Genomic DNA, 144179 nt, shown 5'->3' with positions numbered 1-144179 from the left:
TGTTGATTGTACCCAATCACCTCTTTGTTATACTTCTCCCTCAGCAGTGCCTCCAGGAGGATCTGCTCCATAACCTTACCAGGCATGGAGGTGAGACTGACTGGCCTATAGTTCCCTGGTTCCTCCTCCTTTACCTTTTTGAAAATGGGGATTATGTTTCCCCTTTTCCAGTCAGTGGGGACTTCACCAGACTGCCATGACTTTTGGAACATAATAGAGAGCAGTTTAGCAACCTCATCCGCCAGTTTCTTCAGTACCCGTGGGTGTATCCCGTCAGGTCCCATGGACTTGTTCACTTTCAGGTTCATCGGATGGTCACAAACCTGATCTTCACTTCTGATGGGCAGTTCTGTCCACCCCCTGCCATTGTCTTCTGTGACTCCAGGAGTGTGGCTGGAGCCCTTGCCACTGAAGGCTGAGGAAAGGAAGTTGTTGAGAACCTCAGCCTTCTCCATATCACTTGTCACTAGCTCCCCCGTTTCCTTTCTGAGGGGGCCCACACCCTCCCTAGTCGTCTTCTTACCATTAACGTACCTACAGAAATTTTTGCTGTTAATAAAGACAGCAGAAAGAAATAAAGACTTTTTTCCTTTAGTAGCATGTTTTGGTGCTTAATCATTTTTCCTGTTAAAAAATAGATCTTACTTTTTATTTCAGTTTGTTTAAAATGTCCAGACATTAGTCATTGCTAAATCTTTCCCTGCTAGAATGATTTTACCTTCAGTACTGTGTATTCCTCCCCATGAAAGAAACAATATAACTTGCTTGTACTCCATATGTATTGAATAGCAATTATTTTTGCTACACACAGAAAGCTGATTTTATTTATCTGTTTGTTAAAACTTCAATGTCTTCCACGAAATTTTCAGAGAACGCCCATGTATTATAGAAGCATGTGTAGCTTATTCTTGCAATTGTTAAGTCTGTAGTGACTGCTTCTCACCCAGCCTTAGGACACCTCCTAATTTAAGTAATACCCATTCACTGATCAGACACACTTTGTGGTTACAGAGCCTTGGATAGAACATTTGGAGTGCGCATTTTCGTAGAAGAGTTTAAAAAAATCAAAGGCATCATAGAAATGTCATTTATAAAATCTGAAACAGACCAACGTAGCAGGTTTGCACAAGTATTTCTACAGTGTCATCAGTAAAAATTTTCATTTACATCTTCTTTTAGATGGCTAATAACCATTTCTGCAGTTCATAGTCCAAATATTTTTGTTGCGTGTCTCACATGTGTAACTCCTTCTTCACAGCTTTTGCATCCTTGATGGCTGCGCCTTCTCCTGCCCCAGAGACCACCGCACACACTGCAGCAAACCTCTCCAGAGAGAGGAAGCTGGGATGGTCAACTTGTTCTTTCCTTCAGCTCTAGACCATTAGAGTGGAGCGTTCCCTGGCATCAAAATGTCTGGTCACACATCCAGAGTTATGAGAAGGGACCGAGATAGAAAGATAGAAAGAAAGGACGCCTGGCCCTAGCCTGCAGCCCAGCTTCTCTTGCCTGGAGGAGAAGAGCCCAAGTGTCTTCGTTGCACAAGAACCTAATGATCTCTGTGTTTCTTGCTGCTGCTTTTGATGCCTCGTTACATGTCCATCATCACTCAGCAGTGAAAGTGATGTTGACCAAAGCCAATTATCCAGGAATTTCCACACCATCAACTTAATATAATACTGACAATTGGCAAAGGAGCAGAAAAAAACAAAGAAATGACAGATACATAAATACATAATGGGAAGTACTTTAAACAACTCATGTTGAATAAGTAGAAAAAAATGCTTAATGGTAAGCAGAACATTTTGTATTTATTTGAGGAATACCTGGCAACAAAACAAAATGCTGGGGCAAAATGCAATTCTGATTTTTTTTTTATATTCTGTCAATTTTTCGTCTTAAAGATCTTGGGAATACTTTTGAGGGGAACACAATGGATTTTTCAAAATGTGGGTTTGTGTTTTGGTAATGCCATTCATCTCAGAGACAATATTCTGCTCTCATTTGATGACTTGTCACGTATTCTCTTCACAGGATTTGTGAAGAGCATGTCATAAGCCAGCATGTCATAAGCCAAAGAATTAGGAGAAGAAGTCAGGAGACTATGAAAAGGGCGGGGAAAATAGCCAGTCTGGATGAATAAGGAACTTTTGATGGGACTTAGGAATAAAAGGAGGGTTTACCACCTTTGGAAGAAGGGACAGGCAACTCATGAGGAGTACAGAGATCTTGTTAGGTTATACAGAGAGAAAATGAGGAAGGGAAAAGCCCAGCTGGAGCTCAACTTGGCCACTAACATAAAGGACAACAAAAAAAGTTTTTATAAATACATCAACAAAAAGAAAGCCGGGGAGAATCTCCATCCCTTACTGGATGCGGGGGGGAAAGTTGCAACCAAGGATGAGGAGAAGCCTGAGATACTTAATGCCTTCTTTGCCTCTGTCTTCAATAGTCAGACCAGCTATCCCCAGGGTGCTCAGCCTCCTGAGCTGGAAGATAAGGGTGGAGAGCAGAACAACCCACCCATAATCCAGCAGGAAGTAGTCAATGATCTGCTTCTGCACCTAGACGTACATAAGTCTATGGGACTGGATGGGATTCACCCAAGAGTACTCAGGGAGCTGGCGGGAGAGCTCACCAAGCCTCTCTTCATCATTTATCAACAATCCTGGTCAACAGGGCAGGTGCCAGATGACTGGAGGGTGGCTAATTTGACACCCATCTACAAGAAGGGTCGGAAGGAGGATCCAGGGAACTACAGGCCTGTCAGCCTGACCTCAGTACCAGGAAAGATCATGGAGAGGATCATCTTGAGGGAGCTCTCATGGCAAGTGCAGGGCAGCCAAGTGATCAGGGCCAGCCAGCATGGGTTTAGGAAGGGAAGGTCCTGCTTAACCAACCTGATCTCTTTCTATGACCATGCAACCCACCTTCTGGATGTGGGGAAGGCTGTGGACGTTGTCTATCTGGACTTTGGTAAGGCTTTGACACCGTCCCCCACAGCATTCTCCTGGAGAAGCTGGAGAATCGTGGCATAGGCAAGTGTACTCTTCGCTGGGTGAAAAACTGGCTGGATGGCCGTGCCCAGAGAGTTATGATTAATGGGGTGAAATCCTCTTGGTGGCCGGTCACCAGCGGTGTCCCTCAGGACTCAGCTTTGGGGCCAGTTTTGTTTAATATCTTTATCAATGATCTGGATGAGGGGATTGAGTGCACCCTCAGTAAGTTCGCAGACGACACCAAACTAGGTGGGAGTGTTGATCTGCTTGAGGGTAGGAAGGCACTACAGAGGGACCTGGACAGGCTGGATCGATGGGCCAAGGCCAACTGTATGAGGTTTAATAAGGCCAAGTGCCGGGTCCTGCATTTCGGTCACAACAACCCCAAGCAACGCTACAGGCTTGGGGCAGAGTGTCTAGAAAGCTGCCTGGCAGAAAAGGGCTTGGGGGTGCTGGTGGACGGCCAGCTTAACATGAGCCAGCAGTGTGCCCAGGTGGCCAAGAAGGCCAACAGCATTCTGGCTTGTATCAGGAACAGCATGGCCAGCAGGAGCAGGGAAGTGATCGTGCCTCTGTACTCGGCACTGGCGAGGCCTCACCTCGAGTCCTGTGTTCAGTTCTGGGCCCCTCTGTACAAGAGGGACACTGAAGTGCTGGAGCGTGTCCAGAGGAGAGCTACCAGGCTGGTGAGGGGTCTGGAGACCAGGTCATATGAGGAGAGGCTGAGGGAGCTGGGCATGTTTAGCTTGGAGAAGAGGAGGCTGAGGGGAGACCTCATTGCCCTCTACAACTACCTGAAAGGAGGTTGTAGAGAGGTTGGAGTTGGCCTCTTCTCCCAAGTGAATAATGACAGGACCAGAGGAAATGGTCTGAAGTTGCGTCAGGGGAGGTTTAGATTAGATATTAGGAAGAATTACTTTACTGAAAGAGTGGTCAGGCACTGGAACAGCCTGCCCAGGGAGGTGGTTGAGTCACCATCCCTGGAGGTATTTAAGAAACGTCTAGATGTGGCACTTCAGGGCATGCTCTAGTGGCAGAGATTGTAGGGGTTTTTTTGTGTGTGTATGGTTGGACTCGATGATCTCAAAGGTCCTTTCCAACCATGAATATTCTATGACTCTATGAATGGAATATTATTTCCAGTAGTGTCTTTTTAGAGTAACAGTTCAGAGTAACACTGTTTTCAATTCTTGCAGTGAAGAATTCGTACTGTATAAAGTCATCAAGTTATTTAAACTTCAAATGAAATATCATAGTTGTAGTTACCATAGTGGTGATCTAGACAGTAGTGCATTGGTTACTCAGTGACCACTTTCTTTTTCTCTGTCTCAAATTTGGAGTTAAATTTTACACCTCTAACATCTACCTCCTTGGTCTTGAGCTGCTTTCTCAGAGGATTCTCACTGACTTCGAGGGGCAAGAGCTGGGTTTTAAGTCATACAAAGCTGTTGTAATGCATTTCCATGGCAAGGTTTTGGTAGCTGGGGGGCTGCAGGGGTGGGTCCTGTGAAAAGGCACCAGGAGCTGCTCCTAGGTTGGACAGAGGCAGTTTTGGCTGCCTCCAAACACAACCTCCTGCAGGACACCGCTGAGCCAGCCAGACATGCTGATGGTACCTCTGTGATAACGTATTTAAGAAAGGGTAAGAAAGCTGCACAGCAGCTCTGAGAGAGGAGTGAGAATATATGAGAGAAACAGCCCTGCAGACACCAAGGTCAAAACAGGAGGAGGAGGTGCTCCAGGCGCTGGAGCAGGGATTGCCCTGCGGCCTGTGGAGAACATGGTGACACAGGTTGTCTCCCTGCAGCCCAGGGAGGTTCAAAAATTATTAGGGCTGAGTGGTTTAGGGTGGGGGGGAATGATTTTTTTTTTTTTTTTGAGCTGTGTTACAGTTCTGTAAATAATTGTGTTTTTTTCTTAAAGGAAAAAAAAAAATAATATCCCAGAGTTAAAACCCCACACAATCATGTGGACAGCTGTGGACAGTTTAGTTATGCCTGAGTGTCACCCTTCTCTGGGGGCAAAACTTCACTGTTACTGTGGTACTGATACATCACTTTCTTAACTAAAAGAGCAGATGATACTGAGCAGTAGCAGATGCCACAAGGGTCTGTCAAGAGAAAGGGTGCAGAATGTGTCACAGCAGTAGTTTGCAACTAAAATATTATGAGTTTTGGAGAAAAATATATGAGCTTTCAGTTGTTTTCCACCAGTAACTCAGCATTTGCTATGGAATGAAAGAAATATTTTCTGAGTCCTTCTAACAAGAATGTTTACTGTTACAGAGTTATTGCAGGATTTCAAAATGAATAGCCAGGAACTTTTCCCTGTGATTAGCTGAGAATATAAAGGATAAAAAGAAATTGTCCTGGGACTACTTCAAATATAAGCTGTCACTGTCACAATGATGACAGTTAAGTTCCCGTTTCTGAAGGTTATGTAAGTGTTGCAAATGTTCTTTCATTTTGCCTTATTATACGAAAAGGCCAACCCAACTTACCCTTTTGGGACCAAGGCATTCATTCTCGTTCTTTTTGCTTGAGTTATTACAGAGAGCTGAAAGAAAGAGTAAAGAAATGGATTTTGATAGCAGTGTATATCTTTGGGGATTCTTTTCAAATCACATTTGTAGGCTGCTAATACAATGCTAATTGCTTAAATTCATACCTGAAGGCTTTATAAATTCCACCATTTGCCTTGACTGTTATCGGGCTGTAATGATCTGATCCAAAGCCCTCTTCAGTCAGAAAAAAAGATGCAGTTTATTACCTCTGGGAGAATAAGTTGTGAGCTGTAAATCAAATGAGAGGAGACACTTGCAAGTATTTCAGCCAGGTTGTTTAGTCTTCATTGGGCACATACGGCACGTTGTTTGTTTCCATTCTGTTATCGGACTGCAGTGTAGATATCCATGATAACAATTCCAAATTTCAGACTATGACTAGTCTAATATGTGATTAAAACACTGTGTATGCAAGCATTCCTGCCATTTCTCATTTCCGAGAATACTCACAAGGAGGAAACGGGACAAAAGGCAAGAATACTTGTCTTGTGGATTTGTTTACAAGTCGCAATTTTAATAACTGTGGAATCCAAATGCAGTCCTCTATTGTTTGCTAACAGTGTTTTCTTATCAAGCCAAACTGGTTGAATTATTAGTGACAGGCGTGGTAGAGCCCTGAGGAAATGTAATTGATTCCAGCTAGTATCAGCAATGCTACCTGTAAGAAAAGTTTACTGGGAAATTTAACAAGGAAGAAAAAGGAGCAAATCCAAGAAAATAACCTAAAACTAAGAACTAAAAGTTCTTCAAGTTGGTGAAGCTAAGAATAATGAGCAAATATCTGAAGAAAGGTGTGCTTAAAATCGAATCAGTTACAGAAGATTTTCATATGCATGCCAGGTCAGCATGGGAGTATGTTATACTGTATCACAAAACCTTCTCTTTCCTATGCTGTACTTTGCATTGTAACCGTGTGGGTGAAATAGCCTAGGTGAAGAAACTGACATAGCCTGGTGAATTTCTGAACTATCGTTAATGTATACTGAAACTGTTAGAAAACACTGTCATAATTTTATGGGCCCTGGGGAGTACCAATATCTGGAAAGTCTTAATTCAGCAACGATTCCACATAGGGTAGAGTAATATGAGAAAAGCATCATTACACAACCAAAGATACCTGGAAAATAAACCAAACAAAACAACCAGGTTTCAGCCAGCTGTATGAAGAACAAAGCAAGGCACATGCAGCCAGTTAGAGAATAGACTGTCGGGTTCCCCAGAATTAGTAGGGGAGTCATAGATAAATAAAAAAACTGACAAAGTAACACCCGGATCTATTGCTGTAGAGATCAAAACAAGTGAAGAAGGTAAGACCGTCTACTGTGCTAGACTACTACTACCAGGTATCAGGTTTTACCTGCAGTGTTACAAAAGGGCTATGCTTATCATTTGCCTGCGCTAGGAAGGATCCATACCTTGAACAACAGATCCGAATGTCAGTTTTAAATTTGGAATATAATGTCTGTTTTCCCTGTCTCTATTTGAAAGATGAAGGAAATAATTTTATATAACAAATGTTCTCATTCTCCTTTACTTGTTATTTCAGATCTATCTCCTTTCAGCAAATTCCTGCCGCTTTGTCTTTGAAAGATGAATGATAATTGGATGACAATGCTAAAAAATCCCTCCACACACTGGAAGGAAACCCATAGCCAGGAGCCCAACACTGTATAGTTTGTGTGATCTGATACATCTATGCTGTTAAATAAAAGATGAAAGAGCAAGCAGAAGCATCTATGCTTCATAGTAATTAGGTCACCTTGTCTGTCCTTCACTAGCCCTCTCCATCGCAATCTGTTATCATGAGGGACAGCCCAAAGCAACGTGATTGCAAGCCAGGCCACATACATAGCCTTGGGCCCAACATGATGTCTCCCAGTGACATGGGCATAGCTGGGAAGCTTTGGATGCTGGCCAGAAAAGGAGCTGAGATGCCATAGCCAGGCTGCTTGGGAAAGGCCCGTGTGTTTGATTGTGTCCTTTAGCTGGATCCTATGTCCTTTAGCTGAGAGAATGAGGCACAGGTGAGTTAGCAGGTGTTCAGTTGTCCAGAAATGGTGATGTCTTTTCTGTGGGAGGGGACAATGGAGTCGTCGGAGAACTCCGTTTAATGGGACTTCATGTTTCCAAAGCAGCTGACAATAAAAGCTAATCTTAGGTACCTTTTACAGTACATCTGAAAATGTGTCACCTCTGCTCTTTTAGAAAACTTCATGATGTTCTCAGAGAACTAATGCTCAGAGAAAAAACATATTGTCCTCCATCTTGACTGTATCACCTTGCATTGTTCAAAATTTAAGATCATGTTGATTTTCTACCATGAATATACATAGTCTAGGAATGTTTAAATGCTGTCCAAAAAAATCAGCCAAGGACCAACAATAAGAATATGGAGTACCATCGGTTTTAAGAAATCCTATGACATATTGTGTGTGAATAGCCTTGCTATCTTATGGATAGTTCTTCAAATGCTGTGCAAAAAAAAGGGAATATTTATGAGACTGGCAATAGCATTTTAAAAATATACTTTGCGCTTTCACCTTAAAACCAAATACCTTTCTAGAAGGTATATATTCTAAATTCCTTTATGTTTCAGCAGAGTGAAGAATTTCTGTAAAGTTGCATTGTCTTTGCTTTGTTCTTGTTCTCTTGGCTTTTATTAGCATACTTGATTTAACTGCATTAATTCTCACACTGGAGGCATTGTCAAAATGTTAATTAATGGTTAGATTTTTATACTATTATTACATGCTTGACATACACTTTTAAACTTACAAATGCCATGACTTGAACAATATCCAAATCTAAACGTGAACAAAGGCAGTTTATGTATTTCGCTATGTCAGATTTCCACCCAAGTGAAACTGAGGTCAACTGGATTCATCTTGCGACTGAAGAGCTGACACAAGGCAGAGCCTGAACTTACAGGGAAAACTACAAAATGTCCTGAATTAACGTAAACAGGCATAAAAAATGCCTGTCTCTCTCACTAAAGTAAGATCCAGTATGTTCCAGTTTTGGAGTGGAGTTATTCAGCATTTATACAGTAACACCTAGAGCCGGCATGGCCTTATGTGTCAATTCAGTGGGCTTTTTGTCTACCAAGAGAAAGACGACCTACCTGTTTCCTTTCAAAAGCTGCTTATGAGAAATAGAGTGAACATGACCAAATGCTTTCTTGTATGCAAAAGATAGTCTTCATCACTAGCATCTTCCCATGTGGTGCCTGAAAGAATGAGGTCGTTGATGAGTCTGACAGAGCAGCATGCTCCCCTCTTGGGATCTCTTCCCTTTCAGGATTTCCAGCGGATGCTAAGCTGTAGGAGTAATGTATTATCATTTGCTGATTTCCATATGACAGCATCTCTGCACAACCCATTGCAAAGAAGCAATTTTTCTGGGACAAAATGACCGTTCCAAGTTCCTAAAAAGACAGGTTAATTGAAAAAATGAAAAGAAAAAGAACTGAGTCAATGAATGAGTCTATAGTGGGCTGTGAGTACCCACCAGAGTTCAATTAAGAAAATACCTGGTGTTGCTGAACTTTTACTGTTATTCGACTTAGTAGTCAGGTCAGCTTTGAGGGGAAAAGGATCTCAGGTGTAGAACAACATGAGAAATAAATCTGTGCTGACCTTATCCTAAAAATAACAGCTGCTATTCTTACCTGTAACATTTCTTTGTCCTCCTTCCCCTGACCTAGTACAAGGAAGTATCACTATTTAATAGGAACAGATATATATGTATGCGTTAGAAAGTATGCTCCAGGTATGTAAGGGTATGGTAACACAGTCTTAATGATTTTAACAATGTTGCAATCATTCTGCTCATGACCGCAATTCTTCCCCAGTGTCAGAGAAAGTGGGTAAAACAGCATATTTGTCAACGAATTAGCTGAAATATAAAAACATGGTAATAGTGTTCTGAAGTTGAGCTTCGAGCAACTTTAGCTTTTAGCCACTGCAAACATCTGTTAGTTTCCATCCGCATGACATCCTGGTCTCCAAGCTGATAAAATATGGGTTTGATGGACTGACTATTCAGTGGATAAAGAACTGGCTTGACGGCCACACCCAAAGAGTGGCTGTCAATGCATCATGTCCAAGTGGAGGCCAGTGACAAGTGGAGTCCCTCAAGGATCAGCACTGGGTCCGGTCCTGTTTAACATCTGCGTCAGCGACATGGACAGTGGCGTAGGGTGCACCCTCAGCAAGTTTGCCGACGACACCAAGCTGTGTGGGGTGGCTGACACGCTGGAGGGAAGGGATGCCATCCAGAGGGACCTTGACAGGCTGGAGGGGTGGGCCCATGCCAACCTCATGAAGTTCAACAAGACCAAGTGCAAGGTCCTCCGTCTGGGTCGGGGCAATCCCAAGAACCAATATAGGCTGGGCAGTGACTGGCTTGAGAGCAGACCTGAAGAAAAGGACTTGGTGGTAGACGAGAGGCTCAACATGAGCCGTCAGTATGCGCTAGCAGCCCAGAAAGCCAGTCGTATCCTGGGCTGCATCAGGAGAAGTGTGGCCAGCAGGTCGAGGGAGGTGATTCTCCCCCTCTACTCCACTCTCGTGAGACCCCACCCAGAGTACTGCGTCCAATTCTGGAGCCCCTACTACAAGAGAGATATGGACGTGCTGGAACGTGTCCAGAGAGGGGCCACGAGGATGATCAGAGGACTGGAGCACCTCTTCTGTGAGGACAGACTGAGAGAGTTGGGGTTGTTCAGTCTGGAGAAAAGAAGGCTCCGAGGAGACCTTCTAGTGGCCTACCAGTATCTTAAGGGGGCCTACAAGAAAGCTGACAAGGGACTTTTTAGGATGTCGGATGATGGTAGGACTAGAGGGAATGGATTAAAACTAGAGATGGGACGATTCAGACTGGAGATTAGGAAGAAGTTCTTCACCATGAGGGTGGTGAGACACTGGAACAGGTTGCCCAGAGAAACTGTGGATGCCCCATCCCCGGAAGTGTTCAAGGCCAGGCTGGACGGGGCTCTGAGCAACCTGATCTAGTGGGAGGTGTCCCTGCCCATGGCAGGGGGGTTGGAACTAGATGATCTTTAAGGTCCCTTCCAACCCTATTCTATGATCCTGAAAAAAGCTTTCCTTCCCTTGCTCCTTTACTGAGTGACAGCTTCTGTGGTCCCCTTTTTATTGTACTCAGACTTACACGTTTCTTCTCACACACAAGCCAAGCCTAACCAAACAACACATTTTCATACTCTGTAGTGGGTGCCGACTTACATAGAGTGACAATTCAGAGTGCCCTGAAGAGTTTATGTCCCAGCTATTTCAGCTGACACCTTTTTGAGAGCTGTGCACCAGTGCACGACAGGAAAGCTTTCTCTTCATGTTTTAGAGGTGGCGCTTCAAGGCTCAGGAAAGAGGACACTAAAAGCGATTGGTCAGGCCCAATGTTTTTTCTTTCCCACTGTTGCACTAGGTGAGATTCTGAGGCTTTTCGTTTCTGAGCCAGCAGTAAGGGGCAATAACCTAATTGTCTAGTTATGGAAACCACATGCAGGCACCATAGTATTCAATGGCTCAAAAACATACTTCCCCCCCAGCGTCAATAAAAGTGAACAACTATATATTCACTTCTTCTCATCACCTTCTATTAAGCATTTGTATTCAATTAATCTCTGGCATTCCCTGGGTGTCATTTATAGCTATGGCATTGGCCTCCTCCTAGTTTACCTCCTCCTATAAGGTTCGTGGCAGGCACAGCACAGCTGTTGCACTTTGGCATCAGCTCAGAAGTTCAAGAAGTTGTTCAAAAACAAACAAATGAAAGATACAATACTTGTAAATACCAATTCTGTGATTGAAGTCAGGGTATTAAGGAAGGCTGAACAACTCATCTCTGAAGAAACTTTGGGGAGCTTTATTTTTGGCAGGTAAGGCTTACAGAATGAGCCTTTTAAATCCCAGAACACGAGTCACTCCTGCCTGGCTCATGGCAAAAGGCTAGGGAGGCATAGTTTATGAAACATGAAAAACAAAGAGAAAGAAAATAGCATATGGTTAGTTCATTGACTAAAGGAGAAGCATGGAGAGTAGTACTCCAGTAGCACACAGTATTGTTAAACTGGCCTAAGGTGTTTTGGCTCTTATTTTTTCTTTCTTCTTTAGCAGCCTAAGGGGATGGGATCAGGGAGGGGAAGGGGGTAAGCTTCTCATAAGCTTCTTGTATTCACTAAAGATTTACTTAATTTGCTGAAGTACTGTTCCACCTCGGCAGCGTGTGGCAGTAGCGCTGCAGTCTCAAAAGAAAAGCAGAAGTGTTAAAACCTGTTTCTTTTTCCCCGATTTTAAACCAGGTTAGTTCAGGTTGTTTGGTGGGTTGTGGTTTTTTGTGGTGATTTTGTTGGGGTTTTTTCCTATCAGCTATTTTAAGCACAGATGCAAAACCTAAAATGATGTTTTTAATGATTTGTGTCTTATACCTATAGTTGTGAAGAGCTGTGATTCCTACATGGCAAATCAGGAGGAGAGATCCTATTGAGCATCCTGAGGCAGTTAAAGTGCATGCTTTGTACATGATCTTATGCAACAAAATAAAGGGGGTAAGAGAGATGTTTGACTTATAAGCACAAGAACCATGTTTTATTGCTTCCTTTGCATTCTGAAAATAGCCTTTTCATTTGTTTTTAAGGTTTGACACAGTTATGTATGAATTTTAATCTTGGAATAATTTGCTGTGGTATCGATAGTGCTTGGCTGTGATCCTTGAGATTACCAAGGCTATTCTGATACCTATCTATAGCCTTCTTTTTCCCAGTCAGAAAATACACATTAACCACTCAGATAGAAATGTACCTGTGATATGGAAGTTTCAGTGGCTCAGTTTAACTTGAAAGTTTCCTCTCTTTTTTCTTTTGACCCCTTTTTTTTTCTACCTTCAATTATGTACATCTATATTCTCTACTTCCTGAGTTTCCCTTTTACTGAGCCTCAGACATATTCCACTATGCTTTTGTCATGAATTATTGATTAATTTCCTAGCCTCCCTCATTAAAAATGCAGAAGAAAAATTTTGAATCTTCTGAAGGAGAAGTGTGGAGGTGTTAATTTTACCCCCATCCTATAGATTCTTCTATGATCAGGAAACTCCTTTCGTGCATCTGTAGACATATATATATGTAACATACGGTTGATGCTGGCCTGTCTCAGATGGGTAGCAAGAAGATTGTTTTGTCAAATTCCATCATTGTGGTTTTCTAGATTTGAAGAGCAAACATTCATAGCATCTGCAGAGTGGGCTAAAGAGAAATAAGGAAAGTTCATGTATTGAGAGAATAAAGGGAGGAAGGACAGAGAGGCAGAACAGCAGAGGGCTACAGAAGGGCCATACAGACAAAGAGATACTGCAGCCTATGTCTCAGCAGCATCCCTATGGAAATTAAATTCATGGTTGCTGTGCAGGGGCAAGGACATATTATGAAGACCCCTTCGAGGAAAGCAGCTGAACTGATCTGTTAGGATGGAAGAAAGAGAGAGAGCAAGTAATGCTGGGCTGGAAGCCATACCTCTCCCTAAAGTTTAATGGAGCATAGATGTTCATGAGAGGTTCCTGAGACTATGGGCTTTCCCAGGCTTTGTGGTGTTAACACTGGAATTTACAGTCACTGTCTGTGGTACATTAATGAGATCTGAATTTTGGAGTATCCCTCACCATGGCACTCTGGGGCTCCCACCATCTGACAGCAATGGTGGAGACAGCAGGGAACACTGCAAAGGACATCTAAAGAAAATCCCTGCTAAATTGCCGGGAAGTTCATTATTTCTTTCTGCATAACATTAACTTCTTTCTCCATATGGGCTGGGGTCAAATATAGTCCACCCTCCTATAACACTTTCACTCCTAACAGATATTTGTTGAGCCTGTTCTGTGTCCCAGTTTTTCTCCAAAAAGGCAAGTCATTTTCTGAGGAAATATCCAAAGTGCGTATTTCTTGTAAATCATTTCAGTGCAAAGGTTATGACAGACATTATATAGAAAATTGAATGGATTTGCATGTTTATTTCCCTTGGAATTTCTAAGCCAAAGCAAGTCATGTTTACTAGAATCATTATGGACAAGTCTGTATTTAGACAAAAAAAAGTGAAACGTACCATCTGGTATTCAATATCTACGTATTAAAAGAAAGCTTTCAGAGAGCTGCAAAGGCATTCAGAAAACTACATGCTGTGTCTCCTGTCCTAACTCCTGACTGTGTGCTGCTCTCTGATTCTGATCATTTTGCACATCATTGGTGTAAGGCGCACAGAAATGTTACTTTGCTGTTTTTGAAGATCTAACCAAAAGGGTCAGCTCAGTTTACAGCACACACTAAATAAAACAAATCATTGGATCACCTGGGAATTGTCACAAGTGAAAAGCATTGTTTTGGCTTAGGAAATCTGCCTTGGCTTGAAACAAATACAGTTATACTCAGTTTGTTAATTCACCTTGTGAACTGTAAGGAATGACCTATGGCTTCCACTAGAAACCGGACAGACTCTAGAAATGCCTACACTCTGATGAAAGGCTGTTATGTCTTCATCAAGTTCAATGCTTAGTGATGTTGCAGTGATTTTTTTTTTAATTTTTTTTTTCAAGCCTGACAGTCACATCAATCATAACAAAACTGTCCGGGTTGACCGAGTAGTCACTTGCAAGAAAGCTTGCCTGAGATCTAACTCTGCTATCACTACCCTTGTTAGCATTTGTATTTCATTACATCTCTGTGATCCTTGTTTTGATATATTTAACTCGTTTTATTATCACACAAAAATCTGAATAGGTCTGTTATGTAAAACTTCTTGCTGCTCTGGTAACATGTTTCTGGCTGCTGAAAAGCACATACCAACAAGTGTAGTTAGCAAAAACAATAAAGAGCTGTTTTTAATCTGGTTCTTGGGGAGAGCTTTTGCCATTTGAAGATCAGTATAATTAAATTTCTCACAAAAGAAAAAAAATTAATATACATTTTTTATTCATATCTGTTTTAAGTGTTGCATTTGGTTATACGTATGTGTCTCTGTGTAAGCTTGGAAAGGGAACAAAGTCCTATGGCGTCCCAGGAAGAAAGCATTTTGTAACAACTATCTTCGGCTGCAACAGCGCCAGTTGAATAACCTCTACAAAAAGTACAGATATCATGATGGGAAAGGGTCTGGGATGTAATCAGCACCAGTTTGGGTTTGCCCACTCTACCACACTTGTCTGACGCTGCTGCTTTTGCCTGGTTGTAACCATTGGGACCTCCAAGCAGGCACTTGTTCTCTGTAAGTAGCTGATTTAACGAGCAGTGACAGATTCACTTAGAGAGCTGGTAGTGGGTAGAAACGTTACATCTTATGGGGTCTGTAGTCTTAACAAATCTCCCAGGTTACAAAGACCAAAAAGCAGAATGTTTGTCTTGTTCATTGTCTCAGGGAAACAGCAAAAAGAAGCAGGCTGGCAAATGAAAAAATATATTAAATCATCCTGTGCTTTCTCTCTTATGGATGGATGGTTGCCGCTAGCAGTGCTGTGCAGGGTGCTGGGTGGAGATGGCTATTCCCAGGTGTGACACCCGCCTTTTGTGTGACTGACAAGGTGATCAGCCATGGCAGGGCACAAGGGAAGACTCACTTCTGGCACACACATTGCCTCCTTGGCTTCAGAGTTTGGCCAAGCGGAGAATAATTCAAATTATGGGTACCTCCTACATATTCAGTGCTCAAAATCTCCTTTTCGTACTTGAAACTAAAGCTGCACGCACGACCATAATATTGCTATATACATGGGCTCTTTCACACAGGGCCAGTAGGCATAAGTCCCCGCTGTGGGCTGCTCTGGGTGGGTGTGGGCACCACCGGTGCGTCCTCCCACCGTGCTGCAAGTGTAGTACACTGGCGTATGGCAGTGTCGCTGCTAGTAACATTGACGTGCAGGGCAATAATCTTTTTTGATGTTTGCCTCTTTAATTAAATATCTGCTAGGGAGAATTATAGAAATGCAAAGACCCTCTAATTTTGATGTTAATAGCACTTCAAAATCACTGTTTCTTGCATAAACAATGAAGACCTTCTCTCTGTGAATAGGATGCCAGGTAGCACAAGAATACGGAAGAGAAAAATATAATCTTCAAGAGAAGCATAAAGTATTCGGGAGAGATCTGGGAGACCAAGTTTTTTTTTAGCTAGTGTTAATGTGGCAGTTAAATTAGGAGCCTAGGTAGATGTTGGGAACACTGTGCTTCATTTCCCTTCTCTGATTCACATTCCTTCACTGCAAAATGTGTCCTGAGTTTTGCAGCAGCTGAACGTCAGTAGTTATTATTAAATTGAATAACAATTCAGAAAGCATTGAAATGGGCTACTAACTACTCAAACCCACATGTTAGTAACCTGATTTTAGGAAGACAATTTTGGAAATGTTGGTTTAAAAGTGTCTGTGCATCAAGTTGCCCATTTGCAAAATTGGGGCAATGCTGTCTTAGAAAAGTGTTACAGAGATTATTCAACTAACACTAAAGGGGTTTAAGACAAATTATAGGGTAAAAAGCATTAAAGAAGTGGAAACAGATGATGTCTAGCTACCCAATAATTTAAAGGTTTCTCCTAAATAAAACTGCGTTCTTGAGTACGTGTATTTTGCAAGGAGTAGGTAATCGTTCTAATAGAAGTCAGAAAATTTCTCATATTTTGTGTGGTTCAATATATTATACATAGTATAATGCTCAAGGTATTTTTCTGCAGAGGAGCATCTGTTACTATTTATCGGGCAAAGAACACACAGTGTAGGCAGTTCTGGCCCAGTGATTCTGGTACTTGCCAATTCAAATCTCAGGACAAATAATTTCAGTGTCAGTTATGTGGGATGTATTCTGACACTACAGTTTGTAAATAGAAGAGAAAATGAACAGAAAAAAACCCTAACCCAACAAAACAAAACATAATCTCTGCTGACTGCAGAGTGAGAACAGAAGATGGCAAAAAATTAATTACTGCCATTGTCCCTGGAGCCCTTCCCTCGGCACCGGATGGAAGGTCTGCACAATTTCCAGGTGCCACTCAGCCGTGTGCCACTCATTGCTTTGACAGCCCTCTGCCCTGTTGGGATGGTATTAGTCTTAGGGGATATTTCCTTGTTCCTTTCCAACCTTAGCTGAAATTGGCAATCAGATGTTGAAATAAATAGATCCATCTCAATTACTTTTGCCAGGTGTTACTCTGGGGTTCTCTGGGACAGATGATGGTCCATGGGCATGTTTTAATATAGGTAAACTGCTTGTGTATTTTTTTGTTTTAAAGAGGGATTTCAGTGCACAGTGGCCCTTTCTTTGTATTTTATTGCAGCTCAGTATTCTGACATCTTTGTTTTTTAACTAAGCATTTATTGGGAAAAATACTTGACTCAGGATTTAAAGTCTTATTCTACTTCCCCTGCCAATTCTTCACAATATGTTGTAAGAATGATGGTGGCAGGCACAGGACCCCAGTTTAGAAGTCAGCGTTTGGCTCCTGAAGCATACCTGCATGCGTGAGCTGAACTTCGCAGGAAGAAAAGGAACCAAGCACTGGCCTCACACTCCCTCAGGAGGCTATCACAGAAAGAGAGGTGTTACCCCGCCACCTCCTCCAGATAACCTTTCCAAAGTGATAACTGGAACATCAATCTGTGATACATCAAATTTAACGGTACACTTTCTTACTGGATTGAGTTTCTAAAAAGGATTTTGGCAGTGGTATGTACTGTTTCTAGATCCTGCTTAGGTACTGGGCTTTGGGATGCTCTGTCTAGTTAAGACAGAGACTGTTTTTGTGCATCCACAGAAGTGTAATTTTAGGTTATAGTTCTGAAAAGCAGCAAGGCGCTGATGGATCCTGGTTACTAGCAGATGAAAGCAGAGTGTTTTTTGAAGTAACAGACTTGAATTTGGATGTCTAAATTCCACCCTGCTCCCACTTCAAGTGATTCGTTCTCTGAATGAGCAGCAGGAAATTGTGCAGCTATTTCACCCACTGCAGCACAACTAAGAAGCTTGTAGCATCTTTTTGTACATCTCTGGATTCTACATCAATGCAAGTGATGTATCTTCTCTAACACAGCTACACACTACTGGCTATCTCACATTGTGTTTCTACAGCAACACAGGCCAGATCTTTCCCTATAAGAAAAAAAAACTGTAAGCATCATCTTCACAATGATTGTAATGACTGTTTTGACTCACAAGGGCAACCCTTAATGCAGGCATTTCACAACAGTCTCAGAGAACGCAACACAGAATCTTTATGTCCTCCGCCATGCCTCGTCTCCAGGTTCTCTGGGATGATGGGTATTGTCTGATGCCCCAGATAAAAAACGTTTTTTGACCTTTTCATGGTTTTCATTAGGAAGTAAAGAAAAATTTATTTTTTTAAGCTGTAAGTAAGATTTAACAAGAAGAAGAAGAAGAAGCTGAAAGTAAGACTTAAGAGCAGAAATAATGTTAGGAAAATTTTGTTTGAGCAAAAAACTGTATTTGTTGGACCATATCTAGCTACTTATCAGAAAGCAAGATGAGCTATATTGAGCTAGAATGCATTTTTGTCAATGCAAGTGGTACGACTAGACTAAAATCTTTCAAATTTTTTCCTCAGTAGGATCATATGTGTGTTTAGAAACTTAGAATTTTACTAAATTTAGAATTGAGTAATCAGTTATTGAAAGATACAACAACTTGAAAATAAGTCAAAGAAAAACTGTACTATTTGGCTCAGTACGGTTAAAGAGAATGTGATGATATTTGTATACATATGCACATATGCATACACACACATATATATACACACATGCATAATTAGGCACATTGACAAAACAGTTACAAGGCCCTACAAAACACATGGTGACATTTAGACAAAAAGAAAATAAACACTTTTAGGCAAAAAAATTGTAAGCCTAGCTGTGAACAGTGCAGCTATCCACACTCTCGCTAAATCCATTAACAACTTTCCTAATATACATCTGATAGACAGCTGAATGGGATATTATAGAATGAGCAATGAAGCTTTGGAATCCAAAATGGTTCCCCAGGGGTGTTTATTTATCTGTTAAACTAGTTTGGGCATTTTTCCTCTCTTAGCTGTGCACATAATTGGGAAACTGCGTTAGAATAGAACACGAGAGAAAGAACTCTTTCACTACCCAGAAATCAGCTACTTGGTTCTTAGAAGTCTGAGGAACACTAGAATAAGGATACACCTACAGTGGTATAGACTGAAAATACAAATTTTTGACTTCATAAGTCTGAGAAAACTTTCACTATTTTCTCAGAGATTAGCAAAAATCCATTTTACTCTAGTCGGTGCTGAAATGTGTTGCCCTGGCTCATATAGGTCATGGAAAGCCATGAAGAAGAAATCCCATCCAACCCAGCTTGCTCCATCACTCTAGGAATAAACTACTTCTGTGAATAGTTCTAAGAAGAAATTCAGACAGCTTCAGGAGTTTAAATTAATCTTAAAAAAAATTGTAATTAAACTTTGAGGGGGTTTATGCCTGCAAATATGAATAATGTGCATGCAGAAGTTCAAGGGACTTTTGCCTGCACAGAAGCCCAACAGAGACTGCAGAATATTTTCAACACACTCAGAAAAGTTTAGGAATTTTAGAAAATTAAAATGATTTGGCAGGGTCACATCCAGGATGCGACGAATCAAGAATAAGCAGAATAAACTAACTGGGTTATGGGATGGACAGACTCATAAAAGACCGATGAAGTCATGATGTACCTCATTTATCTTTGCTGGAGAGCCAATAGGCAAGCTTCACTCTCAGGAATGGGTCAGAGTGAGGCAAGCTACTCCTGTGGCATTAATTAAGTGACTCTTATTTTAGCCAAAAATATAATGTTTCTTCTCTTGTTCCAACCAAGCCAATTCTTCCTCTCACGCTGTATAAGCTCACTGATACCATCAAATGCAAAAAAATTTGGCAAAAACTTTGGCCATAAGTTACGTCTTCAACACTAGTGCTGCTGTAGGACATGCAGAATGGGTTTCCTGGTCAGCTTGAGTAGGGTGGAGTAACACCGACCGACTCTTGTGAAAGGACAAGATCACTATTATCTCTTCATGGCTCTTGGCATTATTCTTCTTGGCATTTTTAGACGTGCTTTTTGTCACCAAAATGGTGTGCAAGACAGAAGTATGCTTCCTAAATAGTCTCAATATAACAATTTTAGTACAATAGTTTGATAACCAATGATTATTATTTCAGCCATTTCAGTTTACTCAGATTTGTAAAAAAATATTGGTAAGTGAAAAGTGTCAAAGTGCACAATTTCAAACCTTCACATGTAATGATTGGTAAAGGAAGATGATAAAAATCAGCCTGGAATGGTTTGGATATCCAAACCCATTACATTATCATGAGATTATGTACAGTCTGAACACCAATGGACCAGTGTTTTAAAGTGAAAAAGTCAGTTGACTTTTTGTTGCATAGCTTAATTGATTTGCCAGAGAACAACTTTCTCCAGTGCTATTATTTACCTATATGCTATACAAAATCAGTGTGGGCCGCAATAAATAACTCCTGATTCCAATTATCTTAATGAAGCTGCTGGAACTCAGTGGAAGGTCTCAGTGCTCAGCAGCACTTGCATGGAAAACTTCTGCAGCAGCAGCAAGTGTGATCAGCAAGATTTAGACTAAAAAAGCTTTGACTCCAAACAGCTGATGCCAGTCTGTTTTCCAAGGAAAATAAAATGCAGTCAGACACAGGAAAAATACTATATGGTCCATTTTGGGGTAAACCATCCATAAGGAAATGGTAACAATTTAGAGGGACTATCTTCCTGGCTTCAGCGTATCAAAATGTCAGATCTTATAGGGACTCATTCCTCCCCTTGAAAAATATGTTAATGGGTGAAAATCTGTAGACAAACCTCCAAAACCTCTTTTGGACACTTTGTTGAGGCAACACGTCCTGTGCATAACATTTACTGTGCAAGCAGGACATGTGCCACTGCAGCGCCCAGCGCGGTTCCCTGTAGCCAGACATAGCTCCGACGATGAGATGCCGGCAGTCTTACCGCAACACTCGCACCTCTGCCTGCAATTTTACCTTTCTTATCTCGCTTGGTTCCTGTCTACGTATTTTCTCATGGCTTCCTCAGAAACATAGTGGTTTTCACAGACGTTTTAGTGGAGTTTAAGCGGCTGTGCCAGGTCAAAGCTTGGCTGTGGATCAGAGAGAGCTGAATGTGGGGGAGGGAAGTTAAAAGTCGGTCAGGCAGCAGACAGGCCACGCACTCCCATTGCTTAATTGGTGTAATTTTCTCACCTTCCACCTCCCAATAAAACGTAAGTCCTTATTCAGGTAATGTTATTTTCTTGGTGTATTCAGAAATAGCACGCTACCTGGCATATACAGGGTAATATTTATATAGCGAGGTTTTTCTTAGATCATCACCCATTAGGACTATATCTTTGTATGAACAGTAATAACATACTCCTCCCCCCCTTATTTCATCATAAGAGAAGCCTCTAAGGCAAAACAGGGTGTACAAGCTTATGCCAGAGCCCTATAATTTTCTGCTAATTGGTTTTGAGGGAATAGTAATTTGTTTTCCTCTGGATTTAATTCCAGCACGGGACCTAAGGAGAAGAAATAACAGCGTCTGTGCTTGCTGACTTTAATGCCTCAAACACTCTCTCATCTCCAAAAACCTATCAGCTTTCAGAGCTGAAGCGACGAGTGAATAGAGTACTGCATTTATTGCTGATATCAGCTATTAGCAAAAATCACAAACTTCTCACCTTTTTTACTTTCTCCCCCTTACAGCAGGAAGCTGGATACCACATAGTTTCTTTTTGGATGTTTCTGGAGAAATATACAACAAATATATCATCCATCAATATGGATCATGATACTGCATAGCAAAAAAAAATATATACATACCATTATGTCACAATTGACAATGCAGATGAAATTCTCTCCTAATTATTGCCCATGCAACTGCAATGACTTGCACGGTACATGTGTTTAACAATATTGTGTGACATTATTCACACAGCTCTTCATAGAGATCAGTCTCAACCATCCTTTTAATGCACATCTGAATCCTTACACACCTGATTTTCCTTGTTCTGTTTTCAGCTCCTGGGCTGTTATTTAACTATTCACTGGTTGCTCATGTCAGATACTCTGAGAGGGAGCTTCCCCAGCATTTCTTACAGAGTAGGGTTCAACTGTGTAGGTGTCATGGAATAAGTCAGGAGGCAAAAAATGCCTTTCAATGAAATAAATGCTAAGAAATGCTAAGCTGATTTAAGGACATTAAAAAAACTTGCCTCTGAAACACCACAGTCCCTCAGAGAGTTCAACTGTACCAAGTTGTTTAGAAATATTGAACAAAGGGCACTGGGGGTTTTTTGCTGGTTTTTATTTTTTAATGATGTAAATGTTTTCAAGGTTCTTCTGACAAAGAACTTATTCTAGAGACTGATAGCCTGTCTGTTCTCCTCTCTGTCCTCTGTGTCCTGCATGTGACAAGCAGGAATAAACCCCCTAAAAAAAAACCACCCCAAAACAAAACTACTTTAACTACTTTAAAAAAAAAAACAAAAAGAAGTGGTTAGAGAAGGAAATTGGGCATAAGGAGAAGTACTCTCAAATGTGAGGTCAGAAAAACTGCTGCTGCTTCATCCTGGCACTCCCACATATTGGCAACTCTTGTAGTGATTAAGTTAAATAATCTACTGAGAAAAGTATGCAAACTAGCTCTTTACTGTAATGTTAAATGAAAGCTGGCCCGTGTGGGAGTCCTGCCCTTGACATTTACACTAGTTCTGTTTTATTATTTCCATTGGTATTCGCACTGATATTTGTATTCTATGTATGGTCTATAATTTACTGTGATGCGTTGATACAGACTTTTAAAAAAGATAGGCATATTAAATATCTCTTTAAAGAAATTCATCCTTTCAAATGGGCATCAGAATGCTATTAGAATCATTATAGAAAAAAAAAGATGTGTTACACTTTATAAATACAATTTACTTTTTTTTTCTATATTTAGAAAACAGTACAATAAAGTGAATACTCAATGGTTATTATACTCACAACCTTTCTGGCTTAGCAAGAACAAGGAAAAGGACACAAACGAGATATCCCAGCATGTGGAAACAGCTTCTCCTTTAACGAATGTGTAATTTTATGTAAATATGTCCTTTTATCTGCACAGACATCTGCTGTACACGTGCATTTCTGTTCACCTGTTAGACACGCAACAGCATACTCTGCAATGCTTATGCTCTTCATTACCATTGATTTTACGTCATTTGTGTGTTACAGTGACACCTAGCACAGGGTCATCAAATGTTAACTTCACATTGAAAACCATGGTCTGACCTCACTAGGGTCTCATAAGGAATCTTAATGCAAGAAGATGCTTGTTGCCTTGTATACAAATATTTCCCACTAATGTAGTAATACAGTATAACGTTACTTATATTACTCTGATGAAAATATCATGTGTCCTCCCCTACATTAGCGATAAACTGTTATACACTTATATGTGAGGTGCTGTAGTCATGTTCCTTATAAACGTTCTTCTGTGCCTGTCAATAACATGTTCAAAAGCACTCTGATATCTCCCAAAAGTTTCTCCATCTGAGGATATCCACAATAATTTTTTCCTAAATGCCCAAGACAAACAGGGACATTAGTGGTTTTATTAAGATGGCTTTAAAACGGTGCTTTTTTTTTTATGGAACTAAGCAAAGAGTTTTGTCCAGAAAAGCCGAGAAACAAGCAACCTCCTTCCCCCAAAGAAACTGATGTTTAACAAGAGTAAGCCAACATACATCTTTGTTCAACGTTTCAGTGCTTTCCCTTTCCTTTTTAATATCTGTTACTGTCTCCCTTGCAAATATGACACAGAAAAAGAATTAAAAATGAAAGAGGACTGAGAAAAAGGGAATAAAAGAGAAAGGTAAAAATTAATCTGAAAGTTTCATATTTAAAAATTATGGCTTTTAACTTATTTTAATGGAAATACTTACCGGTTTCAGTCTTATCTGATTTGCTATCATGAGCAACAATTATGAAATAAATATTACCTCTAGACTGTACCGTAGTAAACCTGGACTCAATTTGCAGGAAGATTGAAGCCATTCATGTTTAAATTGATTGAGATTTGAAGCCATTTGGACCAGTTGGTCTTCAAGTTACATAGTAGAAGCTAAAAAATTGGTATTTCAAATACTGCTGTAGGTAATGACTAATTCATGAAGGAGGATTGAGTGCCTTGAATAAATAAAAAAAATGATTCATTTCAAGAGGCTGAGATTGAATAATAAAATAAATACTGTTTGAGATAATTTCATCAGTTATATTTTAATGAACATTACCGACAAAATTATCTTCCTCACTTGGAAGGAAAGAGGAAAACCTGTGTATCAATTAAATGTGACTCAAATAGGCCATGGGAATAACAATGAATTTCATAATACAAAATTCAGACATAAAGAACAGAAAAAACTTTGAGACTCATCTTATAATTAGACTCATTTATTCTCATAAATACAGTTATTCAAAATAGAGACATATATACACAACCATGTCAAGATATACATGAATACTTTATAAAATATGTTACAAAATTTGATATATTTTATGTACATGATGCATATACCAACTGATCAGTGGCACTGTTTGCTGTGCTTTGAAATGCAAACTAGAAAGAGATAAAGAAAGGTTAGTAGGGGAGATCAAGCAGGTTTACAAGTAAACCAAAAATGCACTCTGAGAGCACTAATCTCCTACAATGCTGTCAATATAAAAGAGCTGAAGGGCTTTGTGAAGAGTATGCTCTGCCTTTTTTTTTTGGTAAATGGAGTAATGTAATTACTGAGATTAAAAAGAGCCATGATAAAACAAAGGGAAGCAGGGTAGACCTAGAAGCAAGAGATGATTTTAATGTAGCATGAAATCTTTACATTGTTCCTTGTCAAAGCAAAAAAACTTCTAAGACCAGAGACGAACTGAATAAAAATTCCCTTATGGAACAACACTAAATTTAAGGAACTCTAAAGCTACAGTAAAAAAAAAAAATCTTCCTCTTTGCTTCCCAACTGTGTTAGAGCAAAAGGCATGGAGTGCTGACACAAGGTCTACTGACTCCAGACTCTCAGTTCAGCTGATCAGAATAAGCAACAGTAATTTATAGTAGTTGGGGTTCTCTCATCCCCCTTAAGCATATGATGTTGTGCTTGCACCTTCTTCATCTATGCTATCCTTCAATTTTAAAATAAAAAGATTTATTGTGTGATTTCTTTGATTATAATGTAATGTCTTAATAATCTGCTTAGGTCTCAGTTTTTGGAGGAGGGGGGATTTTATGTGCCCTGAACTTCACCACTTATAAAATACAAACAATAACATTTCACTGTCCAAAAAGTATGTTTACATCTTGCCAATATTTGTAAGGTACTTTGAACATTTACCCAGGAAAATGTAGGTAGAATCATTCATTTTGCCTTCATTTGTAAAATAGTCTGTAAGTATTTGCTGTATTGCTCTGCAAGCTGCCCCCTGAATTTGCAAATTATGGACATCTTAATAGTAAATGTGGATAGTAATAGTAACATAGATATCTTAATAGTAATCTTAATAATAACAATGTAGTAATCTTAATAGTATCATGGATACTTTTTAGTATCTACAGCAATAATTTAAATGGAAGATTAATATTAGGAATACACATTAAATCTTTCTCTTCAGAGCTGTAAGATGTTTGGGACAATGTCTACGCTTTCCTCTCTATGCATTGCCTAATTTGTTGCCCTCGAGCAGAAACAAGCAATGAGCAAGGACATACCAGTTAGGGGCAGACAGAAACATAAGAAGGAGCTCGGTATCATGGTGCTGTCAGCTCTCTTCAGACAACCACAAAGTGCTCCTCAACCCCCGTTTTCAAAGCTTTTATGATAACTAATATTTTCAGTATGAGTCTTACACTGGAAAAACCTACTGGCTTATGTAGTCCATTTCTTCAAAGGACATATATCTACATAATAAATTTTAACAATTCTTCAGCAGAAAACTAGCAAATCATTGCCATAACTGCATGCTCAGGGGAACGGCTATAATAATTTCATCACCTTTATATGCAATAAAAGATAAAGCATCAGAGCTTATTGTTTGGCAGGAAATATTTATTCACACAAAATTGCAGGCTCAATGCCTTCAGCTGGCTACAATTTTTCTTCACAGTTAATCCACTCCAGCAAAGTGAAAGGCCTGAAAAATGTACACACATTGAAGGGCTCCCTCCCCTTTAAAGTCCCTTACTTTGACAGAGCGCCTTAATGCAGCCTCAGCTTAAGTGAGGATCAGTCCCTCAGGCCTATGCAAGGGCCATTCCCATTTTCAGGGCTTTAAACTCAAGTTTTCAAGGGCATAGGTGATCACATTTGCAGCATAAGGAAGTACAGACAGACCTGCAATAAGTACGCTGCTGCTTTAATAGGAAAAATACACACAAAATCTATTCTCATTGCTTTATAACATTTCGATTACCAACTAAGCTGTTCATTTGGAAAAATAAACTGTGAAGACAAGGCTTAGAGATATATTTCAATGATATATCAGTTCAGTCATGAGGCATGTTTTGCTACTTATCCAACAGTTACAATTCTTGTTAATATGGAGTAATCAAAATCTGAATTTTATACTTATTAATTGGAATGCAAAGGTTAAAAATAGATAAAGGATCCTTCTTCTGGTGTAATTGTGCCTACCAAGACATGCATGTGATTATCCTTGGTAAGTTTATAAAATGTGAACTTCATTAAAAGTAATCTGATTAAATTGTGAAATTAATTATACTCAGCAGAAGGCATCAAACTAGAAGTTTCTATGCATGTTAATGAGTGATACATCCTATACTCTTGCTCACCAAAGTTAAACCAACTGTAATTCTGTACCTTGATATTGCAGTACAGTCTTGGTCTGCTAAAAAATTCAAGGATCTGTTAGAAACTTTTAAATTCCATTTACTAAAATATGAGCTACAAAGCCTTAATGAAAATATCCTTAAAAACTGAAAAAATCAGTCAAATATAGGTTGATTAGAAAATTATACATTTAGTTTCATTGTAAAGGACTAACCTTATTTTTTCGATTCACTTTAAAGAATTAATACACTTAAAGTAATTAATTTCTAGAGCTGAAAGAAGGTCACTGAAATAATGAGCTAACACAGTCAATCAATCTGCTCTGGATTTTTTTTCTTGTGGCCAGGAGGACTGTACTATATACTTACTTTAGTAGCAGATCTTGAAGTAGCAAAATAGTAGACCTTCGATGATCTCCTGTATCAATGGATGTGATGAAAAGCTGTTTTTAATTATTTAATGCAAAGAACGGATTATGGAATATGCTGATGATTTTTCCTTTTCATGAAAAAAGATTGAGTTATGACTGTCCTCTGATGATTTCATACTATTTGAGGAGCCCTTTCTTTTGGGAAGTTTTCTGAAGCAGTCTTTGGATTACTGTAGAAGCACGAAAAGGACAAAGTGGGCCAAGAGAATCTCATTTTGTGCTGCTTTCTCATGGCCGTCCCTTACATTTTGAGACACCTGGCAATAAAGACCTGAGCCAAACCCCTGCAAAGATACTAAGGCACCTACTTGCTGTGAGATTTTTTTCCACCAATATGAATAGAAATGACACCTGAATTCTTTATTAAGACAAAAGTGGAGATTGTGTTCTGTCTCCATTTCTCTAAGCAAAATGGCCTCATTTGCTTCCGGCCTTTTATGCCCTTAGAAGGAAATTCTTTAGCTTTCACATTCACTGATTTATTGCTCCTAGCACACGTGACACATCTGTGCATATTACTAGTGCTTTTGCATCATACAGCTGCATTGTGTATACCTTTTATTCCTGTACAAAAATTCTCTCTACGGCTTAACAAGGTCTTTCTTGATTTTTTTGGCATTTTTCCTGTTTTATTCTTCTTGGTTTAAGAGGCTGCCTTATTCAAAATTGATGGAGGTGATCAATTGATGATGACTTATGGATGGAGCTGGAGTTCATTGGCATGGAATATAGTTTGAGTCTAAGAAAATGTATACATAAATCTAGGGAAGCTGTGGATTCCTCATAAGCAGAGGTTTTCAAGAACAGGTTAGAGAAATGCCTGTCAGGAATGTTCCAGTAGCACTTGCTCCAGAGGTGTGACGGAAAGCAGTGCAAGGGGCAGGCTACATGATCTCAGATTTCCTCTCACCCTATGCTTCTGTGAACTATGTGCTCTCTTGAAGCCAATTATTTTACAGACACTCAATAATTATTTATCTACAGAGTTGTCCAACACAGCAAATCTCATGTCTTACTGTGCAATCCTTATATAACCAGGCAAATTCTGTTACTGATTAAAATTATATGCTTGTGGACTACTTTCATTACATTCTAAGGATTTACTCAGCATTACATAGCTGCAACGTTAGCTGTTCAGATACATGTACGCATGTGCAAGAGCCGTGTCCTAATGTGAGCATACTATCCTTACAAGAAAGCCTCTAAGAAAACATTAACCACTTATTTCTGACATATTTTGAATTTCCATGTCCATCTCCAGCACTGTCAATCTTAGAGTCAGCTAAACTCAACAGAGCAGGAAAAAATCTCTCCTTCTCCCATTCCCTTTGTGCATTGTAATTCAAGTGAACCCAGCAGAAGAGGACATTTTATACTGTACATGAAGCCATCTAAGACATCAGCAAAAGGGAAAGCTGCTTTCTTGACACTGTGATTTTTCACCAGGGTGCTTGGTTTATAGTCATACTTTTCTTTCTTCTTCAGAGATCTGGCAGTTTATCCCAGAGAGGTTGAGAAATGACAAGAGGAGAAAGAATACATTTTAAAAAACCTGTCATCGGTGCAGTACTTTTCATAAACTGGACACTATGAAGCACCAGATGTATATTTGTACAATCTTACATAATACCTAGCATAATAGGCCTTTAATTTTCAGTGAGGCGTCTGAACTATTGCATTATAAATATTTAAGAATTGTGTAGCTGTGTCTCCATCTCTGTGTACTTTGTCTTTAAATCTCTGGGAAACGCTGCTGTTTATCACACCCCGCAGCTGCTTAATGTCGGTGTCAGGGTGGGCTCTAGGGCAGGAGGCTTGCTCTGCCTCCTCTCATGGATAATTTACTGCTGCATTTTCTCATTCAGCCCTTCTCTTAACAGAAAAGGGGGCATGGGGGAAACTTCTTCAGCTGTAAAGAATGAATTTGTTTTAGTTGCATGAAAGCACAGTCTCCGGAAGGGTAAGAAGCCTGGTTTAAAGTCGCAGGGGAGTATTCACACCATCAGGTCGGGTGCCTGGATGTTGAGCACAGGCTCCTTGTATTACGAACAGAGCATCCAGAGCATAATTCTGTGTACTTTTAAAAAATATGAGTGCTCTGGATTTATGTTGTACTGATGATTTCAGCTGTACAAACTACACATGCATGCTGTCTCTATCTCTTGTTGTCCTTTCTGTCCCTACAACTTTCATCTACCTGATGGTTCTCAATCCTGTTTGCAAAAGCTGCGCAAAAGGTGCCCAGTGAGTCTGCTGCACCAGGGAGACTTTGGGCTTTTGGCACACAAGGACAGCTGTGGCAGAGTTCACAACATCACAGAAAGGCTGAAGTGGGAAGGCACCTCTCGAGATTGTCTGGTCCAGCCCCTCTGCTCAGGCCAGAGTCACCTACAGCAGAGTGCTCAGTGCTAAGTCCTGTCAGGTTTTGAATATCTCCAAGGTTGGAGACTCTACAACCTCTCTGGGCAACCTGTGCCAGTGCTCATTTACAAGTGAAATTATTGAATCTATCCTCATAGAATCATAGAATGGAGTTGGAAGGAACCCTGATGATCATCTAGTTCCAACCCCCTGCCATGGGCAGGGACACCTCCCACTAGATCAAGTTGCTCAGAGCCCCATCCAGCCTGGCCTTGAACACTTCTGGGGATGGGGCATCCACAACTTCCCTGGGGCAACCTGTTCCAGTGCCTCACCACCCTCACAGTAAAATTAACTTGCATGCAACTATTAAATCTATCCACATTAGATAAAACAAAGCATCTAACATATGTCTACATTACACTTTCTACAAGCTCTATGTTAAAAAAGCCAAAAGCAAACCCAAAAAACTTGCTCTAGTTCTTGCAGAAAAGCAGCAACATCAGAGTAGTGTTGTATACAATGCAACAAAGCAGCACTCAAAGATAGTCAAGAGACATGCTTGGTTTGAAGCAAACAAAAAGGAAGTAGAAGTCCTTTGCTGGGGATTCATTTGAATAGTGTACTTTAAAAGATAAGCAGATGTTGCAGCACTGGCATAAAAATAATTTCATGTAAAACCCATACAAGCTGCTTTTGTCACAAAATTAACTGCCTTCAAAGCATTGTTTGTTATATTTCCCACAGGTGAAGTAATGCTTGAAGCTATTATTTGGTGCATAATTTCGGTAATCAAGTAAGGCTTTTCTTATTCAAAATAATGTTTGAATTCTCATTTCCACTCTTTATAATCCTTTGGTAGTTTTTGGTAGCCTTTGAAAGGCAAAATACTACATTTAAAGTAATCTTCAAATCAGTTCATACTACTTAAGTGTCATAGTAAGGGTTCTGTAAGAATGAGAATTTAAAAGGGCATGGCAAAGTTATTTCTCTGGCAAAAACAGGAAATAAAGGAATACAATTGAGACAGCAATCCGCAGCACCAGACCCTTGGATTGCAAGTGAAAGGATCAAGGGTTTTCCTTTGTTGTTCTGTTGGTCATATGTATAACATTCAGCATGATCTTTCCTTCTGGAGGTGAGAAGGAGAGAAATGTAAAATGGAGAGGATGAAACCAGGATTCATTTGTGAGGCACTGAGCTCTCTGAGTGACAATAAAATAGAGATTATGTCATCTCATTAACTGTTTTTTACTTTTATATATTATTCATTGTCTGTGTTTCTGACACAAAGGTTTTGCACACAGTGCACATTTGCCAATTCACTATAGGTTTCATTAAGCTGTTTAGTTGCTTTGAGCTACGACCCTGTTAAAGTGAGATGTTTAAATAAAATACAGTTCTAACTTGTTCTGAATTTTTCTCTTTTCTTCTGATGTTTTTGCTGTGGGATCTGTTTTATAACCAAAAACTATGAGCGCAGCACTGGTTGGCTACGTTCTACCAAACCAACTAGGATGAGATATCTGGGAAATGCTGGTCACATGCAGTTGTCTATTTTTTCTCTATTATTATCATGCATAGCATGTAGGTAAGACTTCAATATTTGCTTATACATATATATATATATATATATATGTAGAGAGAGAGTGTCATCCTAAAATGTTAAGTTTACTGTGGGTTTTTGGTAGTCCAAGGGCCGACTATTTGTCACACATCAACAATTGCATTTGAAGTGTTAGCCACTGTGATTTCACCTGAGCCATTTGAAAGCAGGAAGGTGGTGTCTGCAAAGCACTTCAGTTGTGTATCTATAGGTACTAGAGATATTATATATGCATATACATAAACTAAATTGTCTAGTAAAAAATTATCTCTTTTCCAAGCTCTCCTTTAGTTAACTATAGAATTTGCAAATGTCTTAGAAGATAAAATTTACAGAGTATTTCTAGATTAGGGAATTTCTAGACTTTGCATAGCTTAATTTACATGTGCTTCGTGTTACCTATGTTGTATTGGAATGGGAATAGGTCAAATGAAATGAAAACACATTAAATTTAATATAATTAAAAAGATGTACACTCTTTGTACAACAAATAATCAGTCAGTGAGACTGTTTTTCAGAAGATACTGTAGATAATTGCCTAATAGGATGAAAACAACTAGATATATACAACTAATTGTAATATCATGCATAATTGCATTAGCTAAGATGAAAATGTATAATGGATAATACTCATGATGTGGGATCAAATATAAGCTTACCAATTTAACAGAGTAGAAAGAAAAATTCCCCACAGACATATGACTGCATAATCATCAATTATATATTTGGAGAGGCATAGATTTTAAGGCCAGGAGGGATCGTTCTGGTTATGTCATCTGACCTTTGAATAAACGCGTACAGCAGAATTCTGTTAAATCATTCCCGACTCAGCCCTTAGTTGCCAGCTATATTTTAGAAAGATGCTGAACCTTTTCATGCCTTTGCTTTGAATATTAATTTTTCTAGTGTCGGATGCCTACTTCTTATTGAACACTTGCTGCAGCCTTTTTTTTGTTATGATTTTGTTTGGAGAGAATAAAGAATCTTTTCTACTTCCAGCTCAGGTTGTTTCTATGGCTATGATGTAGACATCTTTTAACAGCATTTTTGTTAAGCTGTACAGCTGTAGTGGATTTTTTGATCCCAATAAAATATCCAAAGTTAAATATGTAAATAAAAAAGTCATATATGTATGATTTTTATATAAACTTCTGTTTGTGAATCAGTAATTTATATGTTTGTGAACCAGTAAAATCTTTAAATCTAAAACCTGCTTCAATAATTTTGAGATATTTCGATTCAATATTGACTTTTTTCCAATTTTAAAGTGTTAGTTGCTTAGTAATAGGGAAAAAAATCTTTACACTGGGGAAAATCTCCTTCTTTGATATTTAGAAGAAAAACAGAGAAGGCTATTTCAACAATTTTAGCTCTTCTTCACAACATTTTTGCATTAAAAAGTATACAAAAGTAATTTTTCCCTGTAAACAGCTCCAACTTTTATAAAACATTATTTTTGTGAATAATTTATTATTTTTTTTAATAAAGGAATAGTCCAAATTAGTATTACAGATCTAAACATTGTTTGTCCCTATACTATGTAATCCAGTCACCAGGCTAGTTTTGTTGCTTCTTTCAACATGTGTTTCAGTTTGTCACCATCTTTTAAGGATTGATACCATAACTGGACAAATTATTCAACTGATAATTTCACCAGTTCCTCCTAACTCTCTTCTTCCACTTCTCCATTCCCACCTGATGGTCTTCCAGTTATAAAGTCAATTTTTCCTCTCTTAGCATTTATTCTGTACTGTGAGGACATTCTTTTTGTTGCAAACAATCAATGGTGGCACATTATTTTCCTTCTGCTAATAGCAATCACACAAATGCTTGTCAATATGGACTGTAGGTCTGACCTGTTGGTACATGGTATACCACATCTCTGAAACATGTGTTATTAACTAGTAGGAAAGGTGTGGTTACTCACTGGCAGTGACTCAGAAATGTCCTTCTAAAAACACGAAAGGTCTAGTCATGATCTTAGTCTCAATAATTCAACCTTTCAACAAAAGTATATTTGGTTTCCAACTGTGCAATCTTTGGCTTAACTTTGTAAGATATGTTCAAGGCATTTTCAGGGGGAATTTTTTTTTCCCCAAAGTTCTTTTATTTCTCAGTGTGTAATGTGAATAGGACACTTTCATAAAAATGACAGGAAGACATGAGGAGTAGTGATGGGTTGGCAATACAGAAACATCTGAGCGCGGACAGGTGGGAATAAGGGCTTGTCCCCCCAATAAAGTGACAAGGCAATTAGCCCAGCCAAAGTGCGTCTACACGAACGCACACAGCATGGGCAACAAACAGGAAGAGCTGGACGCCATTGTACAGCAGGGAAACTATGACATAGTTGCCATCACAGAAACGTGGCGGGAAGACAGGTACAACTGGAGTGCGGTGATTGACGGCTACCAACTCTTCAGAAGGGATAGGCAAGGAAGGAGAGGTGGTGGGGTGGCCCTCTATGTCAGGGGCAGTTTTGAATGCCAAGAACTTAACAATGTGCATGACGACATTGTGGAGTTTTTATGAATAAGAATAAAGGGGAAGACCAATAAGCTGGACATCATGGTGGGAGTTTGTTATAGACTCCCCAACCAGGATGTAGAGGCCGATGAAATATTCTATAAGCAGCTGGCAGAGGTCTCACAATCGCTCACCCTTGTTCTTGTGGGGGGCTTCAGCTTCCCAGATGTCTGCTGGAAATATAACACAACAGAGAGGGAACAGTCCCAGAGGTTCCTGGAGCGTGTGGAAGACAACTTCCTAACAGAGCTGGTAAAGGAGCCAACTAGGGAAAGTGCCCTACTGGACCTGCTTCTTGTTAACAGAGAAGGTCTTGCAGGGGATGTAAAGACTGGAGGTCGTTTTGGGCAGAGTGACCATGAAATGATAGAATTTTTGATTCTTGGTGAAGCAAGGTGGGGAGCCGGCAGAACTGCCACCTTAGATTTCCGAAGGGCAACCTTTGGCCTGCTAAGGAACATGGTTGAGAGTGTCCCTTGGGGGAACACTTTGTCCTGAAGGGCAAAGGTGCCCAGCTGCCCAGGAAGGCTGATCTTACTTCAAGGAGGAACTCTTAAAAGCTCAGGAGAAGGCCATGCCCAAGTCCCAAAAAAAGAGCAGACAGGGAAGAAGACCAGCCTGGCTAAACGGAGAGCTTTGGCTGGACCTCAGGAAAAAAAGGAAAGTTCTGGATGTCATATCCAAGCACGTTCAAGAGCAGGAAGATATTGGAAGTGGTCAACATGGATTTACTAAGGGTAAATCACACTTGACTGATCTCATAGCCTTCTATGATGTTATAACTGGTTGGCTAGATGAGGGTAGAGCAGCAGATGTCATCTACCTTGACTTCAGCAAGGCTTTTGACACTGTCTCTCATAACATCCTCCTTAGGAAACTGAGGAAGTGTGGACTAGACGAGGGGACAGTGAGGTGGATTGAGAGCTGGCGGTGTGACAGGACTCAGAGGGCTGTGATTAATGGAACAGGGTCGAGTTGGACGCCTATAACCAGTGGTGTCCCCCGGGGGTCAATACTTGGACCAGTATTGTTTAATGTATTCATCAACGACCTGGATGAGGGGACAGAGTGTATGCTCAGCAAGTTCGCTGATGATACCAAACTGGGTGGGGTGGCTGACACCCCAGAGGGCTGTGCTGCCATCCAGAGTGACCTAGACAGGCTGGAGAGCTGGGCAGAGAAGAACCTAATGAGGTTCAGCAAGGACAAGTGTAGGGCCCTGCACCTGGGGAGGAAGAATGTCAGGCACCAGTATAGGTTAGGGGTAGACCTGCTGGAAAGCAGCTCTGAAGAAAAGGATCTGGGGGTCTTGGTAGACAGTAAATTATCCATAAGCCAGCAATGTGCCCTTGTTGCCAAGAAGACCAAGGGAATTCTGGGCTGCATAGGGAAGAGTGTGGCCAGCAGGTAAAGGGAGGTGATTCTCCCCCTCTACTCTGCACTGGTGAGGCCACAGCTGGAATACTGTGTCCAGTTCTGGGCTCCCCAGTTCAAGAGAGACAGGGAACTACTGGAGAGAGTCCAGTGTAGGGCAACAAAGATGACTGAGGGATTGGGGCATTTCCCTTATGAGGAAAGGCTAAGAGAGCTGGGACTCTTTAGCCTGGAGAAGAGAAGGCTGAGGGGAGACCTTATTAATGTTTACAAGTATCTAAAGGGTGGGTTGAAGGAGGATGGAGCCAGACTCTTTTCAGTGGTTCCCAGTAACAGGACGAGGGGTAGCGGGCACAAGCCGGAACACAGGAAGTTCCAATCAAATATGAGAAAAAACTTCTTTACGGTGAGGGTGACAGAGCACTGGAACAGGCTGCCCAGGGAGGTTGTGGGGTGCCCTTCTCTGGAGACTTTCAAGACCTGCCTCGATGCAGTCCTGAGTAAAGTGCTCTAGGCAATCCTGCTTTAGCAGGGGGGTTGGACTAGATGATCTCTAGAGGTCCCTTCCAACTCTGAAAAATTCCGTGATTCCATGATTCTGTGAAGTGATACAAAATCTTTGAGAGTTTCCTGTCCTTAGAAGTCTTATTTCTGTCTGTAAAGGAAGTTAGATATATTTTTGTATAACTATTTTCATAACATCAGCATTTGTTCAGCTATAATTAAAATTGTGTCAAATGTAGTAGCTCATAAAGTGACAAAGATCTATTCACTTCTCAACAGAGATCACACAAGCAGTATTTCAACTGAAGTATTTTAAGAACTATTTCACAAAAAAGGAAAATAATAATTTTTCTAATTACACACTGTTTCATCCTCAGAGATTTCAGGGTACCAATCACAAAGCTGCATATAAAATATAGCTCTTTCTACTGCAGCACTATAGCTCAAGAAGTGTGTGATAACACAGCTGAGAACTGGACAGTTTTATTCATATTAAGAATGTTCAGATATAGATTTAAAACATCTTTGAAAATCCACCTAGGTAGATAACTACCTTGTTCTAAGCAGGAAATACATACACTCTTTTGAAAATTCAGCTTTAGGTATTGACTGCAGTGTCCTTACATCTTTATTTGTCCCCCTGATATCAGTTAATCTAGGATATGTATTGACACACTCAAAGAAATTATTTGCTTAGACTCACTTTGAATAGGCTCATATAATATGGTATTGCAGAGACATGCCTATCCACCTGAAGAGAAATACTTGTTCTGCTGAAGTAAGTGTGCATCTTCTGTTGGACCACACCTCCAAGAGGTGTGATTTGATTTTGATATTTCTGTTTTATATTTTTTCTCCCTTATTGGTCTTTACTAATATAATTTTTTCTTCTGTATTCTGTGTACAATTCTGTCATTTCCACTTGATTTGATTTTCTATCTGCAAAGAAAATGTAAAGTATCACTGCTTTTGTGTGCCTGAATTTTTTAAAAGAGGGAACTGAGTAGTAGGTATGATGGATCTAACCTTGCTTGCCTGATTTTTCCAATTCGTGTTTGGCTTATGATGGAAATCTGAAAAGCTGAACTACACAGAACAAGTTAAAAGCCTTTATTTGAAAAGAAATAATTTTGTTGTAGAAGTTGTTAAAACTTTTTACACAGATTAGCTTTTTTTTTTTTTGTCAAACCATATAACTTTCTTCTAAAGTGCAATCTTTGTCTTGAGTTCTTGACTACAAAGATATTTAGGGTGTTTTAACTTTTTCATTTGCTTTGAACGGAACCTGCAGAAGTTTCCCCCACTTTCAACTGTCATTGCTTCATACAATATGAAATACTTGAAATGTCTTTTCTGACCTAATTGAGATTCCTTGGCATAGGAGAGCACTGTATGACTTGAAACCAGCGTTGAAGTTTACTTACAGAATAAACTCGTTACTATGATCTTTTACTGAACATGCCTTGAGCACCTGTAGTTGCCTTCTGGTTTTCCTCAAATGTCCCTAATGATAATAATTGGATATTTTTAGCAGGCTTGTTCTTTGAAGCATATCTAACAGAGCGCTAAAGGTGCATGGTGAAAAAGGACAAATACTTTGCTGCAGCAGAAGAAAAACATATGCTAATGTAATGCAACAGGTTGCTTAATCGTCCCAAAGGGAGGGATTCAGAGCTGCCTGAAACTTCACCCATAAGCCTCTGTGCTGCTGTAGATGCCACTTGTGAGTTATTTTACATATCCTTTATTTTTTATGCAGATTTAAGTGATGGATGATGACATATTTAGCTGCAGCCTGATCGCTTTGTAAAGCAAATTTTTCTTAGAGAATATCAAGCAAAGGCATGGGTTAGTGGCTGACTAACACCGGGTGGAGTATTTGAAATGTGTGGCTTATGCAAGTCAGATGGAGGGGGAAAATCTATTCTCTCCCACCTTGAAAAAGAAAATGAGTTTGCCTACGCTCTCCTTGGTCTTCCATTTACTACTCATGCTCTGGACTTTGGCTTTCAAGCTTGCCCCACTCAGTTGAAGGCTGCTATTTAATGAAATAAATTGAATTTCAGAGTCTTAAGTTTTCTAAATTCTTGCTAATTAGTTATAGGTGGCAGAATTTGTGCCATCAATAAATTTTTCATTTTTTTCACTGTCCATTTTTTTCTCCTCTGTCTTTTCTTTTGCTCTGTAAATCTCAGACAGTACAAAATAAAACCTGAAGGCAAGTTTTTTAGATTTTCTTTACCTTCCATTACCTCCCATTTACATCACATTGGTTTTAAATAGATTTTTTTCTTCTTCTTTAACATATTATTAAGTTTTGTGTGTTATACGTTGTTTTAATAAAAATGCCAGATACTCTCAACATTGATTGTGAGTCATAAAAATACGAAAAAACAACAAAGGAATGGAAAGAATGAAGGTGGAGTATCTTTCACCTTTTTCCATTTTTTTCTGTCACACAGATAGCTGCGTATCAATCATAATAAAAGCTGGATCCTCAGAGTCAGATATCTTAGAATACATAACAACCCAGAAAGCAGGACAGCACCTACCAGCTATTAAATGCATTAGAATACTCCTTGGTAATTTTTACCTGTTTCAGACAAACACATTCAAGGATCACTATCACATTTAGAGATGTTCAGCTGCATGTACTCCTATGGGGAGACCGAGAGTGCTGTCTCTCTGTATATACAAGGCTGATTACAGCTTGTTAAACAAAATGGATTATCTGTAGTTTTCCTGTGCCACACATGCTTAGAAGGTAACTGGCCTAATTGTTTAACCTTGATTTCTTTAAAGACAAAAAGGGTCAATAGGATCCTTTGGTTACATCCTGTGTTATCTGATGTCTTTTTTTATTAGATGTTTCCAATGAAATATTGATCAGTGGACTAATCTTGGGATCTGTTTGTTTACATTTGTACATCCTTTAATTTTTTCCCAAAGCCTTTTGCAGGTATTCATTTCAATTCCTTTTTGACTGGAGGCATCAATATTTGAAAATAAAACACTTGCATTTAATGAGCAGCTCATCTGTAGCACAAATGGGTAATAGACCTTTGTAAAAGATAAATGTTTAAACTTTAATTTATATCAAAACAGGTCACAGGTTGCAAGATGTAATAATTATCAAAGAAATAATTCACACAGTGACTCTGTATTTGTACTCTGCTAATCTAAATAGTCTAAAAGACTGTATTTTATAAAGATTTTTTTTTGTTATTGTTGTTCCAAAGACAAGGCACAAAGATACTTCAGGTTGATGTTAAATTAAAACAATGCTTATGCAAAAATTATTGATAATGGACAGTAGATGCTACAGAGAAATTGTTACCATATAGGCACACAAACCGAATTTATGCCAGTTATATATATTCTTGTGATTTATCATCTTCAAGGGAGTACATCATTTGATGATCTATAAAAACTAATTAAAGATATTCTTTAGTGCTTCATCTATCAGAAGAAAAAAATCCTCTAGAATTTCCATGAGAAGTCCACAAACTGCTCAGTAGAAACCCATCTCTTTTTCACCAAAACTTTCTTTAGCTACATCATTCACAGGAATGAACAGAAAATCTCTTATACTTCTCTTACAAGGAAAAAACCCTATAATATCTGGCAAATCTTGATGAAATTAGAAAAATAGGCGTGTCAGGTTTCTCCGGACAGATTAAACTACCACTAAAAAGGCTTTGTCAGCTCCAGATTGTTAAGTGCCTATGCTGTTCGGTTGTTTTGGGTGTTTTTTTTTAAAAATACCTTTGCTTGAAAGACACTTTAAAATTTGATTTCCTTGCTTTCATTTATAGCTATATGTTACATATAGCCAAGAGACACATCCAATTGAGGCAAGTATTCTCTGCTCCAAAGAATTCTCTTCATGTACCTCAAATCCTGACCACTAAAGAGAGTTCTTAACCTTGACATTCAGGTTCAGTTTTTTTCATTTTTTTTGTCCAGATTTGTATGAATGAAGACCTTGCTTGCTTTGGTTCTCCCCACAGAAAGCAGAGATGAGTGCAGCAGGGAAGTGGTCATCCTCAGATCAGACTGGCATCACCAATAAATGCCTTCCTTGGAACAAAGTGGTGTCACTCTGTCACACTGTTTTACAGAGCTGAATGAGGTGAAATGTGGTTTGTGCACATGCGCACATTAGTGCCCATGCTCAAGGCCAAGTTCTTACCAGATGGGTTCAGGAAAGTATTCCTTTCCAATTCTTCTCCATTAATATGTTGGTTAGTTGACTTAGGCTTTCAAATACCAAATTGAAATTATGAATAGTATGCTTTTCCTACTATTTACAGTCATACTGCTCCATTTCTAGCAAAATAGAAAGAATTGCTTATGGATTTGTGAAAAAAGGAGGGTGTGGGGGAATCTGGACAAACACAAAGAATTTAAAGAAGTTGAATTTATTCCAAATCCCACCTAAGTTCCCCCTGAATTCAACAGGACTGTCTCATGGTGTTGAACATTATAGGAGTAACAATAATCTTTTTTGTTAAATGACTTTTTATTCCCTTTTCCCTGCACCATATTCCGAACACTGTTTTTCCTTGAGCTTTGCTTCAAAGCTGGCTGTTCTAAGTTTTCAGAGATAAATACTGTTCTTGAATCCTGTCTGGAGGTACAGTAACAGCTACATGCTTTTTGCACCTACAAAATCCATTCCTTTCTGATAAATAAGGACTGAAGGTGCCTTAAGAGTTTGTTGTCTGCAGACCATTATTGACTTTAGAAAACGTATGTTCAGTATAAATTATTTCTCGTGGGACCATGGCACCAATTCCTGATGCTGTTAAAAGGTAACTGATTGATATTGGTAATCTATTAATTTTAAACACATTCCATTATTTCACACATTTAAAAGAAAAAAAATAGTCTACTGATTAAAGTTCAGCTTGAAATAGATTTTCCAAATGGGATGCAATGCTCAAAGCATGAATAATAATGCATAGATTACATGCATGTTTTTGAAGAAAATTTCCCATGTTGCACACAAACCCTAGTTGGGAACCTTTCAGGGTTTATACACTATTGTCACGTATACTGTTTCATAAGTGTCCACAAAACTAAGGAGTTTTGAGTTTCCAGTAACTAAACCTGTGTGATTTCTCATCACAGATGTAACTCAGGAAGAACATTCACTTTATTCCTGTCATGACTCCACTGTCAGCAGATGTTGGGGTTCATCACAAAAAGTACTTAATGCTAGTAGACTAATCCTCGTATGAAACAAAATCAGTCCCCACGTTCCTGTGAGTAACAGCTCTGAAATTATTTACAGCCTCTAGGAGCTCCTTAATTTAAGGATCAATTTTGAGGTGCAGATAGAAAGCCATGTTATTAAGAAATGGATGAGGAAGTAGCATTTTGCTGGCACTGAAACACCTGTAAAGACAAAGCTCTGGCTTGGAAAAGGGGAAACTCTTCAAACAGGAAGCAAATGTCCAAAGAAAAAGATGCCGTCTTTTATACTGTGCTGGTGATACCTCATGTGGCTTCTTTGATTTGCTAATGAACATTTGACAAGCTTCATCCACTTCCCTCAGCCTTCCTCCTGCCTGTGGAGGATACCATGCTCTCTGTTTGGGTAAAGTTTTCTCTTCTCCCCTTTAGACCAGAGGACTGTATCTTTTGTCCAGGAGCTGCTATCTATACCTCCTCCGACACTGAACACCACTGAAGAGCCAGGAACCATCTGTTAAATAAATAGGGAAGTGTCTTCCGTATTACAGTGCAGCCGCTGTCCTAAGACAGCAAAAAAAAGAACTGCAACATATTTAGGAGACAAAGTTTAGAACAGATTTTTCAGTTCAGATTGCAGATGGTTGGGAATAAAATATTGGTCAATATTCGGTTACTGTCTCATCTGGAATATAACCAGAGTAACTGCCACTAAGAGAATAGGGAATTATTCATTGCTACTTTAAAATATTCTAAAAAGTAGCCTCAAGAGCGTCTTCCTCAAACACAAATGTTGTAACTCGAATCTTTTTTTCTCTCTCCAGTGCGGTGAGTCTTTATGTAGTCCATGAATGTGGAACGGGCCTTGGAACTCAGGCAAAGCAGGGCTTTGATCACATCTCTCCAGGCAGTACATTAACCACTGTGGTCTTTGGCAAAAGGGCAGCAGGACCTGTGAAGCTGTGAAGGGAGGCTCATCCTTTGAGACACCTCAGGCTGAGAGCCTCAAGCAGCACTGGAGGCTGTCCAGCAAGCAGCTGTGATAGTAGGAAGGAGTAATCGGGTGGGTACGACCTCCTTCCACCCTAGGCAGATGCTGGGCTAATTCAATGCTCTGGCTTTTGCATCTCCAAAATATGCCCAGATGTTTTCTAGGCAGCTAGATCCTGGATCTGCTGAGGCAGCCAACCAGGTATTTGTGTCTGTTGATGGATTTGAGCCCCATTCGTATTTCCTTCTTTTACTAGCTTTGCTGTTTCTGAGTTTCATTTTGCCTATTTATTCTTTTGTGTTTGCTTTGTATCATCTTCTATTGTTTTAGTTCTACATAACTGTTTCTATCTATCCTTCTTTCCTTATTCTATGGCTCCTCAAGGATTACTCTGTTGCCAAAATCTTTCTTTACAATCAAAGAGGACTGTTTAATTCTCTGCTCCTTGAGCTTCACCCTGTGCCTCTTTGCTGAGCCTCTCTCCACATTTTTCTTTCTCCACCTATGGGATCATTAGCTTTCTCTCTTCCTCCACTTCATAAGCTCAGTAAGTATCTTTGTATATTTTGAGTTCTGCATGTATAGTCAGTGAATCAGTAACTGCTGGATCTTCACATCTCCGAAGTACGTGCAGAAGATTGTGTAATTTTCAAGAACTCAGATCAAGCAAAGCTTTCCATCTCCCCTCCCCCTGCCGCCACTCTCCAAAGACTGTGGGGCTCCTACTGCTGCCCTCCATCTCATTTTCTAGACTCTCTTTTCCCCTGATCACTCTTCTCTCTCTAACCATGCTAATAGAGTGCTCTGATTTTTTCTTCTAGCCCATTACCCCAGGTAATTCCGTCAGAGGAAATATTTTTAGTATTATTATTATTTTTATCTAGGGCAGGGACATTCATTTTATTACAAAGGCGTGAGATGCTGGCTGCCTGGGCATGGCACCCTTTGGCGCAAAGATGAGAGGCAGCATGACACGACAGTGTGGAGATGAAAGGCTCTGTCATGCTCTTGGAGCTAGCAAACCCTTTGATCCTAGACCAGGTTGTAGCAAGGGAAGAGTCGGCATTGGTTGCCCTTTCTGGTAGATTTTAAGACTCTGTGGGTGGATAACAAACAACTGCTCTGATGCTTAGATCTGACTGGAGGTCAATTTGATATTCATTTTACACCATATCCACCTAGAGATAGGATATTCATCCCTCTCTTTCAAGTTTTCCTTCCATACTGCCTCCACTGAGACTTCTTTTTCCTCTTTCTCTCTTATAATCCATCTTTTCTGCTGCTCTATCAGTTTTTTCACTTTCTTTCCTTCTACCTGATTCAGGATATAATATTTTCAAGTCTTCTGTGTCATTCTATTTTAGCCGGTCTCTAATTTGCCTCTCTCTTTCTTACAGTGCTGAGATGTGGTAATTGCTGAATTTGTTCCAGTGTCATGTAGTGCAAAAAAGTTTTTCTTTAATAGTAGGGGGATGATTCTGATGTCATGCTGCTTAAAACCAGTTCAGCTGATAAGCTGAAAGGTATTCTTCTTGATTTATTATTACTACAATGAGGCCAAGCTCTTTGAACACAGCATACCTGCAGCATTTCATTTTCTGTTCAAAATGCTCTTACTGACTCTGCTAACTCTTATGACATTTTACAAGGAAAGACAAAGCTTAACAATTTATTCTTTGGGGACAATTTATTCTTTTGGGGAGATCGAGACTAATTTTAATCTTTAGACATCGGTGATCAAAATACCAGTATTTATTTATCCATCACTTCAGACTTCGTGCAATACACAGAGTTTGCTGTCACAGGAATATCAGTAGTTACTGTTCTGTTCTACTGCTTTTACCACAAGAGCAGCAATTATAACACTGTTTGAAGACCTTGCATTTCAGTTCCCTGATCCGCTTGCAACTCAACTGATTTGATCATTTATACGCTTCACCTGACATACACGTTTCAGTCACAAACTTTAATCTTCTTCTGTGTAAAAGTTAATTTTGGATTCTTTAGTGTTAGTCAGGGGTTCAGGCTTTGAACATACCTTCTCTTGTGTCTTAGGGAAGCATGTTGGGGTTTATTGCCAGATTTGTCTTGAACGTCTTCCACAGTGCCTAGATCTATTTAATCTTTTGTCCTGAAACTCAGTCCATTCTCTCCTTAAGTGGAGTCAGGGCTCTTCCCCTTCCAGTGATAAGGAAATGTATTTCTGTTGTATCAGGAGTATCCCCAACTTAACTGCCTAATACAAAGGTCTTTAATACATGAAACTCTCTTCTCCGTCTTTGATAGCTACCTGGATTTCTTTAACAAGCCTTATATTTTTTATCAAACTGTAGATCAAAAACAAACTTTATACAAATATCTTAGCATTTAATGTCTTTTAACTGAGATACTACCCAATAATAATCAGTCATTCAAGGCTGACAGCAGGTGTGAGGCGGCTGATCCCTAAATTCTTAGGCATATCAAAAAAGTGTTTTGCAAAAGCTTCTGCAAGATAAGATAATGAGTTTCAGATAACTTTTAATTCAAACAAGAGCACTCTATATGCACAATACTTGAATGGGTATGGAACTCCTTTCAAAGATCTCTAGTGATTGGGATGCAACATCTGAATTTATTTGTTCCAACGCAGTAACTATAGGTTTGATAGGTGATGTTCATAAGGAATTCTTAAATAGATATCACGAAGAGTTTCATTGTAATAGTTATGAAGATTATGATATTATTACACATTAAATGCAGTATGTTAGTGGCAATGTACTTCAGGGACAAAGTTGGGATTATATCAAAATAGTGCTTGTTTTCACAAAAAATCTTGTATCCCAGAGGTGGGAAAAAAAAGAGAAGGCATTAAACAGTCTTAGGAAGAAAAAAGGAAGTACAACATACTAGTTTCTCACTGATTTATCTTTTCGAAGACTATTAATGTAAATAGAGGTATGAGAATAAAAGGAAAACAAAGCAAAGCAGATAAGCAGATAAGCGCTACAGTTTTGTTTTGTTTGTTTGTTTGTTTTATTTTTCCACTATACAGTTTTGCCAGGGAGGTTTTGACTGTAGGCCTAATGCTTATCTAGTCCCCCAAAGGGCACATGGAATGGATGACAAGATTACCCTGAGATGCAACAGTTAATACTAGAACATTTTAAAAAAAATACTAACCCTCATGCCTGAAGGTTTAAATGCAACTCTATTAGGAATAGAAGGAAATGTCATGTGGTGGGAATATTTTCATGCAGAATTGGTTATATCTTCCTATAAAGCTTTTAGTAGTAACCTCTAGAAACGAGATATTGGACTGCATAAGCTATGAGCTGGAAACTCTGTGACAATTTTCGTAATTTATGGCCATACTGTTGCTACTCCCTGAATTTGAATTTGCTGTGCTACTTGGAACAGCAACAAAATTATCAGTGACGGAGGCCTGTGTGCATGTGTATGTGTGAGAGAAATTACCTGTCTCTACTGACCAGAAGCAATTCTTAGTTTCATTTAGAAGTGACTTGTTTTATGGAATGTAATTTAGCTGGTCAGTAAGAGGTGCTCACCATCCAGCTCACAGCATTTGCTGCATTGGAAGGGGAACAAGTTGATTCCGCTTACCAGGATGATTACAGTTGCTAGAAAACCTATTTTCACATAAACTGGTGATTATTCATGTTTCAGTAAAAACAAAAGGATTAAATGGAGGTTCACAATATCAGAAAGGGAATTCAGAGAGCAAAAGAGCCGAGCACTATCCACCTACCTATTATAGCAAAAAATATGACACTTCTGTGACATAGGAGATTTCTGCCTCAAACTGCGATTCTTCTGCAGATGACATCTTGGAAAGCAGATGCTTTCCACCCAGTGCATGGACTAAAGGAGAAATCTGAGTATCAGGCTTGAATACCATATACTCAGACATAAGGTATTTATTTTCACCTGTATTTGCAAAAAGATCAATTTGAGACATATTTTTTTGATTTAGAGAACTTGGAAAAGACATTAAAAATACAGAATACTGGGAAATAGACTAATACCTTTTCCTCCAAAATAACGCATGTGTATTGAATGGGTATATAATTAACCTAACATTACAGTATATTTATTACATTATAATAGAAGTCCCATGCTGTTTCAATTTACAAACTGATTTGGGGGACAGCAAGTTTCAAGGGTACTCAAGTTTCTCCAGCAGTCTCAGAGCAGCAGGATTCTCTTCCTACAGCAATCAGCAGTACAGCTACTAACAGTGCCAGCACTGAGACCTCGTAATTGGACTTAGAATCAATCACAGTGCCTTTTAGATAACTGGAAAAACACAACTTAATACCCAATCTCATTCTTACCTTTGGTGGAGCATGTGGTGGCTGACTGATGTTTGAAGGCTTTTTTCCAGCCATAAAGACTAGAAACCTTAGATATAATTATATCCATCTCTAGGACAAAAGAGAGCCTGAGGGGACTGTAGAACTGGTTGGTTATACCACCAAACAGAGTGTCCTCTTTTTAAATAAAGACAATAAAAAAAAATAAAGTTACCTCACAACTGGTGTCTTGTTATGAAAACTGTGTAACTTCCCATTTACAAAGAAGCTGTGTTGCAGAAAAAAGACTCCATTCTAAAAATAATGCTGGGGGAAAAAAAAGGCAAATCAGAAAATGCATCTTTTATACATCATATACTACTACAGAAAACCAGAAAGAAAAAAGAAATAGGTCCACCAGCCCCAAATAAAACCTGCCTTGTTAGACATACAGAACAAATTATAAAAAATACTTTTCTCATGCTACTGTAAATGTTCAGAGACACAAGGTTTTGTGAAAAGAAGAATAAAATTCACAGAGCTTTAAAAAAAATTCTCATTACAGATATTAATGTACTATGTTGTCTGATGCTATAGCATTTTTTCAAGGTCTTACTGAAACGAAAATTAGTGTATAAATATTTCAAAAAAGTTTCACTGACAAATAGGCAACCTGACAATGTAGCCATAATATGGATTAATGAAAGTGAGTGATTTTACTACTTGAATAGACTACAATTTAGATTTCTTATATGAGAGATAGCTAAACTACTGTTATAGAATTTTGCAATAACTAATTATGAAAGCACCACTATTTATACTGCAAGGTTTACTTTCAAGTCAAGCGAGTAGAAAATTAAAGAAAATAAGATGTTACGGAGAACACAGCAAGAGCTTTCAGCATTTAGTAAATCGTACGGTTTTGAATTTCTTAATCAGAACTGCTTGTGTTGCCTTCGTGTACAAACCAGGGATTAAGGTGTGACAATAAAAGTCAACATTTAATCAGTTATCAAGAATGGGAACATTAATAATGATAAATTGCAAGGACAATTACAAGTGTGTTGTTGCAACAGGAGACCTGGGATTAGGCTTAGGTAATATGTAAAAGTAGTGCTACGATAACTGTAAGGATCAAAGCATGTGAAAAGGGCAAAGCTTCTTGAGAAAATTATACCTCCTGTAGCAAAGATGAAAGAGAGGAAAAAAAAACCAGTTCCTTCATTAAGTTCTCACATATCTCTCAAATGTCTGAATTCTTCCAGTCATGTCTGCTAACCTAGTAGAGAGATGTGTCCTCTCTTTACAAATCTTGCTCCTCCATTTTTACTTAATACATACAGATTATTTCTTGTTTCCTTACCCACATTTTGTTGAATGGAAGAACTCTGAAAAGCAGCTGCAAGATTGACGTTAGTGTTAATTATATATTTCATTGTGCAAAACAGTTGAAAAGTCATATGAATTTGAAGAGTGACAGATGAATAAGACTTTTTCAGGAAAAAAATACAGAAATAATCAAATCTCCCTGAAATTCTAAGATCTTTTTTTCAGTTAAAATACACAAGATAATTTCATGGGTAATATTCAAATTATTTTATTCAGGTGTTTTTAATGTAATATCATTGTATTATGTTTTATTAGACCCTTGATTATTAAGCTCTTGATTATGTTGTATGCCTGTACCATGAATCTGTGGGAAATAAAAGAAAGAGATCCCTGCTTCTCTTCATCTTTTCTCCGTAATCCCTTCCTCATATTCATGAACCTGAGATGATCAGGTGGTCTCCACATCCTGATGTCTGAGTCTAACTCAGGCTGGGAATATTTCATCTAAAAAGTTGACATTATGGCCTTTTGACAGTCTGTGAAACCTTCCACTAAAGACCTTAAAAAGCATGAAGTGCTTGGTGGCCTCTAGAAAGGATGAAGAGAAATAAATGCAACCGATTGTGGATTTAGCATTTGACTAAAAGTCCAGTCTGATACCAAGGTATGATATCCTGGAGAGGATATCTCTTTGATATCTCACAACTTTTTTTTCTTTCTGTTTGCTCTCAAAGTTGTATACTGCCCTTCCAGCCAGCAGCATCTGTAGGACAAGCAATACAGTCTATAATTCAAGCAACACTTAGTCTGTGTTCCCGCTGGTATATGGGTGTGTTGGAAGGAGGCACAAGGACATCAAAAGACCTCTTTGAGGCACCTGCCAGTCAAAATGACAGCAAACCTCATTCACACCATTTACTGGCAGCAGTCCCTAGTCTGCACTGTTCTTCTCAAACTGTGCCCAGCTGGCTCAGGTCAAACCTCAGGCAGAGGAGAACACGCTGAGGAGGACATGTGTGGAAGTTCACGAGCCGAGGGCTCAAGTCCTTTCCTTCTTCCGGGGTGGTTTACTAAAATAGCCCCAGACTCCTAGTGTCTCAGTCCACTAATATTTTCTTCATATCCTAGTTAATTAAAAATAAAATTATGGATTGCAGCTTGCGTTATTACACATTTTCCTTTCCTTAAATGAAGTCATCATTCCAAACAATTTACCTGGACTGCACGTTTCATTAATTTTGCCCTCAGGACATAGATGAGTATGGAATAATCAAGCAGTAAATATAATTATCTGTATATAACTACCAATTATCTTTTCAAAATAAAATTCTTAGACATGCAAAAGTAGCAAGCCACAGATATTAGTAAATTGAAAAAAAAAAGTTATAAAAGCAGTATTTACTTAACCAGAGCAAATATTCATTTAATCATTCCTTGCAAGTGAAATCACTGCTCATGCCTCATCATCATTGCTCCTTTATCTATCTTCTCTCTTCTTTCCCTGTTTTAGTGTATCCTTACTGAGAGTCAGGGAGCAGACTTGCATCGAGTACCCCGTATGTTGGTACATATATGGACATTTTCCATTTTGTTCTTTATGACTTTCCTAAGAATTCCTAACATATGAAGTTCTGACAACTACTGGAAATACAGAGGCCCTACTTTAAAGTCACAAATCAGGTTTTACTATAAGATCATCCTGTCTCTTTATAGAAAATGGGACGTGTATGTTTAGGTGGGGAGGTGAATATTTTACATTTAAATATATAGACAAAATTAATCAGAAGAATGAGGTCTGCTTTTTCACTAGTCTACATGCAGAAAAAAAAATGCTTAGTTTCGGCTTAGCCCATTTAATTATTTTTCATGGAAACAGCTTCATTTTGCAGTATATCATACAAAATATTTAAAAACAATTTTAAAAAAAAGAATAAATCAAACAGCTATTTAGAACCTAACATCTGTTTTTCACTTGATTATCGGTTAGTACTTCATTATCAAGAAAGTTAAGAACAAAGTAAAATTCTGCTATCTGGCTTCTGATTTATACTTTAAGTATTCAGCAAAAAAAGTGAGAATATAAACCAGTTTTAAACACAGAAAACACAGAATGCTCCATATAAGGAAAAAAATTTCTTCTAAACATATGCACATCAAAGAAGAACCAGAAGTTAAGGATTTATATTGGAATGGATTTGAAAGAACCTAATTCACATGAGATTTATGAACTTCTGACAGTAGAAGGTCTTTGCCAGCTAAGTGACTGCTCAGGACATGGTGATGGAAAAAGTTTGGACTACTGTTTTCTACAACTGCTGGTTCCAGTAAGAAGAACTGGCAGAATAATCAGGAGATAAATAACTTTCCTACTTCAAAACTAGCACTAATCAAAAGCGCTCTCAGGCTGTCAGGTTCAGGCCTCCATTACCTGAAGCAACCACATAATACAAAGCTGTTGCTATTAGATACCAGTTGGTATTAAGTTCCTGTCCCATTTCATCCATCCAACCAAACTTACTTTGAAAGGCTGCAGTAGCGTAGCTTTTGAGTCAATGACTTACAAGCTTTCCCTTGTAATTTTCCTGTAGTACTCTGTGTTCCTCCAAATACATGAATTTCTGTCTTGACTCAAGTGAGAAACACTGTTGAAATCTATTCCCTATTCCTAGCACAGTTTAACCCTTGGAAGATAACGTTCAAGATCTAAATGCAAACACTGAAAATGTGCTTTTGCCCCACAGGGCTCTATCTGTTTATTATGGGATTTCTTGCCATTAAGGGTAGCATTGTTTGCTTGCAGTGGGTTTCTGTCAACATAGGACCCAATCCTTTCTATAATGCAAAAAGAACTTTAAGATTTTAGCAACGCATGATGAATATCCTGGTGACTGTGTCTTCCTCTGTCTCATCTGTGTCTTTAATAGGAAAAAAACTGGCTGGAAGTGTCATGTTAATGAGTAAGAAAGAAAAAAATCTATATGAAAAATATGTAAGCGTTCTACATATAGCAGGTATTCATTATCTCATTAAAATATGCTAATCTATCATCCCTAATCAAAACATCCCCTAAGTCAAGACTTTCCATTAAAGCAAATTCTCTGATATGTTTTTTGATTGGAGAAGGGAAAATGATTGAGACATTTTTCTTTTTATCTCTTCAGTGTTTATAACTCTGCACAAAGCCAATGGCATCCCAATTCCTTTGTGTTTCCCTAGTGAGTATATAATGACTTCACTTAAACAGCTCATCTTCCTTAGAACTGTTGATAAAATTCTGAAATTGCCTTTTATTTAGCCGTCAGCTAAAAGTACTTTCCAGCCTCTGGTTTTAAAGGTTGCATGGTCCCTTGAGAATAGCAGTCGTATAGGCACCTGTGTCACACCAAATTTTTAAGCCACAAGCTCTTCTTGGCAAATATGTTTTCGTTTCTTCTTGATCTCCTGCAAAGTCAGCTAAGCTTCCACGTAGATTGTTCCTTAGGGTAAGATTAAAAACAACAGAAAGGTGTTTTACTTCAAAGCTGTTGTTTCTGCTGGAGCTTTACAACAAAGAGCAAATTGTATATCAAGGGGAAAAAACAAACAGTTTCATGGGGGAAAGAAGAGGTGAAAACCTACTAAATTATCCAGTGATGACAATTATCTGTTAGAAATTATGTGCATATTCAGTGCATACTTTTTCGTTATTACCTCTCAGAAGATTTTCTGAATGGCAATAATATGCTGTGCTTTATTTTTGGCCCAATTTCTCACACTGTCAATTCTTACAAAAGTGTGCAAAACAGTTTCATTTCTAGCAAAGGGATCAGGAACCTTGGTCAATGTATTCCTTCTGTCCTGTGTTGAAGCCAACTAAACTAACTTGGTTGCAATTGCACTCTACCCTCTGTAAGCCATGTTCTTCACAGGTGGTTTAATGTAGCTTTGGTGTAATGCTCCTCAGTAATGAATAATTCATTGCTTCTCATGCCTCAAGACATGTAACAAAGAAGGAAATCAGTATCAAGACACAATTTATTTTGTTACTATTATTTGATGAGGTGGTTGTCATTTACAGGGAAAAAACAGTATGCCGTCACTGAGAGACACAAGACATTACTTTCAGAATGAGTTATAGCAAGTATATACATAATGGCCAAACATGATTGAAAATACCATCTTCCACAGACTATTTATTCGCATATGTGAATATTGTATGTTATAGCTAATTAGACAAATGAAACATCCTCTTTCTTGATTTATAATCTGCAAATACCTATTAAACATATTTGACATTTCAGTAGAGATGAGGATAACAGGAAATGTAAGTGCTCATTAACAGATTTCAATTTTTATAACAGAAAAGAAAAAAATGTAAACAAATTTTTGCATATCTTACTGGATGCAAATATGTCACCCAGGTCTTTATCACTCTGTAGTGAGCACTGATTGTTTTTTTATGCCATCTCCATGCTAAGATGAGAGAGAGTTTGGATGCTTGGACAAACATGACTGGCAGTCAGAAGAACTATATTTTGTGTTTTCCTCCACCACAGACATCCTGCAAGCTCCTTCAAAGGCCACCTGACACTTTTGTGTCAAAACCTTTCCAGTTGCCATGTGATTTTTGGCCCTTAAAACAAGTGGTGTGTCAGGCTTGTGATGGAGTCTGTTACAGATGCAAACATTAAGGATGGATGCGATGAAAGACCTGCCTTTTACAGATTTCTAACAGATACAAAGGAAAAGTAACGACAGATGGGGCAGTCTTCGCACTGGGGATGGAGAGTTTTGGCCTGAGCCTGAGTTTGACAGTGAGGCAAAGGGCCAGCAGCTTGCCACCCTTGGTACCAGGGCATGGCACCTTGAGAGAGGGAGAAGCTGACAGTGGTGGCTTTTGGGAGTAGCATGGGCCAAGTGGGCTGACTGCCCACTGCTCAGCACTGCCAAGGAGGGCATGGTTAGGGTTCAGACCCGGTATGGTCTGGGTCGCCTCCAAATGGGCTCCACCCCCCTGAGAACTCTCAGTTGGGAATATCCATTAGTGAGGCTGAGAAAATCCTGAGTATATTCATACCTCTGTGGATAGTAAACCCATAATTTGGTGCATTATTCAGGCTGATTTCTTCATGGGATCACTGACAGGAACTTCTCTTTTCAAAGGTTTGTATCAAAGAAGGAGGAAGTGGGGACTTATATCTCAAATGCAATAATCAAATGGTGACAGCACTGAGAAAGCATGACTCACCTCCATGGATGTGCCCTAACCGCTAGGCAATAATGAAAAAATGCAGCCAGCCAACACCTCTCTTGTTAAAACTGTGCCAGCTGAAGAAAGAAAGAAAAAAAGAAAAGAAAAAAAAAAGGAACATCTTTGGCACACAGGGAGAAACTGTAATCCTGTAACCTACTAGATTATTGGTTCGTAATCACAATCTCAGGCAGTAGTTTTCACTCTAGTTAATAAGGCAGAGTAAATTACTAATTCAGATAAACTTGGTAACCCAAACAAAAAGGATTCTTTTAATGGAAAGGATTAACAAATTGGACCTTTAATGTCTAAGACAGTTCTCGAAGGCAGAATTTCTCTTCCACCAATAAATTTCATGAGCATTAATAGTATCAAGCAATAGTCTATGTATTTACACAGGAATTGACTATCGGGGAGAGCAGTGATTCATCACGTAATATAATAATTGTCTCCTTTCTTCAGGATACAGGATAGTATGGAGGCCAACAGGACAAACATTCACTGATATAACAATTGTGCCTTATTTCACCACTTAGAAAGCTAAAGATAAGAGAGTAAGGGTGATTCTGATTTTATAAAGAGTAGTTTACAATGAAAACAATTCCTTGTGGGCTAGAAAGCACATCAAATGATTCCTAATTCAAACAACTTTCTGCTTTCATCTGCTCACTTGGTTTGCCTTTAGGAAACACTAGTTTTGTTAGGTACCAAGACTCATTCCATGCTTGATATAGAAGTGCTTCAAACAACTGGTAATGTAGTTACCTATACTTTGGTCAATAACCCTAACCAACTCACTAGTTGGTATGACAAACCATAAGAACCAAAACAAAAGGCAAGCTCTCTTTAAAGTATCTGTACAGCAGATTTTCAGGTGTAACAAATGAGCGGGAGGAAATTCAGCTAAGTATTTCTGAGTTCCTAGATATGGCTGTGTGCCCTGATCGTGTCCCAGGTGCGTATGGAGTGAGACCCCCACGTGTGTATTCACTTTTTTGTTCCCTTTTCCATCCCCTGTCCACCTCCATGATCATCTCACACTCTGTTATAGTATTCATTGAAATAAAGCCTGTGAGTGAGTGCTAGAACAAAGGTACAGTATATCTCAGCATGGAGACAGACGCAAACTTCAACAGGTATATGCTGTATTTAGAGGTCAGAATTAGTAATCAGCCGGTGCAGATTTTAAAGAATTTGGTCCTGGCATGCTATAGCATGCATTTCGGATTTTAACAATACTAGAAGCAGACATATGTGTTCATAATAAAGCTCAGACATTTTAAAAGTTTGTTGGTTTTTTTTTTTATTCCTTTAAAAAACTTTAAAAATGTGGAAACTCAGCAAGAAAATCAATGTCAGGTTCTTCCTGGGTTTAAATTAAAGTTTCATGTATACTACATTTCAGTAGTGTAATCCTAAAGGGATAAAAGAACAGTGATTCTCTTATCACAGCACTCTCAAGACCAGGCAGAGAAGCAGAAAATACCTTGGACAGTAAGTGCTCCTATCTGACTGCTAAAATCAAAAGCTTGTAATCCAGCCTTAGTGACAAACTAAACAAGAGTCTTTAAGATCTCTGCTATCTCCTCCATTTGTTTCTCTGCTCTCGTATTCCTGCATCACAACAATGTTTTCTGTGACGAATCCAGCTACAGCCCACTCTCAGCCATTTCTCAGTCACTGAGGTACAACTGCACCATGGCACCTTCTTGGTGTTATATGACTCCCAGAGAAGCTGTATCATCAGCATATCATAAATCATTCTACCCAGTCTCTCACTGGCTATTTCTATTGCTGCAGACTTCCCTGTATATTACTGCATATACAAACACTGAACAGGAAATGCTGATACATCTTCATCCTATGGGCTAAGAACACTGTTTATGACACTTTCACAAAGGTCTCTAAATCATGACTTTTGGGTACACACAGGTTTTACTACTGCTCCTCAATAACATGCTAAGCCCTTCATATTTCTAAAGATCTGAAGTGATTTTGGTGACCTTAAAGGAGCTGCATTATCAAGAAATGCCAAACATTTGTCACAAAATTATCAGACAGTTTTATAAAAATATAGATGCGTATAATTATTATGCTTCTGCATAACAGCCTGAAAATATAGTATCTTACCTTGTGTGTGATGGCAGTCTCTAAGTGAAAGTACAAATTAGGAAAGGACAATAAATGCATAAATTGTATATATTGCTCATTGTGGAAATACTCATTATTGAAGATTGAGTAAGACAAAAACAACATTGTCCTGTTTTTTATGATGTACTAAAGGAACAACAATAGCTGAAGGTTAATTTATAGGGAGATTTCAATAACAAAATCCATATCATATTTCAGATTCAAGTATTGTGTGATCTTGATTAATAGCAAAATCTAAAAGGTTTTTCTTTCACAGCTGATTTATCTAGCTTCATCTGTTTTCCAGATGATTTCAAATTTTCTAGTTCACTGGCTGAGCCAAAATGACACATTACTTACTATGTATTGCACCAACCAGAAAATATTACTTGTCTATCCATCTAAATATGAGGTTTGTTTAAGTTTTCTTGGTTCAGGTATTTTTTCCCCTAAGAAAAATCTAATTGACCATGTATTAAACAGTTTTTTGATAATTTCTCTCTCTAAATGATTTGCCTTAGCTTCTCTCAATGATTTGCCTCAGTGACAATTTTAGAGATTGTGATATAAAAAAAATATCGAAGGGATTGGCACAATGTCAATCCATTCTTCATCCTTCATTTTCAGAAATGAGAGAATTTGAAAAAAGAGGTTTGCTCATGTGCGACCATAAATCTGAGGAGAAGAGATAGAAGATGAATCTAGATATAACCCAGGCACAAATGACTCAGTCTTCAGATACGCTCACTGGCTTGGCTTTCCATCCCTTATCATGGAAACAACTGAGGTTTTTACTTTGAAGTTACTAGAGGTAGAACACACCACCACCACAAATCTAAGCAGTATAGACTAACCCTGAATAAATTCAAGCTAACAAGTAGGAGATTACTACTGATCAAAGGAGAGAGGTTCAAGGTGGGAAAAAAATAGAGGTTTTTACACAAAGTTTGATGGGTTTTTGACAGTGCTATATACAATGTATCTGTGTGAAGGATCAAGGGGTGTGCTTTTCAGTACAGGGCCTTGGTCTGAAGTCTAGAATCAGGACAAAAAAACATGTTCAGCAAGAGGGTTTGGCACATTGTCCTTGAAAGTCAGTCCTACACTGGCTGTCCAATATGGAAACACTGCTACAAATAACAGGGTGGCAGCTCATGTAATTTCTATAGCTCGGTGGGAAGGAGCAGTTATTGTAGGAAAGAACTCAGGCCTCAACCAGGTCAGAGTAATCTTGATAAGTTCCTTCTGGCCCTATGGTCCTTTTCTCTATGTACTTGATGCTCAGGGACATCACCTATTAGTCATCTATTAGAAATGCAAGATTGCTCAGTAACAGAGCCTAAAGTAAGAATTTCAAACTTAGAAATGGATAAGAGATTGCAAAGGGTCCCAGTAATTACTTTTTCTATCTGGTAAGCTGAAGATTTTTTATGGTAATCACGTTCTTTCTCCCTCAGCACCTCCTTTTCAGCATCCACAAGTCTTGCACAAATGTCCTCTGTGGCTGCTCCCTTTCCTTCAACGTCAGTTTGGTTTTGCATGCTGGATGCAACATACTGGATGGATTTCTTCTACCACATTCAGAAGATCAAAATACTGATTTAAAAATATGGCATGCTCTATAGAAAATAGATGTACCATTCAAAATGCAATTGTTCACAGACACTCTTCTTCTTCCCCTTCTAACCTATAAAGGAATTGTGTCCCGCCTGGGTCACAAAGGAGAAAATACTTCCTAGGCTTCTATCTCCATTAGCATGCTAGTTTATTCTGCACCTGCAGCTAGCAAATAAATGGAGAGTATTAACTGATTGAATCACTAGGTCCTCAAACATCTTTCTCTGTCAAAGACCTTCACTAGCATTTCAATTAATTGATCTGGGCAGATTGTCTGTGGCTCCTAAACACCGCCATTTCCTTAAAGCTAACACATCTTGTTCAGCGAAGGTGCTGCTGTCAGACAGACTTGAGTAGTAGTGATGCAATCTAAGTTGTTTTCTACCAGTGACATCAATTTCTTGCCTGATGCTAATCTTGATACCTTGTTTCCTTCTGCTGTTAAAGATCTCGGTGACAGACTATCACAGTGTAAGCTCTTCCCTTTATTTACTTCTAAAGTGTCTCCTTTTACTTGTGTCCCAGTCCTGTCAAGCTGCAAGAAGCTCTTTTTTTAATAACAGATTAGAGATGGTCAGGAAGTAGCTGCATTTACCCTCTTGATATTGAAATTCCTTCCTTTATTGAATCTTTTCCCTTCTGTCCTCACCTTAAAAAGAGCATCTTTTTGCATACTTTTTCCAAGCAAATAAATTAGACATGTCTGTGCTGAGGGGAGTATAAGGCTGGACGCTGATATGCTTCATGGGAAATTCTTCAAGAAAAGCAACAATAGAAATGCCCAAGAGTAGCCATCATTAGTCAAAGAATATCAGTAATAAAAGCACCTGTTGGGTATCTTGGTCTGTCTTAGCTGCTTACTGGAGGATAAGGCATACTTTAAAAGCTAAACATTACGGCTGTAAATGAGAGTGCGGGAGAGGATGCCGCAGTTAGGTGTCAACTTGGGTTTCCCTGGGAGCTTGCAGAGCTCATCCCTCACCAGCGCCTCACCACCCCAGCCGCGCATCCGCTCCGCCTCAGGGGTGCAGCAAATCTGAACTTGTGGTGATGGAGTGGTTTGGGGTGACTCGTGTGGCAAGTGCTACGTAACCATAGGTAACAGAAAGGAGAATAGATCTCTTTTATGTGAAATTTAGGTGCTGAGAATTAAAGCTAAATGGAATTGAAGTACTGCCCTGACCTTTTACTATTTCACAACGACCGGCTTAATCAACGACCTCTGACATCTTACCTAAAGATCAGTCCTTCCTTTTTAGCTTACAGTAGGAGCATATCAAAATGAAATTACAGTCATACTTCCTTTACATCTGGATTGCCTTATGAATGCCAAACGATTTCTGAAGTTCTGAAAATAAATGGCCTGTATTCACCTTTCCTCTAGCTGAATGCAGCATATGGGTATCTCAAACACTGAGCTCGCTCTCTTTTTTTAAAGGATTTTTTCAAAGTTTATCAGTGCTCTAAAACATGGACACGTGAAACCTCCTTTTCCATATATTTTTCCCGTGCTTTAAGTTGCTGGCTTTGGCATGACTGTTGTAGATAGAATATGGTGCCACTATTTTGTGGCTCAACCTTTGCTTTACAAAGACTTGCAGAGTGACTCCTATGAAGACAGTGATTTTAGGGGGCTAGACCCAAACTTTATTTAACCCAGACTTTCTCTGCCACCTGCAGTCATTCATGCCCTGGGTGTGCTTCCAGTTCTCCTCTAGGCAAGCAGCACCTACCTTACGCGAATGTTATAAATGACCCTGATCTTCCAGCAGCTTATTTGTGGTTTTATGTCATATATTGGGCCTATGTGTCATATATGGGGCCTATGGCCACTTTCTCCAGCCTGAATGGATACAAACCCTCGGTCTCTCAGTCTCACTCACTTGGGGATGGCTCTGTATCTGCCGTCTTTAGAAAACTGGAACCAGATGCACCTGTCCTGAAACCAGCTCCGCTCTCCAGAAATGTCTCAAAGCTGCCCCAGTCCTTAGTGAGTTTCAGGCAAAGTTTGAAGGCAAGCAAATACCACTTAGCTGGGAATTTTTAAGTCTTTCCTCCCTATCTCTTTAAACTACGTAGCTAAACGTAAATCTCTGCTGGCACACCTTCTTCAGAATATCTGTTGTTCATCTAAAACCTAGTCTTTATGGCTACTTACTTACTTCATTAACTTATTCTTTGCCTTCTTGCCAACAGACGGAAGGAGGTGCAAATAAGAGTTGTGTCTTGTCAAGGCTCACTATGTATTAAAGTATTCAGTAATATATTTTAATTTACCTGAATTAACATGAAGTATATAGAGAGCTACTTGAGACGACCACATGTGATAAAAAATATTACCTCCTTTTAAGAATACTGCTAGAAGAGAACTTTTGAGAGCTTTCTAAAACTGGTTTTATCAGATGCTTTATTTTAGTTGAAGTTATTCAGATTCTGGTCATGCAGCCTTTAAATGCTAATACGCAATATGCTAAGAGCAGAGCAGCAATATTTACCTGAGCATCCAACAGTATTTATACCTTATTTCTGGTAATGCGTTTAGCACATGAGTAAAACATTCCATTAAGATCTAGATTCACAACTTCAACATGAAAAACTTATGTTTCATTAGCTATAACATTATCCAGACCATTTCCTGGAAAAGGGTTATCAAATCTAAGTTCTTGTCACCTATAATATAGGTTAATTATTTAAAATTTAACCAATTTATCCTCAGAGTCCAACAGACAGAACTTTGTCACCGAGGTATCTTACTCTATTCAAGGATAGACTCCTAATTCCATACATATTAAAATGCTTGATATTCTGACTGCATTATTGGTCTTATTATAAATTCAGAGTGCTTTCCTAAATATTACCTGATTCAGACTAGGGATGATATTGCAGTGATATTCATAGTTGTGGAATATATCCCTCTGAACAAGGATTGTATTTAGTATTTACTGGAGAGTAGCAATACATATAACATTCCAAGAAGATGCTGAAAATTTTGTCAGGAAAATAGTACTTCTAACAATTTATCATAAGGTTGCAATTACAGTGCTTACAAATTTTTACTGTGTATATATATATATTTATATGTATATATATTTATATACACTGCTAATAACAACAATTTGAGCTATACTATTAAAATTTTATCATCTAGCTGAAGAATTTTATGATTGGTACAGTAAGAATAAGAACTGGGAATGTTGCTTTTATGACAGGATTTTCTGTGCCTGTCACAAACATGTATCCATTCAAGAGGTACAAGAGCATATTACGGATTTGGTCAGAAATCATTTTTTACATAAATAAGCTTTGACATTTCCAAGAAGGCAGGGTTCTTTTATCTCAGACAACCAGCACCTAAGATTTTATGGGGACCACGCCTAAGATATAAGATACAAGTAAACAAAGAAGCAGAATTAGAAACATCAACTAGCGTAAACAAAAGAAGGCTAGAACTGTAATGGGAGTTATCCCACTGGCTAAACAATGGGTTCTTCTTGGACACAAAGAAACAAGAGGGAAGTGTACAGAAAGCAGAAGCTAGGTCAGATTAGAGGGGAAGATGATAGAGTAATAACACAAAGGGACAAAATCAGGGAGTTCAAGGCACAAAAAAGACAAAGCTAACAAAGGACATAAAAGGTCACAAAAGGTGACAATAATATAAGTGATAGAAGGAAATGCTGTGGGAAATATATGCTGTAGGAAAATGTTATGCTACAGTTAAACAGAGAGGGAAATATATTGAGAAATGACATCAAGAAGTTCAACAGCTATACAAATGGCATATAAGTGGATAAACAGTATGTATAAACAGTAGCCTAGCTGTATCTTAAGTTCATTGTCCAATTTTGGATGCCTTAATTCAGGAAAGATGTTGATCAGTTGAACATAATCAAGAGAAGAATGTTCAGAACTTTAGAAAACATCAAAAACAACAAAAAAGGTTGAAACAGGGCTGTTTAAAATCTTGGGGAGATAAGGCTTTAGAGGAGAGTGACAATAGCCTTTAAAAGCATAAAAGACTGCTGCAAAGAGGAAGAGAACAATTTGCTCTTTATCATGTACAGAACAAGAAATAGTGTGCTTAAATGGCAGCAAGAAAGATTCAGTTTAGATGTCAGGAAAACATTTTTAACAATAAAGATAGTAATGCACTAGAACAAATTGCCCCAGAGGCTGTGGAAATCATTGGAAGTCTTTGAGAACAGGCTAGACAAGCACCAGTAAAGATCACTTAAAGTTGGTCTGGCCATGGAGAAAGGGGATGGAAAAGTATGACGTGCTGTTCTTTTCCAGGCCTATTTTTTAATGTTTCTATGTACATGCTAGGAAAGAACACTGGCCATGGGCAGAAATTATACAATGTAGTGTCAAGTATAACTGATTCCTGTAATGGATGTATAATGCCAACAGCAGAGAGAAGGAGTGTGAGTACTTGCCTATCTCAGCAGAACTCAAGTTCAAGGTTGGGCTACTGATGAGGTTAGCAAGAAATGTCTGACTTTCACAGGGAACGCTCGTGCTTCCGACACAGAAGTTTCTGCCTCCTACCTGGGCACCTGGGATGGCAGTCACCACATCCCAGTCTCCTACTTTATTCTTACTGTAGTATTTCAGTGGTAAAATGAGATGAAAAGTTGAATGTACTCTTACTGTATTAAAATTCTTCCCTGCTATTGAGGTCAGTGTCTTTAAAGACCATCTGGCATTCTAAGCTGCTTTATAATGCATATTCTAGAAATTAATCCAAAAACCGCTAAATTCCTGTGACTTCTTACAGAAAAATGGTTTAATAAACAGCTTCTAAAGAACAACTCACAATTCCTCAGTCCCTGATGATGACTTGCTGTTAATGACGCATTCTTGCTGGTAATGATATGCAGCTCATTCTATATTACTTCCTTCCACCATGAAGTACAGTGAGCCCTCCAGAAAGATCATCTCCATAGTCATCCCAAATAACTACCTTACAACATTTTCAAGGTTATAATTTTAGACTTTATAGGAAGCATAATGGGACTGTCTTAGTCCAGGAATCAGAAGGTCACTTGGAATCACCCTTTCCTTCTTCTCAGATGGCACAAAGAGCTGGCTAATGCTTGCTTCCTTCTTTCCGCATGTCAGATATTGAAGAAAATCCAATGCTGACAGAGCCGTGATGTATGTCCAGCTTTGGTTCTCCATCCCCGCTACCTAATGTATTATTAAGACATTAATAAAGCTTTAAATTCTTTCCTCAGTCTCACCAGAATACTACTTTTTGTCCATTTCCCTTTCTTAGGATCCAAGCTCTATTTTCACAGCTCAGCACACAGCAATCACCATCCTACCTCCTCAGCTTGCTCGAAACATATTACTGACCCACATGTTTCTACTATCAATATATTCTGATCAGTGATGTAATATACATAATTTCAGTCCTCTGACAACTATTTTATGGACTTCATTTGTTTGATACCTCCTACTGATAGAATTGTGCTGACTGCTGTGCATGGTTTTTGAAGTGGAGATCACAGGGAAGTTTCAAGAGCTGGTTCATGTAATTCTCATGCGCTTTCTCACCGGACATGATACTATTGGGGCAACTTCTGGTTTATGAGAAGAAAAACAATATGTGCATTTTTCACGAATAAAATAAATAAGTTCTAGAAAGCCTCTATTTAGGATGACATATTATTCACTTATCAAAAATATTTAGACAACAGTTGTTCAAGAAAATATTTGTGAAACCTGAAAATTTAATCAGCTTTGGCATGAATAATGGTTACCACTTATTCGCTTTTGCAAACCGTTCAGCAAACACTCACAGATGCTACAGAAGTTCAGTGCATGACCAGTACATGAAAACCTGACGATGAAAAAGGGCTACATTCTCAAATAGCAACCAAAACGCATGTCATCCAAAATGCAACTTAGAGGTAGCCTGCAAACATTTCGTAAGTAAAAGAGATATATAGAGCTCAACTGTGCTTGGAAGTAGTGCAAATCTAAAGGGTAACATCAATTTGAACTTAGCAACAATTGCCCAGCATAACCTTAAACTAAATTATACAGCAGAAAAGCTTACACGACCTAGTGTCCAGGTGCCCACCCCTTTCCTACAAAATGCCTGGAAAGTGTTGTCATAAATCCTGTCATAAATAGGGGACTGAGCTGAAGAACCCAGACTATCATCTCTCACAGAGTTTGGGGGTGGTTCCATCCAGTGGTCTCACTGGCTCTAATTAGTAAGGGAAAGCAAATAAATAAATCCTTTTAATCTTTTTTCCAACCCTTTGCAAAATCTAGATATAGTGATCTGTGGGGCATGCTAAACACTAAAAGTGCCTTTGGCTTAGTGTGCTCACAGAAGTCTAAGGGATCCAGCTGGTACCAAGGACCCCTGTTCTTTAAAGGAAATGGTCTCTTAAATAAAATATTTAGTAAGCAGTGGTCATAAAATTAATTCAAAGGCATAGTCTAGTACAGTCATGTGTTAATATCTATAAAATATCTAAGAAAATGTTAGCAAATGGATAGTTAATCCTCACAGATGTTTATGGATTAAGCAGTCCCATATAAAGATTCATTTTATGTGTAAGGAGGAAATACATTTATTGCAAAAATAAGTACCAAACTCAAACTGTGCTTCCTTCATTTGGAAACTCTATTTATTTAATGCAAGCAGGTAAAATAGCTTGTTTTTTCTTTATTTCTATATGTCTTTTCATCACAATTGGCTAAAACCCCCTTCACTAACTTTCCTAAGTAACTATCCTATTTAAGTAATTTTTGTTATCATTTAATTGCAGCTACTATTGAGATGGAAGGTATTTAAAAGCGCACAAAACCAGTGAAGGCTTCAAGGCACAAAAGACTGTAAGGTCCTAAAGGACCTTAAATGGGAACAAAAGTTCCTATATACCAGTTTGGCCCCTAATTCTCTTACACCAACAAAACATGCCATAGGAAGATCATTAATGTCACAAATAGGTAAATTCTCAAGATTAATGTCTCCTTCAGGGGACGGCAGTTACCCATTCAACATTATAGGAAAATAGTGCTTTAAACACAGTCAATGAGTTGTTTTCTACACAGTCACAGAGACCACCCCTTTGAGTATTTTTGTAAGAAATTTTTACTTAATTATTAAACTGAACTAAGCTTGTCTGTTGCCACGAGGAAATAGAGTCAAATATGACCAAACCAGATAGAAGGAATTTCGTTTGCTTTCCCAGCAAGATAAGATAACTTCATCTCTAGGATTGTTCTACTAAAGAAAGAAACCCATCTAGGATGCTCCCATCCTGTATTCTTGCACTTCTATTCTAAGTTTTAACTCTTGCAGGCCATTGGTATTGAAACCATCTCTTAAATATTATGTTTGGAATTCAGACTTAATTAAATCCCACTTCTGGTCCTTGTATTACAGTGGTGTTTCGTCTAATTTGAAGTTGCATCCTCTAAGTGTGCTCCCCAGCCATTAGATTTTGTAAAGTGGGATTATGTTGCTCAGCACAGGTATGTGGGACAAGACAACTGTCTAATGGGCTGATGAGACTGACAAAACGAAGAACAGACATAACAAAGATAGAGTTTAGGTTATATACATGCCAGTAACTCAGATTAAAATTATCCAATTTGGTTTTACCTTATATTTATTAATTGTAAAAGGAAACCAACTTTACAGAATATTTTTTTTTCTTTCAGATGGCTCTTCACAAATGACATAGTTCAAAAAAGATTTTAGTTGTGGATTCCAGCACTCTGTAAGATATTAAGAAAATGACTTTCTGAGACAATAAAACAAATGTTCTTCTCAGGATGTCATTTACCCTGTTTATTCAAAATAATAAATTCATGTCATATTAATAAGTGAAATGAGCCAGATTTGTCAGAAGCAGGAAAAGTTCATCAGCCAGGGAAAGGGCAGAGAGGAAGTATGAAAACCAGTCTTGATGACTGGTAATTTATGTCCCCCTCACTAACTGAATCTATGGGGCTGTCACTCCAGTGAGAAACACTTTGAAAAGTGTGGAATAATAAACATTCAGAGTAGGTGCAGATGGACTACATGGTTAATTACATGTCTCTTGTCAAACATTAAGACATATGGATAGTGATTGACCCTTGATTTTTATTTAAGAACAATTGAAGTGAAAAGCCAAATCTCACTGTCTGGTCATTAGACAACCATCTAAACTAAACCAAACCAAAACCAAACCAGACTGTTGGTTCTTTCAAACATTTACCTCTGATTTGTGAACAGAAGGGAAAATAGCTGTGTTAAGTAATAACCTGGCACCCACTTCCCTTCCATCGAGGAGCAATTTCACAGCTGGCCAACAAATTACTCCCTTGCAACAGTGCTTTAGCAAAGAGCTCCTGTTCTGTCTATTTTGGATGAGAGATGGCATATTGAACATGTCAGGCTTGGACTCTGCACCTTCCTGAAATCTCATCAAAACCTAGTGCCTGAGCAGCTTCGAGTCAGATGCCAGGAGTGACAAAAGAGCCAGCTAACCGCTTGTGGCTGCCCGACTGGCAAGCCGTCACTCCACTGTCAGAGAGTAATCAATTTGATAGGCCTTGTCACGCAGGAAAAGCAGTGATTATGGAAAGAAAAACAACAAACAGAGCTAGGCTTAGAGCAAAATAATCGGTGCCTCTAAGATTTTAAATTAGTGTCACATTTAGGCATCTCGCCTTCTTACTTGGATCAGATTATGAGCAGAGTGCACCCGCTCCATTCAGGCCTACGCTTACTACCTTTCTAATGCAGTTTACAGGGTAAAAAATTCTAGTGTCAATTCAGATGTGCGACTTGATTAATTCCTGTGAATGTTGCAGTGACACCACAGGCATCTCATCCTCATTGCCTTAAATAGTCACTATCACCCACCCATGTGAAGCAAACACGGAGAAAGCATAGACGCTTGCTCTTTGCCTCCACAGCGCACACGCAAGGAGAAGCAGAGGTTTGGTCCCACCAGTCAGAAACTGAAGATACCAGAAAAGAGAGTGTTTATTCCCTCCTTTTCCCCAAGCAAACACAGAGGAGCTACTGAAAGCTCTGCCGGTGTGTGTGTCTGTGGACAAACAAAAATTATGTTTTCTTTCTCACCGAGTTACTCGAGGTAAGGTGTTAAAGGAGAAGCTGCTGCCCGGCATCATTTAAGAGTCACACACTAACCGCCTGAATCTTTAACTGCTTGGACGAAGGTTCCTTTGCAATGGGTGACTCCAGTGAGCTGATGGGTGCCCCTTTCAACGCCTCACACACACACAGAGACACAGACACACACTCTCACTCTCAGGCATGCTTTCTCCTTCATCAGGCTCAACCCTAATGTTCCTGCAGCAGTCTCAGGCATCAGATTTCATAAAAATAAATTAATTGAAAGGTACAGCAGCAGGGTCAGTCTGGGCTGGGTGTCTCCAGAGAGTGACCTTGAAAAAGAAATCCCTGGGCAATTATACCCTTGTGATCTATACACCCATCCCTCATGCACTCTTCAAGTGCTGTTCACAAGCGGTCTTTTAGTCCCATGGTGATTTTTCGGTCTAGGGTCTTCTAACACCTTATTGGATTCTTCTTCTGTGTCCAGGCAAGTGATTGTAGGCTTCTTATCTTCTGGTTTATGCTTCTTGTGCGCCTGTGCTCGCTGGCAGAACATGGGGAACAAAATGGTCCCAGACTTAGGGAAAAAAACTACCAAAACATCAGTGTATTATTGACATTTTTCCTCTTCCTAAAAGACAAAACACAGCACTGTACAAGCTGCTAGGAAAACTACTAAGAAAATTAACTCTATTGCGGCCTAAAGGCTTCAGCAAATCTAACTATCCATGCTAAGTAAAGTTAGGCAAACAGCATAAATCACACCATATTATAACTCTGAGTAATTTATTCTAATTAATAATTACTTATTTAAGCTAAACAACTAATAACTCTCAAAAAACGGAAGAGGAAACCTGGGGAATCCTCATTCTTGGAGGATAAAATGTTGATCGAAACAACGAAGATGAAAATGAGTGTTGTTTACCAACATCTATTAAGCAGGTAGAGTATGCTACTGAAAAAACTGCTAGAAAATAACAGATGTTTTAGTACCACTTACAGTTGAATTCAGTGTTAGTAAAACAGCTAACAAGAAAGTGAAGTATCATTAAGGTATTTGGGTGGGGAAACGGTTAGATACAGCTGACAGATGCACCTGGCATGCAGGCACCAGTGCTTGATGGTGATTTCGCGAGTAGAGTTTTCCAATGCCCTGATGAGCAGCCATCATCCTGGCAAGAGGAATCACACAGATCTCTAAGGATCTTCAGATGAGGCATTCCACTATTTCCCAGCATTTTGGGGCCAACCTTGTAGGTGTGCTCAGCACTGTAGAAATTGATGATTTAGTTATTTCATGAATTGACACCACATATAAAAGCAGAAAAAATAGGTTCGGGGCCTCCTTAGCTTCTCCTTTATTTCTCAGCTGTGCCCTTACCAACGTGTCCAGGCTAGCTTAATACTTGTTAAAGGATACCTATGTTGTGAGATGGCTGACTAATAGATAGCTTAATGGCCAAACACATTACGCAGTCCTGGCAGCAGGGATCTGATGCTGCGCCTCCTGTCTTGCTCTGTTACTGCTTTTTAGAAATGAATGAGAGTCCCTCCTTTCTCTTTCCTTCCCCTTCCTCCCCAGCCCAGTTTCTACATTTCTCCACAAAAGTGAGAGGTGAAGATTTGAATCTTTACAGACTGAGGGAAAAGAACCGAGATCCTAGGATGCTTGCTTTCATATCGGCTGAGTAAAATCACAACAAATTAAATCAATTGCTCACAAATTAGATCAGTTGCTTATTTATCATAAATGGATAGCATTTACCATATCCAAAACTATGTTTCACTTTTCACCTCCACTACAACTTCTATTAGGCTATTCAAAGGCATTATTAGTGCTATATGCAGTTTTTCAGAAGGAAAATCTGATATCAAAACATAAGTGTACGTTATGGGAAGGATAGAAGTAGGTGGATTTCTGCTCAGTAATTCAGTACTGAAAAGAATAAAAGTGATACAGAAGCAAATATATGAAAATGTTACTCTTTACTAGCTAGGAGGAAAAGATATTCAAATGTGTATATTGTCTGTATAATAAGCTCTGGTGGACTTCATTAAAAGAGGTATCTTCTATAAATAAAACACTAAATTCGTCTGTGATTCCAGCCACACAATTTCAATATTTATGAGGCTCTGAAGTAGAATTAAAAGTAGACTATCTTTGCTGAACATATAAATAATAGATTCTGAGCAAAACTTATTTCGAGAATGTTAGTCATACCCAAAACCTTTGGCTGCACTAGACCTAATACAAAAATGCATTTAATATATAACACTTAGGAAACTGTATCTCATACTCTTGCCATATGCCTTTGTGTAGACAGGGAAATGCAAATATCATTCTTAATAATATTACATGCTGATGCCAGGGTTTTTTTTTAATTATTTAATTTAATGATTTAATTTTTTTTTCCTCCCACACAAGGTCATGCGTTTACTAGCAAAGCTGGTCATGGTAAATTACCCGCAGCAAGTCTGCCAAAGACACCGAGCTATGTGGTGCAGTCAATATGCTGGAGGGAAGGGATGCCATCCAGAGGGATCTGGACAGGCATGAGAGGTGGGCCTGTGCGAACCTCATGAAATTCAACAAGGCCAAGTGCAAGGTCCTTCATGTGGGTTGGGGCAATCCCAAGCACAAATACAGGCTAAGCAGAGAACAGATTGAGAGCAGCCCTGAGAAGAAGGACTTGAGGGTGTTGGTGGTTGAGAAGCTCAACATGACCCGGCAATGTGCGCTTGCAGCCCAGAAAGCCAACTGCATCCCGTGCTGCATCAAAGAAGCATGGCCAGCAGGTCAAGGGTGGTGATTCTACCCCTCTACTCTGCTCTTGTGAGACCCCACCTGGAGTATTGTGACTAGCTCTGGGGACCCCAGCATAAGAAGGACACGGACCTGTTGGAAGGGGTCCAGAGGAGGGCCATGAAAATGATCAGAGAGCTGGAGCACCTCTTCTATGACGGCACGTTGAGAGAGTTGGGGTTGTTCAGTCTGGAGAAGAGAAGGCTCTGGGGAGACCTTATAGCAGCTTTCCAGTACCTAAAGGGGGCCTACAGGAAAGATGGGGAGGGAATCTTCATCAGGGAATGTAGTCAGAGTTTTTTTTAAACTGAAAAAGGGTAGATTTAAATTAGATATTAGGAATAAATTCTTTTCTGTGAGGGTGGTGAGACACTGGAATAAGTTTCCCAGAGAAGTTGTGGATGCCCCATCCCTGTAGATGTTCAAGACCAGGCTGGATGGGGCTTTGAGCAACCTGGTCTAGCAGAAGGTGTCCCTGCCCATGGTGGGAGAGTTGCAACTACATGATCTTCATTGTCCCTTCCAACTCTAACATCGTATGATTCTATGATTCTATGAAGTTTTTTAAAATCTAAAGATCTGCATCTTTAAACCAGTCAGACTTTCAGGCTTCCTTTCAAATACAGCTAAATAGAATTGCATTATATAAATGTACCAAGTATGAGAAAAAAAAATTTGCATTTTCATTGATCTCAGGTGAAAAGAAATTATTGCTATTTGAAGCACCCTTAGTAGATCCTGGAATGTAGTCCACCACTTTACTGTCTGGAATTTGAAGAGTTACAAAGCATGCAGTAAAGAACCACAAAGGACATTTCAGAGAAGAAGAAGAAACCATCTGCTTCATTATCAAAGAGCACACAGGCAAGGGACTTACAAGTAGAGTAAGCAGCATATAAGTGTGTTTATAAAGTGAGGCATAAATATTAATAAGAAAAGCCAAAGGCTTTTTTAACAGTAAAACAAATTTACAACAAAAGGAAGATAACTGGTTCTCAATCTATCACAGTGTGTCATAAAGGGATATAGAGTAGACACACCTGTTTCCATGAGCTTTGATGACTGAACTGTCTATCCTTTTAAAACAGGGATTTATTTTTTTTGGACAGGAATCTCTTGGTACATTTTGACAGCAGGGGGTATTTTGAATGGATGGCCTAGAAAGGCAGTGATCTCTATTTCATTTTTACACACATAGAGCATGACAGAGAGAGTAAAATATGTCTAAAAAACCCAAGAATATGACAAAGTTTGAGAACTGATACCTTTTTTCTTCCACAGAACATTTTTAAATCCTTCCACATCAATTCAACCACTCAAGTTTTGAATACCTATTGATGGTCACAGATATTTTACTATAAGGTAAACACTGAATTTGAACTTGTCGTAACTGATTTTTTGAGCTTTGGAGCTATCTTTGTTTACTTCATCTTATGTATCCTTTTGCTCTGCTCCATAGCATGATATATGAGTGTTAAACTTAACTTTTTTCTTGCATTAGAGTTCAGTGGCATTTGGAGACCTAATTCTTCTAGCTTTCTTTCCATTGTTTTGTCTGAGGGAATAATGGCTAAAATACATGAAGTCTTGAGTCTTACTCTCTGTTTTCTTTTTTTCTCTAATTCTTACTAAAGTGGAGCTACTCTTCTAATGGCCTCTTTGTTTATTTCAAATAATCTTTATTTATACTTCTCTCTTTCTGTTTGATTTTAATATTAATCTTTCCTCCATGCTTATGTTTCTGTATAGGAAACATCTATTTCTAGTAATATGAATTTCTAGTAATATGATTTTTGTGCTCCAGGACGCTTGGTTTTACTATACTTATCTCTGGTTTTTTAATGACATAATCCACTTTAATATATAACAACTTTATGTATTTTAAAAAAGATTTATATTCCAGCAATAATCTACATCCCCCTGCACCCTAATTTTATTACTTTAGTTTCTCTTGTGTTTTTTGCCTTGCTTTCTTGTCTCCATCTTTTCAATTAAAACTGTCTGTGGTTTGTTTCAGGAAAGAGTTATAAAGACGATCCAGGGAAGACTCTTCATTTAGCCATTAGTTTTATTACACAATCCCAGCAGTCATTAAGGAAGAACAATTTACTATGTTTTTTTACAGGTTGGTCAAAAACAAAGTAATCAAAAATTCATCAAAACTTGTTCCCTGGTTTAGAAGACACTTGGCATCAAAACAAGTGGGAATATATTGCAGCCCAAGAACCTTCAAATACCACCCTTGCCACAAGTAGAGCCTTGATTACGTATGTGCCATTTGTGCCCAGCAATGTACCTTCCTGAAGGTGCCTTTTGAAGCCAGGGATTCACAGGCCCACCTGTCGGCCCATGCATCCTAGAAAGCATTCAGACTCACTCATGTGTCCTTGAAGAAAGGCAAAACAAGATGCAGCCGCTAGAAGTCAGAGAAGCCAAACGAAATTAAAAGTCTAACCCATGTGACTGTTTTAAACACTGGAATTAATATGAAAGATGTTGACAGGCTCTTTTTATCTGTTGCCTTTTAAACATGTGTAATTGGGATCACCACAAGAGGATGATATTAATTTGTAGACGAGGTAATATTAAAGAGAACAGATGAGATCAGAATTGAATTTGTGAAGCCTGTTTTATCCATGAGGAGCAATGTATTGCAGTTGAAGCATGAAGTACCCACGCCCTAGGAGTTATGGAGTATCATTAATCCATTTAAGTGTCATGTAGGCTAAAAAAGTCAAGAAATTCTAACTTAAATCACCCCAAAGTTCTCACCAACCTAAAATGCATGAAGCAGCAGTAGACGTAAGCAATGTGCCCTCATCTTCATCCCTCACAGTGCTGGATGCTTTCCCTGGAACAGAAAAGGGACTAAAGGCCTTCTGTACCCTTCTCAGATCCCTCTGGATAGGGATAGGGTGCAGCATTACATGGAACGAATTGCTGGAGGACTGGCCTCAGAGGTTTTTCCATCACTCTCCAGAGAAAGCTAAGGCCTTACCAACCACATGTCCACCTGAAAAGAAAGGGCTGGTATTAGAGAGTTACTTTTGCAGTAAGTATCTAATATTTTAGAATTATTTTCAGAGGCACAATGAGATATTAATTTGGGGTACAACAGCAACTTATACAGACATTTAAAAATAATTATTGTGACTCTCTTAGGAGAACTAAATATTTGGTTTTTTTCAACTTATCAGAAGAAATTTTGGTGGTAATTAATTTCTTTAATAAACAAAGTTCACTACTACCGCAAAGTTGCCATCTGTTGAGATGCTTCTTAAAATTATTTTGTCACAAATTATAAAGCCCTGATAAGCTTTCTAATATTAAATGGTACTGTGAAATATACTGTCTTTCTAGATGATATATATAAGAAACATTTCACAACGAAAACTCAATTTCAAATAAAGCTGTAATTTTTTCCCCTTTGCTGATCAATAGTAAGTACGGGCTGCATTGCCTTATTGTTGTCTTTTGTGGGGACAAGAAAAATAGAAGTTGGGAAGAAACAGGGAAAAAAACCACTCTTTATTCAAAGAGACCAAATTAGAAACTAATTCAAACCTTATTAATCTCATTTTGGAAACTCCCACTGGCTTTAGTCATTTTTGGATCCAGCTCTTAAATTAGGCAATTAATATTTTGAATCACACTGATTCTAAGTACCACATAATTTATGTTTAGGTATTCTTCTGACTTCAGAGCATTAGGGAAAACTGCCATCAGCAGAAGTGCCTCCAGTTCATCCGAGACAGTTTGCTGTTTTACTGCCAAAGCACAAATCTTGTTTCATTTGTCTGTCTGCAAAGAGATTCCCTCCAGGTAATTCAATGAAAGAGTAGCTGAAGGCAAAGTGGTCAGACTTTTCATTCCCTTAAAGAACCAGAACACCGTAACCAAGAGGGTTACAGTTTCTGTCTTCCAGTATTATAGGGAGTACTGTCAGTTTATCCTGATAGTCAGAATAGTTTGTTCATATTCTCAGTAACAAACATAACAGAGAAAATATATCATGAGTCTCTAAGCCTGCGGCTGCTTCTGGCCAAGGAGGGAGGTTTCATTTCATGAAGTTTCATGAGGTTCATACTTTCATACTTTCCCCAAAGAATGAAGCCTAGCTTTAGCAATTCTAAATGACAACCCAAGCAATACTATTAGCAATGATCAGTAGCTATGAAGTCGCTCTTACAGTGTCAGTGACACATTTAGATGTGTTTGAAATGAAAAATGATCCAGAAGTGCAACACTTGCTATCTGTGTAAACTGAATCCCTCCTAGTGCCTTTCTTTGAATGCTGTAGTTCAGGGCTCACACCCTAGGCACTGCTACTCGGCAGTATCCTTAGAAGAGGACTGTGATAATGGAAATGACGGCCTTTGCCATCGAAAAATAGAGGAATTGGCGACTAGTTTGTTCAGGGCAATAAGAAAACCTTTACGCTTAGAGACTACTGCTCTGGATTCTTAGTATCATTTGGTGGTCAGCCCTCCCTGTTAAGTCCTGCCTATTATAAGTGTTACTACAGATGTAGATAGCTCCCAGAGGGAGCTTGGGAAAGTAATAAAAAGGTTACATACAGAATACACTACTCTAAGAAGAATATGAAGTAATGGGAGAGAAGGGTAGAGGAGCTGCCCATTGCTGTGGCTGTACTCACAGGACCCAACATGAGACTAAAGGAGAGTGCAGTGCCTGGGACCACGGAGCATCGTCCCCCTATCAGTGATAGGAACTATCTTTTAGTCCCCTTCTATTTCCTGCTCCCTGTCACTAGGTCATGCACTCGACAGAAGAGAGATAAATTTATATAAATTCACAGTGAAAGCACGGTACCCTTTCCCCTCTCTGTGGCTATCTGTATGTAGCTTTGTAGTATCATTTCCCAAATGCTCTGTATATCTGGGATGAACTTCTTTAATTCTACAAATGTTTAGAATTTTAAATTGTTTCTTATTCCAGAATAAAATAATGGATATCTTATAAGATGCTCTTCTGTAGTCATGTTGATTGAGGATTAATAGTGACATGAGCACCACAGATGGAAGAAGAAAGACTGCATACTATGCTGTGTGATTACAGAGTTAGCAGAATTAGTTTCAAGTGCCTGCGTCAAGAGATATTTAAGCTAGTACTACAAAAGACAATTAGTCCAAAAAGGCAGGCTGAAAGAGGACAATTCCAGAGAAACCGATAGCCTAGACAATACCTGTGACATGACATGAGCTTGTGGTACTCCAGTGTTTGTTTGAGACAACTGGCTATACCAGAGATTTTTCTCCTCCTTGTTACTACCTGAAAGCATTTCCAATCAAAACTGGTTTAGGTTCTGACAGCACTTGCCTTCCTTCTCCTAACTTTAACCTCTCCCAAAGTTTAACTAAAGAAATTAATCTTAACCTGTTCATGTCTGACACACAAATATTTTTGTGCAGATTCAAGGCTTGAGCATAACTTTTCTTTTACCTGTTTTCCTTGAATTTGCTTATAATTCATAAATAAGCATTTGTGATTACTCAATCCACTAATACAACACATTCTCAGAGATTGCAACAATTATCAATCGTCTGGTGAGGAAAAAGTAGCCAGGGGAGTGCTCAGTGCCTCCCTGGAGTTGTATTGCTTCTGCTGATGTCATTCCAGAGGCAAACATCTTCAGAAAGAGTTATTGAGCTTTCTCTATCCCCTCTGCTTTTCTGAACCAGCTTAATCTCTTCTGACACAAGTACTTTATTATTCATTCAGAACTAAGTAAAGCTTATCACGTACCAAAACCCCCATCAATTCTAAACATCATCTCACTGTCTATTTCAAAGGTTTTTTTTCAGCTCTCATATTGTTTTGTTAATGGCGTCTTCTTGTCTTGTTCTTTTGAACTAGAGTATCTGTATTTTTGGTATTGTTGGATATATTCACTGGAAAAATATTTTCCCCTATCCAACCATGACCAAAAAATACATCTCATGAAATTTGGAAAAAAAGAAATCATTTAGCTGCAGACTTCACAGTAGTCATCCTGCAGCAATGATTCTCCCTCCCTTCTGTGCTCTGGGCCACAGACAAGACAGTCCAGTTTCAGGTGTATTTTGTCTTTTTCCAAGTCCTCCATGGACTTGGATAGTGCTCTCTGATTGCTGAGAGACCGTCTGCTGTGATAACTGCTCTTCAAAACAGTAGAAATGTCAGACAATAAACTCAGGCTCATCAGAATAAAAGGTATAACCTAGGATCTCTTCTCAACAAAAAAACATCCAGCATCCTTATTGCTGAATGAACTGAATCTGTTCTTGAGCTTAAATATAAAACAGATTTAAAAAGGACCAAACTACAGTTCTAGCAGCTTACACACGAGAAATGAGAGGAAAGACAAGAGAACAAATTTGTCTTTTAAACTCCAGACACAGTAAAATGCCCATCTATCATGCTCTTACATGTTTATACCAAGGACTCCTGATCTTGGAAGATATCAGAAAACCAGGGTCCCAGTACATTAGTAACCATATCTCTGTTATTACCCATTTCAGACCATGAAGCAAACCTGATGTTATCTGAATCTATTTTATTCTCTGGACTCCTACATCCTATCATCCTTTAATGGCTTTTGTTTCTTCACTGCTGTTTTTGTTTATACTCACAGACACATCCCAGTAAGTTTATTACCAATTCATGGCCAAGGTTGAATTTTTGTCTCTAGAGATGCAAGACTTTTAAATGTAATTAGCATTCAAATAGGCCAATTATTTTATACTTGTGTATGCAATAAGACTTTTCCAACATTCAAAATGAACTAAATGCTTCAGTTCTCAGCTATAAGGCAAAAAGATTAGTGGCAGTTGTACTGTGAATATAAAAATTAAACCATCATTAGTACAGCTGAATCAATTAAGTGTGCCATTGTGACAACTTCAGTGTGCATATATTATGCAAATGCATAAAGCATAACGTTTCCTCACTGCTCAGAATTTACTAAAATAAAAATATTCTGCTCTGGTGAGACTAAAATAGTGAACAAATTCAGAGCACTGTGAATTGCTAATTAACTGATACTTTCCTCTGTAACCTTTTGTTCTTTAATATTTAAACTAATAGATTGCTTATTTAAGAAGGAGAAGGCAACTAAGAGGATCCACTTATATAAATTACAATCAAATCCTTTCCTTTCAGAGACTTTTAGTTTTTTCCTGAAGGATTCTTGGTATGTGTGTGCTTGGCATGCAATATTCTTGATCCTCAGCTAACTCTGGAAAGCAATCCAAGGAATATTTCTCTTATTCAAAGTTTTACAGCACCATCATATTCATGTTTTTGCTGTTGCTCTGACTGCAAGTACCATGCTGCCATTATATCTCACTCTTACAAATCAGTGTACCCTTGGGTATTCTTTTTTCAACTCATCCATCTTAAGACTCTACCTTTTCAGAAGAAATCTGCATGTTAAAGTAATTTGAAATATTTTACTAATATCTAAGGGATAATGATGAAGTCTGATAAAACTTCCTATCTCTTTAGCCCTTATTATTTTATATATTCCTGTTTTCCAGAATAATGTCTTTTATTTAGAATTAACATTGAAGTCAGAGACACTGAAGTCTTATAAAACAAAAACCCGACTTGTTTGTTCTGTTGAAGAGTCTCATTAATACCATGATGTGTAGTGAGTGAGCAAGGATTCCACTATAGTGTAAATCTCTCTCTTTTTTTTCCCTACTGGTCATAATTTTTGCAAACAAAAATCAATTTAGCTGAACCTTCCATGCATAGTATTTATAAATTTTAAGTTAGTTCAAATAATTTTAAATGTTAAAACTTCTTAGTGAGAAATCATGAAATCCATGACCAAGTGTAATAAATATTTTATCACAAAAGTTAGGTAACAAAAAGAGTTACCTTGCCACAAAATTGCATTTTGAAAGCTGTACTGCAGAGTTGTTGAAGAACTTAGTGCTTGCATCTTCAGCTGGTTTGCTGAAACAATTATTTAGTTATTAACATCTGTGCAATTGCCTCTTGATTTTCCTCTTGTTTTGGGATTTGATCTGCTTTGGTCTACTGCATATTTAAAAGTTAACTGCATAGGCTTTGGTTACCATGGACCGCTGAAACTGTGCTTCAGAAATGCCAAACATTGGCATCATAAACAAGTTGTGATCATTAAAGTCTAGAGAAGAGTGTATTATAAAGTGATATGATAACAAGGAAATAGTTTCCCCTAGGTCTAAGGGAGCCTGGTGCAGCTGACAGTGTCAAGAAAAAGCCTGAGAAAAAATCTATTATAATTTGGAGATGAAGTAGCTATAAATGATTAAACTGCATATCTTCTAATGCTGACACAGATGAAGAAAAATGTTTTATTTTAAATAAACCAATACAGGCATTTGAAGTATACAAAAACACCAGAGGTCTCACTCCTGAAGTTAGATTTCTGGGATATTCCTGGGCTGAGATGTTCTGCAGAGTTAAAATACATTCTAAAGGTATATTTTCAAGAAAAAAAAGAAATATTTCAGCTTGAGGAGGAGGAATTTTGAAAACAAAAACTGACCTCTGGATCTGAGGGTCAAACTGTGCTTTGTCCTGCTCTGTTGCTGTGTCCTGAAATGAGACAGCCTGTAGCAGGGACAGTCTGAGGTCACATACAATGCAGCTCTCCCACTGGCATGCCTCCATTAGCTAAAGCTCTCTCTTTAAATCCACACAGCCCAAGCAAAACTGAAACTTCTGCAACTCTTAGTATTCTAAACTTCTTCCTTGGAAAGGAACAAACAGAGAATGCCAGTGAAATTGCCCATTTTCATCAGTGTAGTTGAAGTACCTAGTTTAACTATCCATTGCTTTAAACCTATCCAAGCAGGATTTTTTTTCAAACTTGATGAAGCTCATAATCCTTTTAATAATCAAATAAAGACTGAGGAATGTAAATGTTACATTGCCATTTAACTGATGGTTATATAGATTGTGAAATAATTAAGTACTAGTTTTCAGATAATTGATACTTATATTATCGATCTCAGTAAGGACTAAACTATGGCACCTGGAATGACCTGATTTTGAATCAGTTTGTGGAGAAGCAAAAGTTTTAATCTTTTCAGATAGAATTTACTTTAAACCTGAGATATAGAATGGAAAAATTTAATCCAAAAAGGAATTACTTTTAGAAACTTAGGAGCAACTTTAAAAGTAGAATTAAGGCAAGAGTTCCCTATCAATTATAACATGGGCTATCAGTTCCCGCTGCAGTAGCATGTACTTACTTTTTTGCTTCTATTGAAATTCTTATTACTTAGATTTCTGGAAAGTAATGCCTCTACTGATGGATGATGTGCTGTCAAGATATCTACTGTCCTTCTTAATTGCTATGGATATTATTCTTATATGGTATGTTAATATGAGTGAAAATAATCAGTTTTAAGAACTACTTCTGTATATTTAGTTTTCCTGTTTGCTTTAATGTGTTCTTCTAGCTTATGTATCACCTATTAAAAGTTAGTTTTGCCTCTGAACTTGATATAATCTGTTTTCTGGAAACTATAATTAACAAAACCAATAAAAATGTTAAAGTTTTTTAAAAGCTTTGAATGTACAGTATAAATATTCACAAGTTTGAACTTGATAGTCAATAAGAAAATGTGTTCTGCTAATTGTTTTCTCTGGAAAAGCTTTTTATATCAAAACTTTTTATGAGCAGGCTTGATCAAAACTTTTTATGAGAAGGCTTGATCTTTTACATGGGTTTTTATTTACAGAAAGAACTCTGTTCCTCTAGCATAGAAATTGCCTTCATTATTTGTGTCATGCAATTCAGCATCTTGCCTCAAAGAAACTGGGCAAGTTTTAGAGATGAGTGAAAGAAAGTAAAGTCCTAAAGCCAGGAGTCCCCAGCAGCACAAGAGAACCCGGAGCCTAGCAGAAGCAGGAGCACCATGCTGGGACCCCCAGACAGAGAGCTTCTGCAGATGCACATGTGCCCAAGAAGTGGCTGAACGGAAGGATAACCAGAAGGTAGCTCAGACTGCTTCAGCTAAACACCCAGCTCCATTTCATCTTTGGTGTGAGCATGCAGCTGTTAAGTCAAGCTGGCCTTGTGCTGTCCAGATGTTTTAGAAGTTGCAGGGGCAGTAAAGTGTGTGGTCACTTGCAGTTACGCATGTTCCAGACAGCAAACTACTAATTTATCACTGCCAGGTTGGGATTCAGTTGTACAGTACTAGAAGATTTCGGTAGTCTGTGCTTTCTTTCCTGATTGATATGCTGTAAGGGAGGACAGGCAGAAAAACCTGAAAGGAAGCGAGCCTCTCTCTTACAGTGTAAAGGGCAAAGTGCTGCAAAACTGCTCTGCTCACTGGGCTGTGACACAAAAGGGATATGGCACTCCTTCCACCAGTCTGGTTTTTTTTTTGAGGAACATTGCCCTGACTGAGGTATGCTGCTCTCTGACCATGATCCTGTCAGCATCAGCTCCACAATGCTAACAGCTTTTCCAGGGTTCTAAGGCATGGGCACCAAGATTTTCAACCTCAAGTGGACCTCAGTGTAAGGTAAAGATCCAATCAATACCTAATAGTTCAATAAAGACAACAGTACCTGTGGTCATTCACAGAAGCAGCAATATAGGCACCTAACCTATATCTGGAAAATCTATTACTGTTCATAAATCTACAGAAAGCCAACTAGTTAAGAACAGGTTTTGTGAACCATTCTCCTGGACTTGTTACCACAAATTCCATCTGCACTACATTTAAAGCCTGTATTTTATTCATATTTATGCTTTATTCTGTTTATTTTTTACCTCTTTCGTATTACAAGAATGTCACCTTTTCTCCTATCTCTTCTCTTCTGTCTCTGCTAGAATAAATTCACTTCATTTCTGAAAACTGTATTTTTGCATCAATCTGTTGTTTCCCCACAGAGCTACGCATCCTTATTTTTGGGCTGATGCGAGTTTTTTTTCAATTTACTGCTGTGCTACTTTAGAGAATCTGTTGTTCCCTTGAGCAGTTGGTCAGTACTTACAGGTCTGATGAAATTAGCACTGCCTGTTACTTTCCCAGTAATTAGGTCTAAAATACCCAGTTGTGATTTTGGTTCTCTCTAGTCCCCCATTTGGCTGTCATCAATCTATTTGCTGTACCACATTGCTATCTCAGTCCCCCACCCCTTCCAAAGCCTTCTGGCAGGAGGTAACAATGAGATAGCAGAGGGCAAGGAGAAGATTTTATGAAACTCATAAAAATTAAAGAGAGGATCTCAGATTTTGTCAGGTAGGTGCTGGTGTTGTGCCCTGATGTATGCCCTCCTGTGGGAATACAGGCTGCTAAGATGTCCCTTTGTGTCCCAATGCTGGCTGGAGGTCTGCTGGATCTGCACGGAGTGGGGGTGAGGAGAAAGCCACTATTGCTAGGGCTCTCCCTTGCTGTCTGCCCTGCTATGGGTGGACCAGCAAGACCTCTGTGCTACCCCCACTGCTGGGCTGAAGCCAGGGCAGAGGAGTCATAATTTACTCACTTAAGCAGGTTTGAGAGCAACAGTTATTGTAGGGATTACAAAAAAAGGAAAAAGAAAAGAAAAAAAAGGCTTTCCTAGGTGAGAAGCTAAATGAGTTTTCCAAGTGAATTTTGCACACATGTATCTTTTGTGCTGCTTGTGAGTCGGTCCTGCAAGATGCTGGCTGGCACCACTGAGAGTGACGAGTCTTTGCCTCCTCCTCTGTGAGGAACAACCTCAGAATTACACATGTGGAGATGGAGGAAGGTAGAAGTTGTGCATCTGCACGTATGTGCCTAAACTCAAAGTGGCTGTCAGTACAGCCCTGAACTGTATGGAAAACTGAAATCCAAACATAGTCTGTCATCCAAGCTTTGCTCTCATTTCTGTTAAGAGCCACTTTCACTGGTGTAGAAACCAGCTGTGACTCAGAGAATCATCAGCCATGGAGGGATCTTCTCTACGATGTCACTCCCCAGATAGCATTGGTTAAGCTGTGTTTCTTCTATCCTATTTCAGAAATATGCCTATGGTAATAATTTAATGTACTTGGTTCTTTACAAAAATACACGCTGGGATGCAACTAGTTCTGATAATTACCATTGTAATTTTGCACTTTCATTCAGACATGCTGCTGTGAATATACTAAAGGTAGTTTAAAAGAAAAGAAGCATATTTACAGGATTAATATTTCTCACTGTAATCAATTTCACAATTCCCAAGTCTTAACTCTCAGGAAAACACACCTGTATTTATATCTCTGGTTAATACCCATGATTTATAGTATCACATGCACACTTTTATGGTTTAGATTACCTTGTTTTGTTCTACTTATGGCGGATTTGGATCTACCAGATCTCAGTATTTTCTGCTTACACTCTCTCATCTAAGTTCTTAAACTGTCAGCAGAATTTATCTTGAAAGAAATATTTCACATATAATTGGGTTAACACTTTTTAACACCTATACCTGCATTTTAGCATAAGAAGTGATTCTTGTGTCTTCATTACAATGTCCAAAGTATTTACGACAAATTAATATTTCTCTATTGAGATGTTCTTTCAGGATAGAAGTAAAACTGATTGTTTTGAAATGAAAATGGGATTTTACCCATCATTTCTTACTGATGGAAGATTTGAGGCAGACTGCCACTTTCAGTGGGGATTTTCTTATTCTCAGAGACATCACAGCACTGTCAGAAGGTATGCTAATTTTCCCAATTGTTAATACTTTTCTGGTCAACTTTAGAAAGTTCCCATTTAAAAGAAAAGTTAATTCAGTCTCCACTGACATTTTAATGTCTCCCTGCTGACAAAAGCACTTTGTAAAAATGAAAAAGCTGCAATAGCAACTATGGGGTAAGCTGACCCAGCCAGCCATGTTCACCTCTCTCCACTGGCCTATAATAGAAGGATATGTTAGATGTCTACATGCAGGCTTATTGTTACAATAGCTCAGACCAGATACCAAAATCTTAGTGAATTTAGGACTAAATCATAAAACATGGGTTTTCTTTTCTTAGCAGACAAGGAAATGTTTTTTCTTGCATTTGTGCATTGTGCAACCCTCTGCAGACAGACATATATCCTCCATGTGAATCCTCTGTGTTGATATTAACCTTTGTTCTACAGACCTGTCCTTTTCCTCAAAGATCTTCTGACTGTGGAATTATGATTAAAATCTAGAAATGTCTCATGTTATTTTAGCTCAGTTAGAAGGTAGCCTGGAAGAAATCTGTTTTGTTTGCAAGCAAGACAATGAGAAAACAAAGATCAATTATCTGCTAGGAAGGCATGACATTTTTTCACTTTCACCGATGATAGCTTCATTTATCTGTTGAATCTATAGAGATAGCTAGGTGTTCTCTGTGCTAAATTACTACTGTGAGATACAGAAATATGTTCTGGCTGCAACATCTTTTCTGTTTTCTTTGTAGGTGGATGGCAAACAAGATTCGTATGAAATGAGCATCAGCCAGTGAAAATGCAACTGTCTGAGTCACAAACAGAAAAAATTAGGCTATCAAATATTGCCATTAAAAAAAAGAGATCTTCCATAAACATTATATACTGCATCTAAATCTCCAGGTTGTCAAACACTAATTGGAGAAAGAGTTACACGGAAGACAAAGAATGGCTTCCAGCATCTCTTATTTGTTTATTACTGTGGTAAAATCCCATATTCAGCATAAGCTCTGGAGAGGGATAACCTCCGTTACAATAAGAAATCAATGTTTATCTTGGGAGGATGGATGAGCCTCTCTAGATCATTCTTATTTATTATAAGATTATGATAACCGTTCACTGAAACATTACTTTTCCAAATGAAGAAGACAGGCACAGTGAGGAAAAAAAGAAGATAGAATACCTAGCTTTCTTTGCCTATACGTGTATATATATACACACACATATACACAGTCATACACATGTATATGTATGTCTATGCATATAAATAAGTTTTATAATTTCAGAAGGCGGCAGCTAATATTTCTTACACCTTGGCTTGGAGGGCATTGTTTCAGCCACAACTAAGTGTAGTCCTTACTTGGCTGCTCCCACCCTGTCCTGTTTAGTTAGTCTGGTCTGTTCTCTATCATCCGCTACACTTTTTAAAATTTTTCTTCCTGCATTTTGACCATCCACAGACTTTGTCACAACTGCTTTCAATTTCACACTTAAATTTTCCAGACAAAAATATAAAGAGCAGTGTGGTGAAGGAGGGGAAGACTGTATTAACCAAACAATACAATAGTTTCCAACCAGGCCTGTACCTGGGTGGGGTACTGGGTCTGCACCTTACCTCTGCGGCTCAGCAGCCTCCCCAGGCTGAAAAGCAGGCACAGAGGAAACATGGCAGGATTTGCACTCACTGTATGGCTCTTTGCTAGTCCCGTGTACTGGTGGGGTGTATTTGCAAGGAGGTGACAGATGGGTGGCGCACCCCATCCCCCATTCAGCCTCCTTGGCGGGACTGCACCACACTGCCGCACCCGGACCTGGCGACTCCGCCGGGCTGGGCCTGCCTGGGGCCTCTGCCGTGCTGTGCCCCTCTGGGAACACTATGCTGGAACATTCAGCAAATATGACAAAAAATACACTTTTCTCTTCAGCTGAAGAACCTTTCTTCCCTCCGGCTGGAGGGGATTAAACTTGTGGCGGTGCTGGCTGCACAGGCCTCTGACAGCAGGGCCCGCGTCTCCATCTCCGAGGCCGGGTCTAGGAGGAGGCCAGGCCCAGCCGGGTGCTTCACCGGGGCGCAGGGGAGCCCAGCCTGTGGGTGCCATGAGGGTGGCCTGGCAGCATTGGCGTCTGTGGACATGGGGCTGATGGCACCAGGCCTCTGCTTTGCAGGAGCCCACCCTGCCTGTCCCTGCAGGGGCGTCAGTCCCTGGGAGGTGAAGGTGGCGGCAGGCATGAGCCTAGGGAAAAGGCACAGAGGGGGTGCGGGTGTCAGTGCGCTCTGCAAAGAGGGTGACAGGAGTAGCAGCTCTGTTTAATTAACTTAAACAAACTCGAATTAGCTTTTTATGGGTGTTTGGCAACATTTACAAATAATGGCACGTTAATTAAGGATGCGTTACAAGGAAACTTGGCTGGAAGCAGAAGTTTTATCAAACCCTAATAGCCCATTACTTCCTCTAGGATTAATTCTTTTTTTTCCCAATCATATGGGCCACAAATTATGTTAATTAAACTGAGACACACCTCTCCTCTTGTTTTCAACAAGTAGTATAATGCCGTTGCTTATTGGGAATTAAATGAAGGTTTTACTTTTCCTCAACTGGGTGATTGGTTATAAGTGAAATAAATAGAAAAGGTTGAATTGCTAAGGTGCTGTAAAAGGAATAAGGAACCAGGCTCAGATTTTCCCTCCTGGGAAGGCATGGTTTGTCACACATAAAGAAACATGCTTGTTCTTTTCTGCTGGAGGAATGTCTTCTTAGACCACCATTCTTAGACTAATCAGCTCCCACACGTGGCGAATCTCAACAAAAGGAGCTGAGCTGATGATGGCCTGTCTGATAGCAATGTGTTGTTTGTCAAAACTTACTAAGTTTTAAGTTTCTAGTATTTTTTTCCCTCCCCTCCCCTCCCCTCCCCACCCCACCCCACCTCACCCCAGCCCAGGACAGTTTCTTTCTGCTCTGAAGGGATTATTTTCTGGTTTGTATTTGCTGTTTTTTTACTAAATAAGTTGGCAGGAAGCATGAAAGAGCACTTATAGTCATGGTCATGATTCATCAGGAGACGTTCCACATGGTTCACCCACTTTGTGTGAGACGTGTTAGTGAATATTTTGAAACTCTAATTGACAACTGTTTGTGCAGGGGAAAAAAAAAAAAAAACAACAAAAAAAAGGCTATACCTACAGCCATGACACAGTTCAGGGAAATGAGAGTGCACAGAAGAGCTGAGCTTCTCCAAGCAATTATTCCCTTATCAAAAGTATTGTTCAAGTTTTTTTATTTCCTTGAAGTTTTTAAAGTGCCATGAGTATGTCTGTGTGTATGTGTGTGTGGGGAAAATGTACACAGACACACACCAAAGCTCGTTTATTTTGATCCATACATCTCATAAACATATATACATATTCATTCATACATATATAAAAAAATATATGTTAATAAAATTCACCCTAGCCAACAAAAACAAAGGCAGAAAATCACATGTAGCCAGCACACGGTAACATATATAAAATAGAACATAACAGTGTAATTACTCATCATGCTAGTTTATTCTCATAGAGGATATGAATTATTCATTTTTAAGCACAATAGGAAAGCATTAGTACTGTATAATGGCCAAGTGGGATTTTCTAATGAAAGTCTTGTGAGTCAGGTTCATTGTAATGAGGAGCATTTTTACAAGAACAGGTATTAAGTGTGAGAAGTAGTCCTGACTTCTTGTTGGGAGTATGGCATCCTGGGTCATAAAAACAGGTAGCTGCATTTCGGTTATTGCTAGAGAAAATGAAAAATGGATCACAGAGCTTTCTTTTTCTAAAGTAAAAATCACTGCGTAAAATAGCTCCCAACTAGTAAACCACACTGGCTATATTCCAAATTACCAGCATAATAACAAACTCACTGGAAAAAAAAGGGGAAAAATATTTGGCAAATTCAGTTTAAATATAATGATGATTGTTGTCTAGACATGTCCCTGAGAGGCAGTGAAGAGGCACGCAGGAAGGCAGGATGCCATGAGCGGGGAGCTGTGCAGTTGCTGGGTGTTTGCCTAAATTGTGAGGACAGCTGAGGGCAGCAGGGTGGGAGACAAGGGGGCAGGAGATCAACACTCACAAAAGCTCTAGGAGAGGGTTGACCTGTGGCCAAGGCCCAGACAGATTTAGCCAGTATAGGTGGTCAGTGTGAGATGACATTAAAATCAATTCTAATTATTAGGATTAATATGCCCTTCTCAACTGTCCCATTTTTTTATACGGCCTATAATCTTTATCAGTGACAATTCAACAGAAAATCTATTAGCTTGTATCTACCAGAAAGAGGAAAAAGCCTTAGTTTAATTCTTATTCTTCATCTTCTTTTTTTTTTTTTAAATCATAAATATCATAAAATCATTTCCCATCCCCTCAGTACAGTGTTATTTCAGATCAGAGCCAATCTTCTGTCTTTTGCTTGACCTATTGCTTTACATAAACCCTAATTCTAATGATCAGGTATTGTACTAGTTAAGTACAATGCTAATCCATATATTGACCTTATCAGATTAATGAAGAGGAATCATCTGGTATATGGTTTTAAATTTCTAGTCTACTTTTACTTAAAACTATGTAAGCCTCAGAGTTGATAGACTTAAAGGCATGCTCCAGTTGAAGGGGAAAAGAAGAAATGCAAGCTCTATTTTCACAAGATAAAGTATTGTGTAAATAGAATTTCTTTTCCTGTATATTGCCAGCATTTTATCACACTGTCTTATATAAACTGTATTTTTGCTATAGCTGTAATCTGGGAAAGGAACAGGCTAGATAAGTCTTATTGAAGCAAGTTTTGTGTTCAACATAGAGATTGATATTCCAAAGAGACTAGGCGGCTTGATATGTGCTTCCTATGCAAAAAGTATAGGTTTGTTGCCTTATGAAACTATTGCTGCAAAGCCAAGGACCTCACTGACTCACGTGATTATTAGGGTTCCACTAAATTAAGAGCAGTATCATAATATTTCAGAATATTTTTCCACTCAAAATTTATTTTCTGGGAAAAGAAATAAGGCTTTTGCCTTGAAATACAATAACTATAAAAGAGGTGCTGAATGTGGCCTGGAGAACTAGTACTGCAAACGATCATTATGGAAAAAGGAAAGGGGTTAGTCAAACAGATGGATAAAGGTTTAGCAATAATAACACCACCAACAAACAGGCATCCAACAGGCATGGCGATTAAGTCTCAGGATTTCAACTCAGGGAGCAAAATTAGTTGTGGCTGCTCTGAGGAAGACATTTTCTTGATAAAGACATCAGTCTGTATTTTGAAATTAGATAGGTCCTAATTTAAAGTGTTCAGTTATCTAAACCCATTACTCATTTCTAAGGACAGAGTCCAGCTTCCCACTAGTTCCCAGAATGTTTTTGATTGTCAACACTAAATTGCTTTGATTCAACAGCATTTCTTGAAGATGTCTGTACATGTCTTCCATGTGCAGACCCTGTAATTTCATTTTTAAAACTGTTTAATCTAGAGCAAGGCACTTACTCTAAAACATACATATCCACTCCAGAGTTATAAAGAGTTATTCCAGGCTAGATTTTTGGAATTAACTTCCATCCCTAAACCAGAAATTTTTAAATGTGCATGATTTAGGTGTATGGGACATTTTAAATTGGGTGGAAGTCTCTGAAAACCCTTGTACAAGCTTACATTTGATGCAACATACATATCACCATATAACCTCAGGCATCCGTTAAGTTAAAAAATCACTGAACCATTTGTTTTGTCCAAGCCACAAAATGAAATCTGTCACATAATGCCCTGTAGTAACTATACATCTGATTATGAGACTTGATTCTTTCTAATTTTGCTTGCTGCAATTGCTATTCCATTGCCTCCGTTCAAAGTATTTCTCAGTGGATTTTAAAGAAATAGATTTAGTCTTATCATATCATTATATACTTACTGTAAAGTATCAGTCAAAATGTAGCCAGCATATTTTAATTGTCATTGTACTGTCTGTATTTGCTTAAGTAAATTTAGAGGTATGCTTGTGAGAATATGATGGCTCCATAGGGAACTCTGCTGATCACTTAATTTTCTTTGTTCACTCTGAGAAAAAAGGAACATGTTAATTACGTAGTCATGTAGACAAGTAAGCATGTCTTGTGAGCTTAAGTGCTTTGTGAAGTCAGTCCAAGACATATATATATATGAAGAGGAGTAATACAAAATAGCTGCTGGATCGTAACATGCAGAATTGCAACCTGCAATTCAAGCTCTCCTATAAGCCACTTCCAACCTCCCTTCCTGCACAGTTTCCTTGCTCATTTTCAAAACAGTGAAGTTTTCTGTGTTCATCCAGAACTTCATCTGAAATGTCCCTAACGCATCGGATATCACACAACTAATGCTACTGTCTGCAATGGCTGTCTTTGCCATCTCTGTGGGTGAGATGGCATTGTTTACTGTTATATGTCATTCTGTAAAACTGTATTTGATTAAGTGCTTTCTATTTTGGAAAGTAGTATGAAATGCAATATAATAAAATAAAAAGGAAAGGTTTACACATTCCTAAAAAAAGCTTTTGTTAACTTGGCCTCAGACTAATTCTCTGGTTAGGTCAATTTTAATGTGTGCTCAGTGGTTTGGGCAACAGTTCCCCACTCCATACAATAAACAAAGTTTTACTATAACCAAGATTTATTTGGATGTAGAAGTACAGACTGTAAAGTGGATTGAGAAATAAAGGTGTTTGGACAACTGCTTTAGAATGGCTCATGAAACATAGGCTCCTGCGCGGCCTCTACTATGACTGATATGCTAAATAAGGATGATTTTTTTATTATTCAATGATGTTTTACCATTAGAATGTTACATTGCTTACTTTTCCTTTTAACAAGGAACATAATTTAACTAAACTTGTAGTTCTGATCATGATTATACTGATTACATACACCAATAATCACATGCCTTTCTCAGAAATCTCCTGGTTACAATAAAATTGGTATCATCCCGGAGTGGTTTGAAGTCACTTACTGAGGCATGGAATGTCCCCACAGTTTGGTGGAAATTCATGCTCAGGGGAGAAGTTCTAGCACAGAAATTAAGCAGATCGCTTTTGCAATACAAGAACTAGAAACACTTTCTGTTCCTTTCTGACTGAAAGACTTTATGTTTTCCTTCTGGTTTACTAACAAAGACTAGTCCTCCTGAACTTTCAAACACAACCAAAAATACTGAATGAAAAACAGTTTAAAAAATACCACTACAGGAAAATTATTCTCTACATGTAGTAACTTCAAAATACTGTTCAGCAATTGCTGTAGCTATGCGTGCACAATTCCTATTGTGAATAGGAAGAAGAAAAAGAAAACAACAACAAAGCGCTGGCAGATAGAAAGGCAATGTTGAAAGCCTTTGAATTTAACTTCCCCTGACAAGCTGTCTTGATGTTCATTGTGGAGATGGAGACCTGTAAAGAGAGGAAATCAGCTGTCAAAACTAATGCTGCAGGAATCAAAGAGCAAAAGCAGGCATGGAAGGCTGAATGAGAAGGTCTTTGAAACATCTGGAGGTTTCCTCAACTGTAAGAAGCCTTGCCTTAAAATAACCAGCCGTTTTATGAGTATGAGCAGTGTGTGTATAGACAAATCACTGTGAAAAGCTAAATAGATTTTACTGAATATTCAGGTTACTTATGTAACAGAAATTATCGAATCAAAATCAAGAAACTGAAACTGGAAATTCCCCTTTCCTCTCTCTACTATTTTAAAAGAAGCATATGAATCCCTTTACAAGATGTTTTAAAATATTGCCTTCTTGAGTGTCCTTTTTCAGTATTGGGGAGGGCTAAAATAATGTGTTTTCTGTCTAACAATATTGCATAACCCTGTTGCACAGAAAATGGTCCTGTACAATAGCTTTATTCATGCTATTGTTTATGTGAGAGATTTACAAATTTTCTATTTCTAACCTTTTTAAAGAACCCAAAAAAAGGGGAAAGGTTATACACATTCTCAGGCTCTAGTCAGAATTTACCTAAGTGTTCAGTTGTACCTGGAACTAGAGATTTCAGTATTGGTTTATTTCTAAGGCTTGTCTCCTCACCTTATTTTAGGTTAATTTGATTAGCTCAAAAGAAACTAAATGAAAAATTCAGTTACAACGCATTTTTACATTGGCTTCCAATAAAAATACAATAATTTTTTAGTTCTTAAATAATTAGCAATTATATTGCATCAATACTGCTATTACAGAAGAGGTTTTACTTTAAAAAAGCTTAATTTTTAAATTTATTAACTGGTCCCAGTAAATGCAAAATGGGAGTTTAAATTAAGTTTCCTAACCATGATAGTGACGAGTTTTGGAAAAACATTCCAGAGGAGGTGAGAAGACAGGGAAACCTGGCTGGATTTTAGACAGAGTTTTATCAGTATTGAGAAAAAAAAAAAAAAAAGAATTAGTTGGTTCAAATAACAGAGGAATAACCTCTGTGACCCACGAGGCCCCTTGTACATGAGTCTATTGGCAAGAATAACTGCTGCATACATACATATTTTTAAACATATTGTTGTTTGCTTCTGATAAGACAATATTAGGAAGGTAGGGTAAGTGAAGGGAATTTTGTTTAATTCTATCACGTGTAAAAAAAACTTACTTCAAGTCCTGTTACCTTTGTTTGGGCTGTGCTTCTTCCACAGCCAATAGCAAACTTCCACTTGACTGATCTGAATAAATTCAGACTCAAGATCTGTCATCCTTTTTGGGGGTATCCTCTTGTGAAAATGAAGGAAAGGGGGCTGTCCCTACTGCTCTACCAAATGTCCTGCGAAGGATTTGGGAACCACATCTGCTCATTGCCCAGCCTAACCTAGACTCCTGTTTGGGCTATGAACATAGTTTTTGTTTTGGAAAAGAGGGCTCAGGTGGAGAAGAAAAGAATTGTAATAGGAATTCATGCAGACCTATTGTTTTGCCAAAACACGAGGGCAAGGGCCAACAGCTGGGAAGTCTTCTCAAGGTGGTAGTGTGGGTACAGCCCTCCTCCACACCACTCAGTTTCAATGCTGTGTCTTGCATCTCCTTCGTGCCCTGGCTTACCTCCCCTCAAACCAAGGATTTTGTGATTAAACATCAGGGGAGGTTGCTCAAACCCCGAACATTTTTTAAAAAATCATGAAGTACAGACAGATGGATCTCAAGTTCAGAAAAAGTTATTTAATTCTTTCAGTCTTTAGGCTATTTTCCTTAAAGTCACTGCACTGAATATTTTCAGTAATAAATAATTCATTTTTGATAACTCAAAATTTCAGTATATAATTGCAGACACATATTGTACCATAAGTTATCCAAATTTAGCATGGAAAGAATAGTTTGACAATATTTTTCATATCTTTTACATCAAATATAACATTTCTTGGAGGCTTCTCTCTTCCACAAGCCATATGTTTTAAACACAGTGGTTCAAAACATCTATTAAGTGTAAGCCATGTTCCTTGAAACTAATAAAGTAAAGAGTGCTGTCAATCATAATTCTGAGCTGCAACTGTTTAACAAATGGAAGTCAATTATTTTAGAAATATCAGATGTCACATTACATTTGTTTAATAGATTAATTTTCATTAAACATCATTGACTTCAGATCATTTTAATGATTTTTCCCCTCTGGGCAGAATGTCATTTCAATCACTTGGAGACAGAATTTTTTGAATTAATTTTAAGACAGTTTAAAAAATATGCTCTTAAAAGAAACGATATGAAAGAGAGTGAGAGATATTTGTGTATTTGGATTAAAGCCTTGATTTTGAGTAACAAGTAGTATATCTACTACAGAATTCAAATCAGTTCGTCTTTTAGCTTGTATACCAATGTTTATGCCCTTTCTGGAGCAAAAAAAAAGCCAAAATTAATAGCAACCCCCCACTTCTTGCACGTATAGCTATTTATTTCACTGTATTTATAGACACTAGTTCATGCTGGAGTGATAGCCAGACACACTTTACCTGGTACTGTTCCTTGAGAAGCAGCACCCACTGATGTCTATGTTCGTAAGAGTTATAAATGACTCAAGATGCAGTTGATATTCTAAAGATTTTTTTTCTCCTGCTGAAGCCCTAGGACTTCCTCTCATCCTTCCAGACTCTGTTCTTCATTGATCACTTGCTTATCTGGGATCTTGTAAAGATTTACTTACAGTCAGCAACAGGGCTGGTCTTCTAGGCCGTGCAGTCAGTGCACTCTGTGACTAGCAGAAGGGTGAAAAGACAGCCTTACATTACTTTTAAAGAACAACATTCACTGCTATTCTTATTTCCTGCAGAACGAAATATATCCAAATGATTTCTTTCCTCATTAACACATGGGCAAAGTTTCAGCCTTCTCTTTTCCTATGTAAAAGCCTACTTCCATCTCACTCACGAGTACCTTTCTCCCAAGTCTGGTCAGCCCATGGCTGGAGATTTAGCTCACGAGTGCCATGCAGTGTTGCCCTCTCTGCTCTCCAAAATCTGTCTCTGAGACACTGACTTACCCATACGTCCTTGTGCTGTGCACTTCCAGCTTTCTGGCTGAACTATTACTAATACACTTCCCTTCTTGAAGTTGGAAGAGTTATTTTTACTCTTAGCAAATAAAAAGCTTGCTGTCTATCATTTTCAGCTGCTGCCTGTTTTTCACCCCTAATCTCTCATAAACTGTATAACCCTGGTCTCAGGTTAGAATGCATGTAACTATTTGTTCCCACAGGATCCATTGAATGAGGCTTTCCTCATTTATCTCAGGGACATCCTATGTGACGATCAAATGTTTGATCTCTAGAGTTCTCCAGGAATAATAAAAAAAAAAACCTTGGGAAAATGTCATATAACCTTGAATTGTGCTGGCTGTCTTTATCCCAGCCATCCTGGTTTGGCCTCATCAGCAACGCCTCCCAGAACTGTTCAGACTTTGATACAGCAATGAATCAGAAGCTTTGCCAAGCACGTTTCCCGAGCTGAGCTTTCAAATAAAGCAACACAACCTTCACAGGGTGGGCCACAAGGCAGTTATCAGTCATTCACCACTCTCTTTAGTAAGCTGAGTATTCCCAGCAGAACACTGCTTTTAACTTCACTTTTCCTATTCACTCTCTTGCCAAAAGAGGAGCTATTCTAAACCTTCACAATGGTCTGGGGAAAGGAAGTAGCCGGCTGCTGACAGGAAAGGGCCAAATTAGGGAATTCTCCAAAGGACAGTGGAGATCACATCCATCTGTAGAATGAGCACGTTTGATGCCAGAGTGAGTAGTCTCTGAAGATCTGTATACCAGCTACTGAGGGCACATGTTTCACAGGCTTTAATTCCCACAAGCTATAAACACCTTGTGACTATATATTTTTCAGAGGGGAAACCACTGGAGTTAAGTACTGCTGTGTTTTATCACTTTGCAATGCTGCTGTGCTGCTGTCCCACATTAGACTTCTTGCCACCTAAGAAAACAAGAAGTATTTGGTTTTTTTGGATTTAATTTCTAAGCAGAAGGACAAAGATCATGGCTGTTTTATATGAACAGAGCATGGTATGCTGTCTTCCCAGCAGCACTCTGCATGGGACTAGATAGTCTGGCATAGTCTTCCTGGCATGGTCTGCCAGGACTAGATTAAATCAGACAGGAGAACCCCACCTGAGTCATTAGAACTACACTGAAGTGTGAATCAAAACAGGTCCTAGAATTAAGAGCAAATATGCACGTACCTTATAATCTGTTGCTGGACTCCAAAGGTATGATAGTTTCTATACCAGATGCAAAATATACAAGTAAACAAAATGGAATGACTCTGAATATCTTGTGAAAATGGCACTGGTTAATAATTATGACTAGCATGATATTTAAGCCTGTCCAGACAAGGCAGCTTTCCCTATTTTCATCAGTAAATCTCTTATGCAGACAAAAACCCCAAAACAACCAACCAACCAAAAAAAAAAAAAAAAAAAAAGGCAAACTGAATATGGAATATTGGAATGGAATAGTGGAACTGAACTGCCCCCTTGCCTTTTTAAAGAAAATTTCCAGGCTGTAATTGCAGCAATTCCTCTCTTTTCAGAGCTATGAATCAGAAATCTTCACTGAAGAGAGAAAAAGGCTGAATCATTTTTCTGTCTCAGTCAGTATTATCAGAACATGGAGGCTGCAGGACTTTGGTGTCTAGCCAGGGTTTGCAAAACCCTGGAATCTTGAATGATTGTAATGCTGTGATATAAAATATTTTTTCTCTAAAAAACAACACACCATTCAACCTAGAATATCAATTTTCTACTACTGCTGCTAACTATATTAATTGTTCATGAAACCTAATATTATCACTGGTTTGCATGATACATATTGCATACAATCAACACTTATCAAATGATACCACCCTTTTGGTCCTTTATGACACAGCCGCATGGACAAAGAAGTGAAAATGTCCATATAGCACTTCAATACTTCTACTTCTGTCATTTCTTGCCCTGCAGTCACATTGAAACAGAATATGTTGCTTTCTGCTATTCCATATATTCTTCCTAAAAGTAATGGCAATTAAGTAAGTACTGGTAGAAAAGGCAAGAAGAATAACTAATACTAAGAGGAAAATGCTGCTTAATGTTTATGAGCTATTTAACACTGGTCTCAGTAAAACACCACTATTATTTCTGTGTAAAAATGACACTAAGTAATTTAATGCCCATTATATTTCCTATGAAAATTCTCTTAATCTAATAATGGCAAGTGAAAAATACACCATGGTTTCTGCACTTAGTAGTTCAGAGTACTCACACATATTATATGCTTGGTGGGTTTTAATTACGACTCAGAAATGGACCTGAGAGTAATAAAATCTTATTCTTCTGAATAGGAAACTGTTCTTTTCCCTCCACCCTTTTCATTCCTTCCTCTTCCTTTTTTTTAATTGATTTTTTATTCTCATGACCCAAATGGTAAGTGACAGAAACTTTTCCTATCTCTGAAACAAATTATTTCAAATAAGATATAAATGGCTTAAGAAATCCTGGGCTACGCCTTTCTCCCGTTCAGGCTTATCACTGTATAAGTTTATTAAAGTGTGAATAAAAGACTTACCACCTTGAATTAATATCCATTTGTGAGACATTTGAGTTTCTTTTCTCTCCCTTTTCTACCATATGCTCTCTGTTTTTCCTACTGGGAGAACAATTTTAGTGAATCCTTTGCATATCACAATGGCAGGGCATTTTATGCATTTAATGAATGCAATTCCCTTCCTAATGAAGTAGTGTATATTGCAATATACTCAGTTACAGCAGAATAGTTTATCCGAATGTGGAAAAAAGAAAAAAAAAAGACTTTGACTTTTTTATAGGCTTTTTAAGACCTTACATAAAGAGAAGCCTAATTCAGGTCATTAATAGCCAAATCCTGTAAAGGTCATCAGCGCTGAAATACCTTAGCTTCCAGAAGGAAATTAAGACCGTGATGTTTGGTGCCTGAGCTTCCAATGCTGCCTTGGACAGGAGTCCACAGCAGAGTGAGGAAAGCACCCCAGCTGCTAGTTGATACAGTCTCTTTGGGACTGTTCCTGGCCCAATAATTTTGTGCAACTTCTACAAAAGACCAGGCGGCTTTTTCCTCTGAGCCTAGTCCACAGCCTGGCTCAGACATTTGCCCATGAGTCGAAAGTTTTAAGTCCCAATGGTTGATCCTGTGGTTATTCATGAATTTTACACTAAATCATAACAGCCTGCAATTACAAGCGAAATATACAGAACTGTCACAGAATTTTCAGTCTAAGCGAGGAGATGAGATTTGGTGCCTCCTGGATTCATGAAGATAAGAATTTTGGCTTTGTCCTATAAGCTGCTACCTGAACTGACAAACTCATTTTCAAAAATTTAAAATATGGTCCATTCTTGCGTTTAAATACTCAGTAAGTCTGAAAATAACGAGTCACTGCAACATGTTCTTCACAGTAAATTAGAGACAATACATTTAAGTGTCCTATGTATAAACAGAAAAATTATATCTTTCAGCAATGATCTCATCTGAAACACAGGAAGAATTTAGGAATAAAATTAATTCTCAGATGAGAGAACAAAAATGATTATACATATATTTTCCATATTGTGTGATTTTCTTTCCCCTAATAATATGATTTTCATGGATCGCAATTACCTACATCACCAATGGCTACAACTTACTAGGGAATTTTTTGAGCTCAAAGGCTCATTCTAACTATATGTTCAGGTCAAATAACCTCACACATTAAATACATCATCATTCTATAACTTATGGATCTACCACCTGCTCATCTGAATTTCTCAGATATGTCTGTCTGGGTATAGGCATGGCAGGGAGGTCACTTAAGACCTATCAAAGGACCATTTTCTCTGGTTTCACTCAGCATCTTCCAACTCTATTCCCACATAGAGACACTTCCTCAATATGTAAGGAATGATCAGCCTCCTAAAAAGTTGTTTGTTTTTTTCCTTTCCATGTGACTACTACCAATGTCCTCATTTATTATTGAGCTGGACTTTTAGAAGATGAACAAATTCTCTGCTCTGACTCTCCTTGCAGCTCTTCCTGACTGGTGGCTTACCTCAAATTCCACCTGGAAGGAATGGCTGCAAGCTTTGTTCCCACTGCAGCTGTACTCCACCTCAAGCCAAAAGATGAAATAGCCATAGCTAAAATCTTCTGTAATTGAAAAGTCATTGTTGAACTTCCTAAACAACACAAGTGGTTATTGCTCATTTATGTTCATCAGTTACCCAGGAATTCTCATTTTCAACTGGACACTAGCTTGATGCCGATGATAAAGGTGATTATTTATTGAATATAAAACTTATTTTTCTGTTAATTCCCCTTTATAAATTAATTTAGCTACCTGCACTCCTAAACTTCCACTCATTCCTTTCTTGTTTGTGTTTGCTGCCTGATTGCCTCTCTCTGGCTGTTGTCCTCAGCAGGCCTGGGATTTTGTTTCTGTTCCCCGCCTGGATGAGTGATCAAGCACTCCTAACAATTTTACTTTCAAATTCAGGGTGTATTGTCAATGTGTGCTCATTCAAGTGACTTCAAAATTCTCTTTACATAAACATTTGTGCTTATAAAATTCAACCACTTGACCACAGAAAACAAACGCAATATATCCATGAGAAGGACTGGAATAAGTTTGTTTTTAGAATTAATATTCATAGCCACTTATTTTTCATTGTTAAACTGGTACCTCTATACAAATAGCATATGATGAATAGGATACAGACTGACAAGGGCAGGGGGGAAGTTATGGACCCAAAGAGAAAATTTAACAGCATTAAATGTCTTATATACCGTAAAATGGACCTTTAACCAATACTCTGAGGCACATATTTGGACAGGGAATGAGAACATGGTCGGGTTGACCATACTTTTGGACACCTCCAGGATATCCTGATTTTCTGTGCATTTGCAGTTCTAATGTTGCATTTCATATGGTTGTACACAGGTAAATATAATCTTAACAACAACAAAAAAATCCGTAACACAGCTTAAAGAACAGTTTAAAGGGAGTGCTAGTATTTGGATTGAAATAACACTGGCTGCTCTGTTGCAAAAAACAAATGTGACCTGCAGAAAAGATGTTGCTCATAAGGCATCAAGCAAGTGTAGAGGCACCCGGGGCTATTAAACAGTAGTAAAGTGTTAATTTTTATTAGATCTTGTACAGTAAGGGGCTGGCAAACACTTGGTAATTTCAGATACCTACTGAAAACCTCTACTCTGAAGAGATTTAAATGTTTAAACTCAAAAATAATCCTCTCCTGGGAAGTAGTGTTCATAGGAAGAAGTAATATGTTTTATTAGAGCAACTAATATAGCTAGAGAATGACAAGCTTCCAGGCATACAAGACTTTTCCAGGCCTTAAACAGAAGCATTGCACTTAAGGCTTAATACATATGAAGAACAATTGCCCCTACTTTAAATTCAATTATGCTAAGTTGTTTTTGCAGTGCCTAAGTAGACGTTTGACAATTTGTGAAGTGGTAGGTGAGCATCAGCAAGACTGCTATCAGAAACGTGTACATGTACTTGCCAGGGAAGCAGGGATATTCACAGCGGAGAAGCCCGTGAGCACCCACAGGAGCACCTCCGGTAGCTGAGTCCAAGACCACAGTTTCATATCAAGGTAAGATAGTGACACAGGTCCCGCTCTGCCTTGCACCACTGCCGGGGCTGGATTGACAGTAGGGCAGCTGAGAGGCAAAACTATCAGAAAGCTAATTCTGCAATTTTTTTTCTGGAAATGACTAGGTGTGAGGTGCCCAACAGACCAGTGCCTGTACCAGTAAGGGGTGCTTGGGGATATACTGACCTGGATTGCCTCTAACTGACAGGGATACACAGCTGGCGGTTAGCTGTAGATGTGGGGTAGGACTTCCCTCCCTGTGCTGACCCTAGGAAAGCCAGAGTGTTTCTCACTAGTGGTTTCCAATCTCATTAGCACGCAGGGAAACACTCAGGGATGAAACTGGGGCTCTGACAGAGGGTTAACATGCAGTAAGAGTGTGACAAGTGTGTTTCCCAATAGAGCTAACGCAGGCTCCTGCCTGGAAACCCTCTTTTTGCTCAGTCCCAAAGAAGGGAGTGGAAAGACATTTAAAGGGAGTTGAAAAGAGACCTTCGCTATTATGGGCAGTGGCCTGAAGTTGTCTCCAATTAAGTGTATCAACAAACCACAGCCATCATTTTGCCCTTGGACCTCTAATGGCTTGTTTAACTTTACATCCAGTGAAGTCACAATGCACTTCTTGGCTTGAATTAGGGTGGTTACATTTAAAAAAGGCCTTTTGCTCCATGAAATAGTGTTAACTTCTTAAATTTGTTTTTTTTTTAAAAGGTTATAAAATGTTTACAATACACGTAGCTGGTTCTTTCTCAAAACAGAGACAGAGTGATTTATCTGGCCTCGAGATGTTGGCAAACATTTAGTGCTTATTTCATTCTCATATAAATTTTCTACTGTTGAGATCTAACTCCATAAAAGCTTCTGACTTTAAAAACTATTCATAAATCTATGTACTTCCCCTGTGAAGACATATAGACAATAGAAGTTTCTTATCCATAGAACTTTTGTAAGAAAAGGAACCTGCTTCCTGAAGAGGGAGGAATTTAAGAACAACAAAAAAATGACGTTCGGAATGTGGTGCTATGGAAACAGAATCTGCACTTTCTTCCAAAACAGCCACAGTTTCCTGCAAAAATTCACCAACACTTCTCTTCCACTTGGAAGAGAAGCAGAAATAAAGCTGAAGAGCTGAAGAGCTCTTTCAGTTTTCAAAATGCTTTATAAATCTCATCTTTTTCTTCAGTGTATAGGTAGTATATAAGAGAGGGATAAAAATTAAGTTACTTACAAGAGATTACATATTGGGTAAATATGCAAACGGCATGTAATGTTCTTCAGACCCCAGTGTCTGTCCCATTGACTTATAGGTCAGGGAAATTCACAGCCTGAATGAGACAAGGTCCCTCTGTGACTAAGAATGAATCAAACTGTCTGTATAAATACATATATGTATACACACTCTTGTCTCTTGTAAACTACTTATATTTAAAAAAACAACAACAATCAAACAAAAAAAAGACCCTTACATTTCTTGAAATTTTCTTTCTCTCTGGAGTGAGTTCCTGAAGTATTTATGCTGAGTTTTATTATCTAATATTATGCATACTGTTTAGCTGACTAAACTAAAGGTCTGCTTTTTAAAAAATCTTCTTTATTAGAGATCGGTCCATTACAATCTGGGTATGTGTAGAAGCAAAAGCCTTGCAGCTGATGTATGTTCCTTAGAATACTGTAAATTACCATATATCTCGGTAGCATTAGGGTCAAAAAAGTCTCCTGATGGGTCCTGTCTCTGACGTGGTCGCCATCAACTTTTCTATCCTCCTTGTCTCAGAGAAGCCATATAACTTCTTTTCTGTATGAGAGGGAAATCATGTTTAAATGTCTCTCAAGTATTTTAAAAGCTTTATAAAAATATAATAATGGAAAGGGCAAGACTACTGCATGGCAGTAAAATACTACAAAAATAAAAATTAAAGGGAAAAATATGAGAAGGTTGTAGTGTGATTATATACATCAATTCAACCTATAATTTTAACAACAAACCAGCACTCTATGTCTTAATGACAGGTGAAAGAATAAGGGGCAATAAACATGAGCTCAGTTCTAAGGAGGATGGTAGAAAGCATCAAGTCACTTTGCCTGCCGCATACATGTAGTAAGCAGATATCTGTTCCATGTGAAAAAGACAAAATGTCATGTAAAAATTCTCTTTCCTAAAAGATCTTTAAATATTGGTTGCTTAAAAAAAAAATCCTATTACTTTTTAGTTTTGCAATGAAATATGAGACTATAAATTTATGGAATTAACACAGAACGATATTATGTATCGATGTCTTTTAAGAGTTGCAGTTACAGTGACAACAAACGGAGCAATTCAGGTCATGAAATCATTTGATGCTGGTGTTGCTAAGCATCTGATGGTTTTACACTGATCGTTATACTTTCAAACAAAATAGTTGCACAGTCAGTGAAAGCAAAGAAATAATATTTAGGCAAGAAGGAATAACAGATGCCCTACTGCACTAACTGCTGCAACCAAATGACATACAAGCATATTTAGTTTAAGAAAGAGTTTTGGAGACATTTCAGGGGTCGAAGTTTTTTGTGGTACTAAACAGAATGTGTGATTATTTTTATTCTGCAGTCTGTTAAAAACACGTTAGCAGTTTCACATTCCAATAGGCAAATAAAATATTTGGGTGCTCAAAAACTACAGATCAAATTTCCAGCATTTATAAATTGTACCATGCACCATTATCTGAAAATATTGTGAAAGTTGTAGACAGATGGAAATCTTTTAATTCTTGGCTCACTAGCTTAAGCTTTGTGAAAATGAACGTTAGCCAGGCTCAATTATTTCTGTAAGACATTACCCCTGTTTCACTGGTCAAGTGCAAGAGTGTTTTGAAGGAGAATTATCTGAACTGTGTGCAAAGATTTGGCCATATACACCGAGCAAAATGTAATAATACCTGTCACAAGCAAACCAATATGACAGATTTCACTTTTGATTCATAAACTGCATTATTGCTTTGTTCTGATGTTCTGGTGTTATTATGGTTACCATTTTGAAACAGTACATGGAGCCAGACTGAATGGAAGTCTCTTCTCAGTTTGGGACACGTCCCTGTTTAATTTTAATGAAAAAAAATATTCTTTATCCAAATTAAATGTTTCATCATATCTTGTTTTTGAAACACAGGAACACGTTTGTGGAAGCATAATTGAATTGACAATTTTGAAATTTTTGAAAATTATTTCAAAATACTGGGTACAATTCTGAGAAGTAAGAAATGGTGAGAATTTTATCATTGATATCATAAATGAAATTCTGAGATTATGGAAATTCATAAATAAAATAGTCATGTTTATACTATTGCAGTTAGAAAAGAAGCATGTCCTGCATTTGGTATAAGAGTATAGCATATTGGAAAGCTAACAGCAGACTGACCACCTTTGATGATGTGTTGTAGAAATACGTTTGCATTGCAAATGTTTGAGAAATTAGTTCTAATATTTTGAACCACTTCCTATCTTTTATTTTTGGAACGTGATATTCTGTTTATTGATTTGCGTTGTTGCTGTGCTGTTGCTGACAATTCATAGCTGAAATAAATTTTCAAGAATAGTTTGGCTTTGATCAGCCTTGGATAAGATCTTCGGTGGGAGTAAAGGGAAACTTTTGTGCATTTAGTCTCTTTTATATTCAGTTGCACGTCACTGTACAAAGTATATGAAGATTAGCATCGATTATACAAACCTGCTCACTTCAGACTTTTACTCACTCTTTAAATAAGTGTCTTTTAAGACTTTTAAGTAGTGATGTTCCTGCTGACTTAGTAGGTGCCTTATGGGTCTTTGCCACTTTGATACACACTTCAAATTGTTCATCGTACTCCTTTTTTTACTTAAAAATTTGGGAAAAAATGGAAATAGCATTGCTCAGATTATTTCCAAAACAGTAAATTTAAAGAAAAAAATGCTAGTTTACCTAGCTAGAGGTCAGTTCCCTAGTGTAAACAGAGGTTAATGGCTTTTAATATGTGCTAGCTCTGATCAGCTCTGGACATTCCCTTAGCACGAGCCAGGGATTGCTCCACAGAAACCCATTCACTTAATCCAACATTGCCAGGGCAGGAGGCAGGTTCACTCTGTCCTTGGCAGAACAATGGTGAAAACAACTCTTGGGAGGCCACCAGGGCATGCAAAATGTGGAGAGGTAGGGTTACAGGATCCCTTGAAATACTATTTCCATTTCTTTCCTCAGCACTACAGTAATGTCAGAATATTACAAGCCAGACAATGCCCTTTGATGAAAATTATTTATTTAGTGATTGCTATGACAGCTATCCAAAATTAAAAGAAGTTTGATTACTAGTTAAGTTGGACAGATGCAAAAGGTAAAGAGTGTTCAGTAATTCAACACTTGTCTTTTCAAGTGGAAATTAATTCTTTTTTTTTTTCTGCATCTTTGTAGAGTTGCATTTTCCCCACCCCATTATCATGGTAAGTCAAAATAACAAACCTCCAGACTTCATTTGGGAAATCAACTAAAAAATAATTAGACACAACCACGGAGAGAGGACAGGAGTCCCCTTTCAATTATTTGTTGAGTGATTTGATGACGACCAAAGCTTAAGTAACAGCTACATTGCACAGATAAAGAAAACAAAAAAAAACCAGCCCTGTAATACCATTTGAAATAAGTCACTGAACCTCGATATTTGTTCTAAACCCACCAATATTCAGAAATCAGTGGTAGTGGAGTGGCAAGAACAGTCTGCTCCAGCAAAAAGAAAGATATGTATCACTGTGCCTGCTCTCATGTTTTCTCCTAAGACGTGGCAGTTCTGAGGGTGCTTACAAAGCCCAGCCTGGGCAAAGTTGTCTGGATGACAATTGCTGTTCAGGGGTAAGATGAGTGTGCACAGTGGATGCAGGTGGCATACGCAGAACTGACTGTGGAATCAATGCAAAGGAGGAGGCAGCTTGAAGGGAAGCATAAAAGAAACCTGGGAGTACCAGAAGAAGAGTGTATCAGAGCAGCAGTCAAAACCTGATTTGGTGCCATCAAAAGTCACCCTGCCAGCATCACGACCTCTGCCCAGGCCAGACAGAGCTGCCTCCCGGTCAGATGCCGAGGTGAGTCTGTGCCCAGCAAGGGCACAGTCATCATGCGCAGCAAAAAGCATGCCACACATCCCAGCATTCACGTCCCAGTTTGTAGACAATTTATTAACATTTCAGAAGTGTTTAGTATTGTGGTTTATGTGTTGTATTACTGATAGTGATCCTGCACTTATGCACTGACTGCCAGTAAATTATATGTCATTGATTGATAAATCAATAAACTCCCTTGGTCTGGAGTCGATCTGATGATATTCTAGCAATCTCATCCATTATTTCCAGACTTTAAAGTCATTGGTAAAAAAGGTTGAATTGTCATTCAAAAAGACTTTATTGTCCAGGATTTCTACCTCCCAGCAGAATAAACCAGATTTTGAATTCAGAGGGATGGTATTATTTCTGCTTCTTTTTTCAACCACTGCATCTTGAATTATTTGCTTGTGAGGCAAAGCCAGAGCTGGCCTGAGCAGACGATACCCAGGGGATGCTGCGATACAAGGTGGGAAAAACTTGTTGAGGTATCATATGCAGATGAGGGAATTCAGCTGCAATCTCTCTCTTCCAACAGTGTTTTTAATACTCAGATATTTTGGAAAAGGAGAGCCTGTTCATGTACATTTAATAATTCCCTAAACATAAATTGTTTCATAATCCCCCAGAAGGTGGAGTTTGGAAATAGGCATATCAGCTTTCAATGTGTTAAGAGGGAAGGCTGCCTGGCCACCCTTTTTCTGAGATATGAGTTAGACCTCTACAGAGACTATAGTTCATCTCAGAAGCTTTGGGATGACAGGCTGTGTATTTAAAAAACCCTCCTCCTATGCACAGTGTATTTAGAGAAAAAGCATTTGAAAATTAGAAATCTTCTAAGACCATTTATAGGGAAGACAGATTGTATCTTCCCCAGCAAGCCCCTGACAAACAAGAATTTAATTCAAATGTCTTTTGATGTACATTCTGATTTTCCTTGAGTGCTACTTTATTTTTCGTTAGCAACTGGATTATTGGCAGATGTTCAGCAAACTGTCCATCCTTATTATTTACCTATTCCTTCTGGAGTCCTTCTTTTCACAGTAAAACAAAGAGCAAACATTACTTAAAAAATGATGAGACCAGCAGCTCCTCAAAAATGTAATATATAAGACGCTAACCTAAACATTTCAGAATAACTTTTTCATGTATTTAGAATTTAAAAACTTGAAAAAATACTAGGAATGTAGAAACGAGATCACAAAAATACCTAATTCCAAATATTCAAGGACCCTGAGGGGGATTCCTCTGGATTTTGGGAACTTTTCCAGAAAAAAGTAGGTGTATGTATTGCAAACAGATACACAGATGCATCCTAGGCCTTTCTGAACCTACTCATGTATTTAGATGTCTTTTTTCTCTGCAACCTTGAAGTTGTAAACACATTTAACAAAGAAGAGAGCAGTGATTCCCACAAGATCAATGGAATCTAGGTGTGAAAAACAATAGCTATTGAGAAACATGTAATGCTACCAGGAGACCTGTCAACTTTTTTCCACACCACTCTCAAAAACCCATCCATTTTCTTGCAGTTCTATTCTGTCTCCATTAATAAAATGCATACAAAAGTGGGATGCAAAAGGGGTACTTAATTTTGAATGTTAGCTCCTCCATCTCTTCATCTGAATATGAACACATTTCTAGAGAGCTCTACTCTAGTCTTCCTTGTTTTGATAGCTCTCTTGAGGATCTCAGAGACTGTTAATTGAAGCATTTCACTGAGCTTACATGGTGAAACAATATTATTTTAACATTTTGAAATAAGTGATCTATTTAATGCAAAATGAAGTTGATGAAATTAATGCTGTGATTCATGGAATGCATCTATTGGAAACTGCCTTCAATTTGACAGAAGAAATTAATCATGTTTTGGATGAAATAAAAACAAAAGAGGAAGCATGATTTTCCCTTTCTCTTTTTCTTTTTAATAAATAGAAATTTTCAGGCATTGAGAAAAAAGGTCGTAACCTAATTTTATATGCTTTGTGGTTTCCCACATATAACAACTAAAAATATTGAGAACCCTGAGAAGGGAAATCGGGAAAATGAGCAAAGAGGGGGGAAAGTTTCCAAAGTGGATTAGCAACTGAACACAGAAACTGTTTCTGTCAGTAACAGCTCCGTGCTCAAGCGTATTCAGCTCTACCTCTCACTTATGTTCATCGCCAAATTAACATTCAATTTGAGGGTGTAGAAACCTCTGTGGAGGCAGTGTGTGCGATATTCCCCCCCCCCAAACAATAAATTTCTCTTCTGATTACAAGGCAAAACTAAAAGCTTTGTCCTTCATTCTTGTTTTTACATACTCAGGCAACCTGTGAGGGCTTTTTGGGTAGTAAGGAGGGGAGAATTACTTCGTTTTTCATCACTGAATGATCTAAAAGCATCTGATTTTGAAGAGTTTATGGGTGTATGCAACCTTCCTAGCTGAACAACTGAGGAATTATTAGGCCAATCATTATTTCAGTGTTGTGGCAAGAAAATTTAGACTTCCATTGTATATTGGTAAATATTGGTAAATATAAAATTGGTAAAGAGGTCTACTGAATCGTGACCAAAATTTCAATAAGTCCAGAATAAGGAAGTGGATTTTTCTCCACCTGTTTCTTGTAACTTTTCAAAAAAGGAGTTTAATAGTATATAGCTTTTAAAATCTATCCAATATAATCCCTTATATAAATTGAATTCTCTGGACAGAGATTCTTCTGGGTCTAAGGAAGTGCTTCATAAAGCCATTTAACATCATTGGCTTCTCGTTGCATTCATTAAATCCAGTTTTGTGTCAGTTTGCACAACTCTAACAAGTGTAGTAACTAGCAGAAATACTTGACAGAAATGCTCTCTGAATAGCAGCACAAGATAAGGATGTTAATTATCACCTCTTATTTTCACCATTTTTTCAACTTTCCATGATTTTGATAATTAACTCTTTACTATATTTCTGAAGAATTAAAAACAAAAAGGGTTTTGCCATAAACGGTTTTAGCTAAAAATGAAACCTAAATATCTGTGAAATTAGTGTAAAGTTCTTGTGAAAAATTGTTTTGACATTGAAATATTATCTGAAAAAGGAAAAAGCAAGAATAACAGTGTGAAAACAAAGATGTATCGGTCAGCAATACTCTTTGTAAGACATCAGTAGGTAGTTGATAAAAGCAAAGCTTTACTTCAATACAAATAATTGTGTGAATTAGGAATCATCTTATGGAAAAGAAACAAAAACATGCCAGAGGGTCCAGTTCGTATTAGTGTAATACATTCCAAGTTTTCCAGTTCCTGACAACATTATTTTAAATAGAATCAGAGAATCATAGAATGGTTCAGGTTAGAAGGGACCTTAAAGATCATCTAGTCCCAACCCCCCTGCCCTGGGCAGGGACACCTCCCACTAGACCAGGCTGCTCAAAGCCCCATCCAGCCTGGCCTTGAACACTTCCAGGGATGGGGCACCCACAGCTTCTCTGGGCAGCCTTTTCCAGTGTCTCACCGCCCTCACAGTAAAGAATTTCTTCCTGATATCCAATCTAAATCTCCCCTATTTCAGTTTAAAAGTTTGCTTTTTGAATGTGTTGCAACTACTAGGCTCTCAGATGAGCTTTAAATATCAGTTCTGTGATGGTATGTTCGATTTTATTTACTTGATGTAATTTCTCACAGACCTTCTGCCAAAATACTCTGAGAGAAATTCAGACAAAATGGAAGTGTCCTGACATTTCTTGAGAAACCAGTGTCAACATAAGTTACTGTGCCATATGAGTCAGAATGCAAATTTGACCTTTACCCTTCCTGCCTTTTTAAACCATTCACCAGATTCATCAGTTTGTATATTTTTATTTTTGATCCATATGGGCTCATAAAATGCAGCCACTTAATACATTTAGAGAATTGACTGTCAATTATCTCCGCTTTTGGTACATGACTGTGAAACATGATCTAGAGCTCTGATTATTTCTCAGGTGGACAGGACATAAACTATATGGGTATAGTGCCATCTAATGCCATGGAGACTTCAGAGATTGCTGTCACCTTCAACCTCTGGAAAGGTTAAGGATACAAAAGCTTTCAATGATGAACAGAAAACGTAAATGAAAAATGTTCCTGAAATAGCAGGATTTTTTATTTCCAAAATTACTAGTATTGAATATTTTTCTTGCTTTTACAAATATGTGTCTACTTTATAGCATAAAATTTTGAAATATTTTAAGTACAGTTGAGTAATACGTGGGTCAATAATTCCTGCTGTTCTATATTCATAACTAAAGACTTTGCTAAGCCAAATAAGACTTAGAGGGGTCTACAGACAGAAATCTCAGCAAAATATCAAGAAAGAAGGCAGAAATGGCAATGGGTTATTGCCATAGGAAGATATACATCATTTATTTTTTTCCTAAATAGGTTCTGATATAGGATGGCTTTTAGGCTAAAATTCCCTTGTCATCTAGTTACATTTAATAGCGTTTACTATTATTCCCTCTGTGAAAGTTCATCTCGAAGATATTTTACCCGTTTGATGCTTTCAGAAAGTTCATATTCCCCCCGCCTTGATTCGTTATTCATTTGATTTCCCTCATAATATTATTTTCCTCTTTAACTCTTCCTGCTCATCTCTTAAAATGCATGAACCATCTTTATGCATCATTTTCTGCTAGACACCTTTGCACTATTCGACTCTGCAACAGATTCTCACAGCATCAGATACCCGACTATGACCTTGAAGCCTATGAATTTTCTCATAAAGATTTCTATCAAACTGTTTTAATCAAACAGAACATTATGTATTTATATGGTATAGAGTTGTGCCATTTTCTGTTGCCTAAAATTAATCCCATAGCAAGGTTTCCCATATGCTTTTTATTTTCTAAAACTGACATTCTCTTAACAGAATTCAACTACCACAAGATACGTTAGATTTCTTGTTAATCAGTTGATAGAAGGTTCTTACCAGTATCACACTTTGAGAGTTTTATTCCCAACAGATTTCAGAACTGGACAGCATGTGACATTTCATTGCAGTATTATACCTAACCATGGTACGTACCAGTATGATTCCACACCAGAGGAATTATCAGTTGGTCATATTCCTGTCAGCAAAATACCTTATGTTTTGTGAAAAAAATTATAGCAAAAGATTAGTTGTCCCGTATCTGTTGACTGCCTTACCTGACTCCCGGTAAGCTGAGAGCTTTGCAAGAGGTCCAGCAATGTCAGCTGGCAAAACTTTTTCCATATTGTATTTTTCTCTGCTTGTGTAGGAATCTGTAGATATATGGCTAAAGAATGAATAACTTAAATCCATGAGAATCCATGAGAAGACAAAACTAACTCGTTCAATGAAATTTCCTTCTATTTCTACCATACCCAAGCTTTGCTACTTGGTGTCCAAGCTGTGGTTGAAATTCTGACTCCAACAAAGGAGAAGTGTGTGGTGGCAGAGTAAGTTTCCTATAGTTGTCAGGCGCAGTGCTAAACTCTGAGAACTGCTCCTTTTCTGTGTGTGAATTATTCAAATTCAAATAGGTATAAATACCCATCTGTACCCTGTGCATAAGAATTAACACATGGAAGATAGCAGAAATATGCAAGCCAGTTTAAATAATTAAACTGGAGTTACAGGCTTGGGAAAGACTGTGAACTGGTGTTCAAAATCCCCTGATAAAGAGATGCTAGACCTCCCTGAGGAAACCTATTTCAGTAATTACCTATGCTTCATCTTTGCTGACACATCTTAGATATTTAATTTTTTTTTTCTTGCTTTCCTCTTTATATTATTCAACCCCCAGTTCCTTTATCCTTTCCTCGTGTCATCAGACTTTCTAGACTTGTGATGATTGCTTTCCACTTGATTTTCCGGCTCTTTTGTGTGTGTCTTTAAGTGTTGAAGATAGACAAAGTACTCCAGATAAGACCTTCCCAAAGCTGAATAATGAAAGGATTGTTTACTGTCCTATATGTGTACTCCTGTATATAGATCCCTCTGTGGGATTTGCTTATTCCTACAGCAGAATATTGCTGGTTCATGTTTAAATATGATTTGCTATTACAGCCAGGATGTTTTCTGCTGATCAGTCAATTGTTCCCAACCCTGCATGTACAACTATTTCTGCTGAAGCATAGTATCTTGTACTTGTTGAATTCTACCTGTTTTCTTTTTAATAGTCTCCAGTTTGACAAGGTCATTTTAAATTTGAAGTTGTCTTTCAGAAGTCCCTCCCAGCTTGGAAGCATCTACAAATGTAATTAGCATAATCTCCGTTCTTTCATCCTGCTTATTAATGAAATATTAACCTCTGCAGAATCTCATTTGCACATCCTTCCATTCTGGCACTTTCTTCACTTAGGAAGGTTTGTCCAGTCATTGGATCCATGCTGCAGTTCTTCCACCTAAACAACATTTCCACAGATTGCTTATGAGATTTACCAGACGTGATTTGCTTTTCACTGGTCCAGATTGAACATTACTCATTCGATTGCTTTTCTTCTAGATGTTTGGAGTTCGTTTGTTTGTTCCAGTATTTTTCTAGAGGTCAAAATTAGTCTGATTAAATCTGTAAATCCCAAACTCCTACTTTTTATTCCTTTCTGAGGACAGTTACACTCTTGAATTTTCTTTATTGGTCCTGAATATTCAGAGACGATGCTATGATCGCTGAGTTTTTATTAGCCAGTTTTTTTAGTAACCTGGAATGTACTTCAGCACACCCATCACAATTGGTGCAAAACAAATACCTCAATCTCTTAATTTTATTTTGCTATATGAAGAACAACACTAACTGTTCAAATTACATCCTTTTACATTAATATTTTAGTTTTCCTTGGGTGTCTCATGCCTCTGGTATAACAGTTAAATGATCATTTTAATCTTGTATCCAGATTGCCTGCTCCTACAATTTTCCCCATACTTCCTTTGTTATCTTTACTCATCAGGAAAACACTGCCTGGTTCTGCAGAATGCATCTCTGAAACACCACACTCCTATAGATAATGCTCACATACAGGGACAGTATTATTCCTACCACTCCTTTTGCACTATGCTTTCTTATGAATAGTACAACATCTTAAAATGGTTAAAAAATATCTGATTTCCATGCAAATTGCCTACAACGTTGTTTGTTCACAGGATGTAATTCTTGTCCTCTGATTGATAGAAGGCCAGTAGCAAATCTCATTTCAATTTGTCAACTATTTAGGTGCTTGGCATAATCAGACTGCTGGCTAAGAATGTCTTCTGCATCTGCACTTTGGAGACAGATAATGATGACAGACATACTTACATAGAGTTTTTCACCCAGAAGGATCCAGAAAATACTACAGAGAACATGGTTTGAAAAGTATTTGCATTTTAGCATTGCTTTATCCACTGCAATGAAATGAACTGTGGCAACTACTTAAGAATCTCACCCCAGGAATAAATAACATAATACATAGAGAAACACAAGAACTCTGTGTTTTGGTGAGCAAAATCATGGAAAATTTGTAACATCTGGTGTCATGTATTATCAGGGATATTCTAAGAGTATTGAGTTAATTTTGTAACCTTTTCTTTCTTTGCAGGAATCAAAGGCAGCGTGGGACAATTTAGAGGCAATGAAACTGAAGTACTGAAATACTAGTCACAAGTTATTCTGAAATATTGTATACATATTATTCGGGAATAAGCATGTGGACTTGTCTGAGTACTGCCCTGACCTTAGAGGGAGAAACCGTCAGAGAATCCAAAGGTATGAAATAGTAATGAAAAGAAATCTGTCCCCTGTGAGTTGGTGCTTTCTGGGGCACCCTTGCAAAGGATGAGTGACTACTAAATAAAAGAGGCGTGTATAAAAATGCAGTTGTCATTTCCGGATAGGTTTTATTTCCACTGAATAACCCTTGTCCCTGAAACAGCAGCAACACCATCACATCCTCCTTCCCCATTAAAAAAGAAAAGAAATTAAGGAAATAAGAAGATCAAAGTGATTTTAGGAACCTGTAGGATTCAGTGGTCTATGCAAGGGAGGAAAAAAAAAAAGCCAGTGATAATGTCCTGAGAAAGGTAATAGCAAGAACACAAAGACCTGAGTTCACAGAATCACAGCATGGTTTGGGCTGAAAGGAACCTTAAAGATCATGTAGTTCCAACCCCTCTGCCCTGGGCAGGGGCACCTCCCACTAGACCAGGCTGCTCAAAGCCCCATCCAGTCTGGCCTTGAACACTTCCAGGGATGGGGCATCCACAACTTCCCTGGGCAACGTGTTCCACTGCCTCACCACCCTCATAGTAAAGAATTTCTTCCTGATATCCTCTGAGTTCTCAGAGAGAAGGGCTAAGACCAGTTAAATTTTAGTTGAGAGATGGAGTTGAGTTGGTCAAACTACCCTTGGTAATCTGCAAAGTGACAGAAGAACACTGATACTAGAAGTAACTGAAATCACCAGAAATTTCGTGGAGAGGGAAAGCTGTTCAATAACACAGACTTCCTACCACATTAAAAAAAAAAAAATAAACCCTGTATGTCCGTGATGTCAGGGAAAGACAGAATATTTAGACTTCACTACCAGCATTTTCTGAATCATCTGCTTAGCCAGAAACAGAGATACTGATATTAGAGCTTCCTTTACAGACGAGATTCTTTTTCAGTGCTTTTGCACAGAACCATAGTAGATAGACTTTCTTAAAACCTAATTTTCTCCCGAAGCTTGAAATACTTGGAGAGTTTCCAGAAGCTCTGCACTGCCTAGACACCATAAGAAAGCAACAACAGGTATTAAGGATGAAGAAACTCATACTGTTTCCTTTGGATGTGGGTATGTTTTTCATGTGGAATGGAGGGCAGCGTGGGGCATCGATCACACACTGGGTGCTGTGGTGGTGACTAGTCCTAGTTCTTTCAGAAAAATTACCACATCTTTTATCTAGAAGCAGAAAAGGGAGAGTAATCATATACCAGAGGCAAATGTAATTGGATCCTAAACATGGAATATGCAAACAAATTGTGTTTTAATTCACATTTAACCCATGGCATTTATAGGATCTTTGTTTCTATTGCAAAAGCGTAGCACCTCCTATTAAGATTACTAATACCGCAGTGGGTTTTCTCAATGTCTCTTCAGGCACCACGCTCACTATGATAACCTTTATACGTTGTGCTCTTTCATTTGGTCTGCTGATGGAGAAATTCCAGCAGCTTCCTGCTGAGGACTTTCTGTAAAGGAACAATGGTTGCTTTGTTGGGGGGAAAAAAAAAGACCTATTTAGAGAGGTATGTTCTCATAAGTCAGCCCAGCAGAGCAGAAGGCAGGGTGGGAGAAGACAACCAAACACCTTTTCAGAATTCTTTATGGATCATACACTGCATTATAATTTGCATTAACAGAAATTATAACTTCCAAGCATTCTAAGTTGTCCTGAATAGGGTAAACAAAAGCAGAATTATGTTTAATTCAGGTTATTTTCTACCCCTCTAATTTTGTGTTTCATGAGGCAATGTAATTAAATATTTCTGAAGTATTTCTATAAATGGAAAAAAAAAGCAGCAAAAGATCTGAAAAAAAGTCTGTTGGAATAGAAAATAGAGAAAAGAGAAGGGAAAGCGATGAACTCCTTGTAAGACTGGAGAACATGGGAATATAACTTTGTGGATATGACTTGCCATCTTGAATACTTGCAGTCCTTTATTAATGTAAGAATTAAAAAGTGTGCCGTGCCTTTTCAGGGAGGAGAATGCTGTGTGAATGGTTATCACTCCCCTAGCAGGGGAGATGGAGTAGCTCTGCCCGTCACGTTCTGACTTACTCTGGATAAGCTAGGTAGAGCACCATGGCTAATGGGGTCCTTAATTTGAAGTACGGTCTTTGCATTTAGGGAATACAGTCAATGAGTAGAGCGGTACAGGAAACTTTGGTGATGACATGCTGCAGTTCATGAGCATGGAAAAACTGCATGAGTTCTCATGCTTAAACCTTGTCTTTGTATACACATTTTTACAAAACCAATGCACTTCAGAGAATCAGATTTTTATTTTTATTCTCTAGGATGTTATCAGGATTCTCTTTCCAGTACCAATGGTTGGAAGGCTATCTCCAGTTTTTATGTCTTACACGGAAAATAAATTTTCAGAATTCAACATCAAAACAGTAAAAGGGGACCTGTCATATAGTTTCATAACTTATATTCCTCTTATATCTGGAGTTATTACTTACCATATATTAGCCTGAAGGGAAAGCTCTTTCCTCAGACCATGGTTAAACTAAGAATTATCTGGCATTCCTTATGTATGTGAAAATTATTTTAATAGGAAACTTTGAAGTATCTGAGCAAAAGGACCGTCCTCCAGGAAAAAGTACATTATAATTAAGGTATTTGCATTAGGAAGTGTTATACTGTAACATAAAGAATTTTATATCTTTCCTGATATCATAGTAAAATCCTAAAATATCTGGGCATTCTTATTTAGTTTTACTACAATATTCAACTTTAGCTAAGACTTCAGAGTATTTAGAGAATAAAACTATTATATGTACAATTTAGAATAAGTACAAAATTAATGCATGTTGGACACAGGATAAATCTTACTGCTCCTTTTCTGCTGCAGAAAGCTAAACTACCCGTGTTTGACTGCCACTCTGGTATCATTAAGTTGGAATGTATGAAATTTAGAAAGAAAGGTATTTATGAGAGGTTGGGGTTGTTGTTTTTTTTCCTCCTGAGATAATATTGAAACGCCCTGAGGAGTTTTATAATGCGTATGCCAGATATATTCACTGAATTGCTAATGACTTAGTGAGTTTAGTGTTTCTGAAGGTAGACTTGCTTCAAAGCAGAGGCTGTGACTGAGTTACTGAACACTGAGTGGGAAAATGTATGAACCGCTTTGAGAAACATTTCTGAGCAAAAGTGATTTCCTCCCACCTTCTGCAAAATAAAGTCAAAAGCCTATTAAAACAGTAAAGACGTTGGCATCTTGAAGGGACCTAAGGTTATAGAGATTTTTGTGATTGCTGTTTTCTCAGAACGAGCGTGGAGAAAGTGATGCTCACGCACAAGATTTGTAGGGGAAGATGCTGAACAAAGGACACAAACTTCGCCTTCTCTGCGGAAGTGCAAAATGGGAAAGTTAGGAGTTGACAGAGTAAATGAAATGCAGCATAGAGCCCTACAGATTGTGAGGTGAGTTGTGCTGTGAAATGAAGAAATAGCTGGAACAACCCACATTTCCAGTCCCCTGAAATGTCACCCTGTCCGTCACGCTGCTGGCCCCAGTCCTGGTTCTGCTGAAGTCCCCTGTAACCAATACGCCACACGCATTCACACATTTAGATGATAAGGTTTGGGTACAAAATCTCCTACCAGTGAACACCCATTAATCTGTGCAGGAGGCCCTATAGAAGGCGAGTGGTGTGATAGCCATCTGTGAAGCGCAGGCAGGAGTAAATATTCTGGGAATTCACAATAGAAAAATTCATAATTAAAGAGGAAAAATGTGACCGATCAGATTTCACCAGGAATTTTTGCTAATTATTTCTCACTTCTCAGCTTTTCTAGATAAAGATAAGGACAATTCAGGAAGATTCTTAGAACTTACGCTCTTTCTCTCTTCTTTATTTTCACCGGAAGGAAATTTGTTTGTTATTTCTTGTATTTCTTTTTTTATTTGTCTAGTGAGTAGTGAGCCTGGATCACATATATATTTCTGCATCTGTATAGAAGCAGAGGAATGATGTGCACTTAAAAGGTAAAAAACTGTGTATAACAAGCATGAGAGCTCAGATATTTTAATGGATGTCTGGATGTCTTCCAATCTAAATGCAATAGTTTTTAGCATTGTCTGCCTCTCTCATCCTCTTTCCAATAGATTTTTATTGCTGTGTCTTTTTTTTAAAAAGCCATGGATTTCAGTTAATCATAAATGCCATTACGCACAATTTAGGTTGTATATGGTTATCAATTGCTGTCATATTAAAATGTTATATTTGCTTTATTTAGTATAATTATGGAAATTATCTTTTCCCATCTGCAAAATATAGCTTTTTACCAAGGACATATTAAACACATAATTCTAATTTAAAAAAAAAAAAAATTGGGAAAAGCTTGCAAAACATTGCTTCTAGCAGAATAAAAAAAATTATAGAAGTTCCTATCCATCCCTATCCTTGCGAATATTTATCTATCTTTCCTCTGCTAAAGTTCAAGCGTGTTCACCTTTTGACCTCAGCACTGTACTAGATTGCTCATGCCAGCTATGCCGGGTGATTTTCTAACTCTACAAAAGTCCTCTGTGTGTGGGTGTTTGTGTGTGTTTATGTACATTTATATAATATAAATAGCTTTCCTATTTTTCCCTTAAGCTTTTTAAAGCCTAATCAGGATAATCTGACATACTGAAATTTTTATCTAGAAATCTCTTAGATGACCACAGAGCTGAAACATGCAGACAAAAGAGGAGCTGTAGGTGAAGGATCAATACCCAAGACAAATACGTCTTGGAAATGGATATCGATTCCATTAAAGAAACATGCTGCAAGTGAAAGCCAAAGGTTTTCCTTCCTGTTGCATGTGGATTATTATGAATAAGCTTTCTGGGAAGAAAACAGTTAAGCCGCAAGGCAGAAATGGGTGGCTGCTGCTCTTGTGGTGGTTGTGATGGACGTGAGCTGGTAGCAGCTGAGCAGAGAGGCATGACTGAATGAGTTGTGGAGGATTTTTGGGGCGTACATGCAGCTGTGTATTTTTCTATGACCCTTAAAAATGCTCTGAAAATGAAGTAACCTATTACAGGAAGAGAGCAGACCATTCCCCAACTGCCTGCCAGGCAGCTTTGAAGCTAAGGAAGATCCAGACCTCAGTGACAGGGTCAGTGGAGAGGTTCAGCTGAGAGTGGGGACAGCAGAGGATGGGGCACGTGTCACCTCTCCTCCTCACACCTCTGCGCCTGCCCCTCTGGCGCCAATGCAGGCACTGCCAGGTGTCTGGCGGAAACCGTCAGGACCCATCTGCTGCAAACCAAAGAAAAGGCGTTTCGTTTGCCCACAGGCTTTTCCATCCACTTTTGAAGGTCTGCTGACAGCCTGGGGAAGCCTGAGAGCCACCTCTCGGCTCAACAATGCTGGCTTCTGAATGCACAAGCACTCAATAGTATTTCGAAAAGTTAAATGTGAAAAAAAAGCATAGATTACATTTTAGAAAACACTTTCATAACTATCTGTGTGCTATATATATAAGTATATACACATGTATATAAATATTTGTATGTATTTCACAACTTTACCTTAACTGGAGATGACAAAGAAAACTTCGAGTACATCAGCCAGCTGAGTGAGACTACATAATAATCCAAATTACTTTTCACAGCTTTCTTCTCAGTGGCTCAGTACAGTCCACTGGGTCAAATCACTACCAGGGCACCTGATCAGATACTTCTTTCTGTGGAAAATTCATTGGATCGTATCATGCTTCTCTTTCAAAACAGCATGTTACGTTATCATCTCTTAGCATCTGTTGTGTTACCTGCATATATCTGTTGAGACAATTTAAAGGAATATATAAAACAATTATGTAATACTTCTTATTAAAAAATGAAGACAGCCATTTTCCCCTTTTTTTCATTAAGGCCAATAAAGAGCAGTATAAAGTAAAACTCCCAACAATTTGAAAGGTGCCTTGAAGTCAACAGGATACTAGACGATTTTTGGAATCTTATTAGAAGCAAAACCAAGGAATCAGCAACAAAAGCCATAATAACTTATTATATAAATATATATTTTCAAGTATTTTACCTATCTTTAAAAGTAGGCAGGCAGATACACATAAAAACAGGAGCTCTATGTGCATGCTACATTTAAAGGCCCGGACATTTGCTCCCTCAAAAAACACCTGGGAAAAAAAAAAGATTTCTTAAAAAGAGAAAAAAAACTCCAGATGCTGGAGCCTTCAGGTGAAGTTCCAGCTGTAGTCACCCAGCTCTGGAGATGGGGCAGCTCCTGTTGCTGCCTGACAAGGGACAGGGCCTGGCGTGCAGGAAGGGTCTATGCAAATGCATATTATGTTTAACAACCAAGTAATTTCAGTGTCTGACACTGAGGTATTATAGTAAAATAAATTATAAAATGAAGATAAAGTAAAAATTAACCTGCTTTCTCCACCTCTTTCCTAATAATTAGAGATATTACCACTTAATTAGGACTATTAGTGCTTAATTAGCTCATATTCTGTTATCAGATTATGCCTCCCAGGAAAATTGCTGATGCGTCCTCCCACTTCCTCTTTTATTCCCCTGTGAAGCTCAGAGTAAATCCAAAGGGCTTGTACAAAGGTGAATACAGGACCGTGCTTTGCATGTTCCCTCTTTCTTCCTTTCCTTCCCTACCTTTTTTCCCCAGTAAACCAGCAAAGCTTGCCTTCCTTTCTGAACTGTTAAGTTATTTTACTGCATGGGTATCTCAAATTAGCGGCCCCGGTATGACTAATTTCTCAGGATGATGCTGAAAATATGTCATCATTGAAGAGTTACCTTCCAAGAACACCAAATATTTCAACTACATTTGTAAACAGACCTTGAGTTGCATAAATATAGAAAGATACTTTCCCTTCCCCCTACAAAACAAACATCTGACGTCTATTATGCTTTGTTTTCTTCTTTCCTATCTTTCTCATTTTAAAATAAATGTCAGTCAGAGTTACTTGCCACTGATATAACAACAAAGAGTGTTATTAATACAGAAATGGTCTCTTGGTTCATTTCCAGCATCTCTATGCCAGAGAAAAAACAAAACAAACAAAAAAAACCCCAAAAGCCAAAACAAAAGCCCCAAAACAAATCCCACGAAACCCCCACAGGAGTCAACAAATGGATCTTGTGCTGATGAAATGATCCATAACATGTTAAAACCTGCTTCAGGCTGATCTCGCGAGCCAGGAAGAAAACAATCCACATTTCATTTATACTCTCTTCTAATCAATGGATAATATCAATAAATAGCATTTTTTTCCAGTCATAGCAAAACAATGGACAGAAGAACCAAATACAGCTTACTGAAGTGGGAGTTATATCAAGAAAAACTTAAAAAGAAGGTCCTGAACCTGCCTTATTTCTATCTTTATGCTGTATTTTACATAGCTTTCCTCTCAGGATGTGTGGTGGATGGTAGTTTTGCTCCAGTTGTGAAAAGTGCAGATGCAGGTGAGGACTGAGAAGGATCGTTACTAATATGTGTCATCACTTCTGCTAGTGTTAATGAGATACTTTTATATAAGAGCCTGCAGCTGTCACTGAGGGGGAGCCAGGTATCATACCATGTGCTGAAGCTCCAGCACGTGCTGAAATGACCTGCTGAACCCCAACGCGGTGAAGGGGCTGAGGGGGGACAAGAGACCCTAGACAGGGGGTTCAGAGGGGGCCAGACACCCGCCGGCCTGCACAGCAGGGCAGCGGCACCACACACCCCCGTTCTGCCTCCCCTGCCCCCCGCTGCACCTGACTGTTGTGGAAAGTGGTGAAAATCCCTACGCATTGCTAACAATTAACTGTACTGATATCTCAATGTAAATTGTAATCAATACATGTGAGAGAGAATACAGAACTTCGCTGTTTCTCTTTAAAGTACTCGAGACATGTTAAAACATTCAGGAGGCAAGATATGATTTGCTGTATGAAATGTATTTTGTCCGGGGCGGGGTGGGGTGGGTGGAATTCTTATTGAGTGAAAGTATAGCTGATGAAGTATAGCTTTCTGATCTGGAGTTCACTTCAAGCCAACTTCCTTCGCAGTTAAAAAAGAAAATCCCTGCCTTTCACATGCTTCTTTCTGACGGTGTTTTCTGTCTCTCAATATTTTTTAGCAAAGTGGAATTTGGCAGTGGAGGAATGTCGTGTATCTGCTGAGAGGCAAGAACACTGACGAAAAGGAAAAACCTCTAAAAAAGCTTTAGAGCTTATTGACAACTCATAATGATAAGACCTTTCCCCCAGAGCTGCCCAGAAGAGTCCACCAGTGATACTTCTGGCATCAGAACATAATTTCATGGCAAAGTGAAATAATAGCTCATTTTTCTGTTGGAATCTTCACAGTACAACTACCACAAAGCATTTCAGGTATTAAATAAGGGAATAACATAAAGGCATAAAGAGAAAAAATATTCTTTGAGCTTTCAAAAATCATTTTTCAAGGAAGTAATAGAGCTGTCTGCAAAGACAGTGGTGTTTTTCTCTAGCGTATCTCTATTTTATCTAGAAAATGTTCTTACTCTAGTCTGCAATTGTTCTCCCTCTTTTCTTCTCTATTACAAAACCCACAAAGATCTCTCAGCAATGTAACTTTCAGCAAGTAAACAGAAGTTGCAGATTACTCAAGTAGGGGGAGGAAAAATGTTATATTAAACACAAAACAATTCTGGCATTTTTTATCATCTTTCTCAATAAAAAAGAATATTTCTTAAGAATACCTCAAGAATAACAGTTCTGTAAGGGTGAATATAGACATTTAGCCATGACAGCATGAGTTTAAAGGCCCTGTTTCTTGGCAGAATAAGTTTTTTCTCAGCTTTGTAATGCTGCTTGACATCTTCCAGCACCCAAGCTAACTTTTTTATAATCAAAATATATTTGTCTTTCTTACAGTATGATCTGCAGTATTGGCATGCTCTAAAACTGAAAAGTTAAGATGTGGGGACTTTAGGTGTTAGAAGAGTCATTTTTTTCACTCAGAAAACCGATCTTGATCTATCAGGACATATGCATATATTGAGTGAGTTGTGGCTGAATGATGCCAAAGCCCCTTTTTTTGCTACAGGCAGCTGATGAGGACAAATAAAAGTAAGACAGGCCACCCAGAAAATTTAGGAATTAATTTTTTATATTTTTTTATCTGAATGACTGAGAATGAAAGTAACTTGCAATATTTGAAGTAGGAGAAAATACATCAGAGCAGGACAAAGGCCCAGGGTTGAAAATGATAAGCCTACGCTCAGCTTTACATGCAGTATTGTCCATTTAATGTCAGCATGTGCATGTATGTATGCTATATGCAAACATAATAGGAGGCATTTACATAATGTACTTGATGACCTAAAGAATGCCTTCCTATATCTGGAGATGCCAAATCAAGAGAGATCCTAGAATATACTTCATTTCTCTTTGAGTTATGGGTGTTTTAACTGTAATGACTTACTAATATTAGCATGGTCGTAACCTTCCAAAATTAGAAAAAAAAAAAAAAAAATCACATAGGGACCCATTCTAAGGAAATAAAATTTCTTTTTGTACTTTTTGTATTCAAACAAATGTTGAATTTTTAAATACTAGGCTGAAATTTCTTTAAAGGACCTGCCAAGTTTACTAAACACAGCAGCTCAGACTCCTGCAAACTGAAAGGATGGAAAATATCTCAGAAGTTTGTAATTCAGAGGCTAAAACATAGCAGTGCCTGTGACCCCTCTCACTACTTCATTTATCAGTGGTGGATATTTGTGAGAGAGCAGTTCCCAAAGATCACATATTTTTACAGTTGCGTACAAGCAGTTCATTTTGTTCCAACCCCAAAAGATGCACAGGATCAGCATGGTCTGCATTTATCATTTCTTTTAGCTGGTGACGAGATATCCACAAGAGTAACAGAGTCAGAAATCAACCTTCTTCAATCTGGCTTTTTCTCCGTACACACACACACGTACCTGTGAAACCTCATGACCAATTCTTGTTTTGGGCTTTATGTCATTTCTGGATTATTTAAACCCTTTCCTGGCAAAGAATGTTGGAAACCTGCCATTCTGAGATCTACTGAAGAAACTAATGAGGAAATCTTTACTCTGGTCACAAGAATTTTTCACCTTTTTCCACTGTGTAGGTGGCTGACCGCAGCATCAAATTCTAGCTGTAGCCAAACCATTTTTCCTTTGTCCAGGGCCAAGTCTGCAGTGGCAACATCTGCCTGCCCTTGTTACAGCACTGCCAGAATTACAGCAACTTCAGAGGGTGCTTATAGCATCAGGCTGTAGAGAATCTAAAATAAGAAATCCTTCCCTGCTATAAAAATTTCTAATCCATGTATGCAGAGAAAAATAAGTGAATACAATCCCCATTTTCGAGTAATGAACCTCATCCATAGAGATGTGGATCAGATAACTAACTAGAGTGCCCTTTCACTTTACATGCCTACAGCTAGCTCATGATTCATTTAATACATCTAGTTACTGATTTTCTGAAGTTTTAGGCAGCTGTAAATCTCCTCAAAACACTGGGGAAAAAAAAAAAGGAAAAAAAAAGCTGAGATATTTAAAATCACTGCCCAAACCCACAAGTAATCTATGTCACTACTTGAACTTTCAGGAAATAGTGTCTTAGATATCATCCCCATAGTCACATGAACTGGATTTTAATCTCACTGTGAGTTTCTGCAGTTATAAATCACACTCAGAGGCATGTTTCAATGAAAGGCTGTTAAGACACGGTATGATGGCCAAGCAGTGGCACAGGTCAGAGTGGGGTTCAGGAGTACTGGTGCTCATGTCCTTAAAGCAGAGATTTCTTTCCTCCACTGTCATGACCCTGCAAGCCAGTGGGCTGCCTAGTCCAGGAATAAACCACAGCTATGAGCTGAAAAAGGCTTTTCATACATGAAAATCTTCACCAGCAATAAACCAAACAAGGAAACGTTGAGTCAAAAACACTACGTGCAAAATCTTCCCACTCTTTAGAAGAGAGAGCCAGTTTTCCCACACATGTTCTCCTTAATAGCTCATCTTAAAACCCTTTCTTTTGCTCCAAGGCTGTGGTTAACCCTTTGTGAACTAAGAATGAAACCACTTTCATTCGCATCCCAATTTTTCTAGAAATTGAATTATATTGTCTTGGATTTAAAGGAAAAATGTGTTTTGAAGAAAGCTTATACAAGGTAATTTGCTACAATAATTAGGAGTACTGAGTGTATAATACAGAGGAACATGCACGATAATGATATGTTTGATTATATAATGTATATTTTTCTAAAAATCTATATGGAATTGAGTGTGTTTCCTTTAGTTGCAAAATATATAAGTAATTATGCATTAACATAATAATGTAGTAAAGTGGGAGATTTAGTTAAACTCCGGAAGTTAGCACATTTCTTTAAGCACAAGAAATGAACCCGCTATTAATGTCGTAAAACTTTTATAAATGCCATATTGTATTTCACCATTCTGCAATTGCGATTTGCATCAGTGGAAAGGCAGAAGTGATATTTCTCTTTTGCACAAGGCTTTCACCTGCACTTTCTGAGGCTCTCCTGCAAACAGCATGAATAATCTTTTAGGTACATTTCAGTTTTACACATAGCCAATGAAAAACCACTAGGATGGAGCGGATAGTAACAGAGTCTATGCATACTCTTCTGCAGAGGAAGAGTTGAGGCCCCGTCTCTCTCCAGGATTTACCTGGGCTGAGAGGAACTTCCCGGGTGCACCTTTCTGGGGTGGAAGGTGCATTTTGCCTCTTGCAGGGCAGAAGGGGATTCAAAGGTACTGGGCAGTCTGAGCAAAAGTGAGGTGGCAGACATTGCAGCCTCCTGCTGCTTTCTCAGTGAGGAGGAAGAACTCTCTCAAGCCTGGAGATGGTGCATGATTGCCACCTACGAACAGGACGTTGCAACCACCCTGGATAAATGGCAGTAGCATGTGCTGTGTTTCAATATAGAATCATAGAATAAAATCATAGAATAGTTTGGGTTGGAAGGGACCTTTAAAGGTCCTTTAGTCCAACACCCCCTGCAATGGGCAGGGACATCTTCACTTAGATCAGGTTGCTGAGAGCCCCATCCAGCCTGGCCTTAAAAACTTCCAGGGATGGGGCATCTACCACCTCTCTGGGCAACCTGTTCCAGTGTTTCACTACCCTCATTGTAAAAAATTTCTTCCTTATATCTAGTCTAAATCTATGCTTTTTTAGTTTAAAACCATTACCCCTTGTCCTTGTCATATCAGACTGCACTTTTGTAAATTTATGGTAATCAGCAAGCCCATAGCAAAATTGACCTGGCAGCTTCAAAAGTGTCCTGGTGGTGATCCAGAGGAAGCCTTTGCATGGGAACAAGCACAGATTGACCTCCACAGGATGAAGGAAGAGAAGTCTTTTTCAGAAGTGGAAAGATTGAGAATAATAAGATTTTGAAGGCAAACGTATACTCCCTACCTGCCTAGGAGCAATAAAACATAATCAGGTGTCCTCAGTTTGAAATTCCCTCCACCTCACTTGGCTTTTGTGGGAAGCTAGGGTTGATTATTATTACTGAATATCTATAATCTTTCCTTGAATGTACAGCTGGTATACACCACCCTTATTTCTCCAATTAGTGAAGCTGTTCCATAATAGCCAGAAGATGTCTGTTCCATGGATGATGCTGCAGGGCATGTTTCTGCATTTGTTAGTACTGAGGCAACATTATTTAATTTATTTTCCCCTCTCTGATGTAGGCTGGATAGCTTGTGGAAAAGGGTACAAACTAGATAGGTATATTCAGGGAAGCTGGAAAAGATGTAAATGGACTTTAATGAGTTCAGTGGAGTAATGATAGTTACTTTACCAGATCATCTGTTCTCCATCTGTCTGCTCTCGGAAGATTGTATACAGCCCCACAACCTTTTTCCTCCCAAGCTGTGGAATATGTTACTTGGAAACAATCAGTCATTCACAGTAACACAAAAGTAACATTTTCATGCCTGTGACAAATAACTATATTTCTGTGTAAATAAAAAAATTAAAAATGCCCGAGGCATTATCCTTTGGATTCCTTTTAGCAGTGTTCTGTGAACCAAAAAGTATACTTTAGTGTGAATTCTTTGAGGGGGAAATATTGTCAATCTTACTTACAATTAAGAAAATACACTGGATTAAATTTTAGGTCCATTTCATTTTCTGTTGTAAAATGGAAGTAATAGTGCAGGTCTGTAACAGTATATGAATATTAATTGTAAATGAAAGCTTTATAATTTGCCATATGTAGAACCAAAACCAAAGAACAAGTGCGTGTGGGGTTGTTTTTTAATGGAAAATGAAAATTTGAGTTGTGTTTTGAGTTTGAAGTATATTGATCCAAATCTCTGCCATCTATATTTTTGATGCCAAACTGAGTTTTGAATTATCCTTTCTACCAATGTTTGCTATACTTTTGAATGCTAAATTCCATACAGAAAATTGAAACCAACTGTGCCTTCTTTCATCTCATCCCTACGCTGTAAAATCTTTGACAAATAAACTCCATAGCTTTTCCTGGTAGGATATCTTCTTTCCTGTTGTTCTTGTTGAGCAAAGAAACATCTATCAGAGCTGGAATTTGGATACCACCAGTATCTGGATTGACACACAGTTAGAGGAATTGTCTCCATGAACTGGAGAGGTAGCTGTTGGGCACCGCAGGAGCAGCACGCCCTGGATGAGGGAAAGTACACAGGGGCGATGGCACAGCAGCACATGAAACACATGACAGCACCTGCACAGTTATCTGTACTTTTTTATCTACACTGATGTGAAATTTTCAGAGCAGATTTGGATCCTGAGGAAAGCCAATCAGCAGTAGAGGCTGCCCACGGAGGTTGTGCAGTCTCCATCCTTAAGAAGTTTCAAGACCTGGATGGATAAAGTCCCGGGCAACCTAGTCCAATCTCAGAGCCGACCCTGCTTTTAGCAGGAGGTTGGACTGCAGACCTCTTGACGTCCTTCTCAGCCTGATTTACCTGGTGACTCTGAGATTCTGGAATGTACCTTTATCCACGCTTAGGGTATTTTCTTTGTAAAGTAACAGACAGGATTTTCATGTGGCCAGAATAGACCATTGGTTATCATTTTCCTGTCTTTTCTGACAAGAAAGGATACATAAATTCAGACTATTATGGTCTGGTTTAGTATTAAGCCCTTTATGTAGAAAAGCTAAGAATATTTTCACAGTGGAACAGACCAGGCAAGAAGCATGGTCGTGGAGAACAATAACATCTAGCTGCCTTAGTTTTTACTGCTATTTTCAGTTAAGTATTGCAGCCTGCACTGGAGTCTGTGAAGAAGCTCTTTCTACTGAGATGAAGTTGTGCTCTGAATCCTCTGAAAAGAGGAGATTCAAGGCTGAAGAGCTAAAAAGACCTAAGGTCTAGGGAAGAAAGAGAATGATCTTAAGTAATTTGCCATTTGAGAAGATTTTGAAATGTTTTCAATTTATTTCTACCAAGGCTTACAGAAAGGTTCCTATCATGGTAAGGACTGAATTGGAGTACACTTGTATAAGATGGTAGGAGCTTCAGGCTGGGAACGCTGTAAGTCAGCACAACACAGTCCTGCAAGTGTAGTACAGACAGTGTCTCATCCCCAGCCCATCCCAAGCAGCTTGGTCCCACAGCTGCTTGAATTCTGGAAGGGCCTCTCTCATCTGCCGCCTGCACTGAAAAGCTCCCTGCAGTTAAAAAGCGGCACCTCACCTATGACAGCTCAAGCTAAGTATGTTTGTTCTATCACTAATAACATCTCCTATATCTTGTGGACCTAAATAAAAGACATCTACCTGGACTTGTGCAATGCGTTTGTCACTGTCCTGCACAACATCCTCGTCTCTAAATTGGAGAGACATGGATCTGATGGATGGACTACTAAGTGGGTAAGGAATTGACTGGACGGTCGCATTCAAAGAGTTGTGGTCTATGGCTTGATATCCAAGTGAAGACTGACAGTGGCAAGTGGCCTTCCTCAGGGGACAGTATTGGGACTGGTGCTATTTAACATCTTTGTTGGCAACATGGAGAGTGGGACTGAGTGCACCCTCGCAAGTTTGCCAAGGACACCAAGTTATGTGTTGCAGTCAACATGCTGGATGGAAAGGATACTATCCAGAGGGACATTGACAGACTTGAGAGGTGGGCCTGTGCAAACTTCATGAAGTTCAACAAGGCCAAGTGCAAGGTCCTGCACCTGGGTCGGGGCAATCCCAAGCAGACTGGGTGGAGAATGGCTTGAGAGCAGCCCGGTGGAGAGTGGCTTGAGAGCAGCCCTGAGGAGAAGGACTCGGGGGCATTGGTAGATGAGAAGCTCAACAGAAGAAGGAAATGTGCACTTGCAGCCCAGAAAGCTAACCGTATCCTGGGCTGTATCAGAAGATGCATGGCCAGCAGTTTGAGGGAGGTGATTCTCCCCCTGTACTCCACTTGGTGAGACCCCACCTGAAGTACTGCATCCAGTGCTGGGGCCCCCAACATAAGAAGGGCATGGACCTGTTGAAGCAAGTCCAGAGGAGGGCCACTAAGATTATTAGAGGGATGGAGCAGCTCTCCTATGAAGACAGGCTGAGAGAGTTGAATTTTTTTAAGCCTGGAGAAGAGAAGACTCCAGGTAAACGTTATAGCAGCCTTCCAGTACTTAAGGCTGGGGGGGGCGGGGGGGCGGGGCGGGTTGGGGCTACAGGAAAGATGGGGAGGGATTCTTCGTCAGGGAGTGTAGTGATAGGATGAGTGTAATGGTTTTAAAATGAAAGATGGTAGGTTTAGATTAGATATTAGGAAGAATTTCTTTACTGTGAGGATGGTGAGACAGGTTGCCCAGAAAAGTTGTGGTTGCCCCATCCCTGGAGGTGTTCAAGGCCAGGTTGGATGGGGCTTTGAACAACCTTCTATTGGAAGGTGTCTCTGCCCACGGTAGGGGAGTTGGAACTAGAAGACCTTTGAGTCCCTTCTGACCCAAACTGTTCTATGATTCTACGATCCTGTGAGAAGTTATGACAGATATTCACCAGTGACAAATATTCACCAGCAGGTTAACGTCTGTCATTTGTTCTCCATAGGCAATAGATAAAATTACCCATCAGCATCTGGTTTTATTTGAAGTGGCACCTTATTTATTTCTACAGAAGTAAGTCAAAGCTTAGCTAGTTAGCATGAGTCTGAGTGATAGCTCTCTCCTTTCACTACAGTTTCCTTGAGTCTTCGCAAGAAAAAAAAAAAGTGCTACATGGGTTTCAGAGAGAACATGAAGTACAAGAAACTTATATGGAATTAGATAAAAGGATTGGGTCACCTACCTTTATGAACTCCCTGTCTTTTCAGAGCCTTAATATTTTTTTCTGCAACTGCCCTGCTGGAATCTAATATCCTTTGATGGTAATAGGTTTTTTCATGTAGTCACACTATGTGATAATTGAGTGAATACAATTTCTTCTGAGCATTCTGCACCCACTGGAGTAGAAGGGAAGTGGAATGAAATGTATGTCGTGGGAAGACTTCTGAGAGGAGGCAAAAATTGTTTGCAACTAAAATCTCAAGAAGCTCTTAGTAGGAGACATCCCTATTTGTTTAAGTATGATTTATTAAAAAAAAATAGAAAGTGCAATGACCAGCCTAAGATGCAAAGCTTTGGAATTTTCTTTGACAGTTCCCCAAAGGACCAGATGAATGAACCTCAGATGAGATGAAGTTAGAAGTATTACCAATGTTGAGTTGAACGTGGGGCATGTTGTCTAGTGTTTGTGGTGAGGAAATGGGAATTAAGAGTCCAGGTTACTTTTGCCAGTAACATATCTTTGCCAAGACACTTAAATAAAAGTTTTGCCAGTGTTATACTTACAGCATTATATTTTGCGCCTCTCAGTGGTTTAGTAGGTCCAGTAAAATCATCTGTGGATTGTAGAATTCTCAGCATCAGTACAAGTGGCAAAATTTATCCTTTGAGGTGTCAGTTTACGCATGTTAAAAAATTGATGTGTTATTGTGAGGTTTTAATCGGATGTCACTGATGAAAAGAAGTTTAAACCAAATGTTATGATTTAAAGAAATAAGTCAGATACTATGCTATTAACACAGGCACTTTCACCTTCTTGTTCTCAACCCTCTCCTTTTTGCTGCACACGAGAATTAAACAAAATGTTCTATATATTTCACTTTGAGTAATGGAAATTCCAAGGCTTTTGTGAGACTCCTCTCACAAATAACACTATAACCTGTAAAGAAATTTTCCTCTCTGACAGCTAGTTTTTAGAAGAATTGCTAGGTGCTTTCACAAGGGAATGTTGAATGCTTTTCTGGAAAGCTTTTAGGCATCAGATAAGAATAAAAGACACCATTGGCTCTTTGTAGATTACTTCATTGCTCATTTACTAGTTCCTTATTACATTTAAAGAATTACTTCTGCTTCTTTTTATTCATATTATTTTATTGATTTTTGTTTGACAAATAGGGTAATTTCCCTCTTTCTTTTCAATGTCAATCTTATTTGTGTTGCTTGTTCCCTTCTCTCCCTTCTCCTTGTGACTTGTTCACAGTTCCTTGCCTTCATCAAGCAGAAGATTCATTTTCCTGCTCCATCCATTTCTGTATTTCATAACCCCGTTGTTTTTTTTCTTCACAAGAGAGTGGACACATTTGGTACCAATGACTAGTAGCCACTCACCTTAAGCTATAGCTGCTCCAGGAGAGCATGTGTTAAAAGTTTTCTCTCAGTGGGATTTTCTTCATTCCTTTTGAAAAACTAAGATCCTATTTAAGAAAACAAACAATGAAGTAGCTCAAAATGAGAAACAGAAGTACTTACAGACCTGTGCTGTCCCTGTACACAAATGTTCTCCCATGACACTGGTGACAGTTCTTCAAATTTTCTTCCAAAAGAAACCTTAACTGTGAGATGAAGCCAGAAGCCATGGTGCCGGATTTCTTGAACACTCTCTCCAGTACAAGTGAAAAGGAAATAACATTGAGGCCAGAGATTCCAGTAGAAAGGCAGAATAAGCAAAAGAAGAGCCCAGCTGTGTGTCTGAATTTCCCCATATGTCCAAGAAGTTCATGTTCTCATAATGCAAATCTTTAAGTAAACTTGCTGCTCAGGCATGCTTCTATTGCATCCTCCAGATCTACTGTCCATATGGATAGACTACATGCAAGATGAACAAGTGAATATTCTCTTGAAAGCTTGACTCCCTGAATGTAAAAAAATTAACAAAAAAGGACGATCTGTCTTCTGATATTTCTTACCACTCTCTTATTCCAGTGAGCATAAATAAAACCTATGTTGCAAAACCAGAAGTGCTTGTCAGAAGCTCTGATATTTCCTTTGCAGTATGAAGGGGCTTCCACTGCTCGACACTGAGAGAGCTCTTTTCTTCAGCTCTCTCCAGTAGTTTAGACATAAGGAGTAAATGATGAAAGAAAGTGGAACTGTGCATTAGCTTAAGTTGTGCCATCTTGGCAAGACTTGGGATTGCATTTTTCATTTCAAGCTTGATGTTACTGCATAACACTGCAGAAGTAGCTCCACAAGACGTGAAACAACAGAAGCCTAGCGTCCCAGGGGTTCGTGCCCTGAGGCACACAACAGGCTCTGATGTTCACTAAGTGTGAAGTAAAGACAAAGATTTTTTGTCTCTATGCATTCACCTATTTTCAGTAGAGACAGTTGAATTTGGTTGAAATTGATCACTGGCTTTAAGGATGACAAGTTCATAACAGACCAATAGGCAGAAATATATGGACTACCAGTAAGAGTAGACTCACATAAAGCCACTTCCTTTCACAGTTGAGTCTAAAAAGTATAGACAAGCTGTAAGCCTTCCTTATGTCATTAGTAAAAAGCAAACAAACAAACTAGAGTAAGAAGTGGTACTGAGGGCTTATGAACTCAAGCAGATCTTTCAAAACTGAATTTATCTAAGATCCTTTAACTTCCCATAGCTGATTCCCAACAGCCATGTCAAAATATTTTCCATCTCTCTATCTTTTTAGCTGTCCTATCCCTCTATCTCTCTCTATGCCTATCCATCTAACTATCTCTGTCTAAGAAAAGTATCTAAAGGACAGTGTAAAAGTCTGCTTTTATATTAACTTTGATACTGAAATTAGTGATCTTTTTCTTGATTTACCTGACTGTCAGAAAAAATTCTGGCTTCCACCCATCAACCAGGGTAAGTTTGTTTGCTTAGTTTGCTTTTTCTGCACAATTAGGCTGATTTCTCTTTGACGTTTTGGTGACCTGATCTAGTTCGTCAGTGTTCACCCCTTTGAATTTAACTTAAGCAGAAACCCAATACCGTTAGTTCTGCAACTGTTCCTGGAGCCAACGGCAAATGTAAGGTAGCAGTTGCTATAGTTTTCCTATAAATCCTTTGCTATAGTTGTCTCTTTCAAATCTTTTTATTCTTAATTAAGCAGTTTGAAAAAAGAAGGAATATGCCGTAGCAATGTACTGCATTTTGATCCCTGAGAATGGATTTTGCTTTCAGGTTACACGCAATCAATTTGAGTCAGCCTGAATCTTATAAGAATGTTGGATTGAAAGGGATTTCGCTGTAGTAAATTAATAGTGTGAATAGCTATTATCAACGCTTGAAACTAAAACCAAACTTTCTAGCCAGCCACAAGATTAAATTAGAAAATAAGAAACAATACAATCGAAGCAAATCAACCATGTTCTCATTAAAGTCAATGGACATTTTGTCATTGGCCTTGATAGAAGTGGGATCTGTCCCAAATTCTTCACTTCTCCCACTAGGAAAAGGAAACTGAAATTTATGTTGCCATTTTCCCACTCCTAATCTCATTTCCTCATTTTCCTCTCTCTCCCTCAAACCTAGATCTCCAGGGACTTTCTGAACAAAGTAGCAAGTATGAGTGGAGGGCTGCAGAAAATATGTGATAAGGTGCATATGACATAGCTTAAGTTTTGCTGGCTGTTTGCTGCATGAATACGCTTTTCTTACAGCTTGCAAAACTTTGCTTTACTAAAGGCTAATACAGATCCAGGTAAGCAAACAATATCATCCTCTGATTGGCTATCGAGTACGTAATTTTCACCTTGGTGCTAAAAATGGGAAGATATTTTAATACTACTGAAGCACTGGGGGGCAGTGTAATCTAGTGAAGCGTGCATTGGTGCAGGTGCCCTGCCATCCTCCTGGGGTATCACTTCCAGGACGTTCTCCCGTCTTTATCCGGCAGCTCTGCCGTACCTCCTTGAAGGGCTGAGAGTACGTGCGTGTGCTCTGCCTCTTCTGGGGGACCCATTAGCAGCTGAGTGATCAGGCATTGTAAAATAAACTATAATGTAACTTTAACAAAGACTGACAGTCTAAAAGGTTTGACTTCCTATGAACGTGCTATGAGTAGGTGGATACTTGTTTCTCTGCAGGACCATCTGAACTCTGAGAACAAGCAGGGAAGTCTCTGTGGTGCCTGGCTTTACGACTGTGCCTGGCAAGAAAAGCAAATCTTCTCTATTATTTCCACAGTATAACTCTTCCTGATAGTAGAGTATGAAGAGTGCTGCAAATTGCTATTGTCTGTTGTTATGTTTTCTACTTGTTTTATTGTTTACAATTTATTATTTCTTATCTTACACAGAAGCAAGCAAGCAAACTAATCAAGTATATAATATCAGCTAACCTGGAAAGCAAACAAAGCGGCTGCAAGCATAGGGGAAACAATACACAAACACAGCATTTCCCAGAAGGTGCTTATGTAAATTACCGATTTTCATTTTTAACATCAGAGGGTACTGCTATTCTTATTGGCCTTTTACTTCAGAAAATTCTGCCTTGTAGCACATCACAGGAACTTCTAAATAATACAGAGAAATGGTGGAAACCTAGTAGTTTTTCAAACAACCAAAATGTCTAATACTGAAGTTTTAATTCTGTAATTGTAAGTAGTCATTCATAAGCAGAGCATCGTCTTTACAAATTACTTTTATCTAAAAAGAATACCCTAAAGAGGTTGCAGTCTTATAGGCCTGACTAGCAAAAAATTCCCACAATGAGTTTCTAGTTCAGTAACAGGGGAACTATTACTGCTTTAATCATGGGACAAAGGCAGAACCCTAAAAATGCTATTAAAGGGTAACTTCCACACAGGTGTCTTAGGAGGCCTTCAACCTGGCATTATGTAATATGCAATGTATGAGTTAACTTGAATACAGTTATAGTAGTTATAGTCTCAAGGGAATCTTTCGTGCGGTGTATTGCTTCTGGTCTTCAGCCAAAAGTCATATCTTCAGTCAGTCACTTTTCCTCCTGCAGTATTTCCAAAATAACTCCTAAAGCAAGAGTTGTGATGCCCTCTGTCCCATGCTTAATAGTCCTGCTGCTGGTATTACCTCATCTTGATAGCATCAGTAGTTGCATCTATGTTTTTCAAAAGCCAGATACACCTGGGAAAGGGATGAAAGTGTTATAAGAAAAGCTGTGCACTCTATTCACAGATTATACTTAAAAAAAAGCAACCGCACCTTGGATCCATAAGACTCTCCTGGAGTATGTAAGGCTGTCCTAACTAAATCACCAATTGAATTAAACTTAACATGCCTTTTTTTTTTTTTTTTTTTCTTATTGAGAGCTTCTATGGTAAATGAAAACAAAACAGAACAAACCAAAGAAAACTAAGAAAATTTCCCACATCACTATGAAACTATTGCTACCTTTCTGGTAAACATTTAAGGAGAAACATCTTTAGTCCTGACTCGTGCAAGATAGGCATTTTCGGGGGAAGTTGATTTTGCAGCCAGGCTCATATTTCTGCTTTGGATCTGTTTACATACATAATTTTAAATGTCTTTTGCTACTCTTTTATATAATTGTATGTAAGCATATAAAGATGGAATGTGTGGTCATATGAATGCTGTATGTGCCAGAATTCAGATTTCACATGCAAATGTACATGGGGTAAAACAAGGATAAGTAGTCTGCCATCCTCTGTCTTGTATGGAGGACAACCCCTGTGAGCAGAAGCAGTGATAAAGGCTGGCACTGAGGGAAATGTAGCCCATGTTCTCTAAGGTGCTGAGAAAGGTTAGAGTGAGGTTGTCACCAGCAGAGACAGACAGATGTCCAGCAGCGGTAATTTGGTTTTTTTGGCATTGTCAAGTTTGTTGGCTGACCTCATATTTCTGAATAATACCCAGGAAACCACCAAATGAGAAAAGAGCTACAGCAAACACTAATTAAGTGTGTGCTCTCTCACTCTTTCAGGCTAATTAGCACATGTACAGGTTAAACCATGGAGAATAAAATGTTCAGCTTGGAGAGAGCAAGAAAAAAATAATGAAGAAACCCAAATCTGATCATGCAGTACTCTCATTGGTAAATCTATTTGCTTCTACTCGCTGTGGGTTGATGCTTTAGCCTTCTTTCTTTTTCAGCCCACTTAAAATCAGAGTTTCTTTAGTTTCACTAAGAAATGTAAAAGATCATGCAAGGTTTGCATGTTCTTGACCAAGTTCACTTGACAGTCTGGGCATCCTTAGAAAACCATTCAGATAGTTTGAGAATGTAGTGCATATTGCCTCTAAATTGCATAGATCAGCTTCTTCCAGAGAGCAGACCAGGGCCTGGGATTCAGACAGCACCATTGAAGCGCTATCTTGACCCATTTCAGATGTGTGCAACGTGACAGTTAAAAAATGCTTGTTATAATTTTATGCTAATTTCCAAGTTTCAAGATGGGGAGCAAATTCTAATCTGGAAAAATTAAATGTAGCTGTAGGATTTTTAAGCTTAAGTTTCCATAGCCTCTGCATGCACATTTTTATAGTCTGTATTGACAGACATCAGCTCATCCTCATTGTCTTTCATGTCACATATTAACATGCAAATTAATACCTTCACACCAGCAATCTTCATCATCTCTACCTCTTTACATCTATCAGCTTCCTTCTCTAAATGCAATCTCTAACTTAATTTGCTACTTATACCAAGTGTGCACCCTTGCATATTTTTATTTGCATTCATCATTATCGCACAATAAAGAGTGGTATATGTTCTCCAAGTGGATTCCTTTGGGATACTATAAAGCACAAGTTTTAAGAAGAAAGGTTTTTAGAAACACTGAATACCGATAACGTCCACCAATTGTTCTGAGGACACACATATAATTATTGAAATTAGCCAAGACCCTTTCATGTTGAAGGACCTTACGTTAAAATAACTAATCCTAGGCAAAGCTTAGGTATCTTGAGGGACGTTTATTTCTATTGGTGCTTAAAACTTCATGAAGAAAAATCAAAGGGATCTGATCTTCTTCTGCTTCTTCATTGGGATTTTAAGATATATGTCCTACATCTTCAGGTCAGCATAAACTAGATTCATGTTGAACTGTACCAAAATGTGAGTAACATCTTCAGGCCTACTTCCTTTTCCTGGTAGTCTTGTGGCAGTCAGGAAAGCACTTTGAACATGGCTACATAATGTAGGAACATATATCCATGAGTTTGTACTTGTGAGATTCACAGAGTTCACTTTTCAAAAAGAGTACTTCAGCCCCAGCTCTGGGGTCTGGACATTTATGCATGGAGTTATCTGTTATGATAATAGCATGACAGATACCAACATTCATCAAAAATGCGCACTTCAAATTACATTAGTACTTGTCCAGTGTTTTCTAAGATATAAAATCGGTCAGAAATAACATTTAGAAGGTAAGATATTTATTCACATGGAGCAGGACATTCCAGGTTACATTAATACATATGCATGACATCATTCATTAAAAAAAAAGTATTATATGTTATACAGACAGATTATATAAATCTCACTGGAAAACTAAAGGGATTTACTAGAAAGTCATATTATGTATGCTGAGTTAAGTCCAGTAAAGCTGACAGAAGAATCTGCTACTGTGCTTTGGATCTGCAGAGCTTTGTCTATTGACATACATATCCTTCCTTGTCAATCAAACTTCAATTACAGCTACTGGCAAGGGCAATGTCATGCCAGTAAACTTTTAAAAACACACATACCACTAGACACAGTGTCATAGGCACAAATGATGAAGAAGAGAATGGGGAGGATGCTTTGATAAGATGCCACTGAGTATGCACTTTTTTCAGCTTGATCCTATCATTAGGAAAACAAGGCATCCAATGAAATTCTTGGAAAGGCATTTGATTTCTAGTATACCAGGGTACAGTGTTTTTAAAACCTCCAAGAATTCTAAAAAGGAATATGTGTCATTGCCCTTTTGTAAAGAACGGTGCGTATTAGCCACTAAATCTTATAATTTTTCTCCATTACTATATTCCTCAGAGATCTGTTTTGATCTCTATTTTACTTCTTTTTCTCTTTCCTTTTGTTTTCCTATCTGAATTGTTTCCTACATTCTCTACGCTCCCAGAGGACCTCAAAGAATTACAAGATTCAGCCTCTCAACAAACATCCAGAGAGAAGCTGCAAAATGAAATTACTATTTTGGCAGCCAGAGCTGCCGTATTTCTAGACATGTATTATTTAGACGTATTAGCCGCGATTCCAAATTAAATGGTACAGTAGAGGCACATGATCTGAATAAAGACCCCAAGCATCACACACTGTGACCCAGTCACCCCTTGGACATTGCAGGCTGGACAACAGAGCAGCTTCTCTCCACTTCTTTCCTTCAAGTCTGAACATGGAGCCCTGCACTTGGGGCAAAGTGATTCCACTATGGATTTGTCTTTGTTGACCAATTGCACCGCTGTGGCTGGTGATCACAGCACCACCTAACAGGTAATACTGATTTTGGTCCTGCTTGTGGAGGATTGCAAAACCTATTTCACAATGGACATTTTCCCACACTAGTGGATGAGTTGACTGGGAAATCACTCTGAAGAGCTCACCAAAGCTGTTGAGGTGGCCACAGCCATGACATACGGCTAGTTTCAGATTGTACTTTTGTGAGCAAAACTTTAGGTTTCACAAGGGCAAAATATCATGAAATAACTCGCATACTACTTTGGTATTTCTGTTTCTTCATGAAACTCAAAAATACCAAACTCAAAAATACATACATTTTTTTCTGAACTCCAGAAGCTTGTGTATATGAAAGCGGAGATTCTTTCTTACCTTAGACTCTTGCTCTTACGTAAACAAGATATGTACGCATTAGTATGAGTCTGTCCTACACAGTGAACCATTTTCATTCAAATGTAAGTATTAGTACAGGACAAATCTAAGTGTTCTGGTAAATAAGCTTGGACATCCATGTCAGGACCTGGAAATCAAACAATAGACAGGAGAGAGAAAACACCTGACAAAGCAATCTTTTTGACGGGGTATACCTTATCGAAAACCTGACTTTTTTGGTGAAATGTTGACAATAATTTTGTTTGGAAAAAAATTGAAGAATTACTTCTTATTTACAATTCATTTAAAAAGCATTTGAATTGAAATGGAAATAAATCATTTTGATTGACCCAAAACCAATTTACATCAGTTTGGAGATTTGTTTTCCGATGGTCTTTACTGTGCAGTGCACTGTGATTACTGTTTAACTACGTATTTATCTTACTATCCTATATTCTTCTACCTGTTATTTTTGTTTTGGATCTTTCAGTGACCTCAAAATGCCATGTGCATGCTTTGAAACAACATGATGTGTATATTTACATTAGTGAGAACAAAGGTAGCATTACTTGGATAACCATGGAGATGTCATTGTTTGCAAAATACTTCCATTTCTTCATAGGAAAAACAATTCCTTGTGTGCTTCAATAGCAAAGGAAGCCTCAGCTACGTATGCTGTGCACTTGATGCATTCTGAGCTTCGGTAATTTACTGAACTTTAAGAAGGGTAATCAGAGTGGCAAAGCAGCAATTCATAAGCAATTGCCATTTAGGCAAGAGGCATAAAATTTTTGATTAGGCAATTCAGGCATTGTTTAAACTAAAGTTGCAATTAGGTAACCTTCACTTAATATATCATCATTAATTTTAATCAGGCATATTTGTTATTTTTGGCATTAGAAAAAAAGCTAATTAAATTCTAATTCAAAATTCATATCTACATCTTGACGCAGACAGTCTGCTGCAGTGTTGCTTTAGTGAAAATATCTGTTTCTCTTGACATCCCATTAATGAAATGACCCTATTTGCAAAACTGTGGTTCATATATGTAGATTAATAATGCCACGTTTTACGATCCAGTCTTAAACTGACAAGGAGGTTGCTATAATCTTTGTTTTTAGTGGAATAATAAAAAGTTTACATTGAATCTGATTGCATAATTTACAAGAATTCTTTTTATAGTATTTTAATTGGGCTACTAATAATTTTCTCCACGTTTATCTCACTGATACTGAAAATTATGAATGCTGCTTCTCTGAGTTCTCATTTTAATGAGGTATCATATACGCTATAAATTTCATTTTCCAGGTTGAATAGACCAATTTTTCTAATATAAATACTTGCTCTTGCTGATCAGAAACTGTTTTCTGTCTTTTCAAGCATTCCTAAAAATCTGTCAGGTTCTGATTCTGTTGCAGCAAGCAAATAATTTACTTAAACATTAAAAAAAAAAAAAAGATAAAAAATGGGAAAGGTAGAAGAAACCAAGTCTGAAAAGATTTGAAAGTTACACAAAATCCCAGCCTTCTGTTACCACCAAACCTCACTGCAGAAACGACGTTGTGTTCTACAATTTCAGATGTAACCACACCAAAGATATGGAAATAATAAAATGTATTTATATTCTAGCTGTAGGAAGAGGATGACATTTTAAAAATTATTTTGAGAGTATTTAGTCCATACTCACTGAAAGGCAAAAGGGACAATGACTGTCAGCTTCTGATATCTGCAAACTTTTAGTCATTATTAATTCCATATCTAATACTTGGGTGTTTGACTAATCAATATTTTAATACACATTAAGTATAACACTTACATTTATGTCATGGAAAAAATCAGTATCAAATCTGCACCGAGAGAGATTTTGGCTTTGATAAATCATTCATTCAATCTGATGAGGGGAGGAGGGAGTGGGTTTTAAAGGGTTGGACCAGAATAGTTCAGTCTTTACACAGTGGAATAGTTAAAAAGTCAACCTTAGACTTCTTGAAATTGTTATTCAAGTGGTTTGTAACTAGCTTTCTTGCTCTGGGACACTGTTAACTGCATCTCTCAGGAGGTTTTAAGCTTAATGATTTGAAACTGGCCTTCTTTAGCACAGTAGAAAAGACATGTAAATCTTTGTTAGAGTTAATAGTTTAGATAATTACAGAAGTTTTCAGACTTGCTCTTTAATTTGACAGGCAATTTAGAGGACCAAGAAAATGTGTCACTTATGAACCCTATCAAGTAAATGCTTTTTTCTCTCTGCTTCACTACTCTCTGCTCTGCTAATTCAACTGCAGAATGAGAATAGAAACATCTTTGCAATATCAAATTTGCTGGCAAGATATAACAGTTCTTTTTGCTCCGTGGCCATTTCATCATTTTGCAGATATACAAGACTCTTACGGAGACAGAGCAACGCTATCGTATGATAACCACTTCGGTGATATGGATTTTTGGCTCCATCAGTAAAATTGGTTATTCAAAGTTTAATATATTCAGATGTAGAAGATTCAAGAGATAATTCAATATCTGATAAATGAAAAGACATTAAGACCTTTATTTAAGAGATGCAATTTCACAGCTTTATTAGGAAGAGAATAACAGATTTTTTCCGATTGCTAAAAAGAGGAAAACTCATTTACTGTAGACCATCAGCTATATACTTAATAAAAATTTAAGAATCACAATTGTAGCCTTGCTGCAGCTTATGAAGCCTAATCTCAGCCATTGATTAATAACTGGATCCTGATAGACTGTAAACTTGTCATTTCCTGCCTATTAGAAGATGTACTCAATATATCTGGCTAAAAGGCAAATATGATGATTGACCATAGACATATCAATATTTAGTGTAAGGCTGATTAACATTTTATAGTCTATAAACACTGGTACTGACGTTAATGACTGAGCCACAGAGAGTTATATGGTCCTTGCTGGTTACCAGGTGAGTAAACGTGCTAAGAAGCCTCTGTGGATCATAAAAGAGGGTGTCTGCTTTACCGATTTTTATATGTAGGATTAATTTATAATGCTTTAGACAATAGACAGAGCCTTTACATAAGACACAGGTACAATGGCAGGACTGGTATTATAACAACAATGCTTCAATTGCCATAGGCACAGGCCTGCACCATTGGACATAAGGACACTTTTTTCACGGAGTAATATAGAAGGTCCTTTTCTAAGCGTCCAACTAGCAATCAACATCACACGCAGAAGGCAGCCATTGCAGCACGTGCTGTGAATGTCTGCAAACAAGTGAAATGGGACTGCTCTATCTCACAGGCAAAGCAATCTAGCAGAGCGCTAGGGGCTGAAAGCCTTGAGAAATGCGGACTGGGAAACCCAACAGCAGGCTGTTTCTGTGTGTGCTGTGTGTGTATTGCACCTGGCAAAGAGAGGAATCGTGTTGGTGAGTCTATCTTGGAGAGAAGAGAAAGCTGTCCTACAGGGAAGCAGAGCCATAGATCTCTGCCCTCCGGAGAGGATGCTCCTGTCAGCTTTCAGTGCCCTGCACCTGCCCGTCCACGCTGCAGATGCAACAAATACCCATTTTCAATTTTAAAGGAAAATTCTTAAACTTCTGTCTCGAGGTTGTTGATAGATTCATGCATTACAGAAAAAAGAAAATACTTGCACCAGCTAGTAGACTAGCTTCAGCCGACTGTTAGTAACAGACATTTCTGTTCTCTCCTACCTAAGGAGAAGATCCAGGGATCTCTCTGCCCGCCCAAGGAAAGCCATCCTTCACAGCTCCGCCAGAGCTCTCCCAACCACATAACCTCGTATCTCTGGTTAATCTCGTCCTAAGATGTGGAATTACTAATTCCTGTCCTTTCTCCAGGCCAAAGCAGCCCATATCCTGAATGAAGACCAGGGATGATATTGTTACACGTACAATAACTCCCCTAAACTTTTAGGCCACAATTCACGGACAGCTCCTAGGGCTTTTGTTGTGCCTCACAGCCCGCGTTCCCTAATTCACCCACAAGCAATTCATATGAAACCCAGTTAGCTTCAAGATGTTAAAAAGAACTGCTCCTTTTTTGCTTATAATAAGAAACTGCTGTGTATTGGATGCAACCGTGTGACACTATTAGGCTTATTTTTGCAAATTGCATTTACTTTTACACATAGGTAACTGGGAAGAAGAGGGGCATTGCATTTAGATCTTAGTTGAGAGCTGGGTAGCTACAAGCATTTATTTTAGTTCATTATTGCAGAAAAACATGAGACTGAGATTTGGCTATCAATCATCTTTGCATGGATCATAATGATACAAATAATTTTTTACACAAAATGCAACAGCTGTGTGTATACTTATGTATCCTTTAAATCTACCTAGCCACAAAGGCTACCAGTGATAGTTGTCTTTTGGCAACAATAAACAAAACGTCCATGTCTAAGGCAATGAGGGGACAGTTCCAATAGCAAATTTCATCATTACTAAGATAAAAAAAAAAGCAAAGACATTTATTTTCTTGAATAACCATAAACCTTTATGCTGGGCTGCAGCAGAATAGTCTCTGAGGCACTCTATCCTTTCACCTAACCTACATAGCCTGAAGCTAATTTCATTCACTATGACTTGCAGGAAAAAAGCAACAGTGAGTGTCACTTAACAGTAATGGATATTTGAAGCTACTTAAGCCCTTAATGCTTTTTTTCCTCTCATATGTACGAAATTAATCTCCATTTATTTTCGTGAGAAGGCCGTGCTATGTAAATCAGGTTTTCAGAAATGTCAGCAGGTTGTAGCAAGCTGAAATGAAAACAACGCTTTATATAAAAATGCTTTATATAGGGGGAAGTAACAATACTACTACTGTTGTTATTGTTGTTGTTGTTGCTGCTGTTATTATTATTATTATTGACATACTGGATCCTTGGAACTGAGATGAATTCAGACACTAGAAAGAATTTTTTTTGTCAATGTGAATGTCTGTGTTATGTTTGCCACAGGATATTGTCAAAGAGAAGAGTGGTAGAATGCTTTCTCATTTCTGCAGGGCATTTAAAATAGTTTTTTTGTCGGTTTTTTTGTTGGTTTCTTTTCCACAAGATTGGAAAGACTGATCATTTTACAGTGAAAAACAAAACCTAAAAAAAAGTGCTATTGGAAGGTAAGAAGCAGAAAGAAAAGCTGAATTCAGCCAATATTAAACCTCACTGGAATCCTGCACATTTAAACAGCTCCCCGTTTACTGGATGGTCCATGATGATGGAAATAAATGCAACTGCCGACCAAGATCTTATTAGCCCCAGCCTACGCAACTGCAGATATAACCCCTACAGTAACTGCTCGCATAGCACTGTGCACAGCTGTCAGGAGATATAAACGTGAGCATGAACTGAGAGCTAATAGCGTGGCAGGATCTTGACAGCAAAAGCTGTTGTCAGTCAGATGTGATTCCTTCATAGCCGTCGCTCTGGCGTGCTGGAGATTCCAGGTGGTGCTTGTTGCAGCTCCTGGGTACTCCTGGAGAGCCTGCAGGAGAGCGATGGTGCTCCCTGCAGAAAAAACATCCTTTAATATATTGGGAAAGGCAATGTTTGAATGGCATCATCTTTCCATGATCCTCCTGGTGCATCACACACAGAATCTATAGAATACGAAAATGGTTCAAACAGTGAGCTCAGGCTCAAAGGCGAAAGTCCTACTCCCCAGGCTCTTATTCAGCAATTAATTGGAAGTAGTAGCCTTATTTTTCTTTTTCAAATTAGACTGGTTGTCACCCTTTTGTTAGAATGTATGACAGTTTCACGCAAAATCTTTAAATCAAAAGGTTCCCCAAAACTGTTCTCTAGTTTTTGAAATTTATGTGTGATGCAGAATGAAATTCTCCAGTTTGTCACAATATGAGACAGACTGCCTGGTATTAACGTTCCCTTCAACCTTTATGATAACGTGTTGCACGGAAACACCTCTGCCCTGGAGGGAAAAGCAAGACTACCAGCAGGTCTTTCCCATCTAAAACGATGTGAGTCAGTAGAGCATATGTAGTATTCCCAGAATGAACTGGCAACAGGAGACTGGGCTTCCAGGAATTGTACTGCGTAGAGCACAGGGCTCCAGGTTTTCTGATATTGTACGTCCATTCCATAAAATTAAAGGTGGAATTTCTTTAAATCATATAAAGCTGGACAGAGCTAGAAGTATATAAAAATCCTTATACAGTTGAAGAGAAAACTGTCTTTGCTGGTGCAGGCAGACCCTGTGGGCAATATCTTCTAAGGAGGAATGGCCTAGAAAAATCAAAATGCCCCAAATCTGTGCCACTGTTTCAGGAAAATGAATAATTTAGCCCAACTCATCTCAACTGCAAGCACTCAGTATATCACCTTCTTTGAAAAAGGGATCATCTTTGCTGGTTAATGACAGCTTAGGCTACATGTAACAGCAGTGAAGGTAACCTTATCTACTTCTTTTAGGATCTTCCACAAGGTTCAGGACCTTGAACTTTCTGCCATGAACAAGTCTAAACAAGCCACAGCAGAGTTAGTCAGGGCACTGAGACACTGAAATCTCAGCATGGGTGAAACTCAAGCTTAAACAAATTTGTCCACAGGATCATTCTTTCAAAGCGTGCCCTCAGAACCAGGGTATGCATTGGCTATGCTGAGTATGTTCAGGGCTTGCTTTACTTTTAGTCAGCTACTATATAAATGATTTGTTGTGAGGAATATCATATTTGACCCTCAGCTGGTGCTGCATCCAAAATTCCTGGCTGTATCCCTGACTGCATACTGGTTAGTTTAATCCTGCTTCTGTTCAGTTCTCAATGTGCTCCTGTCACTGCATGGAATCCTCACCTTCCCGTGCACCTCTTTAATTCAGATCATAAGAAAATATTGTTCATCCTTTTAAATTAATGAATAGCTAAACACTCCCAAAGCTTCCACTAGGCTGAATAAGAGCAGGATGTCTTAAGTAGCATGCACACACTCCATATACGTGTATTTTCCAGACTACCCGCAAGGCATGCCTGACGATGTGTAAATGCATTTTCCCCTCCTCTCCAAAATAAGCAGAATGGGTGCTCGGGAAATATTTGACATCCTTTCCTCATTCATCTGTCTGCATTATATTACAACAGTGACCCTGAGTGACAGTTTTAAAACTATAGCCCATTCTTCCTCTAAAAAGAGTTATATTTTTTCCTCTCTGCTTTGTTAAAGAAACAAAAACTGGAAATACTGCGTCAAAAAAAAAGTTCATTTTTCCTTAGAAATTCATAGTTGCTCAGTGTCGTTCATCACTCTTTCTTTCTGAATGTCACCCTCTGCTTAGTTATATAGGGTACAGCTTAGGACGCCAAGTATTTGGAACTAGTTTATTTATGTGAAGTTTTTTCTTCCACTCATGACTACTTGGTGAAAATCTGCCCTTCCTAACATAGTTAACTCCCAAATAAGCTTCATTTGTGCCATCATGACTTCTCTGGGGCATATCTGGCCTTGGTTCCCTGGAGAGAATAAATGACAGTTGCAGGGAAATGTTTATCATTTATTCATTCTCCCTCCTCTCTTCATCTTTTTCAACCTTTCCTAGATATCACATGATAATGATTATGTGAAATCCATCGATTCTAACTGTAATCAGGAAGAAAGAAGACGAAATAACAGGAGTGTGAAATGTGGTTTAATTTCGAAGAACTACTTTTCTCATTTCCAAACACATATTCACAATAAAATTAAATTATATGCACCCTAAAAGTAATTTTTGTGCCAGAAAAGAAAGAATTCCAAAACGCTATCTAACAGAGTCTCCGCATGTTTGCTTTCCATTCTTTATATTAATATTTTGCCAACAAAAAAAAACCCCAAACTAAATACTATAATACCCTCTTTTTAAAAAGTAATACATTTTGGAAAATACGGTGATTGTTGTCTACAAGTTTCCAACATCACTGACTGTAAGTATAAAATCCCATAGTACAGTCTGGACACCACAGGTGGCATTACAGTTTTATTCAGATCATGATACTTTCTTATCATAAATTCAGGGATTACTAGAGAAAATATCTGGGATCAGTGTAACTTCTGATTTCACCAAAGTGTGATTACATTCCATCTTCCATCTATCCTCCCTGTGTGTTGCAAAGTGGTATGAACCAAGACTAGTGAAATTGCAAATTGTGCCTTTGGTTTCTTTGACTTATTTGGTTCTTGTCTGGGGAGAGAAAGGTCCTTCCATGTGGGAAAGCACTGACCAGTTAGGCCATACCAGACCTGGCTGGGAATAAAAATAACAGCCATACTCTTTAGCAAGGGGGTTGCTCAAAGTTTGTCCTTTCATCTGACAAAGTTGGTTGAAATGCATCATTAGACAAAGACAAAGAGAAAGCTTCACCATTTTAGCAGGTGCTCTCTGTGAAAAACATTGCAAAAATAAGGCAGGCTTTTGATACCACCCTCTTCTGTTCTTCTGAGGAGCATTGCAGACAAAGTTTTGCAGTCTGTGTCTCTGTTTCCAATTAGTTTTGACAAAGGCGGTGACAACAGCCCTGGCCGAGGGGTGAGAGCAAACGCCAGTTCAGAGCCTCTTGTAGTGATTTAAGTCAGGCCCTAACCCCAGGGCTTTGAGTTCAGTGTTTTCTAGCTTCCTTCTCATTTTCAGTCATTTCCTTGGAGATTGCCTGGGCGAGATAGGAGGCCAGGGAGGCCAGATAAACAGGTTATTAAAGCAGTTGTTTTCTAATGCAGCCAACAGTTTGAGTGCAAATGCTTCCTTTTTTTTTATTCCGCCAGATTCCCGGCTATTATAGAAAGAATAAATTGACTACCTAAAAAGCAAATCGTAAGACAAATATGTCAGTTTGCGAGATAGCTTTGAGTGCATTTTATGTGACTATTTAATGCAGTCCTATGCTATTCTTCCTGAGCAGATGCTGAATAACATACAAAAAGCCTCTATGTTCAAGTTGTTAAAGTGAAATAAATTCTTAGTGTTATTGCTTGTAACAGGAACCAAATTTTAGTTTCCTGAGACCAATGTCTCTCAAAAACTCAGTCAACCATGGCTAGAAAACAAGGTCATTATTTCTGCTCTTGTAATTCTGATTTTGAATTGCACTATTACTTTCAAGCTACAGGAAACAAACCTGCATACTTTGTTTCTACCGTTGAACGGTTTGAAGGCACAAATTACCTCCCCTGTATATTTGCTAGGAAGGTTTTATGACTGACTTTGACTGAAAAGAGGATAGAGGTGACTTTGAGAGATACCTATTCAACTGGTATTGGCATAAAACTACTATTATTTGACAAATTTTGAAAATGTTCATATGCAAAATGTTTGCATTCTTACAAATGAAAATGTGAATGTTCAAATGAAAATCCAAAATTTTAATGAGGAGAATTCTCCACGAAAATACAGATACAGAGAAATTTTATGTTTCAACATGAAAATAGCATATTTTCCTTAAAACAATTAATTTATAATATCCAGCATTCCATCAAGATTAAAACAGAAAGGCTAAACCAGAATTTAGTCTTGATTCAAAAGGCAGAATATGAAAATTCATTAAACTATTTGTATATAGTTCAGATTTA

Source organism: Rissa tridactyla, chromosome 3 (genome assembly GCF_028500815.1).
Source record: "Rissa tridactyla isolate bRisTri1 chromosome 3, bRisTri1.patW.cur.20221130, whole genome shotgun sequence".
In the NCBI taxonomy this organism is placed as follows: domain Eukaryota; kingdom Metazoa; phylum Chordata; class Aves; order Charadriiformes; family Laridae; genus Rissa; species Rissa tridactyla.
The sequence above is the reverse complement of the archived record's forward strand: the minus strand, read 5'-3'. Positions refer to the sequence as shown.